At 31.1% G+C, this 144,179-nt stretch overlaps 11 protein-coding genes and 3 non-coding genes across 17 annotated transcripts; 4 read left to right on the top strand and 10 right to left on the bottom strand.

Annotated features, from left to right (window-relative positions):
• Nucleotides 1-23,676: 23,676 nt before the first annotated feature.
• Nucleotides 23,677-25,055, bottom strand: LOC114425415. The gene is made up of 2 exons (XM_028392336.1): nt 24,840-25,055; nt 23,677-24,319 (listed from the first exon to the last, which is right to left on the bottom strand). Exons 1-2 carry the CDS (start codon nt 25,005-25,007, stop codon nt 23,777-23,779), a joined length of 711 nt encoding a protein of 236 aa, XP_028248137.1. The 5' UTR covers nt 25,008-25,055; the 3' UTR covers nt 23,677-23,776.
• A 9,430-nt stretch (nt 25,056-34,485) lies between these two features.
• Nucleotides 34,486-37,320, bottom strand: LOC114425886. The gene is made up of 2 exons (XM_028392854.1): nt 37,018-37,320; nt 34,486-35,247 (listed from the first exon to the last, which is right to left on the bottom strand). Exons 1-2 carry the CDS (start codon nt 37,183-37,185, stop codon nt 34,714-34,716), a joined length of 702 nt encoding a protein of 233 aa, XP_028248655.1. The 5' UTR covers nt 37,186-37,320; the 3' UTR covers nt 34,486-34,713.
• Nucleotides 37,321-62,697: 25,377 nt separating this feature from the next.
• On the bottom strand, nt 62,698-63,593 carry LOC114368434. Its single transcript, XM_028325712.1, has 2 exons — nt 62,812-63,593; nt 62,698-62,710 (listed from the first exon to the last, which is right to left on the bottom strand). The coding sequence occupies exons 1-2, from the start codon at nt 63,591-63,593 to the stop codon at nt 62,698-62,700; spliced, it is 795 nt and encodes a 264-aa protein (XP_028181513.1).
• Nucleotides 63,594-66,468: 2,875 nt separating this feature from the next.
• On the bottom strand, nt 66,469-66,825 carry LOC114368433 (Bowman-Birk type proteinase inhibitor). The gene has a single exon (XM_028325711.1). The coding sequence runs from the start codon at nt 66,823-66,825 to the stop codon at nt 66,469-66,471; it is 357 nt and encodes a 118-aa protein (XP_028181512.1).
• A 4,616-nt stretch (nt 66,826-71,441) lies between these two features.
• Nucleotides 71,442-71,559, top strand: LOC114369091. The gene has a single exon (XR_003657549.1). It is a non-coding gene; the product is annotated as a U5 spliceosomal RNA (small nuclear RNA).
• Nucleotides 71,560-72,856: 1,297 nt separating this feature from the next.
• LOC114367373 (Bowman-Birk type proteinase inhibitor C-II) lies at nt 72,857-73,370 on the bottom strand. The gene has a single exon (XM_028324540.1). The coding sequence runs from the start codon at nt 73,329-73,331 to the stop codon at nt 73,002-73,004; it is 330 nt and encodes a 109-aa protein (XP_028180341.1). The 5' UTR covers nt 73,332-73,370; the 3' UTR covers nt 72,857-73,001.
• A 4,800-nt stretch (nt 73,371-78,170) lies between these two features.
• Nucleotides 78,171-78,684, top strand: LOC114367412 (Bowman-Birk type proteinase inhibitor C-II). The gene has a single exon (XM_028324591.1). The coding sequence runs from the start codon at nt 78,215-78,217 to the stop codon at nt 78,542-78,544; it is 330 nt and encodes a 109-aa protein (XP_028180392.1). The 5' UTR covers nt 78,171-78,214; the 3' UTR covers nt 78,545-78,684.
• Nucleotides 78,685-80,112: 1,428 nt separating this feature from the next.
• On the bottom strand, nt 80,113-80,230 carry LOC114369010. Its single transcript, XR_003657472.1, has one exon. It is a non-coding gene; the product is annotated as a U5 spliceosomal RNA (small nuclear RNA).
• A 1,047-nt stretch (nt 80,231-81,277) lies between these two features.
• Nucleotides 81,278-81,589, bottom strand: LOC114368432 (uncharacterized mitochondrial protein AtMg00810-like). The gene has a single exon (XM_028325710.1). The coding sequence runs from the start codon at nt 81,587-81,589 to the stop codon at nt 81,278-81,280; it is 312 nt and encodes a 103-aa protein (XP_028181511.1).
• Nucleotides 81,590-84,490: 2,901 nt separating this feature from the next.
• On the bottom strand, nt 84,491-84,608 carry LOC114369079. The gene has a single exon (XR_003657538.1). It is a non-coding gene; the product is annotated as a U5 spliceosomal RNA (small nuclear RNA).
• Nucleotides 84,609-95,023: 10,415 nt separating this feature from the next.
• Nucleotides 95,024-100,927, bottom strand: LOC114425023. 3 transcript variants are annotated; one of them, XM_028391748.1, is made up of 7 exons: nt 100,773-100,927; nt 100,452-100,664; nt 99,735-99,800; nt 99,191-99,256; nt 98,118-98,234; nt 95,462-95,499; nt 95,024-95,399 (listed from the first exon to the last, which is right to left on the bottom strand). In XM_028391748.1, exons 2-6 carry the CDS (start codon nt 100,470-100,472, stop codon nt 95,494-95,496), a joined length of 276 nt encoding a protein of 91 aa, XP_028247549.1. In that variant the 5' UTR covers nt 100,473-100,664; nt 100,773-100,927; the 3' UTR covers nt 95,024-95,399; nt 95,462-95,493. The 3 variants fall into 3 exon arrangements, with proteins under 3 accessions (XP_028247549.1, XP_028247548.1, XP_028247547.1); XM_028391747.1 differs by having other exon boundaries at nt 95,024-95,499; XM_028391746.1 differs by lacking the exon at nt 95,462-95,499.
• Nucleotides 100,928-106,499: 5,572 nt separating this feature from the next.
• On the top strand, nt 106,500-115,546 carry LOC114368665 (uncharacterized protein At5g08430-like). The gene is made up of 9 exons (XM_028325887.1): nt 106,500-106,517; nt 106,727-106,911; nt 107,259-108,021; nt 108,850-108,953; nt 110,683-110,742; nt 110,953-111,003; nt 112,169-112,239; nt 113,511-113,875; nt 114,049-115,546. The coding sequence occupies exons 3-9, from the start codon at nt 107,340-107,342 to the stop codon at nt 115,392-115,394; spliced, it is 2,679 nt and encodes an 892-aa protein (XP_028181688.1). The 5' UTR covers nt 106,500-106,517; nt 106,727-106,911; nt 107,259-107,339; the 3' UTR covers nt 115,395-115,546.
• A 9,639-nt stretch (nt 115,547-125,185) lies between these two features.
• LOC114368664 (T-complex protein 1 subunit gamma-like) lies at nt 125,186-130,612 on the top strand. Of its 2 annotated transcripts, none has more exons than XM_028325885.1 (14): nt 125,186-125,345; nt 125,579-125,648; nt 125,770-125,831; nt 126,240-126,312; nt 126,655-126,722; nt 126,905-126,974; nt 127,117-127,182; nt 127,276-127,347; nt 127,877-127,950; nt 128,592-129,254; nt 129,325-129,450; nt 129,575-129,679; nt 129,765-129,839; nt 130,167-130,612. In XM_028325885.1, exons 2-14 carry the CDS (start codon nt 125,624-125,626, stop codon nt 130,350-130,352), a joined length of 1,665 nt encoding a protein of 554 aa, XP_028181686.1. In that variant the 5' UTR covers nt 125,186-125,345; nt 125,579-125,623; the 3' UTR covers nt 130,353-130,612. The 2 variants fall into 2 exon arrangements, with proteins under 2 accessions (XP_028181686.1, XP_028181687.1); XM_028325886.1 differs by having other exon boundaries at nt 125,198-125,345; nt 125,570-125,648; nt 130,167-130,352.
• Nucleotides 130,613-131,953: 1,341 nt separating this feature from the next.
• On the bottom strand, nt 131,954-135,760 carry LOC114368663 (eukaryotic translation initiation factor 6-2). The gene is made up of 8 exons (XM_028325884.1): nt 135,603-135,760; nt 134,656-134,712; nt 134,397-134,493; nt 134,180-134,265; nt 133,954-133,998; nt 133,165-133,295; nt 132,515-132,625; nt 131,954-132,436 (listed from the first exon to the last, which is right to left on the bottom strand). The coding sequence occupies exons 2-8, from the start codon at nt 134,663-134,665 to the stop codon at nt 132,179-132,181; spliced, it is 738 nt and encodes a 245-aa protein (XP_028181685.1). The 5' UTR covers nt 134,666-134,712; nt 135,603-135,760; the 3' UTR covers nt 131,954-132,178.
• Nucleotides 135,761-144,179: the final 8,419 nt, after the last annotated feature.

The following is a 144,179-nucleotide window of genomic DNA, read 5'->3' as shown; positions in this document are numbered from 1 at the left end:
TTCTCTCCTCTTATGGCATCACCTTCTGACCTAATTAAAAATTATCGTCCACTTCCAAGTTGCCATTCTCTGTTGGAAACAAGGTGCCTTACATTAATTAGCACATTAATTCCTTCTCTCCCTCTCATTATCTCTCACTTTCTTCAGTTAATTAACATAAACTCTTGAAGTAAAAGGGAGGTAGAATGTCGACACGTTGGAGCTGTTGTCATGGCTCTTGGGGGGCTTAGAGATATATATCAAAGAGGGTGAATTTGGAAGCAAATCTGTTGGGTGCATAGAAAATTGTTGGATCTACCATTTAATGATTTATCAAAGTAAATTAGATTTGTTTTGTATAATTTCACACCCTTTCTACGTAGGCACACACTTGATGTCACTTTGTGCTCCTACTTATTTTATTTTATTTTTTGGAAATTAATGTACTTGTCTTTTTGCTGGCAGCATCAACTTGTCTCCGCCGCACGCCATTGTTTTGCGGGAGAAGGGAAAGAATAAGTTGGGTAATGGGAGAGGTGGGGACAAATCAATAAAGATAGAGAAAATATCATGTCACCCAATTAAGATCACCTAATAGTTTCTTCCAAAGAGAGACAACCGATTAGCAGCATGATGGCCCAATTTATTTTGTTTGATCACAAATAACTTCATTCAAAAAGAGGATGTAGGTACAAAATTTACCTACTTTGTTACAAAATCACCAGAACTACAACATAAATCATGTTCCAAAATACAGCACATGCATGATCCTCATGCACTTCACAGTTCCATTAAATTGCCTTGCAACCCTTAAAACAAAATTTTTCAATTGCAATAAAACCTCAAATTTACACTTTAACACAATCCTAGTGAACCTACTTTTAGTCATAAACTACAGTTGTTATAATTGTGGATGGAACTCATTGAGTGTAGACCCCATATGTCCATGCGGATTAATTCAAAAGCTTAAGGTGCCCTACTACCGTTTATCTTATAAGGCAATTTTCTTTGATTTTCAAAATGGCAAACATCACACAAGATTATATTTATATGAATGAACTACAAGAAAAAAGCAAAAATAGCGTCCAAAAGATTTTAAAAAAAATTATTTTAAAATCAACACATCTAAGTGACGCAAAAATATATAATCCAAAAGATTTTTTTAATTGTTTTAAAATCAACACATCTAATTGACGGGAAAAAATTGACCTTAATTTTAAAATTAAATAGTGTCAAGATTGCATTGGCTGCAACCGACTCAAATAACAATATTTAAGTTAGCATTAGTCAAGTTGACACTTAAATATTTCAAAACAGTTTAGAGCATTAATTAATTGCGCTACCACATCGGTTAAACTCACACTAACTCATAATCTCATCGACTATTCCGTCTTGTGCAGCCAGGCGCGCGCCACTTGTCATTTGCGCAATGACTTGCTATCACTACACTTTGTCATGCCCCAATGTTATGCTTAGTTGTGTCACCATCATGCCAGATGATTAATCTCTAATATCCAATATTTGTCTCTCTTTGAATAATCTTAATATTATTGTGTGAATTAAATCCCTTGTGCATCACATCTAAATAATTTGAAATTTTATGGGTTTTAAACGTTTTTTTGAAATTTTTTAATACAAGAGTGCATTTTAAATTGAAATAAATACAGAGTGAAAAACCAATCTAGTAAAGAGGGAAATAAAGTAGTTTTTTCACTTGGGAATTTTGACTGTATATACATAAATTCAAACGATAGTTAATTGAAATTGGTTATAATAAAAGGAATAGTAAGACTAAGTCAAGTGAAAAGGAGTTTCATTTGATACATATATATTGGAATTTGTTATTCTAAATTAAAATTTGAAAAAATACTTTCCAAACTTTAATGCAAACATAACCTTAATCTCAAAGGTCATTTGGGATGCAATTCTCTACCCTATTGTTACCATTCCCAGCCAGAAAATCGAGGTTGTATAATATAATTACCATTGCCATCGAAGATAAGAAAGTTAGCACAGGGCCAAAGTAAAAGGGGAAGTGCTGAATAGAAAAGCCTGTTTCCCACCGTGTTCAATATGATGGCCTTGTCCAAAAGTTGAGTTAAATATTCTGAGATTATTAAAGCACTATTAGAAAATATGTTTTTTACATCGGTTATTTATGACTTTCAACATCGGTTTTTCAACCGATGTTGAAAGTACCGACGTTGATAGTATTATCGTTAACATCGATTTTTGAAAAACCGATATTAATGTAAAATTATCAACATCGGTTATATAAATAACCGATGTTGCTAATATGAATTACACCCAGAAAATGTATATTAATGTTAAAAGTTAACATCGGTTTTTACAAAAAACTGATGTTAACGAATGTGTTACTATTGACCGTTAACATCGGTTTTTTACTAGAGATCATCATGTTCAAGACAAATAAGATCACAATAGATGAGAAAACTTTTTCTTATAAAGAACATTAAGAATAAATGTAGTATCACTTATAATTTTGTCATTTATAAAAAATGATACAAAGATCAACCTAACTCAATCCATAAGGAGCTAATCCACTTTAAGTCACTAAATTTTTGAAATAGGTATGATTGAACAAAAATAAATTTAAATTTTTACACCTCTTATGAAACAATTAACACCACGTCATCCAGCATCATTATATTTAATAATACTATATTTAATAATATTATCATTAATATTATGACTATCACTATTTCAAGCTAGTGATAATAAAATAATAACGTCAACAACTATCATAATAAACAATGATAGATGGAATGATAATAATTATGATTTAAAATTATTTTTTTAATCTTAATCTTTTTTTTAATTTAAATTTAAAAGTGATCATTTTTATTCTTACTTAAAAAAGTGATCATTTCTTTATTTTTTAAACAAAACAAATCAATGGTGGTGAGAATGAGTGACTGTGATTTCCTTGAGTGAAGGTCATCCAAACCCCTCTTTCCCCCACTAAATGAAGAATGATATATAAATATATACTTAAAAGCATGTAAAACCAAACAATATTATGAGAAGTCTTTTGAAATATATACTTACATATACATAATATAAGTTGAATTATATAAAATTATGTTAAAATGCTAATTAACGTGATTTTAAGTAAATATTGATGTTTGGTTGTACTTGTACATTACAAATTTGTCTCCAAGTTTAAATTTAATTTATAGTTGAAACAATTTTAATTTATTTTTGTATTGAATCAAAACTCCTTTACTAAATACGTACTTAAAAACATTTAAATATAATTTACTTTTAATTCAAAATCAACTTTAACCTAATATAATTTATTTTTACAAAATTAATTTGATTTAAAATCAATTTTACTATTGATGGTTGTGTTTAATTATCCAGTAATTAGGACCTTTTATTTGACTTTCTGGCTTACTATATGGTTATGAAACTAGAACAAGAGTACGAATTACGTGAAGTAGAGTGCTTATCCATCGATCAATACTCGACATTGTGTAAACTAAAATACCATATATATATATATATATATATATATATATATATATATATATATATATATATTCATTAATGTGCGAGAAAAAAAATCAAGCTAGTAATTTGGTGTGAATTAGAAGGAATACCAGGATTTCGTTTCAGTATAGCTGCATGGAGTGGAGAGTTTCCAAAGCACAGTGGAAGCTAGCTTCTCAACAGATAGCCTGTTTAACCAAGTATGATTAATTAATTAATTAATTAATCAATTTCTATTCGTTGGAATAACTATAAAAAAATAAAATAAAAAATTGTTACAGAGCAATCTGATTTATAAATTAGAAATCCAAAATAAGAATAAAATTAGTTTTATAAATTATAAAATGTAAATTTAAAACTCATAGACACAATAAAGAAATAATAAAATTAATAAAGAAATAATAAAATTTATTTTTAGAAATTATTTTTTTTATAGATAAATAAAAAAGACACGTATTTTAAAATTAGTAAAATTAGTCACAACAATATCTTAATAAATAAATAAAAAAGACAAATAGGACATAGTAAGTAAAATACGAATCAAATACACGTATTTGAAAATATAGAAAAAGAAAAAAGAAAGAGAAAGCAATATTTGTAGGCTTCCTCAATAAGTGCCTTCCACACCACGAATAAGTAAATAAAACTCCTAAAAATGAAAGAATAAAACCCGAAAAGGAAAAGCAATTTAAGTAAGCTAAAGTCGTGGTAGATAATGTAATCAAAGAGATCTCATCCACTCGAAAAGGAAAAGCAAACAACGAAACTCAAGATCTTCAAAAAGTGGCAAACACTAAATAGTCAATGAAAGTATATATGCATGCTACCAAAATTTTGAAATAAGTAAATGGGTAGTAACAACTCACAACCAAAATCCAACAAAGACGTGGTAGATAATGTATCAATCGAAGTCCAGATTGAGGATTGAGGAAGCAAAGCAAGGGTACAACGTTACACAGGATGGAGCTCGAAAGAATGTAATCATAATGACCCGAAGTTGCCACTGTAGAAAAGTACCAACCCGTTAACTTGGAGGCAACTGTTATAGATCAATCTTCAGAGGATTAGGGCCTAATGTGGCAAATTAAGCTAATGTGTAGGCCTAATAACCTAAACCCAATAGCTAGGCCAAAAAGCCTATATCAAGAATATCCTAATAAAGGATGAACCTTGTTACAACCGTGAAGCACCAGATGATAACCTGAAATTTGCCAGAGGTAGTGATTGTTATGAGAATCGCCTTTAGAGGAATTTCCCACCTCACCGTGTGTAAGAAACACCAAAATAACAAAATTGAGAGTGGTATAAATAGGACGAAAATGCCTAAGTATAATCTCTTTTGGAATTTTACATTATACTTATATCTATTTCACACACCATTCGTAGCACCAGCAAGTGGAACCAACAAATAAGCATTTTGATGGCTGTTAATTTTAAACAAGTAGCACACATATTATCAGGGAGCACTGATATATCTTGGGAAATTAAATTGCTAAAACACACATTTCTTTTAGGTTTCAACCTTACCTACGCAATAATAAAAAAATAAACACAAAACACGGACTTAACATGATTCCTTCTTTTTCCTCCAAAAAAAATACTATTCAACAAACGTACCTCTTCGCATTGTTCATCCAACGGGAAAGCTGCAGCAAAACGTATAGCTAAAAGCAACAAAGAAATGTTAGTTTGAAAAGAAAAAAAATGCAGAATCAATTCGAACAAGCATTATATACCCTCACCCGCGGCCACTCCTTGTCCTCGTGGTCCCTGCTACGCGTGGTCCCTGCTACGCTTCCAACACAAAATCAATATAAGAATGGTAGAAAAATGAAACTGCACAGCAAAACAAGGAAGAGATAAAACCGCATTTCACTTACCTAGGTTTCACCAAGTTTCAAGGAAGCACCATTTTTGTGGTGGCGAGAGCATGAGAGAGAGAGAGAGACTGCGTGAAAAGATTTGGGGTTTAGGTTTTGCTAAAACATCAATTTTACTAAATCACAGGTTATTTTATTTTTTTTAGTAATAAAGGATTTTTTTTTGACAAAATATATAAGGATCCTTTAATTTAATATGAATGTTTCTATAATTATTCAATCGAGCATGGGGAAATGATTCAATCGAGGATACACGACAGTGCTATATATTTTATCACATAAATGATCCACAAAATGCCTTTTTTTTAATTTGTGGGGATTTTTTTATGCATTTGATACTATATGTTTATTTCTGAAAGTTTTGGGGAAAAATATTGTCTTGGTATATGCTACTTTAAGTAATAAAAGTTATATATTTAAATTTTATTATTCGACATATACTTTATATGATTTTTTCTTCTAAATAATAATAAGAAACATAAATATTTTCATATATTAAATGTTATAATAATATTTTAAAAAAATTATAAAAAATGAAAAGTCATACATGTAATTAAAGTCCAACAATGAATATATCATTTATCATATTATTTAAGTTGATTATATATTATTTTAATAAATATAATATTTCATATTTTCTTTTTGAAGTCTTTTCTTTGGGTAACGTTTTATTTAGTGAACTTGACATATATTTCATATTTGTTAGTAACCCTGCACCTCACACAAGCCACGTCCATGATGCACTGAACCTTTCTTGACTTGAGTCTTCCTCCTCTCATAATCCATGTCGCATTCGAACAGTCCAAATTTCTATCCAATAATCAAATATTAATTACTCTTTTAAAAATTCATCACTATTTAAATATAATTCTTTTTCTTTGTTTCTTCTTTCCTAAATGATTTTTTTTATTAAATTTATTAACAAAAAATTCACATAATTAACAAATGTGGTTAAAAATAATAAAAAAATGACAAATGTAATAAAAATAAATTACATGTGGATTATAATTAACTCTAAATTTAAAGACTTAAAACATAATTTTCGTGTCTCATGAAAATATTTTTATTTTTGTTCTGAAAATTTTGTTTAGAAATAATGAAAATATCATTTTTTTTAAATCCTACAAATATATGAGATAACTATAATTATTTAAATTAAACCACTGTAATATATATTTTCAATAAATCAAATTAATATATACAAATATTTTAATTTATTTTTAATTTAAAGATAATACGATAACATAAATATAGTAGGATTTCATAGAATTTTTAAATAATATTCTCCATTTACCTTTTTATGAAGATTTTTTTGAATTCATTTTAAAAATTTAGTTTAATTTTTAAATGTTTACCTTTTAAATTTATTATTGTTTATTAATTATTATTTTTTTAATTAAAATATAATTAATAACGCAATATATGTTTTTTTTAAATATATAAATAATTAAAAAAAAGTTTATATTAAAAAAAAGTTTAGGTACTCATAGGACAAGGGTATCACTCACATAAATATGAATATGGATACAATTTTTTTTTTAAAAGTATGAGTATAAAAACCCGTACTATAATATCTTACCTAAATCTTAATTACTTATTATTTGAAGTTAAGTTTTAATTAAAATATATAATTAAAAAACATTATTTCGTGATTTTTCAAACTAGAAACTCTTACATATATATATATATATATATATAATTTTTATTTTTATCTTACTTAACACAGCTAATTCTTATTTCTATCATTTATCATATTTTAAAAAACATAGTCTACCAAATATATAATTAACTATATATCTATCATGCACAACAACAATTAATAATTAAAAATATTATATTTTATAAATATTTCATAATATAAGTTTTAAAAAATATTAATATATTTTAGAAAATAAAAAAATATTTATTTATACATTATACGGATCACCCAATCTAGTATTTATATGAGGGAATGGATTCTCTCCATTGAATTTTAACATGAGAGTAAGTATATAGAAAGAAACAGAGAAATATACTAACGGCTTCTTTGAGATATGTACGGAATTTGGAATCATGTACTATATTTTAATGAACGCCTGAACTAAGAGAGGCACGTGCTAGAATTTCAGAAAGAACTATTTTTTTTTTCTTAAAAAAAAGTTTAGGTACTTGAAGAAGTTTAATTGTTCTGTTCGGTATCAAGTATCAAAGAATGTCCTCTTAATATATATATATATATATATATATATATATATATATATATATATATATATATATATATATATATATATATATATATATATATATATATATATACGTTTTAATATTTTATAAACATGAAATCTTAATTGCTGTTTGGCAGTAAGCTCTACCGTTACGCATGTTTGGTATGGAACAAATGTTGCGTAATTCACTCTGATGTCACCATGGGAGAGTCATTTCATGTCGGAGTTTTTTCTTTTCTAATTTAGTAAGAAAATGCCTCGAAGCATTTCTATCTAATGGTGAACTTTCATGTGGAAGTTTCTTTTTCTTTTTTCGAATTTAATAAGAAAATGCCTTAAAGCATTTTTAATGATGCCCTTAAAGTGGATGCTAAGGTTCTCTTACTTTTCAAAAAGAGAAAAATGTAGAAAGATTCTTAATTTTTTTTAATAGGGCTTATTATGTTATATTAAATATAAGAATATTAATAAGGTGTAACATATTAGTAGATAACTTAATCTTTAAATATGTAATTATAGGTTTAATTCGTGACATTTCACTAGTGTTATGTCTCAAAATATTTTTTTAATCATAAAAGTTACTTGTATGAAAATTAATTTTTACTTGTAGAAAGCATTTTACACGATGACTAGGTAATAAACCACTATGCATAAATTGTTTTGCTTTAGGTACTGCTATAATTAAGTTTCTTTTAGCTATATATATATTTCACTGCTACAAAACGCGATTTTTACATCAGTCGAAAACATCATTCTACATCGATAGTCAACCGATATAGAATATGACGTCGTTGATAGTTAAATGTTTTGACATCGGTCCTCAATCGACAAATATAGAAAACACATTGTTTTCTACATCGGTGCTAACTAAACCACCGTCTTTGAAAATGTGTTATCTACAAGTTGCTAATGTCATGCCCATTGTTGAAGGTTGCATTTTTTACATCAGTTCTATCTTGACCTCTGATGTAGAAACTACACCTTCTAAGTTAGTGTTACCTCTCGAACAATGTAACAAATGTGTGTTTCTATATCAGTGCTTACGTCAACAACACCAATGTTAAATATTGAATCACCTGCAATTAAATTTTAAATAATAATAATCAATATTTATATTGACAATATTATCAATATTGCTAATAATCGATAAATATTATTATATAATATTAAAATCAATATTTATAATTACAATATTATATATGTTATTAATAATCAATAAATATAATTATATAATATGAAAAGCTGTATTTATTATAATTACAATATTATCTATATTAGTAATAATCAACAAATATAATTATAAAATATGCAATAATAGTATCCATATTATCTATGTAAGTAAATGTTGCACGTAAAGTGTAAATTCAAGTGAAAGTAAGCAACAGGTTTAATAGAACGATGCCACACTAGTGAAAATTCAAGTGAAAAGGTTGAAGAAAATAACACAAATGGCATCCTTGTGGAATGGGAAGCTTAGTAACTAATGGCCAGAAATATCTTCTGTAAATAAAGAAAAAATAATAAAATAAATATGATACATGAGATAATAAGTCAAAATCAATTTGATCAGCCTTGCAGATCTCAATTACTCAATCTAATAATTAGAATTTAGAATTTAAAATAAAAAAGACTTACATCTCTTGTTGAAGTCTTATGCAAGGAATAAACAGCTTGAGAAGCAATTGACAAAAGGTAATATTAGAATTCTCATCAATCATATATTTATAGATAAGCTTTGATGCTATTGCTTACCTTCATAATAATATATGCCTGCTACTATAAGAATTAAGGACTCAATTCAGAAACACAGATAAAAGTGCAAAGATCTACTTCATCAGAATAATTTGTAGTCCATAAAATTCAACTACAAATACAATTAGTTCCAGGCACAAAACCAAATTTCTACCAAACCTCTTGATCAATAGAAAAACTCTAAGCTTGGTTTATTGAAATAAAAATAAAGAATGTTATGATGCCAGATAGGCAATTCAAGGGAATCTTTTTATTACATTCAAGGGAATCTCACCCAGCTTCCACAAACTCAGCACTCTTACAGAAAATGATATTTAGAAATCCTAAAGTTCATCACTATGCTTTTTTTATTTTTTTATCTCCATTCAATCAACAACCGTATTATGGCCCCCCTGTGGTGTACTGACCATGCCGCTGCTTAACAGCATTTGAAGTCTTCTTTCATCAATACAGTTGGGTAAAATCTGCATTATAAACTTAGTAAGACATAGGACAAAGAGCACTACTTTGTTACTATTCATATTTATCTCTGCAACAACCACTGTTTTCTATTAAAAATCTAGCAAGAGAGTATCCATCACTTTTAGAAATTAACCGGTTGTACAACATAAAGTGATCCTAGAGAAACCTTGCGGAAAAAGCATCAGAAGAGCATAATTTATATCCTTTCATTTAAGACAATCTATTGGTTCTCAATATTTTACATCTTTCACTTCAGCTCAAATATATAATCCAACAAGAAGTTGTTTATTTAGTGACAATAACGCCCGATATAAAGAACAGTTAGTACATAGAAGAAGCCAAATAGTAAAAGTTTCTAAGCAAAAGTAAATAATTATGAATTATCCTCAGCGACCACAATATGCAGCAATAAAATTGATAGAGTGAAGGGGAAAGTGTAGTTCACCTGATCTGATCCAGAGAACAAGGAAGCCAAAGCATGAATCTGTTTCCTACTAACATTGTAACGTTGTAGCAAGGCTCTCTCTCTCTTCACAAATTGCTTCATTCTCCTTGCTCACCAAATACTTACTATTGAAACTCAAGATTAACCAAACACTCCCTATGGCAACAAAGCCAAAAAACCAAAGAAGCAAGGGCTTCCTCCTACATGTCCTGGGAGAATTAGACCCATGAAGAGGCTCATTCAGCTTCCAAGACTTCATATTTGATAGCAATCTACCATTTGAAGTAGGAAGCCTTCGATTCACAGACATCCTTGCCAAATTCACCAACGTAACAGTCGTGGAGATTCAAGGCAAGCCCCAGCAGCTTGAAAAAGTTGAACCACCAAGCACGAAACATATAGAAAATTATTATTCTTTTCATCAAACAAGAGACTCAACAATTGCAATACGAAACATATTGATCTAGACACTCATTTACCATAATAATAAGCAGAAAGACAATACCTCAAGTTCATCTGCATTATCGGAAGCTATTTCAAGAGATTCTGGATCAATGTCGATGCCAAGAACATGTCTGATCAATGCTAAGAAAAAAAAGAGAACATTACCGATTCACTAATGTCTGACCCTGTCGTCGTAGCCTCGGGCCAAACCTTCGAATGCCTCATCGTTCAACTCTGCAAAGACCTCAACTTCTCCCCGAAGCTGGACGACGGCACCCAACCCGACTTCTCCACCATAATCCTGAACCACGCCACCAAAACGACCATCCTCCACTAGTGCGACAATTCCTGCACCCAACACCCGTTCCCACTGGATTACGCCTCCCTCGAGCACCACGTTAGAGAACAAAAAGATAAGGAACAAGAAAAAGAAAACCTAATTAGGGTTTCAAAAAAGGAGTTTCTCGACGTTGTGGTCAATGGGAAGCTTAACAATTATGGGATTTATCCTCTTACAAGAAGAAAACAAATGAGGAAAAGTTATGACATGATCAGTGGCTCTTGAGTCAATGATCCATTCATCCGGACCTGTCTTGCTTACACTACAAGTAATGGATAAGACATTACCTTTGTGTGCATTGTTGGAACCAATTATTGTACTAATTTGATTCACATGTGAATTGTTGTGACTTGAGCCTTGTTGCTGTAGTAGGGCCATTAGAGCCTTATATTGTTAAGGAGTCAACTTCATTTCAGTCTTTCAACATATTCGTTTTATTGATGTTTGAGCTTTGAAACTATGGTATTTATGTTCAGGAGGATAACCATGCTTCCTGTAACATTCATCAATTGTGTGGTTAATGAAACCACATTATGTACAAAGTTTGCTTCCTTTCCCACTGGAATTTCCTCTGCCAAAGCCACTCTGATTATGTTTTCCTCCTTTGGAACCATAGTTTTGAAGGAAACCATTCTTCTTGAAACATCTATCATCTATATGATTATCTTTGCCACAATAAGTACACGAAAGTCCTGAATTTGATAAAGTTGTGCTTGCTGCATTGATCAAGCTATTATTTCCTATCATAACATTGCTATTAATTTGTCTTTCTTGTTGAATTGCATAAGAAAAGACTTTAGCTATGCCCGATAAAGGATCTATCATCAATACATTGGATTTGGAAGTGCTGAATTGATCATTCAATGCTCTAAGGAATTGCATAACTCGATCTTGCTTCTTTCTTTCTATAACACTGACAAGAGCATCACATGTGCACTTTGGATTGCATGTACAAAAAGGATCAGGCCGATAACTCTCTAATTTATCTCAAATAATACGCAATCTTGTAAAATAATCAGTTATTATTTTATCACCTTGTCTGATAGATGCCACGTCCAGCTGCAATTCTGAGATTCTTAACAAATCACCTTATGAATATCTGGACTTTAGATCCTTTCATATGTCTTGTGCATCATCCATCCAGAGAATGCTTTGTCTAATTGAACGTGAAACTAAATGAACTATCCAAGAAACCACTATATTATTACATCTTTTCCAAGCTGCATGAAGAGGACGATTCGATGCATATCCTTAAATTGAACCATCAACAAATTAAACTTTATTTTTTGCACTCAATGTTGTTAGCATTGATCGACTCCATGAACTATATATCGAAGAATCGAGAACTAGAGAAACCAACATCGTTGTAGGATTTTCTCCTGGATGAAGATAATATGGACTATAAATGTTTAATGACTGATCTTGCTGATCGCTACTCATAATGAAAGATAATGAGAGGAAGAAATCAAATAGATATAGAAGACTAAAAGGACAAGGAGTTGCGCAGTAGAGCTCTTCAAGAGAAGTGTGTTGATACCATCATAGAATCCATGTCTGCCATGGATGGAAAGAAAACTTGTAGAGGAAGCTAAAGAGAAAAAAAATATGGAGGAAAATCTGATTAACATAGAATGAGAATTAGCTTACAAGAGTATTGATTATTACCTTTTATATAGTTGGTTACAAGAGTAACTAATTTGTATATAATTAAACTATTTCTAGTTATAATGTTATCAATCTAAATTAACCATGATCAAAATAATATCTATGTTAAGAATAATTACCATTGAAAATACTCTTAAAACACGTGTATATATATAGTAGTCAAGGTGTATTCTAAAATTAAACTCATCTTCAATTCAAGTTTTATTGCTCTCTTTCATGTCATATATTTAGAGCAAAACACATAAATTAATTACTCTTTTTAGTTCTTGTCGTTAACAATACAAAATACTCGTAGTTAGAAGACAATTAGCAATGACCAGGAGATCGTCGCAATTACCCCCGACCAAGCCATTGGTAGTTAAGTTTACATTTTTTTTAAAAAATATACATTTTTATTGTCAACTAGTTGGCCAACATTAATGAATATTAAAAAAAAAATTGACGGTAAGTAATGACAAAACCAACGTTGTTTATTAGTCTTTTTGACTGTAAGTAATGACAAATTTGACTGTAAAATTGACGTAAGCAAAAACTTTTGGCCACAACTAATCTGCAAATTTCTTGTAGTGCGTCTAGATCATGGATCCAATATTTGCAAACATGTTTCCAAACATGCACCCACACAGATCTATTTACAGAGAAAAAAAATATTGACTTTAGTAGTATACATGTTTTTTAGTTAGTTTGTGTTAGCAAATTTCACCATGATTGTATTTTAAGATAATTCACAGGTATAACTTTTTAATGCACTAGGTGATTGTATTTAGCAAGCTAGATCATGAAATTGACTAACATACACTTTTTTTTTTAGTTAAAATACATGCTAACATATTTTAAGATAATTTCTAATTATATTTACTTTAATAATTTATCCACCATTTTCACAATTTTTTCTATCTTTCATTTTATTTTTGGTTACATCATCTATTATATCTCTCTTATAACCCAAGTTAGATGCACTTCCCAAAATATACACAACCATCATTTTTCATAATTTTTTAAGGCATGTCTATATTTCTTCAAATATTTTTTTTAAAAAATAAATTAAAGAAATATTATTTTATTGTGATATCCTTTTTTTAAGTAGAAAATGAATTAGTTTTAAAATTTAATTTAAATATACCAACAATATAAACATTTTTACATTATGTAATCATACATTATTGTGTACGTTAAATTGTTAACTTTTTTAGTAACTACTTCAAAAATAATATCTAGCTAAGGTGCATGATTTCTAATTAGTTGACACTAATATTAATAGTGTATAAAAATTAACTTCTTATTCTTATCTTTCTCATATTAAAAATTAAAAAAAAATATTTTTAAAGGATTAATTATGCTTAAAAAATTGAAATATGATTTCAAAATATAATAAAGTTTCCTATAATTAAAATTGTTTGCTTGTTTTTTTTCTTAAATTGAATATCTTTTATCCTTTTATAGTCTTATAATATTGTATTTTTGGTTTAATTAATACTTTTTTTTTCTAAATACAAGGTTAATTATCATGAATATTTTAGTTACTGGCCGGTTAAAGTTAATATATTAGTTTTAAAATTATAACTTTATTGTAGAGGGAGATGGTGGTTTTGATTGGAATCCTAGTTCTGTTATTTATGCTCTGGTATATTTGCGAGATGCCTTTCTATCTACCACATTGCATGTCAACGAAGTCGAACAATAATATTTTTGTTGTGGTAAAGATATTACTCGAGTCATTATTATACAGTTTATTTTATAGTTTTGAAATCCGTAAATGGTAGGTAGGCGAGAATCTACTATGTAATTTAGCAAGTTGTCTTTTCAAGATTGGAAAGAAATGGCATTTGGGGTTTTCTTCTAGAATCAGCTAGCTAGCTATTTTAAAACGAGTATCATGGCCGAATGTGAAGATCACATCCGAGGTGGGATTTACAAATTACAATAGAAAGGAATACAGGAGATGTGTATTATCGTCCATTGATAATAACAACAAAGAAAAGATATTAAGATTTCATATATGTAATCTACCTAATTAAACATTTTTCTACTAAAATTTATTCATTCAATATTAACTTCTACAAGATATTTATAATTTGTTATTAAAACAATGTGTCATTAATCAAACAAATTTGCAGGTTGGGAACTCTATAAAGCAGAACAAATATTAAAAAAAGAACTTCACTTTACTACATCGACGTAGAAAGTGTTTTCTACATCAATTGGAAGTTCAAGGTAAAAAGTCTCACTTTCTATTTTGGAAGGATTTACATCAATTCAACAATCAATGCAGATTCTCCAAACAACCAATGAAAAAAAAAATAACTTGCAGTAGTGTACACTACCACAGAGTTTTGTAATTAACGTTTTACTAAATTATCTAATTAATTGTTTCTGATTTTTCAGGATTACACCCTAATTAATTAAATAACTAAAACATCATCAAATTCCAGAGATTGAAGCTTATAAAAATTAGTGCAAGAATTGTCTTTTAATGTTGCATGAATGGAAATTTGCCACAGAATCCCTAGGTCTGTCATGAAGTTCATTCTTAACATATTTGATGAACAAAAGAAAGAGAGAATCCGAGAAGAGAAAAAGGAAGAAGCACAAAATGATGGATATTATTGATCAACAGAATAATGAATTACAAACAGAGTCCAAAACTATATTATATACCTGCTACAAACAAAGAGAGAGACTAATTAACTATGCTAGTTAACTAACTGCAGTAACAATAACTAACTACAGCGAGGATAACCAACTATAGCTAAGATCCCCCCGCAAGTTGGGAGTGGATGTTAGACATTCCCAACTTGGAGAGGAAGGTGTGGAATGAAGCAGGTGGCAAAGCTTTTGTGTAGATGTCAACTAGCTGTAATGTTGAAGAAACATGAAGAAGTTTAAGCAGTCTAGTAGTGATCTTTTCTCTGACAATATGGCAATCGATTTCAATGTGCTTGGTGCGTGAAGGGCAGGTTTGGTGAACGAAACTTTGAAGTCTTCTAAAAGATAGGTGAGCCATTGAGTTTCACAGGTAATTGAGGAGAGTGCGATATTCAAACTCGGCAGAGTTGCGAGAGACAGTAGTTTGCTTCTTCGACCTCCAAGAAACAAGAGAAGAACCAAGATATACAGAAAAATCAGTCACAAAATGGCGAGTGTCTACACATCCAGCCCAGTCAGAATCGCTAAATGCGAGGAGTTGAGCATGGTTGGTGGAAGGGAAGAATAAACCTGAGCCCGGGGCATGCTTTAGATAACGAATGATGCGAAAAATAGCTTGATGATGAGCAGTTGTGGGTGAGTTGACAAATTGGCTTAAATGCCGGACAACAAAAGCAATATCTGGGCGAGTTGTGATAAGGTAAATCAACCTACCAATCAAATGACGATTGGAAGATGGATCAGGAAGAGGGTCACCAGAGTCTTGGGAGAGCTTGGTGCAATAATCAGAGAGGGTACTAGCTGGTTTGGCACCAAGTAAACCAATATCATGAAGGAGATCAAGAGCATACTTGTGTTGGCATACATTAATGCCTTTTGTGCTACGGGCCACTTCTAAAGCAAGAAAGAAGCGTAAATCACCAAAATCTTTGATTCTGAAAGTTGCATCAAGCTGAGCAGTGATGGAAGTGATCTCATCAATGCAATTTCTTGACAGAACAATATCATCAACATATACAAACAAAGCTGTGAAAGCAAAATTTGAATATCTCTTGAGAAAGAGCGAATGATCCGCATAGGAGAGGGTGTAACCATGAGAAAGCAGGAAAGAGGACAAGCGAGAGTACCATTGGCGACTTGCTTGTTTCAAACTGTAAAGGGAGCATTGAAGGTGACAAACCTGGCCAACTTTGGCAGATTTTAAACCCGGAGGCAGCTGCATATAGATCTCTTCATCAAGAGTACTGTGTAAGAAAGCATTGTTGACATCTAATTGTTTCAAATGCCAATTGTGCATTGCAGTAAGAGCAAGGAGTAGCCGAACGGTGGTCAATTTAGCAACAGGTGACTAAGTATCTAAGTAGTCAAGGCCTTCCAGTTGAGTGTAGCCTTTTGCTACTAAGCGAGCTTTGTAACGCTCGATGGAACCGTCGACACGATGCTTAATCTTATAAACCCAACGACACCCAATGGCTGATTTATGAGGAGGAAGATGAGTAAGCACCCATGTCTCATTAGCTTCTAGGGAAGATATCTCCTCCTATATGGCCTTAAGCCAACAGTCATACTGTGATGCTTCTTTGTAAGAGGTTGGTTCCGTAAGGGAGCTAATGGAAAGGACAAAACGAAAATAGGAAGATGACAAATTATCATAAGATAGAAAATTAGAGAGTGGATAGCGAATACCTAGAGAGGGAACGGTACCAGTTAATGTGAATGCAATATGATAGTGTCTAAGAAAAGCGAGTCGTTGTGTACGACGAGTGGAACGTCGAAGAGGAACGAGGGGTTGTGAGGAAGATGGTTGAGAAGCTGAATTATGAGGTGCAATATTGGAGGATGAAAGTGTGTCATGTGAAGGAAAAGGGACATCAACATAAGCAAGGGGAGAAAGGATAAAAGTATTTGAGAATGGTGTGTTTGAAGAGTGAGAGAAGTCATTATTGGGCTGGAAGTAAGGGAAGAAATTATCATAAAATGTCACATTAAGAGATACCTCAAATGAATGGGAATGAAGATTGTAAATGAGATAACCTTTAGTGTGAGGTTTAAAACCGAGAAAGACACATGGCTGAGCACGAGGGTCAAGCTTTTTCCGATGAGTAGTGAGAGTGGAAGTGTAGCAAAGAAACCCAAAAACACGTAACATGGAGAGCTCACAAAGATGTGCATGAAGTAATTCATATGGAGTTTTGTTTTTCTAGAAAGGAGTTGGTAAACAATTAATGATGAAAGTTGCATGTAAAAGAGCAAAAGACCAAAAACTAGATGGCATATGTGATTGAAAAAGTAAGGCACGAGTGACATTGAGAAGATCTTGATGTTTTTGCTCCACAATTCCATTTTGTTGTGGAGTTTCAACACATGTAGTTTGATGAATAATGCCTTTGGATGCATAATAAGAGTGCAAAATAAATTCAGCACCATTGTCAGTCCGAATGGCTTTTACTTTTGTGTCAAATTGGTTTTCTACTTGTGTGATAAAATCTTTTAAAATTTGTTGAGTTTCAAATTTAAGATGCATGAGAAGAACCAAGTGTAGCGAGAAAACTCATCAACAATAGTGAGAAAATACTTGTGACCATGAATAGATGTTTTATGACAAGGACCCCATATATCTATATGTAATAAAGCAAGTGGAACATGTGATTCACTTTTGGGAAAAGGTAACTTTCTTTGTTTAGCATTATGACAAGTATTACATGTGAAGGTTTTATCTACAGTAAGGAATGGATAATATTGCTTTAAAAGAAACATTCTATCATGAGAAAGATGCCCTAAACGGAGGTGCCAAAGATCTATAGGCAACTTATTACATAATGGTTCGGTAATAGTTGTACTAACAGTGTTGTTGACAGAATGGAGGATAGGAGAGGCATTGAGCATGTAGAGACCAGCAACCACATCAACTGTACCAATCATCCTCTTAGTGATCGCATCCTGTATAAAGCATTTGTTAGAGAAGAAAGTCAGTTTGCAATTTAAAGAAGAAGGGAGTTTAGAAATAGAAATAAGGTTGAAGGTGAAAGAAGGAATGTAGAGAACGTTAGTTAGAAGAAAAGAATCTGAGAACTTAACAACACCCGAATGAGTTGCTAAGACTTCTTGACCTATTGGCAACTTAAACACTATAGGATTGATTGAGACATATGAAGAAAACTTGGCTAGGGATGAAGACACATGGTTTGTAGCTCCTGAATCTAAGATCCAAGGTGCAGTAGAATTTGAAACGGAATTGCAAAAGAGATGTGGGAGATTACCTAAATTGGTTGACGTACTAATACAAAGACATGGAGAGAATGTACCAATTTGGTTAACATAAGGTGTGGATGAGGAAGCACCATGACTTGGCTGTTGTATTAAGGCCAACAATGCTTGATATTGTTAAGATGTGAAGCTTGGAGCATGAGTGTCCTGACTTTGTTGATCAATTGCAGTGACTTGCATATCACCCGTCACTGAGCTGTTGATGTTATGGAATTTATGTCCTGGTGGATAACCATGTTTGCGGAAGCAAACATCTATAGTGTGGCCAATCCTACCACAATGAGAGCACATCTTAGCACTACGGATCTTATTGTTCTTGTTATTGCTTCCATTCATAGGAAAGTTGTGCTTTTGATAACATACACTTTCAGTGTGACCGAGACGACCACAAAATCTGCAATTTGTGTACTACTTGCTGCTAACAACATTAACTGAGAATAATCTCTGGATTCAAGATTGAGACTACCAAGGACACTAACACTACCAAGAGTTTGTCGTTCTTGTTGCACGACATACGAAAACACTTTTATGATTAGAGGTAACAGATCCATTAAGAGAATGATAGAACACACATTAGCATATTGATCATTAAGGCCTCTCAAGAATTGCATCATTTGGTCTTTTTTTTTCTTTCCATTACAATCAAAAGTGCTCCACAAGAACATTAAATCGAACAAGAACATAAAGGATTTGTCCTAAAACTCCCAAGTTCATCCCAAGTTATGCGTAATTTGGTGAAGAAATCTGTTATAAAAATGTCACCTTGTTTGATTGAAGCAGCTTCGTGTTGCAGATATGAGATTTGCATCAAATCTCCTTGTGAATATTGTGATTTTAGATCTTTACAAACATCAATAGCTTTATCCATCCATAAAATGCTTTAGCGAATCAAGGTTGAAACAGAATGAACAATCTAGGAGACAACCATATTGTTGCACTTGCGCCAAGAAGAATGCAACAAATTGTTTCGTTTTGGCTCGGAAATGGTTTCATCAACGAACTCCAGTTTGTTCTTCGCACTCAAAGCAGTGAGCATAGAACGACTCTATGAATTGTAATTTGTTGGATTTAGAACAGGAGAAACCAAAGCAGTTGTTGGATTCTCACTCGGATGCAAATAGTAAGGATTATGCACATCAAGTGTTTGATTAAAAGTTTCATTCATTGTGGCAGAAAAATCACTGATTAAAGGTGGAGAGAAGAATCAGAGTATTGATGCACAACAGAGCTCTTCAATTGAAGTGCTCTGATATCATCATGATGTTCATTCTCAACATATTTGATGAACAAAAGAAAGAGAGAATTCGAGAAGAGAAAAAGGAAGAAGCACAAAATGATGGATATTATTGATCAACAAAATAATGAATTACAAACAGAGTCCAAAACTGTATTATATACCTGCTACAAACAAAGAGAAAGACTAATTAACTAAGCTAGTTAACTAACCGCGGTAACAATAACTAACTACAGTTAGGATAATCAACTATAGCTAAGAGTCTGCACATTTTTTCACACTGATATTAAGGTCACAAATAAATTTGGAAATGTGTATAAATGGTTAAAAAGTTTGCACAAAGTTTCAGTCCAAAGAATCAATGAATTCTTAAAGGATTAGACTGGATGCCGTAATTTTCTATATAATTGTGAGTTACATGTTGCCTAAGATTGATTTTTCGACTAGTTAGAATCATGTTGTTGGATAAAAACTGGCCTATGAAAATTTATATCATTTATAGTTACCCTTTTCAAATACAACTTAGCAAACTTACTAATGTGCTTTAATTAGTTTGTTGCACAAATTCTGTTATGTGCATTATGAAAGAGTACTAATTTTCGGCAAGCTAGCTATAGATACCCTCTTAGATAAAGTCTTTCAAAAGTAGAAGTTAGCTTCTTAAAAGTGGAACATGATCAACCTATGATTATGAGGCAAGATATATTGTTATGATGCATGATAAATTGTTATATTAGAATTATGAAATTATGATTTAGGTTAAAAAGTGTTTTATTTAAAAATAAACAGAGTTTTAAAAAAATAATGAGGTTTTTATAATTAAATTAATAAGGAGAAATAATTTTATTAATTAAAATAATTGTTTTAAGGTAAATAAAACAAATATGTGTTCTTAGAAAATAAAATGATGTTTTATTTATTTATTTATTAGGGAGTAAAATAAAGCTATCGTGTACGCTCTTTCTTCCTCTCAAATTCGTTCTCTCTTCTTCCTCTCTCAAAATTCTCTTTTTTTTTCGTATACACTCAAACATATCCTAGTAAAACTACGATCCAGGATTTATTAACCATTGGATTGTCTTGAAATTTAGGAACCACCTTGAGAACTGATTTTCACATATTCTCAACGTTGGGATTTGTGAAATAATATATGTAGAAAAATAAATTACCATCTCACCGAGATAGTGGAATTGAGGCTCCAACCCCTCGTGCTTCTCCCTAATGCTTGAAAATTCTAACAAAGCAACCAAAGAAAAAGCTTGAGAAATTTTAGGGAACCTCTGGAGACACCACTATAGCTGTCGGACTACACACGCAAGCTCGCTTAGAGGTAAGAGATGAATTATTCACAGTTGGGGAGTAGTGAGAACATATGTATGGATCCTTAGAGAATCAATTGGGATGAGTTTTATGATGTTTATGTAATTTTGATTCTATCTTTTCAATTATATATGTTTGATGGGCCAATTGATGTCCCAATGCGAAATTGTTGTAAAATTGATGTGTTCTTGTGTTGAGTATGAATCCTAAAAATTGGAATTCTTTTTTTAATTAGCGTGAATTGATGAAACTGAATGATTAGTATGATGTCTTTACTAGTTAATTTCCGTTATGAGTTGATATTTGAATCTAGAATATAGTGATAAAGAATAAATGGTCAAAGGAAAAAAATTTCTCTGTTTTTGTTTTGCATATTACGGTAGATTAAAAAAAGTATTGTAATGTTATATTAAAATAAACTTTCAAATCAAACCAAAATTATACGCGAATTTTTATGTCCTATACAACTGCATTTTTTATATTTGACATCACACACATCAATTGCACTTTATTAAAGAACATGAATTGTACTCTAAATAATCTTATCTTTAGTTGCTTCATTTATACAAATTATTGTCTTTGTATTGTATCTTCTCACGATGATGATCAATATGTTATATACATTGTAATAATAAAAATAATAAAATAATAAATTAAAGAAAGTTGTAAAGGTAATTCTTAGTAGTAATTTCTTTTGATGTAATTTTAATTTAATTGTTGTAGAATTTTTTTAATTGAAAATAATATAATTCAGTTTAATATATATATGTTTTGTGCCATACAAATATTACTACTATGTGATTAGTATATAATTAATGAGGTGTGATAAATTGTTATATTAGAATTATGAAATTGTGATTGAGATTGTGTGTAAGTGATAAATTGAGTATGTGTTGAGTTGTAAGATACATGTATATTGAGATTTTGTACGCATTGAGTTATGAGTTATGAACTGTACAATTACACAACTGTAAGACCCTTTAAGGGTGACGAGTTAATGAGCAACGAGTATTGCGATGAGATCTACTGTGAGAACCTGACGAGTTGAATTACTTTGAGGCGTGACGAGTTAAAATGATTTTGAAAATAATTGAGTAGTTGTGTGTATTGTATAGTCCATAGGTAAAGTCCGTGTTTGTGTCATTATATATTAATATTGTGTGATGTGTATATGATTCATGATGTGTGATAACATGTTGCTTTAAGATTATAACATTGTGATTGAGATTGTGTGTATGTGATAATTTGAGTATGTGTTGCATTGTAAGATACATATGTATTGGGATATTGTATGCATTGAGTTATGAGTTATAAATCGTACAATCACACGACTATAAGACCCTTTAAGGGCGACGAGTTAATGCGGGATGAGTATTGCGATGAGATCAACTGTGAGAACACGACGAGTTTAATCACTTTGAGATGCGATGAGTTTAAATTATTTTGAGAACAATTGAGGAGTCGTGTGTTTTGTATAGTTCATAGATAGAATCTGCGTGTTAAAATATTTTCTGGGTTGAACCTGAATGAGGAGGGAGAGACACTAATGGACTCTTTGGAATCTAGGCCTTGGGGTAAATACATTCGGTTTGAATGCATCTTTAAGCATGTATCGATCCCACATGATTGGAACATTCTCGCAAAATAGTGTGACTCTGACTGGTCTCCCTATGATTTTACCTAATGAGAGTGACCTAATTTACCAATGTGTGATCTATCTTGTCATGCATTCCTAGACACCCTATGAGATTTTTCACTGACATGGTATCACATTGCATATAGGATTGAGTTTTAATGTATTTTTTGTATAACGTATGTGTAATGATCATTGTGACTTGTTACGTGATGGTGGATAATGAATTGTGTGAGTTTGAGATGTTGTGTTGTACTTGAAATGTGTTGTTCTGAATACATGATTATTGTAAAGGTGTGAAATGTGATTTTGTGATTAAATCCTTAGGACAAGTAATATTATGCAACGAGTGGTAAATTGATGTAAATTGTGCTAAGTTGAGCTTGTTATGTTTATATTATATGTGTGGGTGTGTGTGCTTTCGTTTATCTCTACCTATTTAGAAATGTGATAATTCACTCCCTTTGTATTGTTTTTGTTTGGATCCTGTGATGATCTCAAACCTTTGTATTTGTGGGAGCAGATGGTTAGGTGAATGACTTTAAAGAATATCGTGCTAGAGGATACTGAGACACAATACTATAATAGGATATAACATTAAGACATGAGTTTCTATATTATTTGCATAATGTTTTGAACATGTTACTTTATGTTGTTCTTCTGTTTAACTTGTTTTTCTTTTGAAAAAAAAATTGGGCAACCTTGTTTTGGATCGGAAATGTTTTCATATTCTTATTTGATAATTTTTTTAATTTGATGATTAACATTGATGTGAACATTTTATTCACATGAACTCCTTTTTGTTTATTGAATAAAATCATTTCATGTAATTCCATATTTTCATATATTCGACATTTATATATATATATAGGGACCTTGCAAGAAAACTGACAAAACCTAAATAAAATTCTGATCATTAAATCTACAAATGAATTGAGGTATTTGCAAAAGTATAATTCAATGCATTTTCATGTCAAACTTGAAACTCTAGTTCAAATCTCAGGCTGTGTGCCACTTTCTTCGGTAATTCCAACCTTTATCTTTTCTTTTCTAGCCACAAAGTCCAGCTTATGAAGCACCAACAACATGGCAACTGAACACAAGAATGCCATCACTGGTCCACAGATCCAAAGGAGAAGGGCAAGTCCTGTGTGTAAAATCCTGTTTCCCACAATATTCAAAAAAGTGGCCTTTCTTAATAGCTCAGTCAAATACTCTGGGGTAACCAAGGTCATGATGGCATCTTGTGGTGTGCAAATGAGAATGCTTAACTGGGTGAGAAACCTAACTGAGAGAGAGTGAAAGAGAAATGAGAATAAGAATATTGTAAAGAGGGTTGCATATTTTAGTGCCAATACAAATTCCCCGTGTGCTCCATAAATTGAGTCAATGAGAGGCTTCTTCACACTGTAGGTGCTGCTTATCATTGCTCCAAGGCCACAGCAGAGAAGGATGCTTGTGCTGGCCATAAAGATTGATCCCATGATCATGTTCCGAATATTTTGGATAGCTACAATGTTATTCTTTTCAATATCCTTCAATAAAATTCATACATCAAATTTGAAAAATACTGAATGGTAGAAATAAATTTTCTGAAAATAAACAAAAGTTAATTTGTCTCTTTTCTTAATACATATTTCTCACTTTTCAAACCACTCATAAATTAATTATTGTCCTCTTTTTGGATAAATCTCCTAACATTTTCACTAATGATTTCTAACACTTTTACTCCAAACATAAAAAAAAAATCTACGATACAAAAAAAAAAATAGATGCATTAAAAATCATGATTGGGTGATAATGTTTTTTTTAGAGAAAACAGATTGAGTGACAATGTAAAGACTTTTATACTCATAAGCCAATTAAAGTTTAATATTTTTTTATTTATAAGAATATTTAATCATATATTATGAAATTTACAACAATTCAAATACTCATTCTATTCGACAAACTATAAGTTTGATAAACTCATATATATATATATATATATATATATATATGTATATATATATATATATATATCATATTCACTATATGAAATTTAAGGAGGCGTACCTTGATCATGGCAGGAACCCACGAACACCGGCCATCGGCATCTATTCCGAAGATGGTTAAGGAAGCCTGTGTCCTGACCTTATAACATAACCAAACATGGTAGCCAATGTTTATGAGTAACCCCAAAGGTATCAGTGTCATATCCAGATAACATGTCCTCCACTCCATATGTATCTAGCTACCTCTTTCAATTGCGTCTTTATATATATATATTTGGTGATAAACAACGCTTCTTTATATATGTGTATGACTTTTTGCAGTTCTCTTCCCACCAATTGAGTGAAAGAGGTTCGCATACAAGCGTATTTCAATCACAATATTCCATTCCATTGGTTAAAGTTTAAACCAGTTATATTCTATTCCGTAGTATCATCAATTTTGAGTCACATCCTACGAAATACTGACTTATATTCTTTACTATATATATATGTATTTCATATTTTTTCTATATATGTTCTCTCTCTGTATATGTATGTACAAGTTTTGATTCAATTAGTTAATGAATCACCGCCCCAAAAAGAAGATGTTAAAGCGTGAATGTGGATCTTAGCATTCTGCTATATAATACCAAAATACTGATTATTTAGCGTTTGAAGCAATAGGATGAGATCGAGATCGCGCATGAAACCACGATTTTAACTCTTCCAGAATATGCTTCCTACCAATATGTTCCTAATCCGAGCGCATTCTTTTATTAATAAAAAATAATATATGGGTCCAAGATGAACCCAGACCTCATTTGAGGTAAAATTAAAAAGATTGTAAGTTTGGCATAGATTCTAAAAGTTATTAGAATTGAGATACGGATTCTTAAAGGAAAATAATAATAAAATATAGATTAAAATGTATTCAAATTTCTTTCATCATCCAACCGTTATATTGTATTCATTTATTATTAAAGTTATTTATGGCAAATTTGACCGAAACTGAACAACAGTTAAAAAAATAATTATATTATTTATATTTTAGTATATTTTAAAATATATATATATATATATATATATATATATATGATTAAAATTCTTAGACAGTAAATATAGATTATCTTTGTATTAGATATGTTAACTTGTTTGTTGTAATGAAGGGGAATTTTCAATTTTCTCCCCTGTCGTGATGTTAGTTATTGTTCCTCGGGCGTCTCTCCTACATATTCTTCATTTGCAAATTTGTCGCACGCACACACATGACGTATATGTACATGATGCCACTAACTTTATTTGGTGGGTGGAATTTGGTTCCGTCAATTCGATTTGTATGCGTGATTTTCGAAATTCCTAAGGGGAAAAAAGAATCGTGTTTATGTGAAAGAGAACAAAATTGAAGAATTATCCGACCAACACTTGAAGAATATGCAGCCATGTTATATTCTTTATCTAAATTCTTACTTTTTTTTTTTTTCAGGTAGCCTAATTCCGGTTAAAAAATGAATCTTTAGTTTTATTGGATTTGCTCTGTCGAATCTTCACCATATTTTGCTTAAATTAATATATTGCTTTAGCTTTTGGTATGCAATTAAGTAAAGAAATCGGGTGAAGCTGCGGCATTGGGCCCACCTGGGCTTTTAATTACTTTATAGTTTATATATACTTGCAGAGAACGAAACAATAAGATTTTTTCTTTTAAAAGACCGAGTAGAAGTAGAATTGAAAATAGATGATCTGCGTGAGAGAAAAAAATAAATAAATAATTAATGCTTGGCCTAATTAATTTTGTCCTTTTTATTTTAAACCGGGAAAGCGAGCACAAGAGCTATGAGGTTGATGTCATCCTAGCCATGCTGGCACCACAGTAACCACAAGCAGCCTAATTAAATTCATTAAATATATCAAGATGAAAAAATATAAACAAAACGAGGGGGGACATGAACTCCTAGTGGGAGTATGTAAACTTATATTAAGGTAAGACATATCTATCTTGCACAAGATTTGTAACAAAGGTGGGGTAAAGTTTCACCAACAAAAAGAGTCAATGGAAGAACCGTGAGAAACTAATTAACCTATCTGCACAAGTATTCCTCTCACACTAAATATGATTTACCACAAAATCAAAGGATTTAGTTTTGAGTTGCATTTTTGCTATGCTCATTTTTTTTATCCCTTTAAATTACCTAATTTTTGTTTTAGTCATCTGGTTATATTTTGTGCTTATGCTGATATGGCATGTGTTGTATGGCATGCCAAGTGGATTGTTGACTTGCCATCAATGTTGGGTGACATGTTAAGTGGATTGTTAATGTGACACTTTCATTACAGTTAATCGTATTTTAGGATGGAAATCTTGTCCCCAACTTTTATCTCCTATCCTGTACCTCCAATAAAAAATATGATGGCAGATTGGGTTATGTAGTTGAGGCATGAGGGACGACAAATTGAGGTTTATGAGGCAAAAGAGGTTTGTGTTAATAAATGAAGACACCATTTTTTGTGTGAAGGGTAAACAAAGTTTGTGTTATGTTGTTGAGGAATAACGGACTACAAATTGAGGTTTATGAGGCAAAAGAGATCGAGCATGGCGGCACTAGTGAGGGTGCTCAATGATGCTACGCAGTAGTAATCTAACACCAGTTTTAATTATTAGGAATATGTCATAAGAACTTTTATTAAAATCTTTCTATTATATCTTTTGTAAATATTTATTATTGATATTATTATTATTATTATTTGTGTATTATTAGTTTTGTCCTAAGTATGTATTTGTGTTGTGATACTATGTGTTTCTATACACGTGTGTGAATTTTGTGTATATTAATATTATTGTTGATGTTGTCTTTATTATATTATAGTTGGTATTAGAAGAGTATTAAATTAATTTCTTATAATTAAAATGCTTGAAAAGTTCTCTTAGTGTTAGTTTTATGATGACAACCCTAGATAGACCACATTATACATTGGGTTACAGTTGTCTGTTTGAGGTATTTTTTGTGTTGTTGGAAAATTTGTTGAAAAAATTACAATTCAGTCATATACCATAAAAACCAAAATTAGCTTCTATCTTAGAGAAAATTAGTTCCAAAATAGGTCACTTGATCATGAAAAACACTCTAAGTCTTACATTGGGCAAAATAACCTCATAAACCCCTTTCTTCACCTTTATATAGAAGAGACCAACAAGTCTTATATGCACCAAAGAATTAAGTGGGTTTAGTGTTAGGCATGGAGCCCCTCAATCAATATTTTTATATTTCCCTTTGAGTTTTCAAATTTGGGGAATTTAGACAGCTTGAAATTGTGTTTTAAATCACAACCAAGTTTTTGTCATAATAAGAGTTGTCATGACGATCATGGTGGAGGAAGTCATTAGGTTAATGCATTGTTGGGAGTGGTCATGAGATCATCTTCCTTTTCTTGTTAAGGAATTTCTTCATTTGAGGATATGGGAAGTGAGTTATGTCTTTTTCGTTTGTTGTATATGTGGTAATGAGTCACAGGTAGATTGAATGATCTTAGGTTTATGATTACAACATGTTTATTTTCTTGGATGGGTTGTGAATACCCTAAAACACTTTGTTTTGTTATGATTTTGGGTGAATTTGATTGTCAGATGTTTTGATGCTTTGCCATTTTAATATTCTTGAAATTGAATTTGATAATTGATCTTGGATGCACATGCTGATTTTCTGATAGAAAACATTAACTTAGAACACCAAAATGTGTACTTAAATGATAGAATTAGACTTTATGTTCTAAATAATATTTGTAGCCCTAGATGTTATCTAGGTACGGGGTTTGATTTCACTCAAAAAAATATTTATATAACTCCATATATTACAATTTTAGTGAGTAAAGGTTAAGTTGTCAAAATTATGCGGTCAGTTTATATATTTTCTAATTTTTGGTTCCTAAACGATTGAAAGGAATTTTGAGGTCAATATAGAAGTTGTAGTTAACTGTCTTATATTTAAAATGAGATAAGAAATAACTTAATAGGGTTAGTACAACTCTAGACATGATTATTATGCTCTATGAAGGTCAAAGTAACGTAGGAGGAAAAATGAGTATGTAATATTGATATCATAATGAGTGATAGTACGGTGCAAGATGTTTATACTTATGAATTGGCGAATGAAGTGGTGTGATTATATTGTTGTGTAAATGAGTGAATGTGTCCATGATTGATATTGTGATTGAATGCATGATGTCAACGAGTATATGTGAAAGTAATATGCCATGATATGCGTATGTGTTGCGAAAAAATGTTAGGAGAACATAATTCATGTGGGATACGAATCTCTAATGGAATTTGAAAATAAACCGTGTGCATATTGTCTATGGACCACACATCATGTTGTGCATGTGTTTTGAAGTGAAGGACGTTTATGAACCTAACCGAGGAGGTCATGAATGAGTTGACGTATGACTCTGACCTTGGGAGTGCAACGGTTTGAAATCTTCTTTAAGCTCATGCTGATTACATGAATGAGTTTACGTATGACTTTGATCTTGGAGGTGCAACGATTTAAAATCTCCTTTAAGCTCATGCTAATTACATTCATTGGAGTATCCTTGAAAGGCCGAAACACCCTAATGCACCGTCGGTGGTGTCATCTCAATGAGAGTGATAGTGTCGGGTTACCCATGGTGTGACAATTCGTCGACTAGATGGACCCCTGAACTACATTCACGGTATTTTCCAAAATGGTACCACATACATATGAATCTACAAGTCTAAAGTGCATCACATTGTTTGTGTGACTTTGTGTTTAGGATGTTTGATTTGGATGAGACATGCTTGTGTTGTGGAACCTAATTGTTTATAAATGTATCTTATATCTTTATGACTTTCATAATGTTTTAAATTTATTGTGAGATGTATCTCACTCCCGATTTGTTTGTCTTGTTTGTGTTTCAGTTGAATGTCACCCTTGCAGGTGAGTCTATGTAAGGTTATGATAGTCATGTTACATTAGAGGCTTAGATTTGCACTTTATATTACTATTAATTTTAGGGTTATGGATGTTTTGAGACAATGTAACATTATGACACATGTTTTATTAATTTATCTAAGAATTAAATTAATGAGTAGTTTTTAATAATATTTAATATGATATGTATGGACTTTGGAGCGCCAAGATTTTTTTAACATGGAGTTACATTTTTTTTATTGATATGTTTTCTTTAAGTTTACAAATATTTGACATGTAATACTCTTACCGCAAAATAAGTTTTTTTTTTTAAATTCGATACATCATTTTAATTAAATTTTTCTACGAACATATTTAGAAAATATTATAAGTGTATGTGTCGTGGGATAAAAGGGTGTTAGAAGTAACAATGGACTTAAAGTCCAGATATCAAACTCAAAGGATCAATTGTGTTCCCAAACAATTAATTTTGTAAAACTAAACATTTAATGTTAAATTAAATGAAATATAGTTGTGGTCAATTATTTAATTTAGCAAATAAGAATTAAAGATAGAAGAGTTGATGTGAAAATAATTATAATAAGCAACCTAGGATTGTGATTTCACACTTACTCCAATTTTTCCCGATTCTAATTCTAACAAAACCCTAAATATTGTCAATTACTAGTATTCTCAAATTCAATTATTAACCTTTTGTCATGGTTTAATAACGCTTTTTGCCCTATTCAATACACAATTGATCATAGAACTATCGTATTAGGCAAAGGATTAAGATCAAAACAAGGGTGATCAATTAATTAATTGATTGGAATTTGTCATAACTAGTTTGATTATGCAAGTTATGTAGAAATAATCTCTTCCTGGGTCAATCAAGAATAAAGAAGAGATTTAATTGACTGAAAAACATCAATGGTTTCATTAAAAACAAAAAAAGGGTACAAAATATGGCTACATCGTCATCCCAGATTAGAGAGACTAGCTGCTCATGGCCATGACAAAACTAGAAATCCCAATAAAGAACACATACATATCAAAGAGAACGAGACTTGGCCAAAATCCATCACAATTGTGTTCTCTGCACTCCTCCACAATTAAGAGACTCACATACGATCATCTTCTCTCTCAGAACTCTCAAGAATGTATAGAACAAACAAAAGAGACTAAAAAGAGAGGTTGTCATTCCTTATTTATAATATTCTACGAAGACCTTCCTTCTATCTTCCTTAATTAAAAAATCAATTATTATTTTTAATCTTATGAACTAATTAGGATTTAAAATCTAGCATGTGATCCTTGAAATCTTTAAGTGACAGGTGATAAAAGCAGACCATGAGGGTCCAAAATTACTGTAGTTGTACAAAATTATCATGACTGTGGTCATCTGATTGACTCCAAAAATTCAAGATTTTTGGCTCTTTTCCACATAAAACCTCTTAAGCACCTGTCCTTCACAAACTTGTACCAAATCGTGAGTTTTTTCAAAAAAATATATTTCAAAATGCATGAATATGACATGAAAACTCACATTGAAATACAGTCAACTATGGATTTATCACTTCATGAGAAGTAATGAAGGAGGAAACAATAATTAAGGGGTTCAATTTTTTAAATAAACAAACATAAGATTTTTGTGATGATGCACATTCAGATGGGGTGAAGAGGTGGGGTTCACATAGGGACAATTGAAGCGACTGAAGTGAAGGAGGACAATCTGACAAAGACGATGCAAGGAATATGGTGATGGGATTCGAACAAAGATGAATTTTTAGATGCAAGGAAGATAACAATTTTAGGATGTTTTATTTGCAAGGAGGAGGACGATTAAGGAAATCGAAATGGAAGAGGGCAACAATATGTTACTGTGTAGATGTCAAATTAAGGAGCTTTTAGCAACAACACTGCAAAAATAAGAAGGAAGCCATAAGTGTGTGTAGGAGAGATGGAAGGTTTTGATGTTGTGTGTATCAGTATTTTTTTTTTGATGAAATTGGGTCAATGTTAATCCATTGTTCAACACACACTATATATTATTAACTTAAATATTGTTTTCATCTTTTTTAAAATATATTGTTTTAGTCCTATCTTTTATTTCGTATTCCCTACTAGGAAATTGAATTTAATGAGGAGTCAAATCCATCATTAAATAAATAAAAATCCTTCACAAAACGAGTCTATGACGAACAAAAGTTCTCACAAATTTTGGCATCACAAAAACTTTAGCAAGGGATTTTTTTGTCCCATCATAGACAATGATGGAATTTACTTTGTCACATCATTTAAAATTTTTGTCACAAACTAAAATACATGTCCATCACAAATTTTATAAATCCCTCACAAAGGTCGTCAATAATTATAAAGGATTATATTCCATCACAAAACTTTGTCACTAATTTTGATTTTTCTAGTAATTAATGATTGTTAATTTCCATTAAAAACGATGACATGGCTAACAATGTGTTACACAACTTTGTCACATAACACAAGATTGTGACATAAATAATGACACATTAAGAATATTACATCATCATTTGTCATGTTATTATTTTATTTTTCAATTATTTTCTTGAATATTATATAATAAATGTTACTTAGAGTTAAATAAAAAAATGACATATTTATAAGCACAAAATATATATTTAACTCTTAAATTAAATAACAAAATGAAATAAAGATTTAAGGTTGTGTTTGGAACGAATGAGAGAAACTATGTACTTTTTTTTTGTAAAATTATACTCTATTTTAAGGCCTAGGCTAACATGGACCACTTCATATAAGTGGTTCATTGTGCAACACTAATTTTAGCCATCATATATCCTCCACATTTTATTTTTTTCTCTTTCACTACCATAGCCTCCTCAGTTCAACGCCTGTCGCGATCCAACCTCCACATTGTACATCTTCTGCCACCTCCTCCTCTCCTCCCTCCCTATCGCAATCACCATGCCACTTGACCACTTGCATCATTTTCACACTTGGCTTGAAGGACACTTGTTTTTGTTGTCACGATGATTTGGCATACAGAGGGCTTATATTATCTCCACGCTGAATTCTTTGGGTGAAGGTTGAATGTAATTATCTATGTACTTGGGAGGTAGAGGGTGAGTTTGGAGATTGTGTGTAATTTGATACTCAGGAATAGGCATGTCTTGTGATTTTATTTTATTTTATTTTTTAAAAAAAACAACACCCTCATGATCCCATAGAAAATCCTCAAGAATCTCCGTTACGACATCACAACAAAGTGCCTCAACATTGCTGACCCTCCCTTTAACTGGCCACCACTTGCCATCATTCTTCAAGATTTTTCCATTTATCGTAGTGCCTGAGGCACAACACTAAGCAATTGTTCGTGCGAATTCTTCTTGCAGCACTCAATGATGGTGGGGTGGTTTGTGGGGGTGGAAAGGAAACGCTTATTCACTTAAGGTGCGACATCGACTTCATGCTAGGGTTTCAATGACTTGGTGTGCACCGGATGGAAAGTGGAAGAACAGGAGAAGGAAGCCACAATGATGATAGAACCCCGACTAAGATGGAGGAGCCAACAATTGAGATTTGTGGAAGCAATGATATGGTGAAAAGAATGCAAATTTGACCTATGAAATGAGATTAATCTAATAGTTTAGATATAAGATATATTTTGGACCATTTAAAAAATGTTGGTCCACCAAAGCAATAACCCTTCTTTAATGCAAAAATTTCTCTTTTATTTTCATCTTCTAAATTAAACACACCTTAAATGTTAAGATACTCCTCCTCTCTATCTATGTGAGGAGATAAAAAAAGGGTAGTGTGAAAATGGAGAGAGTATTTTAATATTTAAACATTTATTTTATTTTGATAATTAATTTAAGGTTTAAACATTATTTCATCCATGTAATGTGTTGTTTTTGCTTTTTAATATTTGTATTTTTATTTTTTTTTAGCTTTTAGCTATAGTATTTTAATATTTAACTCTAAAAAATAATTAGAAAAAATCAAATCATGATGTGACACATAATATTATGTACTTGACAATCTTGGCCTATCTATATTAAAGTCACTTCAAATACTATTAGTCATGTCATCATTTTTGTTAGAAAGATAAATCCAATGACAAGAAAAACATAATTTAAATATAATTTTAGTTCCTAAAATATACTTTTTATATATTTTTAGTCCTTATAAAAATTATTATTTTGGTCTCTAAATATACTTATTTTATGCTTTTAGTCCTGATAAAAAATAGCTTTATAATAAATTAAATTACAAACTTTTGATATTTGTCCATCTTATATTAAAATTTATTTATTTTAATCCCTAAAATATAAGATATGTGAAGTCTATTCTCCTATAGATTGGTGAGACATCATTAATAAATAGTGATAGAGACTAAAATTATAAAATAAAATTTAATGGTTCAAAATTATAAAAAAAAATAGAAACTAAAAAAATAAATAAATATATTATAAAAATAAAAACATATTTAAGCTGCATAAAATTTATAATAATGAAAGATAATTTTTTTCTTGTAACGAATAAAAACAAAAAGAATGCATATTTAGAATTATAATATAAATTGGCATATGGTTCATCATTGTATTTTTTTTTCTTTCAAAAAGAAAATACAATGGCCAACAAGATATGCCAATCTCTATATTATAATAGAGAACTTCCTCATGCAAATAAATCGGTTATATTTTTGAAACACGTTACATGATCTCCTATTTCATTCAGCAAAGAAAAGAACTTTCTAGTGCTACAATAAAAAGGCTATGGCATGGAGACACATAAAAAGGCTAATGGTAATCATAATCAAAGCCACTTATCAAAAGCCATTTTGAATTATTTCGGTAAAGCGCTTCGACATGCATGCACTTAATTATTTTGTGCGAGTAAAATACCACTACCTTTACAACATAAAAGTTGTAAACAAGTAAACAACACATACGCATGATGACGCATACCCAATATATACTAATCTTATCTATTCCATGTTCTTAGTCTTAGCTGAATAATAATAATATTAATACATCAAGCAAAGTCACTTTTATCATTGATCACCACCATCTTTGCTTTTACTCTCCCACAAACAAAGTCAAGGTTGTAAAACACGGGCAACATTGCAATAGAGCACAAGAAAACCAGCACTGGCCCAAAGATCCAAAGCAAAAGAGGAAGTGCTGAGTAGAAGATCCTGTTCCCAACAGTGTTCAAAAAAGTTCCTTTCTCCAAAATCTCGGTTAAGTACTCTGGGGTCACCAATGACATTGCGTCTTGTGGTGCGCAAATGAGGATGGCCAATTGGTTGAGGAACCTAATTGAGAGACTGTGGCAGAAAAATGAGAACAAGAATATGGTGAGGAGTGTCACGTATTTTAGTGCTACCATGAATTCGCTGTGAGCACCATAGACAGCATCATCAAGAGGCTTTTTCACACTGTAAGTGCTGCTTATTACTGCTGCCAAGCCAGCTGAGAGGAGAATGGCCGTGGTGGCCATTAGGGTTGATCCCATGATCAAATTTCGAAGACTTTGTGCTACCAAAATGTTCTTCTTTTCAATGTCCTGCCATGGATATAAATGTTAATCTTTGAGTTTCTTTATTTAACATAAAAATTGACAAAAATGTAAAGAATGTAATTTTAAGCAAATTTAAAAATACATTTTTTTTAAAACACATTTTTAGTGTTTATATTTCTTGAAAGCAAAAAACAAGAAGTCAAAACAAATATATTTTCAGAATTTTAATCTTTTGAAAATAAAAATAGTTTTCAAAAAATGAAAACAGAAAATAAAAATACAAACAAAACACACTTTAATTATTCTCACCTTTTTTCATGTGTATATATATTTTCACCTCAAATCTGTTACCTCTTTAATTAAGATTGTTCCATTTAAAATATTATTTATTTTGATATTGGTTTGAATATCATACTTTTACTCTTTAAATGTTTCTTTTTTAAGGGAAAAATGGTGAAATTTAGATCAATATCAAAATGAATAATACTTCGAATGAAGTGAACTGATCTAATTATATCAAATTAAGATTTAAGGTCGGAAGAATACATACATATCAAAATACATTTCAAAATCAAAAGGGTTGTTTCAGTTTTATGGAATCTATTCCAAACATATATATCATGATTTTTTATCTAGACAAGATATATATATCTAAATTTTATATTTTTAGATACTTTTTAAAACCTATTGTAGATACTAAGTTGCAACTAAAAATTTTAATTTGTATCCAATTTTGATGATATTATGCGTGAGTAAGATATATTATTATGTTTTTGAAACATTTTTTATAGTGTTTTGGGATTAACCCTCTACAAGCATTTATTTGATTATGGACATTAAGTTAAATATCTAGCTAGTCTTTTCGGAATTGAAGCACTAGCTTATTATATGACTCGGAATTAATTGTGAATAGACTCTTCAAAATTGGGGGAAAAGAAACAAATACCCTCTTAGCTAAATTAGCATTGAGACAAAAAAGATAAAGTTATGCATTGTGAAGAGGAAACATTTTCAAAGTGGAGTTTTTTTATTTTTTATTTATTTTTTTCTTCTGAAATTACCTACCCACTTTTAAATGAAAGTGGTGGGATGGTTCATATTTTGCAAAAGGCCCCACGTTACATAGTCAAAAGTTCCTAAACCTCGGCCAGCCAATTGTATGTTGATTCTCTCAAAATATTTAAGATGCTAAAATGATAAACATCACAGCAAAGATACCTGAAATTCATGAATACTATACAGTAAACACGATTTTTAAATGAACGGAACTCTTGAAAGATCTTTTTTTTTTTGTCAGAGTCCAGAACCCTCGTAAACAAAAGATTTCAAAATACACCACCTTTAATTTATGAAGTTGTTTTTTCACAATTCCAAGCATCACCGTAGCGAGATAACATCAAATTTGGTGCATGCATAGAAAAATTAAAGAGGGCCGGCAAACAAATCAAAATCGTTTCATAATCAGCCATTAGATTTATTCACCAAATTAACACACGCCTAGCTGGTTAATTAGATCGACTAACGCATAGTTATGTAACAAATGAGAGAGCTTAACAAAGTGTCTACTTTGTTGAAATATTGGAAGTAACAAAAAAAGGGATGGAAATTGATATAATATATATGAAAAACTAAGTCTATTGGTATGGAATTGAAAAGTTGGATGTATCTATGTTCAGAATTTTAAATTAGTGCTAGCTCTATCATATGCATGTTTTCATTAAGAGTGATAAGCTAGGATGAACTAGAGGAATCAAAAACAAAATTACAATATACATAATTGTTAAGGTTTTCATGGAGATATGATTAGTTATTTACCTTCAACATGGCAGGCACCCAGAAGCGTCGTGCATGAGCATTGATTCCGATGGTGGTGGAAAAAGGCTCTGTACGAGTTTTATGCCACAACCAAACATGATAAGCAACAGTTACCATATATGCTAATGGTACAAGCACCATATCCAGATAATATGACCTCCATTCCATTTTAAAATTTTCTGCTATCTAGCTAAGCTTTCTCTCTAGCTCTTCTCTATCTCCTATGCTTAAGTGGGTTATGTGTTGTGAGTGTAGTACTACTTCTCTATATATGCCGTGATCCTTTTAGATTCTTTCTCCAAGCAAGGAAGTTCTATATATAATGGAAAACCATGTATGTGGAACAAAATGAAAAGCAATAGATATGTTGGCAACTATGCTTTACTAGTGGGAGTGGTTATGGAAAATCTAGTGGTACATGGAAATTCTTGTTTTGTTTTTAAAAAGTAATACTTAAATATTAGTAAATAAATGTGATTAATTCACTCTTCTAAACACAATTATAATTAATTGAAATTCATTAAAATTATACATATTTTTACCAACATTTCTTTATAGAGACCCCTTAGAAATAAGCTATGGAATTTTATACTAATGTTTTCATATAATTTTTTATAACTTATTTATTTTATTTATCTTTCTCATATTACTTATTTTATTTTATAGAACAACAAACTATATTAATCTTTTCTTAGTTTAACTAACATGTATTACACTGATATTCCTAAAATTACATTTATTTTGTCACACCTATATCATTACCGTTATTTTTGGTTAGCCTTATCACATCGAAAATAACAAAACACACTAAAAAATTCGACACTTCACTTAACTTTCATCACGAAGGAAGAAGAAGCGAGCCTGAATGGGATCCTCAAAGATAAGAGGATTTCGTTGCAGAAAATCTCGAGCGGAGAGTTACATGCAAATGCGCAAATCGTGCTTTCTGGGCCTTTCCAACTGTTAGTACTGAAAATGACTTTTTGAAGTGAGAATGCTGTAGAGTGATTTGTGTGGTGGTACAAGCACGGCGTCGATGGTGGCTGCCATTTGCCACGCATGGCTCTTGGTCACACGCACACACACAAATAGTTAAGATAATATGAAGTAGAATATTTAATTTTTAACTCTTAAAATTGCTATTCTAGTAACTTGGATGGCATTGAAAATTTATTGAATAAAAATCTCATTGGTGTTTACACATTTTTATTACTCTTAATTTATTCAATTAGTAACTATAATTGTGTGTCCCTTAATTAAGGACGGCGAACGTAGGTTATCGGCGAATTCGAATTGATTCAAATCAATCTAAATCATTTGAGTTGGATAATTTTTGTATTTGAGTCAAACTCGAATCAAACTAATCAAATCGGTTGAGTTTTGAGTTGAGTCATAGGTTTTAATATCTAAACTCACATACCTATTAACCCATTAATTTATATTATTATTATTGTTAATGTATGTAATATATAATATATATTTTTAAATCTAAAAAAGAAAACATTATTAACTATTGATTATATAAACTTATTGACCTAAATTGAGTAAATATCAATGTATCTCAGGATCAAAATGACAAGGGTTTCATTGATTAAAGTCACTTTAGACGGACTTTAAAAATATTTTGGATTTATTTACAAAGAGTAGGTCTCGTAATGTCCAATTGATTTTGATAGAAAAAAGTGTTTGAAACTCATCGTCACCATTCTTATTAAAACTTCTTATCTTGAATATGATATACTTAATTTTCTATTCTCATGAATAGATAAATAGATAGGAGTCAATGGAGTAAAGTGGGGTGTGACATTATCCCAAAATTTTATTTTTAATAAAAAATTTAATAAGAAACAATCATGTCTCATTCAATAAAAAAATTTAACTTATAAAAAATATTTGTTAAAAAATAGACAAAATTAAATATTTTTATCTGTTGGTCTAAACCAATTCAAATTGTTTACAAATGAGTTGATTTAGGTTTAGTTTCATTTTTTTCTTAAAAACAATATAAACCAACCCTAACTGTCAAATTTGATTAGGATGAATTATAGATTTAATCAAATTCAACCCAAACTAATCCGCTTATCCTCCTACCCTTAATATAATTACTAACTTTTTTATTAATGGGCTTAAGACAAATTATAAACCTAACTGTAAACATGACAATGGCATGATTCAATTATTTTTTATTAAATTTTTGGGTAATAATATTTGACTATAATAAAAGTCTGTTTTCACTCAATGTGATTGAAATTTGTTATCAATTTATATAATTTTTATATTTTTATATTTCTTCTAGATTAAAAGATGCCTAAGAAGAAAAGTATTGAATGCATTCTTAGAGAGATAACCAAGAAGCACAACTTACCTCCACTTAAATACTAATTTACTATAAATATGATAATTAATTATTTTTACTCTTTAAAACAACAATGATCACAACTTCAAATTCTACAAATATTATGTCTTGACTTTTCTTGAATTAGTTACTTTTTGCATCTTGCCTGAAACTCATTCACTTTTTGTTGGAGGAAATAAACTAAGAGCATCTCCAATGAATTTATATGAGTTGTTTAACTTTAAATAATATTATTTAATTTTTTTCTCATATGAACAAATGACGTAACCATTGTAAGACAAATTTATATCATAAATAGAATATTTTTTAAGTATTGTAGGACCCGTAAAATTAAATTAATTACTCACTTTAACAATCTTAGCATTGTAATAAATTTCATGTACATGGTTTAAATTTAAATCTATGTAGAATTGTAAGGTCTCACAAAATTATGATAAACAACATATCTAAATAACTATGCATTGAAGATGCTCTAATATTGTCCTCCATAAATTAAAATTATAAGGTGATATTTTCTATTATATTCTAATTGATATCTATTATTTTTATATGATGGTTATATATATCAAATTTATTATGTACATTATGCATGTGGTACTTAATTTTTTTTACTTGTAATATATGCTTTGATCTTACTTCCATATATATTCACAAAATATAGATAAGAATATATTGGCCCCCCTTTGGGCAAAATTAATTTCATATATTTATTGTAATGCCAAGACGTATAAAATACATGTGACATCCTTTGTGGCACTCTAAGACACGTGTCAACCTTCCACGTCAATCCTGCAACAGGAACACGGACACTCAATCCTTAACCGTCGGACTCCTTAACTAACAAGTTATCTCTAACCTATTCATATTTGAATATATTTAAATATCTTTTATCTATTTGCAAGTAGTTAATTATTTATAAGGTGATGTTAACTAATTAACAAGTACACAAATTTGTTCAAGTAGTATTTTAAAACAGTAAAATCGAGTATCATTTCCACATGAATTTTGTTTGAACTCAACTAATGCATATTCAATTTGTGTGCAATTAATGAATGAATTGGGGAAATGCTAAGTGAATCATTTTTGGTTGCAAATTAGATGATGATGTGATTTTAGACTAAAACTGAGTAAAGAAAACAAAAACTGAGATTGATGACGAAAATCGAATGCAGGAGTTGATTATGTTGGGGGCTCCCTACCGAAATTTCTCTTGATGTAATTGGGTAATTTTTCTCTATTTAATAATATTCTAGTTATCAACTACGTCTATGAAATTACTCTAACCGTGATTCCTCACACAAGAGAGCCTAATTCCCATAGTTTCTTTCTTAATCCCTCAAGAATTAAACTAGTTGAGCTGCATTATTAATAGAAGTGTACAACTCGGCTAAACTACCTCACATTATCCCTAGCAATGAAGCATTTTAGATGCTCTTCCAAGTTCTAAGGATTAACCACATTTCCCAATGCTTAAACCCTAACATAGCATATAAATGGATGATCAAACCAAGTACATGGAAATAAACACACGAAGGAACAATGAAACTAGCAATAATATTAAATAGATAGTAAGAGTCTTTACATCAAGAGAGTTTGATGGAAAGCTCCCCAATAATGGGTTGTTTAGTCCTTCATGGTCATGAAGGGCTGAAATGAACAAAAGGATGTAAAAGGTGAAGGGATAAGAAATGAAGGTGAATCGGTGGAAGAGATTGGGCTCCCAATGATTGTCTTTTTCCTCTAGCTCAAACTTTAGGGATTTTTTTCTTTTGAATGAATCCTCCCTATTCTTCTCTCTGATTTTCGCTTAAAACCCCTTCCTGAGTTTGAGATTCCGCAACTACGCGTTGAGCGAATATGCGCGCTAAGCGCGAGTAAGTGGCTAGGCGCTAAGTGCACCATGTGCGCTAAGCGCCCTTTCGCCTGACTGCAAGTTCTCTATGATGCTTCTCTATGCTAAGCGAAACCCTCCTGCTAAGCGACAGCTCGCTAAGCGCGAACCATTAGGCTTCAACTTCTCTCTCTATCCCGTGCTTGTATATCTGCGAAATAAAAATCATCAAAATAGTATGAATTAGCAGTTTAAGGAACATACTGCACAAAAACTCAGAAGATGTCGAAATTCCAATTATTCACACAAAAAGAAGCAATAAAAATGGGAGAATATTGTTAATTCTTATATGTTTTAATTACATAATCTACTTATGCACATCAGTTATCAGGTCACACGTTATTTACAAGGTACAATTATCTACTAGCTTTTATCTATAAGCTACAGTTTATCTCTAACATTATATACAAGCTACTAGCTATTATCTATAAGTCGAAAATTATCTGCAAAGGCTATAATGGCCCCTACAAACAAGGACCCGCAACTATGCTCTATTCCTATAAATATCAAGTTTCATCAAATCATCAACACAATCTCACACACCAACACACAAGCAACAAGCCTATGCACATATCTCTGTATCGCTCACTCGAGCTTACATTTATGCATATACTTGTTTTATCTCTTAACTCATATACTTGTTTTATCTTACTTAAGCGTCAGAGTTCTTTATTTTTGTAGGTCCCCCTCCTATTCTCTTAACAAATGTGTATCTCCAAGTTGAGGTGTGAAATCCGAAACTCATCTTAGTCACATCCACTAACGTGTATCAACTCCGAATCTTATTAATTACATTGATCAAATTATAGATAAGAATAAATTGTACGTACATACACATATATTCTCTTTACATATCTTTTAGAGTTAGGAGATCTGGAGATAGATGTTCCTATATAGAATCGGGGCAAATTCCAACCTTCAACAAGCACATATATAAAATAATTTACAAATAACACTAATATAACTCTATGTAACAAGGGAATATTTCGAAGAGCTTATATGAAACTTTTTTTTATATAAGTTCACAAAATTATTTATATTTCTAATAAGTTCATTTTAACTTAACTCTAACAATTTTCATAACAAAATTTAAACCTAAATCATTATGTGATAAGAAATTATTACGTAAACACTTAATTGAGATATTTATTTAAATACATCCTCAATTATATATACTGCATTTAATAACATTTATCGATAAAATAAATTATAATGCATTTAGTTAGCATTTCTCCTCGATGGATCTTAATTACAATTCAATTCAGTGCATACGTATACGTTTTATGCCTAGCTATTATCTATAATGATAGCCTAAAATTAAAATATTCTTTCGTGCACACTTATTATTAAATTAGCTAGGTTCGTTGGGTAGTTGAAAGAAGCCGGCCATTGTGCCTAGGGGAATCTGCAAAAGTGCATTATTCGCATGGAAATATGTTCTTCGGCCTCAAATATCTTTTGCAGTACTGGAATTTTTTCCGCACATTTATAACTATAAGTCCGAATACCAAACTCCTGGGTACAACATTATTAATTAGCTTCAATGTGACTTTCCCTTGGTTGCTTCTTGAACTTTGCCATTTCACAGCCTCGGAGAGTTCAGAAGAAAAGCAATTAAACTAATTAAAGAATCAATTAAAAGAAGCTTACAACTTACAAGTCAACTTCTTATACCATCAAAAGTAAAATCTATTAAATTATATTGATTTTAGGTTTAAATCTGATTTTATTAATTTCTTCAAAAAAAAAAATGTTTGTGCTGTCCCTAACATTTTTATAGCTTTTAATGGCTTATGTTATTACTTAATTGTGACGTGTCATGCATTAACTCATTACATTTACAATAACTATTTTAGGGTAACATTTTATGTGATATAATTGGATGTAAATCATGTTATCGCGAGTAACAGGTTTTTGTTTTAGAAAACAATATCAAATTCTTTAAAGGATTTAAACCAATCATACATTTTGAAAAACATATTTTGGCCTTGATTTAAAGGATCTAAATATTTTGAATATAATATTCTCATGATTATTATAAAGTTTGAAAGAATATTTTTTTGGTATTATTGATTCTTGAGAATTAATGTTATAATTTTTTTATTATATTTTCTAATATTTATATTCCCATGAGGAGGGTGAGAAAGTGATATTTTCATGAGAATGTGAGAATTTATTGTCTAATACGTCTGAAACTTCTTTTTATTTATTTTTTTATTTAAATTATTTTAAATTTCAAAAATTATTCTCAATAATATAAAAATGCAACCAAACGTTTTTTTAAATACAAGGAAATGATATTCCCTTGTTATATTTTTGGTAATAAATGTAAAAAGATTTTATGAAACAAATGCTCTTTTATTGTTTTATATTTTTTAAAATGAGATATAGGTTATATTCGATAAAATTAGTTGAAAATCTAATTGCAAACTGAAAAGTTAATTAGTAGCTAAAAAGGATAGCTAAAAGCTTTTAAGTTAGTTTAGTATTTAGTAAAATTAGCCGTTGAAGTACTAGTAACTGAAAATGCAAGACATAAATTATATATTTAAAAAAGATAATAATAAAATTGAATAAATATTTAATGATAAAAAAGAAATAAAATATAAAAAAATTAGAAACTAACGATTTAAAAAATATTATTTCAAGTAATATTTCAAAAAAATTCTAAAAACTACTTTAAAAATTTATTTACCGAAAAATAAAATAATTTTTTTTAGTCATTAAAAAAAATAAAAATTAACTTAAATGACTTGGTTAAGATGACCATAATATTTGACTCATGCCAACAATGAAGAATATCTTCCAAATTAAATATACTATAGCTAGGTGCAGGAATAGAACATTTGATAGATTCAATGTTTGTGGCCTTGCTTGCACGATAATTAGGTCGCCGATAATTTTTGTGTGAGATACAAATGTTATTAAAATCATATTTATAAAATCCAACTATCTAATTTTTCTGGTGCAGTGTTATTTTTTGGTCGAGAAAGACTGGGTGTGGCTAAAAGGACATGAGCTCACTGCATGTCTGTACCGCGCTGATATAGTTATGGAGGTTTAAAGCATGGCTTTACGTATAAAGAGCGACAATATGTTATAAGTATTTACTTGCTAATATTGATAGTATTTATAGGGTTTGGGATGGATTGGATTCCCTTACGCATAATAATATACTACTTGACTTCACTTACTCCACTTAATTGGCACTTATAAATACTGATGAGACCATGCTCTTCTTGAGGTATGTATTCTCTCCTCTAAATCATGCTTTTACTCTATTAAACCTAAAATTTACTTTAAGTGCCAAAGTGTTTGCATGTGATCATTCCATCATATTCTTAACTACAGACAATTATGTGTATAGAGAAAAAATTATTAGAAGAAACAATAACTACCAATAATTGTTATGTTTTAAAGAAATTAATCATTGACTTTCAAATAAAACTCTACTAAAAAATAGGTTTTAACATCTCTTTGTTAACATTGATTTTGATGAAAATCGATGTTATAAAATCTACGATGATATTTTTGTAAATAAAATGTCATCATTAACTTTAGTTTTAGAAAAATCAATGTTAATAGAGCGATTGTAACATTGATTTTTAAAAAATCGATGTTAGCATTGATTTTTAAAAAATCGATGTTAAGATTCACATTTCAACGTCGATTTTTTAAAAATTGATGTTGTGAGTTTTTAGAAAAGACCTCCCTTTCTATGTCTTGCGAGCCACTTCGAACTCACTCTCTCTTGAAACCCCCCCCCCTCTCTCTCTAACCCCCCCCCCCTCCTCGAACCCACCTCAGTGTTGCGCCTCGAGCCACTTTGACGACCACTTTTCGCCACCGCGCCGCTCGATGTCCACCATTGTGTCACCGGTGTTGTGTCTACCATGTGCCCTTTGTTTCGTGACAACTGTTTGAGGCTCCCATTGTTGTTGAAGAGCTTAGTTAAAGGTATTAAGAAGTAATTAGTTAAAGTGCTTGTTTTGATTCTAAGTTTGAAGTAGACTCTAAGTTCAAAGTGTTACTATATTTCTGTGAAACATCAATGAGACTTTCTTGTTTTGATTTGCATATGTGCTTGTTTTGGCTCTAAATGATTGCAAGTTGTCATCGTGTTGTTCCTAACTCGTAAGAATTTGGTACTTGGCAGCCCATCTTGTTTTTTAGATTGTTGAGTGTGGAAGCTTTGCCTTAAGTTGAAGGCTTTAGGCATCACATAATCACCTTTACATATTACCATAGCGGAGAAAGAAGACAGTGTTTGTGGACAACGAAAGTGAGAATGTGAGTTAAGAGGAAAGGTAGAAGGTGACAACACTACTAAAAAAAAGTCTTTTATGACGCGCATTTTACATCGGTCGTAATAAACCCGTCGTAGTAGGGTGACCAGTGGCATTGTCGTAAATATTTTACACTTTTAAGAGTCATGTGCACGGCATGTGACTGATACAACAACATTTATTTGGCGGACTGTCTTAGTAGGATACAATGTAGGTTATGTACATCGGTGTATTTGTAATCACCGTAGTAGAAATCGTGATTATCAAAGACGTTTATGCATGCCAACCGTCGTTAACATTGAGCTTCATATATGCCCCTTTTGCGCGCTAATAGCTACCTCGCTCGAGCTATCTCCAAGTTTGTCTAAAAATTGTGTTGTCAACCCCCCGTCGAGTGCTTGCCTGCATCTCCGTCGCACCACCGTGTCCTACATCGAAGGAAGGTAGCATACATTGTCGCGCGTCCGTGTTCTCTGGGTCGCCTGTGTCGCACCACCGCAAGCTACAGTGGTGCCTTTTTCAGAGTTGTCGTGCCCTACAACTTACAACTGCTCTTGAAGGTAAGCTTGTGGATGTTTTTATTTTTAGAGTTTGTGTCAACATCCTCCCATGGCAAGAACCTAGTGGGGTAGATTCTACCTTGGTACTCCCATGTGATGTTCATCTCGAATTTGTTAGGTTTTGAGATTTGAAATGTTTCTGCTTTTTTTTCGAACTCGTCTGGGGGTATGCACCACAGAATTGGCTGTTGAGAGTTCTAAACCCTCCGTCGATGACTAAGGGGAATTTCATTAGGAAATTTCGTATGAGGTACCAATAAATTTGTGCACATGGCAGGACTTCAATAGAGGATAGGCTTGTAGGTTTGTTATTATATTTACTTGCATGTGCTTGGGATTTTCTACCTCGGGTAGCATAGGAGTTTTTCTCTCGGTGGTGCATATAGAAGAGTTAACAGGTGGTTGATTTTAAATTCCTTGTGGCCATGCATGTTTTATCCTTGGATGGCTGGGGTTTTTGTAAAAGCTAGAGGTCTTGCAGATTTGAAAAAGTTAAAGATTTACTCTTTAATAATATGCATACATTGTTCTTGTTATTATGCATTTCAATTGAATCCAAATCTGCTTTTGGAGTACAAAGTGTTATTCATGAATTCTTAGGAGTACTTTCATTGGATCTGTGAAGATTCATACAGGAGGAACGATTTGAGATTTACAAATTTTAAAAATTCAATAAAAGAAAAACACATTATGGCAGCTTCTAAATGTTATTGTATTTTTACTTCTGTGTTTTTTTAATGCTTTTTAGTCGTTATTATTTTAAAATTTAAAATATTTAAGAGTGAAATATTTTAAACATAAATGGAAATGAAGAGAGATCAAACAGTATACCTAGGGTATTAATAATCTTTTGTCCATATTTGTGCCAGTGCTAGCGTCTCTTTTTTGCTCTCAAATCGCACTGCCACTGCTATTTCCCCATTTTGAAAGACTTTCTGGTCCATTTCTCATATTCCTCCAAGAAGGATTTCTTCCTCTTCCTGTTGTAATACAAAACACAAATTAATCAATCAATTAACAAAAACATAAATTCTCATTATTGTTATATCACCACCAACAAGTAAACACTATCCTATATATTGAAGTGTGTTGTCATAACTAATTATCTTTATATGTGACACAATATTATTTTAAAAAAAAATGAAAAATGTGATTAAGTGTGTCACAAAGATATAGACAAAAACTTGGTTGATTCTACCTTGGTACTCCCATGTGCTATAAGGTTGACGTTGCAGATAAGTGATATCATACTCAACGACATTAAAAACAAGGAGATTAAGTTGGCCATTTTCAACGGGAGTGAATAGAAATGAAGGCTTGAGGTAGAATGGAAGGGAAGCTCTTCCCTTTAAATGAGTACGACTCTCTTTGGATGATTTTACTTTATTAGAGGAAAGTCTCAAAAAGGCTATGTAGGTTCTATTCTATTTGTCAGCTTTCATGATTCCTCTAGCGTGAAGGGGTGATAATAAGGTGTTGGCTAGTGATTGTTCAACATGACCACAATGGTAGGGAAGGCTTCAACATACCCTTTTATTCCACTTCTCTGGTTTTAGCTATTTTCTTCTTTGCTGTCAAACATTTTCTATTACAAATCATATCATTGACTGAGAATAGAGGTCACACATGCCTCTAAACGTGCTCTATATTAAACCCCACCACAATCAGCCTCCACCCATTTCATTTTACTATTTTTTCATAAATATGAATGCTCTTTTATTTTCATTAGAGTAACATGTTCTGATCAAGTTGCTTCTTTCTATTTAGAACATAGTCTTTTTATTGGGTTTTCTTTATTTTTTTTAGAATAACAAAGTGTTGGACAAGTGGCCTCAGAAAATTTTAAAAAGGGAGGGCTGAATTAAGATTTCGTTGACTATTCCTAATTGAAAATTTCTCTTTCTTTATTATTCCCAAGATTTAATTATTTCTTTGTTAACAAGTTACTGAAATAATAAATGAAGGAAAGTAACTTAAAGAAATATAAACACAACATAAAGTAAAAGAGTTAAGGGAAGAGAGAATGCAAAACCAGATTTATACTGGTTCGGCCACAACCCGTGCCTACGTCTAGTCCCCAAGCAACCCACTTGAGATTTCCACTATCCTTGTAAAATCCTTTAAAGGCAATGAACCACAAAGGAATCCCCTTCTTTGTGTTCAGTGATTACAACCAAGAAGTTATGCTCACTTCTTGCAATGAACCCAAAAGCGGTTAGTCTTTTGAGTCCAATGATCAACCAAGAAGCAAATCCTGCTTCTTGCAATGAACCCAAAAGCGGTTAGTCTTTTGAGTCCAGTGTTTAACCAAGAAGCAAATCATGCTTCTTACAATGAACCCAAAAGCGGTTAGTCTTTTGAGTCCAGTGTTTAACCAAGAAGACCTTCTCTCGAAAATAGTCACCAAGAGTCAGTCTCTTGAAAAGTTTTTTGTAAGAATGGAGAAGAGGAAGAAAATAGAATAGCACAAGTTTTTGCCTAATGAACTTTTCTTGACAAAGCAAGTGTTGAACAAAAAACTCTTAGAAAGAAGTTGAGAAATCTGGTTGAATGAAATTCGTTCATGAAATTCGTGCCATGGTCACATATTTATAGCCATTTGATGGCTCTTGAAGAAATCATGTTAAAAGTTGTGACTCTTATCAATTTTTTCAAAACTAGTCACTTTAAAAGTTGTGACTTTCTTTAAAACTAGTCACTTTAAAAGTTGTGACTCTTGGCTATTTCTTCAAAGACCAGTCACTTTAAAAGTTGTGACTTTTTTTAAAACTAGTCACTTTAAAAGTTGTGACTCTTGGCAAATTCTTCAAAAACCAATCACTTTAAAAATTGTGACTCTTGGCAATTTATTTTTCAAAACCAGTCACTAGCAATCGATTACCATTATAGTGTAATCGATTACACATCAATAGTTGTGACTCTTCATGTTTAGATTTGAAAACCAACGTTTAGAAAACACTGGTAATCGATTACAAATATTGTGTAATCGATTACACAAGTTTGAAAATGTTTTATCACAAGTTGTGACTTTTGAAATTTGAAATTCAACGTTCAAAAACATTGGTAATCGATTACTACTTTGTAATACATTTATAAAACTATTTTAGGCTTCTGGTAATCGATTACTGCCTCATGGTAATCGATTACCAGAGAGTAAAAAAATTCTGGTAAAAGATTTTTCTTTGAAAATTTTTTTTGGACAAATTGTGCTATTCAATTTTTTCTTTGAAAAATTCTTTTTATACTTATCTTGATGCTTTTCTTGAGTCTCTTGCATATCTTGAGTCTTCTCTTGAATCTTCTTGATTCTTTAATCTTGTTTGAATGGATCTTTAATAATCTTTGGCATCATCAAAATAATCTTGGAAGCTTTGCTTCTACACAAAGGTTAGATCTAGCTGAAAGAGTTACTTTTTGCATGCATGATCAGGATCAACTTATTGAATTTGAATCTCTCTTATTAAATTTATAGCTAACTTTCTTGTAAATTGATTATTGGTCTACTCACAAAACACCCAGATTCTTAAGAGTTGAAAAATTAAAGCACTCTGAAAAGACAAAGATTTAGACAACACAAAACATCCAGGCGGCTGTAGAGGCCAATAAACTACTGAAGTATAATCCTACCATTGGTGTAGAAGTTGTGATTGGAGGGACAAGACTTGCTTTAAAGCAGAAACGGATGCAGCCAAACCTTTTCCAGGTAAATTATTTTGTCATTGTCACCAAGCTCTTATTTTATGTATTAATATGGTCTGTATATGAAATTTAAATAATAATACTTGCTTTGTTAGTTGTGGCAAATCTATAGTATACATATCTTTTACAAAAATAGTAATGTAGAGCTCTTTAGTGCCTCTAAATTTTTAGATCATCAAAAGTAATTCAGCATTCTGAAGTTTAAAGGTTCTTGACATTGCTTGTAACTGAATTGTTGATGGTCTCATGTAAACAAAACATTGTGCTTGTTCTCTTGTCCCTTATCCAATTTTGTATCTTCTAATTAAGTATATTGCATTTTGGTCTAGCCTGGCAGAGAATTACTGAGCAAGCTGGTGTTGTGCTTTCTCTTGATCCAAAACCAATAGAGGTACATACTACAATGCTTTAATTAACATTATTGCCTATCCTATGTTAATTATACTAATTGTTTTGGTTAAACATAGGGTGATTGGAATGGAGTGGGATGCCACACCAATTACAGGTTTTGCCCATGTTTCTTCCAGATAATTATACTATGTTAATTATACTAATTGTTTTAGATAATTTTTATTACTCATTTGTCTTTGTCAAATATATCAAAATGTTACATGTGAAGAAAACTGGAAGAGGTCAAAAACGTGATATGCTTACAATTAAGTTTCTTAAAAAATTTATCCACTATGCTAAGCATAGGATTCAACCTGAACTGACTGATGAGGTGATTTTCCTTTTTTGATACTATTAGCAATTCCATTTTTCTTAATTTATAATGAATTTTTGCAGTTTATCCATGTTAATGGAATTTTGGTCTGCTATATGTCACAATTGCCATAGCTGAGTGCTTCTTCTGAAGTCTGGTTGTTTTCAATGGTTGTTATGCTTCTGGTCCAATCCATTATATAGACACGTGACTAACTTGAATTTAACATCAATTGACTATGTCCACAGGCATCTGAGAACATTGCCACAGCCTATGTTGAGCTCAGAAATTCAAGTTCAAATGCAAAGGTTAGCATTGGGAATTGAAATTGACTCTAAACATTCAAGCCACAGTATGCCATTGGTAATTGTTTAATACTATGTTTAGGCTTAACCATTTTTTATTCATTTTGGCTAAATACATGAATTATATTCCATATTGTGGATTTTTTTGGCCTAATATTAGTGAACCATGTATTATATTAGTGAACCATAGCTGAGTGCTTCTTCTGAAGTCTGGTTGTTTTCAATGGTTGTTATGCTTCTGGTCCAATCCATTATATAGACACGTGACTAACTTGAATTTAACATCAATTGACTATGTCCACAGGCATCTGAGAACATTGCCACAGCCTATGTTGAGCTCAGAAATTCAAGTTCAGATGCAAAGGTTAGCATTGGGAATTGAAATTGACTCTAAACATTCAAGCCACAGTATGCCATTGGTAATTGTTTAATACTATGTTTAGGCTTAACCATTTTTTATTCATTTTGGCTAAATACATGAATTATATTCCATATTGTGGATTTTTTTGGCCTAATATTAGTGAACCATGTATTATATGATTAAGTTTACGTGACAATTCTCTTTTTACATTCTATTTGCCCAAGATATAAGATATATGTGTACGTATACATGTATGTCAATAATTGGAATTTTATCCTCATTAACTAATAATATCTTGGTTTAAAAGGTTCTAAAGCTTTTTTCTCTCCCTTCACTGATGTTATCTTAAATGCTCCTATGTTCTTTGATTCAACCCCATAGGGAGGATTTTGATCGGAATAAGGTTCCTTTATTTCTTACTGTATTAAAATTTGAAAGATTGATCTCTATTCTTGTGACTGTTCTTTGACCCAATATGTATCTAACTTGTAGGTTTGATCGTATTTGGGTATTTTAGATTTTGATATTCCTTTTCCCATCATCTTATAATATGCTACGATGTTTTTTCATTCCAATGCTGCCATCGAATGGCTAAGGCTAATTCTAAGGATTGAATTACTTCAAAATTTGACACTCTTCACTATAGCTTTGTTGCTTGTTCTACTTTCAAAAGGATATGTGGCCCATGGTATTGTTATTCATTACTTAAAAAAATTAGCGTATATTACATTCTCATGTTATGTTCATATATTTGAATTTTTGTTATGCTCATAACTTCTACCAATTTTTTGGGCTTGTCTAGTTATAGGTCTTGTGGGAATTTTTGTTTACAATTATGAATATAATCTTTATCATGTTTTTTCCTCTTCCATTTGCATTTTTAATTTATTCTATGACAGTTACGTGATCGATCGATGTAGAATGCTTTTGATTCTACGACGGTCTCTTGTCAATGACCGATGTAGAAAGCTTTTAATTCTATGATGGTCTTCCCACAATCGATGTAGAATTCATTTTACTTTTGAAAGTGCTTGAAACTAGAAGATTTGAATAATTATTTAATTTCATATTGTCATGTGTGTTTATTCCTTCAATTTCTACGTTTGAAGTCTGTGAATCGCAAAAAAAAAAATATCCAACAACAAAAATAACAAAAAAAAAATGCATTCTACATCGATTGTGGGAAGACTGTCGTAGAATCAAAAGTTTTCTACATCAGTCATTGACAAGAGACCGTCGTAGGATCAAAAGCATTATACATCGGTCGATCACATAACCGTCATAGAATGAAATGTTTTCTACATCGGTCCTTCTGACGTGACCGTCTTAGAATAGTTACCCCTTTTTACGACGTGCTCTACGACGACGATCATAAATCAATGTAGAAAGCCCCATTTAACTGATGTAGAAAGTCTCATTCGTAGTAGTGCAAGTATGTAGAAAAGGTTATGATAGCTGAACAACAAAAGTCTTTTCTCACTAAGTTTAATATTGTAATAACTTTTATACATACACACACTTATTCCATAAAAACTAGGACAACATTAGGGCACTTTAGTATACAACTATAAAAAAAGTTTTCTACATCGATTATTAGACATTTTTCACGACGGTTGTCAACTGTCTTTGTAGTTGTCATTGTGAAAAATGTTGACTTTTCACAACGATTTTTAAACCGTCTTAGTAACTTGGTTTTTATATAGTTTATGTAAAAATCGTCTTAGAATGTTTTTTATTAAAAAAAAGATCAAAAACAAATTGAGGATTCTAAAATAGTTCTCTAAAAAACTATCTTAAAATGTTTTTTTTTAAATAATTAAAAAATTGAGGATTCTAAAACGGTTTTTCCAAAAACTGTCTTAGAAAATAAACTTTCTAATACGGTTCTCTGAAAAACTATTTTAGATTGTCTTTTTTCTAACAAAAAATTTAAAAAAAATTAAAGATTCTAAGATGATTTTTCCAAAATCGTTATAGAATGGTTGTATTTTTTTACAAAATACCACTGCGTTTTATTCCACGATGGTTTTTTGTCAACCGACGTTAAATCAACATCGTAAAAACATATTTTTTTAGTAGTGAGTAAAGGCACTAATGGATAGATACCTCTAAATTTTCTTTGTTATGGTCAAAAGGATGCTTAGTTAAAACTATATTGTCTTAAATAGTTTTAGCTTTCAAAGTACTTTATTATTATGGTAGTAGGAGATATTCCATGACCAAAGATATTTTATAAAAACATATGGGTTAGGTTTCATTAAGTACTTGATATGGGAATACAAACTAATGTACAATAGATATGCCGATCAACAATCAACTTCATTAAGTTGGACAATAATCAATGAGTATAATGGACAGAGCATGGCTATTCATAGGATGTTGGATCAATTGTCAGAGTTTGGGTGCTTTAGGTTGATTTGTTGTTGTGTTTAAGTTGCATTTTATCTTTAACTGAGGCATTGTTTTAAATTTCCATGGTATTTTGAAACATGACTTTGTCTTAATGCTTTTCAAACTGTTCAAGTTAAGCATTAAAATTCAGCACTTACATAATGAGTTGTATAGGTGACACATATATTAGTGTTATTTATCTCCGATTTAGATTATTCCTCTTATAATCGATACTATACATAATATATAAGTATATGCATGTACTTGTATACTTAGTATAGATTTAGTCATGTTATTGCTATATTGATCTGAACTAAAGAAAATTTGGGTTTTAAACTAAAAGGTATAGATTCTTGCTTGCCTTTGTTTGCGGATTTGTCATGATTATTTTTCAATCCCCCTGTAGAGGATGAAATTAGGTGGAGCTAAGTTATTATGCATTCTCCTTATCATTTTGTTCAATTCTTCATGGGTGAATATTTTTTCTATTCCATCATAGATTGTTCAATTGTGTGTGTAATTTTATTCTAATTCATTCCACACTACTCTATCCCATTCTACCCATCATTAGATATGAAAACATTGCATTTGTGATTCGTTAAGCATTTTGTAGCATTTGCATATCAGTTATGACAAAAGAATAAAATGTGAGTGGTTAATGAAGCTCTTTGCAAACATTCAACTTATTGGCTTGCATATCATGTAAACTAGGATTGAAAAGTCAAGTCCTATAAGTTATCAATGGAATAAGAGTATCTCGTGTATTATACAACATCAAGAATACACAAGAGACTCTCGAGCTATTGGCCTAATAATATCCAAGACTAATATGAGATTATTCATATATAGAGCATTGATGCCACTCAACAGTATCTCAGCCAGATGTTGTAAGTACTATACAACATCGATTCTGTCAAAATCAATGTTATATAGTACTTACAATATTGGTTTTGATATAATCGATGTTTTTGCATTTTTTATTGTCTATTTGGCTATTTGTTATTATACCACATTGTTTTTTGAGAGAATCAATGTTGTATAATGAATTTTAAGATTGATTTTTTAACCGATCTTAAAATGACTTACTTTTAATGACAACCGATTCAACTTCGATCCAAAATTGATATTGAATGTCCATAAAATTAATGTTAATGACCTATTTTCTAGTAGTGAAAAATATCTTGGTGTAAATAAAAATCATCATCAAGGTGTTAAAGAGCCCTCAAATCAACACTTGCCTAAATGTACAACACTACAACGTTCAACTTAAACAAATAATAATTTTTGCTAGGTTGATATCTCGATGTCAATATGCATGTGTATAACTTTTCAGGGCAAAATATTAACGATATTTATCTCATCTTATTACCTTTCCAAATTATTGGCGAGAATAAAAAGGAAGATATGGTCAAAAGGATACAAAGTGGAAGAAGATTAAGTCTCAAGTCCCTCTCGCATCCAAATTATGAGTCGAGAAAAAGGTTATTGGGCATGCTTTTATAATATACAACAATCACGTCGTCCTCAACACAGGACGAATTTCGTCGTTTCTACTTAAAGTAAAAGCTAGGAATACATAATTCTGACCATATGTTGAAGGTTTGAATACTGTTCGTCAAAATATTTTTTATTCTCAGTAACAAAAATGCAAATAAAATTTATTTGAGAATTAATTTCTTTCTATTTAGTTATTTTGAAAGAATTTTAATTTATTATTTAATTTTAGAGCTTAAAATTAAAAAAAAAAACACTTTTATTAAATTTGTTTTCTTTAACTTGTTTTCCCTATAAAAACAAGGAGAATACTAGAATAGTGGTGAACTGAATATTTTTTTAGATAAAAGTACGAAAGTGATCAAGAAAGAAGAAATTTTCATAAAACATCTAGGTAATTGACACACAAGTTTAAAGAGAAAATAAGGAGAAATATAGAAGTAAAAAATATTTTGTTTTTCTTTTTATCTCCACTCGAGAGATATAATTAAATATATGAAATTAAACATCCTTAAATTTTATAAATTATTATCTTTCCTCTAATATTAATAAGACCGTAACACATACATACATATATATATATATATATATATATATATATATATATATATATATATATATATATATATACTTTGAGGCTTGAACATGTTAAACATACTGCCAGTGACAATTACCATGATATTTTATGAAAATTTCTTCTCTCTTTTTGATCATTTTTGTATTTTTATTCTTCAAAATTAATTGTTATTTTATCTATTTTTAGTTTTTTTCACCGCTAATCAAGAACGCAATACATACTAAATTTGTATTACTCAAGAAAGAACTTGCTGCAAATTAATCAAATTAAATGCGCTCCAACTGTGCCCACTAAAAGAGAGAGACTAGAAAATCATGACATGTGAATTCTAAAATGCAATTACTCATAATACGATCGAGGGTTAACAAATAAATACTAAGAAATTAGCTGTGACCAATTATCAAGTAAAAATACTACAGCTTGGAAGCATATGTAGCTACAGTACTGTAGCTATATACTACATTGAGAAAATTTGTTGCTCCAACAAAAACATTATTATCAAAGGAACGCACAATGATTTTTATTTATTTTTAATCAAATTCATATAATTTATTATAATATAAAAAATTACTATTAGTGACGTAATGATAAAAGAATCAAAATTAAATAAAACATTTTTCTAATTTTTGCTTATATAAACAAAATTCGTGAAACAAGGCTAAATCAATCATGAATATGTTTCCATAAGCAAGGGAACAATTATAGTATCATTGTATTACAGTGATAAAAAAAAAGCAATTTAAATGCTTTATTTAGCAACTACATCAATATATAACGTGGCCGGGCTTCATTTTGAGTGATCGAGTCTATCACAATCTTTTTTCTAGCTAGGACCAACCATTATTGTTGAGACAACACATTAGTTAATAAGCTCGTCATTTTGAAATTATATACTTGCTAATTTATTCTTCCTTTTAGGAAAAAATTTATATTTATATAAACTTTGAAAGATTAAGACAACCCACTTAATATCTTTATGAAATTAAATTATATATTTATTTGAATTCCTGCGGGTGAACTAAAGAGACTGCATGCATGCGTGTATCTCTGCACTAAACAAGTATAGAACGACAACCCAATTGATCATACCAATCTCCACAATCAAATTCATAACTATATATATTTGGATCAATGTAAGAAAGAAAAAGTTATTTTTATAAATTTAGAGCTTCACATATGTTAATGTTTAAATTTGTGATCGGGTAGATGTCCAGAAATGATATGTTTGTCAAAATCCCTGATATACTAAAAAATACTACTGTGCCTAGTCAATACTCAATATAATAGTGAACGTCTTGTTTCTTGTTTCTTTTAGCCTCTTTTTTTTTATCATTCCAAAGTACTAGTAAGAGAAAAAGAAGATAATAACCCTTTCTTGGAAAGTTAACTCCCACTTACTAAAGGAACTAGCTGGGAAGGTCTTTAGTTCAAATTTCATAAAATAAGATTAATTATGTGTAAATTATGTATTGATTTTTTTATAAGTAAAAAATATGATCATAAAAGATTGTGTTCAAATAAGCGGATCTTCTTATTATGGTCAAATATCATATGATAGGATTGTGTATGAATTTTGTATCAATCTTATCTCATAATATAAAATAATAAATGAAGTTCCGTAAAAATTAATAAAAGCAAACACATACGTACAGTACCTATCATTTGAGAGAATCCTTTCCCATAAGAACTTATTTCCAAACAAGGAAGTCGTTATCATGCAAAAGCACATATTTCATATTTGGCTATGAACACTTTATTACGTGCATTCCTTTCACGATAAACTGGTGCAACAATCCTTTCAACAACAACAAGAAAAAGCTGATGCAAAAAATATCCCAGCCCCATATGCAACCTTTTTTAAAAAAAAGCAAAATGCACCAAAAACTATCATAATTGCAGCATAAATATGATGCCTCACATCAAGTAGCCTCATCATCAACCATATGGTCCTAGCGTTAGGCGAGTTCCTTTGTAATGACAATAACTTCTGCGTGCTTGCATTATTAATGGAGTCTTCTCATTCTAGAGGGAACCAGAAAAATCAACACGCCATGTAGCATGAAAATAGTGTTGATATCCAGTATTAATTACCTGAACTTTTTTTTTCTCCTTTTAATGTTTTCTCTTATTGTATTCATTGTATTATTTATTCTATATTCATTTTATTGTATATTTTTTTAACTTTTGTTTGTATTTCCTTCTAAAATTATAAAAAAAAATTCTACCTTGTATAATTAGGCCTTTTTTTTCATTTCTACCGGGGCAGTGTTACTTGTTCGGGTTTTTCTTAGAATGAAAAATGGAGGAAAGTTGAGATAGAGGATGTTGGAAAAAGGGTGTTCAAAAACACACATTGTGGAATAAAATGATCTATTTTGTATTTAAATTGTATTATAAATAGATGACATATTAAAAAATGTATCTGTTGATGAGCTCTTAAAGCATAAAAATCCTTTAATAGTGTGAAGACTCTAAAATCCTTTAATAGTGTGAAGACTCTACGTTTATCCACACTAAGACTGACCTCTATTTGTCAATAACTTTGACAACTGAAAAAATAAGAATAGAAAAGTGATTTTAGAATTATTTCAACGTAGAGCCCAAGACTCTATTTATAACTAAGGATACTAAATTTCTAATCAAATCAAAATCATTATTGATAGTATCCTTTTTTAAGCTATATTATTTCTTGTTACCTTTTATTACTAATCATTTAACAATCAAAATTGAAATAATAAGTCAAACTTGTATCTAGTCACCTTTTCAACCCAAATTCCAAATACAAAATCATACATACTTGTTTCTCTTCTTTCACTAAATCTTTCATATTATTTATATTTTCAGTGCTAGCAAAAATATAATAATATTCCACCTTTTTGAAATCAATTAATCATTTGATCATATTAAATTCTCTTATTTAATTAATCATCAAATATTAAAATAATTTCCTTAAGAGAGATTAGAACACTCGTTTGTGTGTGATCCCGTAGGTTCAATACTAAACTGGTAATATATTAATCAACTTAATATACTAATCAAGGTAGGCGTCTAGCAACATTCCTTAACGTCCGGATAGCATGAAGTAGTATTTTACTTTCAAGAACCATTAGAAGAGTAGTATAATAATTTTTTTCATCTTTACAGCTCTGGGTTAACTCTAGAGTATGGTATTACTGTCAAACCCTTTTTGAGTTAACTCATAATGACTTAAGAAACTTATTTCTTCTTTCATTTAATTTTCCTGGCTAGGATATAATTTTATTCATAGAGCTCAAACTCATTACCAAGAGTTGATGGATTCCTTCTTGATTAATCATTAATTCTACAGGTGTTTAATCATATCCAATATCCATTCAACAAGTGCTCTAAAGTATTAGGTGTCCGGAATCAAAATATAACAAATAACCTGTTAATTACTATGACAATCTCAGGGCAAAGAAAGCTATTGTACCTCTTATTGAGAATTTTCTATTGACAGTTTATGGTAAATTTTAACCATTAGAAAATTTTAATTGAGTCAGTTCAATGATCACATCAACATGTTACTCATCTATATATGCAAATTAATAAATGAGATCTATTAATATTTATCCAATAAATATTATCACATATATATTAATCTATCCAGATTATTGATATCTTATTTACAATAATCCTATGATCAAGAACGGTTTAGATTAAAATTAGAACAAACTTGTTTCTCATTATCATAATCTCTATTATAATAACAAGTCTTTAATTTTAATCAAGGACATCATCAAATGAACCATTTAATCAAATAGTAAAATATGACAATGAAAATAAAATAATACCTTATTATTAAAATTAGAATTGATTACATGATGACTTGGATCGTGGGTATAAAAATTTATTCCCAACAATCTCCCACTTGCCTAGAGCCAATTATTCATGAACTTCATTCCTAATTCTCATTTGTGCTTGTCAAACTCTTTTATGTCAAGCGCCTTGGTGAAGGAATCTGTTGCATTCTCCTTTCCATCTACCTTTTCAATCTTAATGACACCACATTCTATTATCTCTCTAATCAAGTGATACCTTCACAAAATATGTTTAGACTTCTGGTGTGATCTTGGTTCCTTTGCTTGAGCAATAGTCCCATTATTATCGCACAATAATGGGATTGACTCTTCTATTGAAGGAACCACACCAAGTTCAAATATGAACTTTTTCATCCAAACAGCTTCTTTAGCGGCTTCACTTGCCGCTATATATTCTGCTTCAGTAGTTGAATCTGCTACCATAGTTTGCTTGGAACTTTTCCAACTTACTGCACCACCATTTAAAGTGAAAACATATCCTGAAATGGATTTACTATCATCTTTGTCTTATGCAAAGCTTGCATCAGTATAGCCCTTCAGTTTCAATTCAGAGTCTCTGTAAATGAGGAATTTGTCTTTAGTTCTTCTTAAGTACTTAAGTATGGTCTTAACCACTTTCCAATGTTCCTCACCAGGGTTTGCTTGATATCGACTAGTTACACCTAGTGCATAAGCGACATCAGGACGTGTACAAGTCATGGTGTACATGATAGCTCCCACTGCACTAGCATGTGGTACTCTACTCATGCATTCTCTTTCTTCATGAGTTGTTGGACAATTCTCCCTACTAAGAGTAATTCCAACACCTACAAGCAAATAGCCTCATTTGGAATTATCCATGTTATATCTCTTTAAGATAGTATCAATGTACATAGATTGGGAGAGTCCAAGCAATCTTTTAGATCTATCTCTATAAATCTTTATACCTAGAGAATATAGACTGCTTCTCCCAAATCCTTCATGGAGAATTGTTCTGATAGCCAAATCTTTGTGCCTTGCAATATTGGTACGTTATTTCCAATTAGTAATATGTCATCTACATATAATACTTAGAAAATAATTGCACTCTCACTGACCTTTTTGTAAACACATGGCTCTTCCTCACATTTAACAAACTCAAACTTTTCAATTGTCTTATTAAAATGAATGTTCCAATTTCTAGAAGCTTGTTTCAATCCATATATAGATCGTTGCAACTTGCAAACTTCATTACAACCAGCCAATGATGTGAATCCTTTAGGTTGTGTCATGTACACTTCCTCTTTCAACTCACCATTAAGGAAAGCTTTTTTCACATCCATTTGCCATATCTCATAATCATAGTATGTTGCTATGGCAAGTAGAATCCGAATTGATTTGAGCATTCCCACAGGAGAAAATATTTTGTCATAATCTATTCCTTCCTGTTGACGATATCCTTTAGCAACAAGGCGAGCTTTATAGGTCTCAACCTTTCCATCTGCTCCAATCTTTTTCTTGTAAACCCATTTACAACCAATTGGTTTTATATCCTTTGAAGCTTCAACTAAAGTCCATACTTTGTTGATCTTCATTGATTATATTTCAGATTCCTTGGCTTTTTGCCATTTGCTGCAATTCGTGCTTCTTATGGCCTTCTCATAGCTCTTGGGATCATCATCATTATGATAAACCTCATTTGACATGTCATCTTGCACCATTAAGTTTAATTTATCAGGTGCACGATGCATTCGAGTAGATCTTCTAAGAGGTTCTTGTGTTGGGTTCAAAGGTTGTTGTAATTGTTCTAAGATTGGTTCATTAACTTCTTCTTGAACAATGACTTGTTCTTGAACAATAACTGGTTCTTGAGCCATAATCGTTTAAGTTGAAGAGCTTTGTTCTAATTTCAAAACATCAAAGAAAGGCCTCTCAGTTTCCATCTCATGTTCTTGAGTTATGTTATCATTGGTGACTTGAGTCTGATCAAGTTCAATTTCTTTACCATGGAAGAAACTCTTTTTCCAAAAAGGTTGCTCCTCTTGCCACAAACACTTTATGGTTAGAAGGTTAGTAGAAATAATATCCCATTGTTTCTTTAGGATAACCAATGAATCTACACTTATCAGACCTTGCCTCAAGTTTATTTGTTTGCAATCTTTTAACATAAGTTGGGCAATCCCAGACCTTGATGTGTTTAAGACTTGGTTTATTTCCTTTCCATATCTCATATGGAATTGTAGAGACTGCTTTTGTAGGAACTTTATTTAGCAAGTAGGCTGCTGCTTCTAAAGCATATCCCCATAAGTTTAATGGAAGATCGGTGAACCCCATCATGGATCTAACCATATCTAGTAAGGTTCGATTTCTTCTTTCATATACACCATTGTGTTGTGGTGTTCCCGGAAGTGTCCACTGAGAGAGAATCTCATTCTCCTTTAGATAGTCAATAAAGTTATCACTAAGATATTTACCTCCTCTATCAAATTTAAACATTTTAATACTCTTACAAGTTTGCTTTTCAACTTCATTACGAAATCTTTTAAACATTTCAAATGATTCAGATTTATGTTTCATAAGATACAAAAATCCATATCTAGACATATCGTCAGTGAAGGTGATAAAATAAGAATATCCTCTTTTGGCTTGAATCTTTATGGGCCCACAAACATCTGTATGAATTAGCCCCCAATAACTTAGAAGCTCTTTCTCCACTTCTAATAAATGGAGATTTAGTCATTTTTCCTTTGAGACAAGATTCACAAGTTTCATATGATTCATAATCATAATTATCAAGGTAACCTTCCTTGTGCAACTTGTTAATTCTTTTCTCGCCAATGTGACCTACCCTACAATGCCAAAGATATGTTTTATTTACTTGATTATCTCTTTTTCTTTTGAAACTAGAAGAAACATGCATAATCGAGTTATGATTCACATGGAGTAAGACATAAATGCAACGTTGGAGATAACCATTCCCATATAAATCATCATCATGATAAATTGAATAAATGTTATTATTAAAGATAATGCAAAAACCTTGCTTGTCCAACATGGAAATTGAAATAATGTTTGAAATAAATTTCAGAACATAATAACAATCTTTCAATACTAGTACTTTGTCAGTAGACATTATTAAAGAAACTGGTCCTAAAGCTAAGGCGACAACATTTACTCCATTCCCTACTTGTAGATTTATTTCTCCTTTCTTCAACCATCTAGTTATGTGTAGTCCCTACAACGTATTGCAAATATTAAGACTACTGTCTATATCTAATACCCACATTGAAGAATCAGTGACAGTTAAAGAAATCATGAAAACATTTTTCATTAATGTCTTACCTTGTTTCTTGTTTTTCAAAGAATCAAGATACTTCTTGCAATTTCTCTTCCAATGACCTTTCTCCTTATAGAAGAAACATTCAGCATCAGTTTGGTCAATCTTGTTCCTTTTGTTCTTGGGTTTGGTCATACCACCCTTAGGTCCAAGATTCTTCCTTTTTGGTACTTTGCCTTTCTTCTTGGAGTTGTTGCCAACTACCATGACAGTTCCTTTCTTCTTTTCAGAAGCAATTTGATTCTCATAATCAATTAGTAGATTAAGCATCTCATGCAAGTCACAACTAATCTTATTCATGTTGAAATTCACAATAAATTGTGAAAATGAATCAGAAAGTGATTGCATAATCAAATCTTGAGAAAGCTCTTTCCCAAGAGTGCACCCCAACTTCTCAAGTTGTTCTATGAGATCAATCATCTTAAGAACATGGGGTCCAACATTTTCATTTGCAGCAAGTGAGGATCTAAACAGGGCCTTAGATAATTGAAATCTAGTCATCCTGCTTTGACCACCGTACATCTTCTTAAGATGTTCAACGATCTCATATGGGTCCATGTCTTGATGTTGCCTCTGGAGTTCTGAACTCATTGATGCCAAAATAATGCACTTAGCAGTAAGGCACTCATCTAGGTACTTTTGAAAAACCTTGGTTGCTTCAGCATCACTCAGATCAGGTGCTTCCATGGGAGGCTTATCAATAGTGTCAATAAGCTTCTCATGCATGAGAACAATTCTCAAGTTGCGGTACCAATCATCATAATTGGCTCTGACTAGTTTTCTAGGTTCAAGAATACCACGAAGCGATAGAGAAGACATATTGTTATCACATAAGTTTCTAGTTGTCAGGCCAATCCTATTGATATCAATAAATTAATTTTAATACTTCTCTAGGTTGTCTAGTCGCTCAGTATATAATTAATTTCAAAAACATGCATCTTATGCGAGAAAAAAATAGCACAAAAAAATAATTATTAATTATAAATCTCCTGTTCTTCAGGTCGTTCCTCATGATTAAACAATTTAATATGTAAGGTATGTCAGATAACAAACATATTTATTATTTAGATATATAACAATTATATAATTACGCACATAGCATATAAAATTTTTTTTCTCTCAAATAATTGAACGAGATACAGTGCTTGAGGCGCATATCTCTTTGATATCACATATCTTAATGCAACGTCTTTCCATTAAATTAATGTCCAACAATTTGAAAATAAAAGAACTAATAACAAATTGCTCAAAATTGAAGGAAAGGTTTAATCTTTTAAAAGGAATCCAAATAAAATAAAAATCTTTATTCTCCTTTATATAAAAATACCAACGTATATGATATGGAACACCTCCAGCAAATCAAGTACCGTATTAACAACCAATTGCAAACGATCCACCGATTCAAAACAACATCCATGTAACAAGATTAGAAATTGCACAAAAAAATTAATTTGATTTGACAATGTAATCATGCAATAATAACCGGCAACATTACGTGTAAGTAAATAAAAATTGAAACTTTTTCAAATTTTATTAAATATAATTTAAATACAAAAGACCCATGACTCTGATACCAACTGTTGGAAAAAGGATGTTCAAAAACACACATTGCGGACTAAAAGAATCTATTTTGTATTTAAATTATATTATAAATATATTATATCTTAAAAAATATACTTGTTGATGAGCTCTTGAAGCATAAAAATTCTTCAATAGTGTGAAGACTCTACGTGTATCCACACCATCGAGACTGACCTCTATTCGTCAACAACTTTGACAAGTGGAAAAATAAGAATAGAGAAGTGATTTTGAGATCATTTCAACGTGTAGCCCAAGGCTCTATTTATAGCACGTTATGGCTAGCAAATTTCTGATCAAATCAAAATCATTATTGATAGTATTATTTTTTAAACTATATTATTTCTTGTTACCTTTTATTGTTAATCATTTAACAATTAAAATTGAAATAATAATTGGCCAAGTCAAACTTGTATCTATATTGATAGTATCCTTTTTTAAGCTATATTATTTTTTGTTACCTTTTATTGCTAATCATTTAACAATTAAAATTGAAATAATAATTGACCAAGTCAAACTTGTATCTAGCCACATTTTCAACCCAAATTCCAAATACAAAATCATACATGTTTGTTTCTCTTCTTTTACCAAATCTTTCATATTATTTATATTTTCAGTGCTAGCAAAAATATAATAATATTCCACCTTTTTGAAATCAATTAATCATTTGATCATATTAAATTCTCTTATTTAATTAATCATCAAATATTAAAATAATTTCTTTAACAGAGATTAGAACACTCGTTTGTGTGTGACCCTGTAGGTTCAATACTAAGCCGGTAATATATTAATCAACTTAATATACTAATCAAGATAGGCGTCTAGCAACACTCCTTAACGCGTCTGGATAGCATGAAGTAACATTTTACTTTCAAGAATCATTAGAAGAGTAGTGTAATAATTTTTTTCATCTTTACAGCTCTGGGTTAACTCTAGAGTATGGTATTACTGTCAAACCCTTTTTTGAGTTAACTCATAATGACTTAAGAAACTCATTTCTTCTTTCATTTAATTTTCCTGGCAGGATATAATTTTATTCATAGAACTCAAACTCATTACCAAGAGTTGATGGATTCCTTCTTGATTAATCACTAATTCTACATGTATTTAATCATATCCAATATTTATTCAACAAGTGCTCTAAAGTATTAGGTGTCCGGAATCAAAATACAACAAATAACATGTTAATTACTATGACAATCTCAGGTCAAAGAAAACTATTATACCTCTTCTTGAGAATTTTCTATTGACAGTTTATGGTAAATTTTAACCATTAGAAAATTTCAATTGAGTTAGTTCAATGATCACATCAATATGTAACTCATCTATATATGCAAATTAATAAATGAGATCTATTAATATTTATCCAATAAATACTATCACATATATATTAATCTATCCCGATTATTGATATCCTATTTACAATAATCCTATGATCAAAAACGATTTAGATTAAAATTAGAACAAACTTATTTCTCATTATCATAATCTCTATTATAATAATAAGTCTTTAATTTTAATCAAGGATATTATCAAATGGATCATTTAATCAAATACTGAAATATGATAATGAAAATAAAATAATACTTTATTATTAAAATTAGAATTGATTATATGATGACTTAGATCGTGAACATACAAATTTATTTTCCAATAGAGGAGTATCTTGTGCATTTGAGAGTAAGAAAATGGAAGGAAGTTAATTTGTACTTGGTAGTTCAGATTGGGCACTACCTATACAAAAGGTGTTTGTATAGTTAGGGAACTCTTGTTCCAATCAAAAAAAGTTAAACAACATTATTTAAATTAATTAAACAACTCATATAAGTGTTCCACGAAAATGTTTTTAGGTACTATTTGGTTAACTTATACATTTTTTTATTTATAAATCCTGAAATCATAGAACCAAATGCAAACGAAAAACTATAAATTAAAATTGGCCAAATTAATTAACATTGGAATAAAGAAGACCCAGATTTGCAGAAAGCAAATTATGGGCCACGAAAAGAGAGGAAGTTTTATTCCAAGTTTATTTAGTCATTCCTTACATAACAAACAAAGCATAAAGGGGGCTTTGTCCATTGGAGAGAGAGCTTACATGCATAACACTTGTTCATTAGTAGTTTTCCTTGTCATCCTCACTGGGCTTGCAAGGTTCATAGCAGAAATCGGTTATGTCAACACAAAAACACTGTGCAGGATACGATAATGCGCAAATACAAGATTTGCAAGCTGAATGGCACGAATTCAGCCTCATATCTGAACAGCGGCATTGAGGAGGGTTTGACTTTGTGCATGCGCATTGATCACAGCATGGTTTTGAAGACTCATCATCATTTGAGTGTTGATGATGATCACTTTTCATGAGCAGGCCAAGCTCACTCAGCCTCAAGCTGGCACTAGTAGTACCCCCCACAAGGAAAAGTAGCACCAAACACACCTTTAGCACCACCATGTTGTTCTTCAAACCCATCTTCTTCTCTTTTTTCTTCTGTGAAGAGATTACTTAAAAAGAGCCACTGAAGTGGGTTATTTATATTAAGAGGATCATTTGCATGCAGATGGAAACGTGATGACTTGGTTCTTTTCTGAGTCATGGAGCAGTAGTGAATAGTGATATCTTGGTTCTTTTCTGCATTGCATTTCAAAGGTGGCACACATGCAGGATATCATGGCTGGCTTTGCTCCCACGTTGGGCTAGGCGTGTCTATTAGCATTTTATACAGGGAAAACTGGATAAGAGGTTCAGGTGTTAGCCTAGTATTGTCATTATATATATATATATATATATATATATATATATATATATATATATATATATATATATATATAGCTGAAATTCTACGCAAATATTTTAGAACTGACTCAAATATATTTTTAACATATTTTAATTTAGAAGTATGAGTCAATTGTCTACGTCATTAATTATATGTTTGTGGTTAATTTTCATAACATCAATTAAACGGGAGATCCAATTAAAATCAAAAGTTTAGAGATTCAATTAAAAAAAATTCAACAATCTAATTAAAAATTTGGTACAAGTATAGGGACCACAGAATAATTAACCTTTTTAGTTTTAAATTTTTATTTTAAAAAATCAAAATCAAAATCATTTTTCAATTTTTAATTTTGTAGTTTTATTTTGTTTCAGTTTTAAATTGTAAGCAATATTATAATTTTTTTTAATCACTAAAAAGATGTGAGATTCTTCACAAGGTTGTAATGAAGGAATTTGGAATGATACCATAAAAAAATATTTAAGTTTTTGTGGGCCAAGTCTATATATATATCATGCTATGATCGTATTTGTGATAAAAAAAAACAAAAAAGATAAGATCTAATTTGTGCTCAAAACTTAAAGTCTGAATCATATATTTTATCAAGTGGGTTCTAATTGAGTTGGTCACGAGTCCAATGTAAGTGACCACAAGTTATTGTTGGTCCTACAAAAATACTCTAACTCAAGGTTATGATTAAATGAGGAAAAAATCCGAGAAAACTTGATTTGTACCACATAACCTAGCCTAGATCAAGTCATGATCGATGTAGGCTGTTAAAATCCCATATTAAATTTATGATCAATAGCCTAATCCTAATATATATTTCATCCAACAGGTTTGAATTGAGATGACAGCAGGTTTGGTACAGCTTGAATTTGTCAGATTCCACTTTCTCTTTCACGATGTAATTTGATAATTGACATGGAATTGATAAATAAGATTTCGAGTAATTGGTTATAGTATGGCAAAATGGGCTTAAAAAGGCTAAATTCAATTAAGAGTTATAAACTACGACCTATGCTTTTAATTACTAGATTTCTACCAACTTATTTCACTATATATTATTGTTTTTTAATTATGGCTAAGTCTCCTAAAGTCGCAGTTTAACATATAGGAACTATCAAGTGGCAATATTAATTTAGACAAAATAAAGGTAAAAAAAATATAAAATATATGGGAAAGGTAGGTCAAAATTACAATGGCTGAAAACATGTAACTTGGTTTGCTCACCCTGCAAGCATACGGTTGATCAAATTAAGCTTAGGCCAATACATATTTTGATTGAATGTTTCTTTATGATCTAACTTCTAATTAACACACACACACAAACGGTTGATCAAATCTGTCCTTCTTGGCAGGTCTCTATGTACCTGTGTTGGCTTCTGAACGTTTACACTTTGATTCACACATGCACTTAATCAACCTTTACATCACTACGTGTATATTTTTCAGAAATTCAAATCTTGGATTAAGAGAAACTGAAAAAAATTAAAAGGTTCAAGTATATATATTAATTCATGATGTGGTGGAAAGACTGAGAAGTTTTTAATGGCCTCTCCCCTTTCTCTTACACTAAAAAGACTTCTTAAAACCTTTTTCCGCCCCACCCTCTTAAAGAATGCGAGCCCCTTATCTCAACTTTTAAATGTTTTTTCAATTTAATACTATAACTGACTTTGCTGATAATTGGATGTATTATGCTAGCTGTATTATTTGAATTTGTATATAGGCTACATATTAGTCTTGGGGCGAAGTGTATATACATTTTTAAAAAAGAAAACTATCTATATTAACTCCACCTAATAATTTTGCTTACATATAAAGCTAATTTTCATGTATTTTAGTAATGTATATTGATGAAAATGGTGAAGGGGGCCATAAGAAAAGAACAAAAAAAAAGGGAGGGACGAAATTAACATAAAAACTCACCACTTCTTTTTTATTCCACATATTCTTCAAGAACGGCCTCAACGAGTTGATGAAGACAAAACAATGACATCAATAAAGGATCAAAAACACGATTATTAGGCTTCACCTTCACGTGGTAATTTTCTCCTCTTTCCTTTCCATTGATCTTTTCTTATGTTAATTATCTTCTTTAAAATCCTTGATATGCATTGCCCTATTATTAAGCGTAACATAGTTTTTCGATTCTTCTGTTTCCGTTGATCTAATTAAGCTACATTTTTCTTCGTTGAGATATATGTGAGGCTAGTTTAATTTATCTTCGTGCTACATGATTCATCGTCATATCACTAATTAATCCCTACAATTCATTACCCTCACTGAAACGGTAGTCAGGATTATTATTAGAGTAAATTTGTTGGAATTGATTTTATTATATTATTGTTAATTTGTTATTATTATCATTTGTTTTGTTTTCGTCATGTGTTTCTAGTTTAGAATCCTAATTAAAGATAAACATTATTAAATTGAGAATCTGAATTAGAGTTGAAATAAGGAAGGCTTACAAATTCCTTATACTGTTATTATTTTAGATATATATAGTTTAGCTTCCAATATTTATTAGATTTAGAATGTCTTTTTATAGCTCTACTTTAACATGTTTATATTTTTTAGTTGGTACTAAAACTAGTTACTTTTAGTAGTTGTTACATGTTGAATTCAAACAATAATGGTTGGAAAACTAGTTTTTATGGAGACATTAAGTTCGATTAAATGCAAATGATAATTAAATTTAAATGTACATATTTGCAGTAGATCATGCAATATCTAAACAAGTTTACCCTCTCAAAAAATTTGAACAAGTTTATTAAAAATGTCAATAAGAATAAGTTTGACTACACTTTTTCCTTCAGCTTCTCACTTGTAGCAATGAAGATCCTAAAAAAGATGACCAGCATGGGGAGGCAAATTTCTCACTTTAGTCTCTTTTTACAAAGTATTTTTCGAAATGGTGTCCTTTTCAAACATTTTTCTAGGAGGTGTTGTTTTTGCACGTACCCAACATGCAAGTCGCAAATGGGAGTGGCGATTTAGGGCAGAAGTGGACACGTGGCAAGGGCTGGGGGACGCACCAGGCTCATTGGCGATTTCCGCCTACCACACTGGAAGCTCCAGGCTCATTGGCGGTTTGAGCCTGCTATGGTCACGTCTCGTCGGAGCAGTGCAGCAGCCTAGGAGCAGTGCAGCAGCGTAGCCATGCAGTGTGCAGGTTTGCAGCTAGAAATCGCAAATGCCATTGGCAATTTGCGTTGATTTGAAATTGCAAATCGCATTGACGATTTGTATCATTCTTCGTTTAAAAGCTGATGGTCATGCCATTCATTCCTTGCTTTCGAGTTTCCCTTGCTTCTCCTTCTTCATTGGTCTTGCTTTGTTTCTCCTCCTTCAGTGGTGTTACAAGCCTATCGAATATAAAAGTTAATTTAATTTAAAAAATAAATAAATACTTCAACCTAACAAAATTACTTTAAAAAAATAATTCATACCACAAAATTTTAACTATTCGAACTTCAAACCTTACAAATTTAAACGCCATCAGTTAGGAAAGAAACAGGTTTCAAAGAGAAAGGAAAGCCAAGAAAACAGGTTGCAAAGAGAAAGGAAAGGAAGGCTGAAGATGCAAAAAATGCTGAATGAGTAAGAGTATTTAAACACCCTAACGTTTTCTACTTAAAAAGCTGCCATCTACTTAAAAACTTGCAAAGCTGTCAACCCTAGCTTTATTCGTTCAAAGCGCAACTTGGACCAGCGTTTCCCATGCATGGCCAAAGCGCCACTGCAGGTGGCGATTCCACCTGTGTCGCCAGTGGCAGTGGCGCCACTGCCACGTTTCGCCGCAACGAAGGACGCGCCAATCATGCTGGCGTTTTGCATGGATATTTCATGCAGGGTACGTAAAAAAAACTTTAAAAAAGATCCCAAATGGGAAAATAGTTTGTAAATAAATCCCAAACTAGGAAATTTGCTAAATTTGCTGCATGGTGACTGTGAATTCTTGGCAGAAATTGTGATGCTTGCCACTTGCACCATAGAAATTAGTTAAAAGTATAAGCACATCAATGGAGGTTGGGTTTAGCATAAGGAATTGTCTACTATAATGTGATGAATTAAAGTTTGAATTCCCGCATTTAATTAGTGTCCAATTGTGTTTCAAAAAGAATAATTGTCTCTAAAGAAGAAAGAAATATGTGGAAAAACAAAAACAAAAAAGTATAAGCACAAAGAAACAGACTTGCTACCTGTGGTTACATTTCGGAACAAAGCCCCACATCGAGTGGTACTATAATAGCAAGTGAACTGTTTACACCATAAAATGAAAGGCCTGTTACACAACTATTTACGGAACCGTGTGATGAACACAAAGCGAATTATTCTTTCGCCTTTTACTAAAGAATACCGTGTGTTCGTCACTCAAAGCGGTATACGCCTATTTTTGGAAGAGCCTTCAATTATTGAGGGCTCTGCAATTTCAGTTCAAACTGTTATGTATATTCTGCTTTTATCTTTACGTTTCAGTTCTGCTTAGAGTGTATATTCTGCTTCGATTATTGAGCCTTCGAATATATGTTCGCTTGTATTATCCAAAGCCTCACCTAGAACTTTTGCTATTGAAATGTGTACTTGTAATGTCTTGTGTTCCTCATTCTTCCATTATGCAAACTCTCTTCATACAGGGATTTGAGGAGGGGGGCAAAAAAGAGTGAGTCAATTTCGATTCTGGAGCATTCATGAATTTCTGTATTGAAAAATTCAAGATTCAACACATTAAACAGGACAACTACGTTGTGGAATTATGATTTCTCTTTTTCGTGCAGAGCAAGGACATGCAATCTCAAAACCACTTGTTATTGCTGTTTCTCTTCAATTCACTCGTTAAATTAATTACTAGTGTTTTATTGAACTAAGTACATTACTAAGTCCCACATTGGTGAGAAGAGAAAACAATCACTTGATGTTTTATCATAAAATACACTATTTTTTGCCTTTATGTTAAGATCTGATATGTAGCTTACCACTGTGGGTTCACATGGGTTCACACACTTTATTCTAGGTGTTGATATCTAACTTGATCTAAAAATAAAAATAATTATATAAAATGATACAAATTGATTTTTTTTTTTTTTGAATGATTTTTCAAAGCAAATATGGTTCGTGAGTTGTGTTTCTGGAACTAAACCTCCAACACTTATATTAACCGATGTAATTACTTTCACTTATAATTACTTTCACTTATATTAGCTGATATAATTATTTAGTGTTATGTATTTTATCTCCAATACTTATATTAATATTTATAATTATTATAATTATTTTAGTGTTATGTATTTTATTATATATCATTTAAGTTATATTAACAATTATTTTATTATTATATGTATATTGTTTGAGTTTTACCGTGTAATTGAAACTTATAAAACATATATTACTTTTTTTAGAGTATTATTTTTAGGTGTTATTGGTTTAAAATGGATGAAAATTTGATAAATTTTTATTATACAAAATCAAACATTAATAAGTTTTATAGATTAATATAACCAAGTTTTTTTTATGTAATCTAATTTAAAAGATGAAAGAAATTATATAAATTTTAATAAAAAAATATTTTAATAAAAAAAATATAAAAACAATTGAATCCAACCATAAAATATTAGTTTGATTTGATTATGATTTTATTTTAAATTAAAATTAAATCACATATGTTTTATAATTAAGTTTGTTTTAGGCGATATTTTTCATGAAAAATGGAATCTAACAAAGTGATAAAAATGACCAAAATTTGCCAAAAGCAAATTACTGGCCACTGCGAGCTTTTTATTCCATGTTTTATTTGTCTCCCTTACATAAAAGACAAAGAAAGCCTAAAGGGCTTTGTTCATTTGAGAGAGCTTTTGTTGATTAATTCCTAGTCATCATCTTCATCACTGGACTTGCAAGGTTTGTAGCAGAAGTCGGTGGTGTCAAGGCAACGACACTGGCCTGGCATCGAGCGTGTGCACGCACAGCGATCACAAGCTGAGTGACATGAATTCAACCTAATATCTGCACAATGGCATTGAGGTGGCATTGAGGCTGTGCACATGCAGAGATCACAGCATGGTTTTGAAGACTCATCATCACTTGATGAGTGATCACTTTTGAAGAGGTTCAGTTCCATGCGTGCATTAGTAACCCCCACAAGGAAAAGAACCAAGAAACACACCTTTAGCACCACCATGTTGTTCTTCAAACCCATCTTTACTGTTTTTCCTGTCAAGGGTGAAGAGAAAAGAACCCGTGAAGTGAGTTATTTATATAAGAGGATTTGCGGATAGGACGTGATACTGAGAATTTTACTTTGTCGTGGAGTGATGTCATGCCTTTTTCTGGATTACATTTGAAAGGTGGCACACATGCAGGATATGGAGATTGAGGTTGCTTCCACGATTGCTAGGTGCTGTCTAGCTATCTGCATGAAAAACAGGTTCAAGTAGTGGAAAATTAATCCGACTATAATGAAAATTTGAAAATGGAATTATAATATTCTCTATAGATTTTGTGGTGAAAGTGTGAAACTCATTAAAATTAATAAATTTTACTCAATTATAAAAAAATATTAGGAAAGAAAATGTTATGTCGTTAACATTCATCTCTTTAATTATAATTTAGTTTTCAAGTGTGAGTGTGATTCCTTTCTAATGTTTCAATTTGAAGCAAAAGAAGTTAACATGAAATTTTTTCATTATTCATAATATACATATATTATTTTTTATTATTTTGATTTATTGGATTTCACAATTTGTATAAGGAAACTTAATTTTTTTTTAAGTTGTACTTGATTAAGGAATGCCTTTATGATATGTTAGCAGTGAATCCGAATCCTTATGTTAGAGGATGGGATGATTGTTTATGCAGTGATAGAAGGATCAGGGATGTAGTAAATAGTTTGGAACCCTTACATGACTAGTGTTAATCACATTGACAAGTGTTTCAAATTGTCATAAGTAATAAAGTAAAACGAAAGTCCGAGTGTCGAGTTCACAGAGACTTTATTTGTATTTAGACTGGTACAAACTCAATTTTCAAGCAAGAGATAAGGAATTGAAATTGGAAAATTAAAGAGAAAAGTAGAAGATAAAAAGATAAAAAAAATAAACAATGATTTGAATGCGAAAGATGAATTCACAATTCAAATGTATTGGGGCCTATCATGCCTGACTACCGTTGATGCAATGTTAATGTTTTTCTCTATTTAATATTATTATAATTTCCACTCATATTTACTATGATATTCAACCCTGATCCCTCACGTTAAAAAGTCTAATTTATCTATTCTCTCTCCCAACTCCTTTTGCAGAGAGATAAAACAGTAAGTTACATGAAGTTTAGTGATATATGCATGGACTAAACAATATCACTCTATCTCTAGCAATGATTTGTTTGTTTAGATGTCATTTTCCAGTTCTTTAGAAATTAAACACTTCCCAATGCCTAATCCCTAAACAGATGCATGGATGATCAAACCATACAATAACAATAAAACACAAGAAAGAAACAATAAAAATTGACAATGCATTAAATAGGTACTAAGGAAAGATTACATTACAAGGACATTTAATGGGGATTTAGTCTCTCATTGTCATGAGAGACTTTACACTTTAGGAACTGATGTGGATAGAATATATAAGAAGAGGAATGGATAATGGAAGAGAAAGAGAGAATGACTAAAGATGGAGGGTTTCTCCTATTTGAGATGCTCGGACTTTGGATGTATCCATTAAAAAGCTCCGAGTCTTCATGTGTCTTTCTCCTTTGTTTCTTACTCATTTTATGGGCTTTTAATATTAATTTTTTTTTTATTTCATTAAACATCAGTAAAGTAATGAAATTCCAATCATTCTTAATCAAAACTGACAATCAAATTAACTCAAATATCATAGTCAGATTTAAACTCATATTATGAAAAATTAATCCTTTCTCTAGATCCAATCTCAACCCTCTGACAAAATAATATTATTTCTGATAAATAATCGATTAAGCAACTCTTATTATGATGCTCGAATGCAAGTTGTGTGTTCGGGGAACACTAACGTAAATGTTTTAATTTGGCGAATTTAATTTTTACTTGCATTTAATTCCTCATGATTTAATTCCAGAAATATTTAAACAAATAAGGATGACTTAAATATGAAATTGGTGCATGGAAGTTGACTTCTTTTAACTTTTGGTCTTTTTGTAAGTTTTTTTTTATTTTAATTTTTGTAAGTTTGTATTTTTTTTATTTTTAATTAATTCCTGTTGTCTGTCACGTATTGTTATAGAAAACATTAATATTGATGTCATGCTCATGTCATTAAGATTAAAAATGAAAAAAAAAAACTCACAAAGACTAAAAAAAATTAGGAACTACAAATGAAAAATCTTACAGGACAAAAAATAAAAATACATGGAATAAAAGGAAAAAATGACATATTTGTAGACAGATAAATATTCAAGCCTTAAATATTATGCATAATTTTAATTTAAAATTAATATAAAATAAAAAAAGAAATAATTAATTAAAAGATGCACAACTTTAAGGATACTTTACTTTGTCATGCGTAAATATTTTAATTAATTCTTTATTATTTTTTATTTTTTATTAAATATAAATTAAATTTACACATGATGTTTGAGGCCTAAATATTTATTTGTGTCTATAAATGAAATATTTCATTTTTGCTTTTAGTCTATGTATTCTTTCTTCATCCATGTGAGTTATTTGTTTTCATTTTTTATTCTTGTAATTTTTTTATTTATTTTTAGTTTATATATATATATATATATATATATATATATATATATATATATATCATTTTTAACCCCTCTAAATTCTTTGTTTTTTTTTTCATTTTTAGTCCTTATCATATCAACATTAACACTTTTTTAGAAATGATAACTGACAACATAGACTATAAATGAAAAACCACAAAATTAGTGGAACTAAAATAAAAAATTATATGAACCAAAAATAAAAAATTGTAAATTATAAGGAATTATTCGAAGGATGACAATATTCTTAAAATGGAGTCTATTGTGCTAAAGGATGATTAAAACAACTGTCCATGTATATTATTTATTTTGCATAGTCCTATTACATCTAGTTGATAACTGTGAAATTTGAATTTAATTGATAGTCAATTTTTATTAAGAATGATTAGAATTTTTTCACTTTACTGTTGTTTTTTAATAAAATAACGAGGATTTTAATATCATTTTAATTTTTGACCAGCAGGATTCAAGAAGAAAATTATAAGTGATTTGGAGGAAAAATTGATGTAAAAACGTGAAGGAAGAGCCTTGAAGAAAAATTGTAGATTGAGACAGATCGTTTAGTGCACAAGACAAGCCCAACGCGATGTCTTGCTTAGGGGCCAACACAAGCTTAACACGAAGAAGGCATAGGAAGAAGTCCAAAGGCGCGCTTACCGCGAATCCCGCACTTACCGCGTGATCACTGTCATACTCGCTAAGCCCAAAAGGCCCGCTTAGCATGAGGTCACGTGAATTTTAAGATACCTTAGGCCCATAAAATGAGTAGGAAGCAAAGGAGAAAGACACACGAAGACTCAGAGCTCTTTAATGAATACATCCAAAGCGTGAGCATCTCAAATAGGGGAAACCCTCTATCTTTAGTCATTCTCTCTTTCTCTTCCATTATCCATCCTTCTTCTTATTCTATCCACATCAGTCCCTAAAGTGTAAAGCATCTCATGGTAATGAGAGGCTGAACCCCCATTAAATATCCTTGTAATGTAATCTTTTTTTAGTATCTATTTAATGCAATGTCAATTTTTATTGTTTCTTTCCTGTGCTTTATTGTTATTGTATAGTCTGATCATCCAAGCATCTGTTTAGGAATTAGGCATTAGGAAGTGTTTAATTTCTAAAGATTTGAGAAAGGACATCTAAACAAACAAATCATTGCTAGAGATAGAGTGATATTGTTTAGCCTATGCATACATCGCTAAACTTCATGCAATTTACTGTTTTATCTCTCTACAAAAGGAGTTGAGAGAGAGAATGGATAAATTAGACTCTTAAATATGAGGAATCAGGGTTAAGTATTATAGTAGATGTGGGTAAAAATTAGAATAATATTAAATAGAGAAATACATTAACATTGCATCAATGGTAGTTAGGCATGCTAGGCCCCAATACATTTAAATTCTTAATTCATCTTTCGCATTTAAATCATTGTTTATTTTTCTTGTATTTTTATCTTCTACTTTTCCCTTTAATTTTCCACTTTCAATTCTTTATCTCTTGCTTGAAAATTGAGTTTGCATCAATTTAAATACAAACAAAGTCTGTGTCGACTTGACACTCAAATTTTCGTTTTACTTTATTATTTGTGACAATTTGATATATTTACCAATGTGATTAACACTAGTCATGTATGGGTTCCAAACTATTTAGAACATCCCTGATCCTTCTGTGTCACTGGATAACCAATCATCCCATCCTCTAACATAAGGATTCACTCCTAACATATCATAAAGGCATCCCTTAATCTAAGTATAACTTAAAAATTTCTTTAAGTTTCGTTTTACAAATTGTGAAATCCAAATAAATCAAAATAATAAAAAATAATGTATGAATATTATGAATCATGAAAAAAAATTCATGTCAACTTCTTTTGCTTCTAATTGAAACATTAGAAAGGAATCACACTTGAAAACTAGATTATAATAAAAGAGATGAATGTTAACAACATAACATTTTCTTTCCTAATATTTTTTTATAATTGAGTAAAATTTATTAAAAATTATTAATTTTAATGAGTTTCATACTTTCACCACAAAATCTATAGAGAATATTATAATTCTATTTTCAAATTTTCATTATAATCGGATTAATTTTCCACTACTTGAACCTGTTTTTCATGCAGATAGACAGCACCTAGCAATCGTGGAAGCAACCTCAATCTCCATATCCTGCATGTGTGCCACCTTTCAAATGTAATCCAGAAAAAGGCATGACATCACTCCACGACAAAGTAAAATTCTCAGTATCACGTTCCATCTGCAAATCCTCTTATATAAATAACTCACTTCACGGGTTCTTTTCTCTTCACCCTTGACAGGAAAAACAGTAAAGATGGGTTTGAAGAACAACATGGTGGTGCTAAAGGTGTGTTTCTTGGTTCTTTTCCTTGTGGGGGTTACTAATGCACGCATGGAACTGAACCTCTTCAAAAGTGATCACTCATCAAGTGATGATGAGTCTTCAAAACCATGCTGTGATCTCTGCATGTGCACAGCCTCAATGCCACCTCAATGCCATTGTGCAGATATTAGGTTGAATTCATGTCACTCAGCTTGTGATCGCTGTGCGTGCACACGCTCGATGCCAGGCCAGTGTCGTTGCCTTGACACCACCGACTTCTGCTACAAACCTTGCAAGTCCAGTGATGAAGATGATGACTAGGAATTAATCAACAAAAGCTCTCTCAAATGAACAAAGCCCTTTAGGCTTTCTTTGTCTTTTATGTAAGGGAGACAAATAAAGCAAGGAATAAAAAGCTCGCAGTGGCCAGTAATTTGCTTTTAGCAAATTTTGGTCATTTTTATCACTTTGTTAGATTCCATTTTTCATGAAAAAAAATCGCCTAAAATAAAGTTAATTATAAAACATATTTGATTTAATTTTCATTTAAAATAAAATTAGAATCAAATCAAACTTTTATGGTTTAATTCAATTATATTTTTGTATTTTTTTACTAAAATATTATTTTATTAAAATTTATATAATTTCTTTTGATCTTTTAAATTAAATTATATTAAAAAAACTTGGTTATATTAATCTATAATATTAAAAAAACTTGGTTATATTAATCTATAAAACTTATTAATATGTTTGATTTTATATAATAAAATTTTATCAAATTTTCATTGATTTTAAACCAATTACACCTAAAAATAATACTCTAAAAAAAGTAACATATGTTTTATAAGTTTCAATTACACGGTAAAACTAAAATAATTAATATACATATAATAGTAAAGTAATTATACGTGTTAATATAATTTAAATGATATACACATAACACTAAAATAATTATAAATGTTAATATAAGTGTTAAAGATAAAATATATAATACTAAAAGTAATTATATTAATTAATATAAGTGTTAGAGATAAAATATATAATACTAAAGTAATTATATTGATTAATATAAGTGTTGGAGGTTTAGTTGAAACACAACTCACAAACCAATTTGCTTTGAAAAATCATTCAAACAAAAAAAATTCAATTTGTATTATTTTATATAATTTTTATTTTTATTTTTAGATAAGTTAGATATCAACACCTAGAATAAAGTGTGTCAACCCATGCTATAGGGCCAGACCCACAGTTGTAAGCTACATATCAGATATTTAACATAAAAACAGATACTACACTTATCTTAACATAGAGGTCAAAAAATAGTGTATTTTATGATAAAACATCAAGTGATTGTTATCTCTTCTCACCAATGTGGGACTTAGTAATGTACTTAAGTTCAATAAAACACTAGTAATTTAACGAGTGAATTGAAAAGAAACAGCAATAACAAGTGGTTTTGAGATTGCATGTCCTTGCTCTGCACGAAAAAGAGAAACCATAATTCCACAACGTAGTTGTCCTGTTTAATGTGTTGAATCTTGAATTTTTCAATACAGAAATTCATGAATGCTCCAGAATCGAAATTGACTCACTCTTTTTTGCCCCCCTCCTCAAATCCCTGTATGAAGAGAGTTTTGCATAATTGAAGAATGAGGAACACAAGACATTACAAGTACACACATTTCAATAGCAAAAGTTCTAGGTGAGGCTTTGGATAATACAAGCGAACATAGGGTACTGATCTGTTTAATCTTTCGCATAGCTGTTCAACAAAAACAGAATCAATAACCGTTCAAAAATACGTGAAGCGTGGCATGGTTCACTCTAAGCAGAACTGAAACGTACAGATAAAAGCAGAATATACATAACAGTTTGAACTGAAATTGCAGAGCCCTCATAAATCGAAGGCTCTTCCAAAAACAGGCGTATACCGCTTTGAGTGACGAACACACGGTATTCTTTAGTAAAAGGCGAAAGAATAATTCGCTCTGTGTTCATCACACGGTTCCGTAAGTAGATGTCTAACAGCCCTTTCATTTTATGGTGTAAACAGATTACTTGCTATTATAGTACCACTTGATGTGGGGCTTTGGTCAGAAATGTAAACACAGGTAGCAAGTCTGTTACCCTTTTAGTTTTTGTTTTTCCACATGTTTCTTTCTTCTTTAGAGGCAATTCTTTTTGAAACACAATTGGACACTAAATGTGGGAATTCAAACTTTAATTCATCATATTTTAAGAGACAATTACTTCTGCTAAACCCAACCTCCATTGATGTGCTTATACTTTTAACTAATTTCTATGGTGCAAGTGGCACATCACAATTTCTGCCAAGAATTCACAGTCACCATGCTGGTCATCTTTTTGAGAATCTTCATTGCTACATCTTGTAGGCCACCTTTATGAACAAGACCAAAGCCACCTTCAAATATTTTTGTAAAACTGAAGTTTTTTGTTTTTTTTTCCCATCATTAATCATAATTAAAGACAAAAAACAATAAGAGTCATGACAATTACATGTCATTTAATCAACATATTCCCTTTCATATATTACTATATTATCTTTCTCTTTAATATGACTGTAAAATGAGAAGTTTATAATGGGTTCAAACAAAAGTCATTCTTTCATTAATAAAACATAATATGTTTTCCACATCATAATTTGCATGCATATACACATAAAGTAGAAAACACAAATTTCAGAAACTTACACAATAATGAGCTCAAAGTGTCAAATAGACATTATTAATAATAATAGCATTCAACATTCACTAGCAGACATAATGCCCATATTCACTACATGACCAGTAAATACTTTGGACGGTAACCTTTTTGTTAAAGGGTCAACAATCATTAGATTAGTGATAATATGTTTTATTGACACTATATGTTTCTGAACTTCTTCTTTTACGGCAAAGTATTTCAATTCCATATGCTTAGCACTTTTAGAATACTTGTCGTTTTTAAAAAAGAAGATAGCTGCGATATTATCACAATAAATTTTCAGCGGCTTGGCAATATTGTCAACTACTCCAAATTCTGAATTAAAATTCTTCAACCAATTACCTGAACTGTAGCCTCAACGCATGCCACAAATTCAGCTTCCATGGTGGATGCAACAATGACTGACTGCTTTGCACCTTTCCATGAAATCACTCCTCCAGCTAAAAGACACACATAACCAAATGTAGACTTTCTTGTATCTATACAACCAGCAAAATCTGAATCTATATATTCAATCACCTCAAGATGACTAGATCTCCTATAAGTAAACATGTGATCCTTTGTCCCTTGCAAGTATCTTAAGACTTTATTTGCAGCTTTCCAATGATCCAATCCTGGATTACTTTGGTATCTACCAACCATACCAACTACAAAGCTAATATAGCCTTGTGCATGTTTGAGCATACATCAGACTCCCAACAACAAATGCATAAGGGATATTTTCCATCTATTTTCGTTCCAGATCATTCTTTGAACATTGCATGAGATTAAATTTGTCTCCTTTTTGTATTGGAACAGGAGATGTTAAACATTTATCCATTCTGAATCTCTCTAAAACTTTATTAATATATGATTTCTCATACAAGCCTAACAGTCCTTGTGATCTATCACAAAATATTTCTATTCCTATCACATAGTCTGCCTCACCCATATCTTTCATTCAAAGTTGTTAGAGAGAAACTTCTTAGTCTCACTTAATAGACCAAGATGCAATTTAGTGTTTTATCTCTACAAAAGGAGTTGTTGGGAGAGAGAATAGATAAATTAAATTCTTCAACGTGAGGGATCAGGGTTGAGTATCATAGTAGATGTGGGTGGAAATTAGAATAATATTAAATAGAAAAACACATTAACATTGCATCAACGGTAGTCAGGCATGATAGGCCCCAATACATTTGAATTGTGAATTCATCTTTCGCATTCAAATCATTGTTTATTTTTCTTGTCTTTTTATCTTTTACTTTTCCCTTTAATTTTCCACTTTCAATTCCTTATCTCTTGCTTGAAAATTGAGTTTGTACCAATCTAAGTACAAACAAAGTCTCTGTAGACTCGACACTCGGACTTTCGTTTTACTTTATTACTTATGACAATTTGAAACACTTGTGAATGTGATTAACACTAGTCATGTAAGGGTTCCAAACTATTTAGTACATCCTTGATCCTTCTGTCACTAGATAACCAATCATCCCATCCTCTAACATAAGGATCCGGATTCACTGCTAACATATCATAAAGGCATTCCTTAATCTAAGTACAACTTAAAAAAAATTTAAGTTTCCTTATACAAATTGTGAAATCCAATAAATCAAAATAATAAAAAATAATATATGTATATTATGAATAATCAAAAAATTTCATGTCAATTTCTTTTGCTTCTAATTGAAACATTAGAAAGGAATCACACTCACACTTGAAAACTAAATTATAATTAAAGAGATGAATGTTAACGACATAACATTTTCTTTCCTAATATTTTTTTATAATTGAGTAAAATTTATTAAAAATTATTAATTTTAATGAGTTTCACACTTTCACCACAAAATCTATAGAGAATATTATAATTCCATTTTCAAATTTTCATTATAATCGGATTAATTTTCCACTACTTGAACCTGTTTTTCATGCAGATAGACAGCACCTAGCAATCGTGGAAGCAACCTCAATCTCCATATCCTGCATGTGTGCCACCTTTCAAATGTAATCCAGAAAAAGGCATGACATCACTCCATATCCTGCATGTGCTCTCTCAAATGAACAAAGCCCTTAGGCTTTCTTTGTCTTTTATGTAAGGGAGACAAATAAAACAAGGAATAAAAAGCTCGCAGTGGCCAGTAATTTGCTTTTAGCAAATTTTGGTCATTTTTATCACTTTGTTAGATTCCATTTTTCATGAAAAAAATCGCCTAAAACAAACTTAATTATAAAACATATGTGATTTAATTTTAATTAAAATAAAATCATAATCAAATCAAAATCAAACTAATATTTTATGGTTGGATTCGATTGTTTTTATATTTTTTTATTAAAATATTATTTCATTAAAATTTATATAATTTCTTTCATCTTTTAAATTAGATTACATCAAAAAAAATAGTTATATTAATCTATAAAACTTATTAATCTTTGATTTTATATAATAAAAATTTATCAAATTTTCATCCATTTTAAACCAATAACACCTAAAAATAATACTCTAAAAAGAGTAATATATGTTTTATAAATTTCAATTACACGGTAAAACTCAAACAATATACATGTAATAATAAAATAATTATAAGTGTTAATATAACTTAAATGATATACAATAAAATACATAACACTAAAATAATTATAAATATTAATATAAATATCGGAGATAAAATACATAACACTAAAATAATTATAACACTAAAATAATTATATCAGTTAATCTAAGTGAAAGTAAGTAATTATATCAGTTAATATAAGTGAAAGTAATTACATCGGTTAATATAAGTGTTGGAGGTTTAGTTCAAGAAACACAACTCACAAACCAATTTGCTTTGAAAAATCATTCAAACAAAAAAAAAGCAATTTGTATTATTTTATATAATTTTTTAATTTTACTTTTAGATCTAGATATCAACACATAGAATAAAGTGTGTGAACCCATGCTATAGTGCCAGACCCACAGTGGTAAGCTACATATCAGATCTTAACAGAAAGGCAAAAAATAGTGTATTTTATGATAAAACATCAAGTGATTGTTATCTCTTCTCACCAATGTGGGACTTAGTAATGTACTTAGTTCAATAAAACACTAGTAATTAATTTAACGAGTGAATTGAAAAGAAACAGCAATAACAAGTGGTTTTGAGATTGCATGTCCTTGCTCTGCACGAAAAAGAGAAATCATAATTCCACAACGTAGTTGTCCTGTTTAATGTGTTGAATCTTGAATTTTTCAATACAGAAATTCATGAATGCTCCTGAATCAAAATTGACTCTCTTTTTTGCCCCCCTCCTCAATTTCCCTGTATGAAGAGAGTTTGCATAATTGAAGAATGAGGAACACAAGACATTACAAGTACACACATTTCAATAGCTAAAGTTCTAGGTGAGGCTTTGGATAATACAAGCGAACATACGGTACTGATCTGTTTAATCTTTTGCATAGCTGTTCAACATAAACAGAATCAATAACCGTTCAAAAATACGTGAAGCGTGGCATGGTTCACTCTAAGCAGAACTGAAACGTACAGATAAAAGCAGAATATATAGAAGTTTGAACTGAAATTGCAGAGCCCTCAATAATTGAAGGCTCTTCCAAAAATAGGCGTATACCGCTTTGAGTGACGAACACACGGTATTCTTTAGTAAAAGGCGAAAGAATAATTCGCTTTGTGTTCATCACACGGTTCCGTAAATGGTTTTGTAACAGGCCTTTTATTTTATGGTGTTAACAGTTCACTTGCTATTATAGTACCACTCGATGTGGGGCTTTGTTCAGAAATGTAACCACAAGAAGTAAGTCTGTTTCTTTGTGCTTATACTTTTTTGTTTTTGTTTTTCCACATATTTCTTTCTTCTTTAGAGACAATTATTCTTTTTGAAACACAATTGGACACTAATTAAATGCGGGAATTCAAACTTTAATTCATCACATTATAATAGACAATTCCTTCTGCTAAACCCAACCTCCATTGATGTGCTTATACTTTTAACTAATTTCTATGGTGCAAGTGGCAAGCATCACAATTTCTGCCAAGGATTCACAGTCACCATGCGGCAAATTTTCCAGTTTGAGACTTATTTACAAACTATCTTTTCATTTGGGGTTTTTTAAAAATTTTTCCCGAGGGGGCTGTTTTTTAGTACCCTACATGAAATATCCATGCAGCATGATTGACGCGTCCTTCATTGCGGCGACACGTGGCAGTGGTGCCACTGCCACTGGCGACACAGGTGGAATCGCCACCTGCAGTGGCGCTTTGGCCATGCATGGGAAACGCTGGTCCAAGTTGCGCTTTGAACGAATAAAGCTAGGGTTGACAGCTTTGCAGGTTTTTAAGTAGATGGCAGCTTTTTAAGTAAAATGGCAGTAGCTTTTCAGCTTTCCCAGCTGAATCAGTGGTAGCTTCAGCTTTATAGAAAACGCAATCACGGTTATGGAAGGCGCTATCAGAGTTTGCGATTTAGGATAAGTAGAAAACGTTAGGGTGTTTAAATACTCTTACTCATTCAACATTTTTTGCATCTTCAACCTTCCTTTCCTTTCTCTTTGCAACATGTTTTCCTGGCTTTCCTTTCTCTCTGAAACCTGTTTCTTTCTTGACTGCAGACGTTTAAATTTGTAAGGTTTGAAGTTCGAATAGTTAAAATTTTGTGGTATGAATTATTTTTTTAAAGTAATTTTGTTAGGCTGAAGTATTTTTTTTAAAATTAAATTAACTTTTATATTCGATAGGCTTGTAACACCACTGAAGGAGGAGAAACAAAGCAAGACCAATGAAGAAGGAGAAGCAAGGGAAACTCGAAAGCAAGGAATGCATGCAAGGAATGAATGGCATGACCATCAGCTTTTAAACGAAGAATGACACAAATCGTCAATGCAATTTGTGATTTCAAATCAACGCAAATTGCCAATGGCATTTGCGATTTCTAGCTGCAAACCTGCATACTGCATGGCTACGCTGCTGCACTGCTCCTAGGTTGCTGCACTGCTCCGACGAGACGTGACCATAGCAGGCTCAAACCGCCAATGAGCCTGGAGCTTCCAGTGTGGTAGGCGGAAATCGCCAATGAGCCTGGCGCGTCCCCCAGCCCTTGCCACGTGTCGATCATGCATGAAGTCGTCACTCCAACTGGCGCGTTGCATGCCACGTGTCCACTTCTGCCCTAAATCGCCACTCCCACTTGCGACTTGCATGTTGGGTACGTGCAAAAACAGCACTCCTTGGAGAAATGTTTGAAAAGGACACCATTTCGAAAAATACTTTGTAAAAAGAGACTAAAGTGAGAAATTTGCGTCACCATGCTGGTCATCTTTTTTAGGATCTTCATTGCTACAAGTGAGATGCTGAAGGAAAAAGTGTAGTCAAACTTATTCTTATTGACATTTTTAATAAACTTGTTCAAATTTTTTTAGAGGGTAAACTTGTTCAGATATTGCATGATCTACTGCAAATATGTACATTTAAATTTAATTATCATTTGCATTTAATCGAACTCAATGTCTCCATAAAAACTAGTTTTCCAACCATTATTGTTTGAATTCAACATGTAACAACTACTAAAAGTAACTAGTTTTAGTACCAACTAAAAAATATAAACAGGTTAAAGTAGAGCTATAAAAAGACATTCTGAATCTAATAAATATTGGAAGCTAAACTATATATATCTAAATATAACAACAGTATAAGGAATTTGTAAGCCTTCCTTATTTCAACTCTAATTCAGATTCTCAATTTAATAATGTTTATCTTTAATTAAGATTCTAAACTAGAAACACATGACGAAAACAAAACAAATGATAATAATAACAAATTAACAATAATATAATAAAATCAATTCCAACAAATTTACTCTAATAATAATCCTGACTACCGTTTCAGTGAGGGTAATGAATTGCAGGGATTAATTTGTGATATGACAATGAATCATGTAGCACGAAGATAAATTAAACTAGCCTCACATATATCTCAACGAAGAAAAATGTAGCTTAATTAGATCAACGGAAACAGAAGAATCGAAAAACTATGTTACGCATAATAATAGGGCAATGCATATCAAGGATTTTAAAGAAGATAATTAACATAAGAAAAGATCAATGGAAAGGAAAGAGGAGAAAATTACCACGTGAAGGTGAAGCCTAATGATCATGTTTTTTATCCTTTATTGATGTCATTGTTTCGTCTTCATCAACTCGTTGAGGCCGTTCCTAAAGAATATGTGGAATAAAAAAGAAGTGGTGAGTTTTTATGTTAATTTCGTCCCAAGACTAATATGTTAATTAGGTGGAGTTAATATAGATAGTTTTCTTTTTTAAAAATGTATATACACTTCGCCCCAAGACTAATATGTAGCCTATATACAAATTCAAATAATACAGCTAGCATAATACATCCAATTATCAGCAAAGTCAGTTATAGTATTAAATTGAAAAAACATATTTAAAAGTTGAGATAAGGGGCTCGCATTCTTTAAGAGGGTGGGGTGGAAAAAGGTTTTAAGAAGTCTTTTTAGTGTAAGAGAAAGGGGAGAGGCCATTAAAAACTTCTCAGTCTTTCCACCACATCATGAATTAATATATATACTTGAACCTTTTCATCTTTTTCAGTTTCTCTTAATCCAAGATAGAGACCTGCCAAGAAGGACAGATTTGATCAACCGTTTGTGTGTGTGTGTTAATTAGAAGTTAGAACATAAAGAAACATTCAATCAAAATATGTATTGGCCTAAGCTTAATTTGTAGCAATTTTCTCTTACAGGGTGAGCAAACCAAGTTACATGTTTTCAGCCATTGTAATTTTGACCTACCTTTCCCATATATTTTATATTTTTTTTACCTTTTTTTGTCTAAATTAATATTGCCACTTGATAGTTCCTATATGTTAAACTGCGACTTTAGGAGATTTAGCCATAATTAAAAAACAATAATATATAGTGAAATAAGTTGGTAGAAATCTAGTAATTAAAAGCATAGGTCGTAGTTTATAACTCTTAATTGAATTTAGCCTTTTTAAGCCCATTTTGCCATACTATAACCAATTACTCGAAATCTTATTTATCAATTCCATGTCAATTATCAAATTACATCGTGAAAGAGAAAGTGGAATCTGACAAATTCAAGCTGTACCAAACCTGCTGTCATCTCAATTCAAACCTGTTGGATGAAATATATATTAGGATTAGGCTATTGATCATAAATTTAATATGGGATTTTAACAGCCTACATCGATCATGACTTGATCTAGGCTAGGTTATGTGGTACAAATCAAGTTTTCTCGGATTTTTTCCTCATTTAATCATAACCTTGAGTTAGAGTATTTTTGTAGGACCAACAATAACTTGTGGTCACTTACATTGGACTCGTGACCAACTCAATTAGAACCCACTTGATAAAATATATGATTCAGACTTTAAGTTTTGAGCACAAATTAGATCTTATCTTTTTTGTTTTTTTTTATCACAAATACGATCATAGCATGATATATATATAGACTTGGCCCACAAAAACTTAAATATTTTTTTATGGTATCATTCCAAATTCCTTCATTACAACCTTGTGAAGAATCTCACATCTTTTTAGTGATTAAAAAAAATTATAATATTGCTTACAATTTAAAACTGAAACAAAATAAAACTACAAAATTAAAAATTGAAAAATGATTTTGATTTTGATTTTTTAAAATAAAAATTTAAAACTAAAAAGGTTAATTATTCTGTGGTCCCTATACTTGTACCAAATTTTTAATTAGATTGTTGAATTTTTTTTAATTGAATCTCTAAACTTTTGATTTTAATTGGATCTCCCGTTTAATTGATGTTATGAAAATTAACCACAAACATATAATTAATGACGTAGACAATTGACTCATACTTCTAAATTAAAATATGTTAAAAATATATTTGAGTCAGTTCTAAAATATTTGCGTAGAATTTCAGCTATATATATATATATATATATATATATATATATATATATATATATATATATATATATATATATATATATATATATATATATATATATATATAATGACAATACTAGGCTAACACCTGAACCTCTTATCCAGTTTTCCCTGTATAAAATGCTAATAGACACGCCTAGCCCAACGTGGGAGCAAAGCCAGCCATGATATCCTGCATGTGTGCCACCTTTGAAATGCAATGCAGAAAAGAACCAAGATATCACTATTCACTACTGCTCCATGACTCAGAAAAGAACCAAGTCATCACGTTTCCATCTGCATGCAAATGATCCTCTTAATATAAATAACCCACTTCAGTGGCTCTTTTTAAGTAATCTCTTCACAGAAGAAAAAAGAGAAGAAGATGGGTTTGAAGAACAACATGGTGGTGCTAAAGGTGTGTTTGGTGCTACTTTTCCTTGTGGGGGGTACTACTAGTGCCAGCTTGAGGCTGAGTGAGCTTGGCCTGCTCATGAAAAGTGATCATCATCAACACTCAAATGATGATGAGTCTTCAAAACCATGCTGTGATCAATGCGCATGCACAAAGTCAAACCCTCCTCAATGCCGCTGTTCAGATATGAGGCTGAATTCGTGCCATTCAGCTTGCAAATCTTGTATTTGCGCATTATCGTATCCTGCACAGTGTTTTTGTGTTGACATAACCGATTTCTGCTATGAACCTTGCAAGCCCAGTGAGGATGACAAGGAAAACTACTAATGAACAAGTGTTATGCATGTAAGCTCTCTCTCCAATGGACAAAGCCCCCTTTATGCTTTGTTTGTTATGTAAGGAATGACTAAATAAACTTGGAATAAAACTTCCTCTCTTTTCGTGGCCCATAATTTGCTTTCTGCAAATCTGGGTCTTCTTTATTCCAATGTTAATTAATTTGGCCAATTTTAATTTATAGTTTTTCGTTTGCATTTGGTTCTATGATTTCAGGATTTATAAATAAAAAAATGTATAAGTTAACCAAATTTTCCTCCGACGACTCATACTCTTTACATCATTTGATTCATTTAAAAAATTTGAAAGGATCTATGAGTTATCATAAACCTCTTATATTATTTTTTATTTTTATTGATAAAAAATACCAAAATTGATATTATATATATTTTATAATATATTAAAATTTAAATCATTTAATATTTTTTTATTGATGTTTAATTTTCATAAATCAATCAAATTCATCTTATATAAGAATATTGAAGTGTAACAACAAAAGATAATTTAAATTATAATAATAATTAAAATAAAACTAAAAACAATTTTAAATCTTTTTTACTTTTAATATTTATAAGTTTTTATATATTCTTTGAATTATAATATAATTATAATTTAATACATGATTAATTAATTTAAAATATATAAAGAAATTAAAAATAAAAAACATATATGAGGTGAGTTCTGGGTAAGATTATATACATTGTTAGGAATACAAATTCTCTCTAATCGGTCAAAATTTAATAAAATTTACAAAATCAGAGAGTGAATCATTAAATGTGATGCGAAACTCATAAAATTTTATCCTTTTCAATAAATTTAAACTAATAAAAAATGTGTTATAATGAATAAAACATATTTTATTAGGATATGAAAAATCATTGTATTCGTGATCGGAATAAAGTTGGATAATAAAACATGATCAGAATAAAGTTGTTATTAATTTTTTTTGACAAATATTAACCAGTATCATTAGGATATTCGTTAAGTAACTTAAATAAAAATATTTTCATACTCTTTTATACTCTTATGTTTTTCATAATAAATAATTTCCTCTTTAAGTTTCTTATACCAATTCCTGATTATTAAAATGCTTATTTTTTATGGTAATTAACTAGGTGGATTTGTGGGGGTAAGTATTTAGTGCATTTTGTATTTTCAACACATTCAATGCAATTACTTTTTCATTCAATTAGTTGGTCGCCGTGCCATGCACGGGCCATTTTTTAAACTTACTACTAACTACAATATTTATTATGGGATTTTTTTCTTAAAAAATAATTAATGAGAAATTTTAGTAATCAAAATTAACAAAAACATATAGATGAAGGACTTTTAATTTATTTTAACCAGTAGAAAAAATATGTATTCATAGTTAAATATGAAAAACATATGTTTTGGAAGATGCTTGAATTTTCTATATAGACGTTTGAATTATATTTAATTTGTAGTATATTGTGGCTAAACATCCTTTTCAAATTTCAAAATCATAATGTTCATCTTGAAAATTCCTTTCTCTCTTGTAAGACAGAAAAAAAGTGAAAGCTCATTATTTTAAATTATGATATTTTTAATTCCCTAAACGAATTTTTCATTGCTATCAAAATATTTCAATAAGACTGCAAATTTAGTAACCTGAGGATCTACAAAACCAAAGTCTAAGAATTGAAGTTTATGAATTTATACATTTTTTATTCCTCATTATATTTGTAAATTTCTTTTGCCCTTGGAATCTACAAACCACAAATACTAAAATATCCCAAACCACAAATATTAAAAACTAAAGGTGCAGTATATAAAACTTTAAAACAAATTACATCCTTTAAAACAAACCTTAATTATTACATTAATCATATTTATATGTACATTAAGTTAATAGCATTTATTTATATACTTTAATAAATTATTAAAGTATTGTTTCATATGAACGTAAACTTATTTTATAAGAACATTTCATCCTGAAAACTAAAAAATTTATAGACTTAAAAATAGTGTGGTGTTATTAAATATAATTACTTTTCTATTTTAGTTCTACCGGACTATTTTCTACTTTTTGCATTCAATTTTTTTTCTTTTTTCTCTTCAATTTTTCTATTAAATGTGAAAAGCTTCAGACTACATAGTGGTTAACGAAACAAATCTTTTCTAATTTAATTCGTAAATTAATCAGTGTTCTTAATTCAATTATTAGTGGATACTAAATTTATGTGCAAAAAATAACGATACAATTAACGGCTGCTTAATTACCTTGTTAATTGCCGAATTTCGATGAAAATCAATAAGCTTGTTTCTGGGCTCATCATTTACTACAGAGATTCCGGATAATATATTCATTGATTCACATTCGTTTTTAATATAAATTAGGCACTAATTAATACAGTTTGTTTTAATAATAATATCAATATGCATGTTATGTGATTTACGTGATTTTTTTAGCGGAGTTTTCATAAAAAAAAAAAAAAGGACGCGAAAATTTCTTTATAGAACTTCTTCATTTTAATAATAAGATATTGTATTTTCAAAAAATTCAATGCATTAATCTATTTTCATTTAATACACTTAAATGAAAAATTAAAAAGCATTAAATACTCACCATACTAAAGAAATCAGAGATTAAATTTAATAAAAAAATATTATTTTGACAAAATTAATAAAAACTTAAAAAATAATATTAATAACAAATGTTGGGAGGATTAGTAAATGTTGGGAGGATTAGTACTTTGTTATTGTATGAGGACTTAGAAATTAGAATAACTTTTTCTATTCATATACAGCAATGACAATATTATATATACATACATATATATATATATATATATATATATATATATATATATATATATATATATATATATATATATATATATATATATATATATGTATAAATTTATATGTAAATTTAGAAATTAGAAATTATTTTCTTTTGACAGAATAAAACAAAATTATTAAAAGTAACAAATTTAAGAAATAAATAATAAGTTATAAAAATAATATCTTTGTTACATTTAATAATTTTTTTATTCTGTCAAAAAAATATTTTTGTTTTACATTAATTCTTATAGATTATTTAAATTAAAATGTAATAAATAAATTAATACATGATAATATATATATATATATATATATATATATATATATATATATATACATTGAAATTTTAAACAATGCGAGGCAAGTTCTAATGAAAATAAAGTTGAAATGAAATTTTTTATGATAAGTAAAACCATATAGATATCCGCACCAAAAAAAAAAGATCTAGATATCCCAATTATCTCAAAAAACTGTTAAAGAAAAAGCAAACTAATTTAATGTCATTAAAATATAAAACACATTTTATAGTTACCATTTAATCTAAATAAAGCAAGAGGGAATAGGAAAAGGAACATTTAGAATTACACCCTTAACAATATATTGTTATAACTTTTTATTAAGACATTTTTTTTATGTACAATCCTACTGTAAGGTTTGAATTTGTCTTTATGAAAATTATTCAAAACTCTCCACTAGACTCTCTTGTGTATAACAAAATTTAAGTGCAAATCCTTTTGGGGCATTTGTTTTGGATAACTTTTTTATTGTTGAGAATAAAATGCGAGAATGTTATTCTCAACTATTTAATAAAAAATATATTTGATTAATTATAAAATTAGTTGAGAATATTTATATATTTTTAGGAATAATTAAGTTTGGTTAAATTATTTTTTCTGAAAATATATATTATAATTATTAATTCAAACAATGATGTATGATTTGGATGACAATGTAAAATTATTTTATATTATTAGTACATAAATATTAAACTCTTATTAAAATATCTTTATCATGTTAAATATGTTATTTTTTCATTAAAATAGATAAATTTATTATAAGGTCAAATGACAAACAAATTGTACTCAACATATTATATATCTTACATTCTCATGACAAAATCTCTCTTACTACTTATTTATTATTCATTAGAGTATGAAATATAGATATGTTCATGTGAAACTAACATGTTTGGTATCAAATTTTCTTTAAAAAATAACATTTCTATGAAAGCATGTTTTCTAGAAAATTTTTTAATCAATTTCTCGTAAAAAATTTCTCATGGGGAAATGTGTGAATCTTACTTTTCTGATTAATTTTTCTTTTACTACAGTAAAAATATCACCTTATTCTTTATTAAATTATTTAATGTGGTAAAAATATTATATAACTCTTTGATTCTTAGAAAACTTATCCTAAGATTCCAATGATTAATCAAACAAATTTTATTAATTCCTATAATTCATGATTCCTGGGCATGACAAAAATTTCCCCCTACCAAATGCCCGTTAGATTTTGTCTCGCCTAATGGAGAATGAGATTGGCAGAAGCTCCAATCTTTGATCCCTACAAATATGTGCAACATTATTAGAGGGTTGGTTTGGTTGCACCTAAAATTACTTAGGATGATGGTAGGCCTACTTGGAGAGATTGCATAGATGGGAATTTTTCTTTTAAGGTTGTGTATAAATCTATTGGAAGAGATGGTGGAAATGACTCTTTAATACAAGGCTATCTGGTGTTTAAAGGCCCCAAGAGAGAATTAGGGTGATGATGTGGAAACACTACAAGAAAAACATGATTTAGCGACCAACATATAAAGTGTTAATAATCGAAATAGCGACCGAAGACTATACGTCACAAAAGCCAAGTCGTTAAGTCATTAGTCACCGAATTAATATTTGATCGCTATTTCGCCACCGAAACTATCGATCGCAAGAAAGTAAATTCGGTTGCTATATATATGGTTGCTTGAGTCACCAATTTGGTCGCTAATAAATAACAAAAATTTATTTATAAATAAATTTAAATGAGATTCGGTTGCTATTTTGGTTGGCTGTTGAATAATTAATTTGAAACACAATAAATGAAAATTGCTTATTTCATTGACTATAGAATAATTAATTTTAAATTAAAATTTTAAAAAACTAATTTTGGTCGCAATTGTGGTCACTATTGAATAATTTATTTTATATTAAAATTTTAAGAAATTACTTTCGGTTGCTAATTCGGTCACTAGTTAATAATTAATTTTTGTTCGGTTGCTAATTCGGTCGCTAAAAGAAAAATTGCTATTTTTGTTTTCATTTGTTACATTTTTTATTTGCTTAATAATTATTGAATATAAATATAATTTTCAATTAAATTATATAATCAAATTTATAAACAATAATAAATCTTCTAGCTATGCTCATTGCTACTTTCCCATTCATATGTTTTTTCTAATTACTATGTGGAAAATAACATTTAAATTGGAAGAATATGTAAGTTATAAAAATAAAAGAAACAATGAAAAAGAAAAATGTAAGTTATAAAAATAAAAGAAACAATGAAAAAGAAAAATAAAAACCAATAGTACGAAGATAAAAAAATGACATAAAAATAGTATGCATTTAATAATCTCAATAATAATCACATTATAAAAATAATAAAAATTAAAATTTTTGAAATTACCCCTAACAACTATTTGTACACTCCTAAAACCATAAATTGCACCATATAACATTACTATGATTTTTAACAAGAGAAAAAAAATAAGAATAGGCTAAAAGAAAAGAATAAAAATTTACTAGTTAAACTATAATAAGAATTGATCTTCAAAAGATAACAAAATACTATGCCTTAACAATACAAACTCACAAAAAAAGTATCTTTCATCCATCCAGGAACTTTATCTCTGAAAGAAGCTGATATACTGTTCCAATGCAACCACTAAACTCATGTTCCCCACCTTTAGACTCATGTTGAATGTTAAATCTTCACCCTTAAACAAAACATGAGTTATGAATTTTAAAAATGCAAAGTTAACGAGTGCAAAGAAAATACCGGTGTAATCTTATCCGGCTGTTTCTTTTCCATCAATCCTAAATTAGAACGACAATGCATAAGTATAATTAATGATTTCAAGAACTGTAAGTTATATCCAAAGAACAATAAAACAAGTGCTACAAACTAAAATTGAACCACATGCAAGTTTCTAGTCAAGTGCTATTGGAACAAAAAAGTATTTGCAATTGTCATGATATACCTTAAAATGGGGCCACTATATATATATATATGTTTGATACTTTAGTTTGCCTGATGATTGGCTGGCACATTGATCCTTACATTAAATTCGATCTTACCATTATATTTAAAGTGATGTCTCCAAGCCCGATAAAAGGTATATAACAAAGTCATAAGGTATTTGGCAAACTATCATATGAAGAGGATATATAAAACTAAATGGGTACCCAAACATAATTTGTCTCAGCTTTTCTACTTTGCTAGTTTAACTTACAACCAGCAAAGATAGGGACCAGACATCTTTTTTTTTTGGTCATTAAAATTAAAACTGAGCAATTAGCAGGCCTGTTTGCCAAAGAGGTCAGATCAAGACTTTTTTAAAAGCTTATTTAGTTAAAAAGGTTAGTCTTTCTAGTCATTCAAAAAGTCTTTTTGGCTCAATAGACCTATTTAAATCATAATTGTCAATACCGGCGTAGCGGAGCGGCCAACCCCAAAAATAGGATAGTGGATAGCGGGATGACCACTATTCTAATGTTTTTTTATATATGTTAAATAATTAATAATATATATATATATATAAGTTCAAAAACAGAAAAATAACTCAAAATATAATTACTTAAACAAAAGATACAAAATATAAAGTAGAAAAATTTATTGAAAATGATAAAATACCCTCCAAAACAAATTAAATAATTATGCTTAGAGGAATCGAGTTTGTAGCACTTGCACCAACGGTTACATATAATTTTTTAGTTTTCCTACTAAATAATATATAAGAAAAAAATAACATACTTAAATATAAATTATTTTATTTTATTTTATGTTATTTTAAAAAAAATTATTTATTTTTAATGATTTTTTATTTATGATATCAAATTTTAATAATTTTTTTTAAAAATAATTATATTTTTTATTTGAGATTAATAAAATTAAATAACATTAATTAATTTTCTTAATCAATATAAAATTAATTATTCGTAGGAGTAAAGAGAAATTACTAGTACAACTACTAAAATAGATTAAATGGGAACAAAAAGAGGAGATAAAGGAAAGAGATAAGAAAATCAGAAAAAGATCAAAAGGAAAGAAAGTCCAGACAAGCATTGAACTCATCACTCAGCTAGTGTCACTCACTGCCAACAACCGCACTCATATCTCTAGCTTTTATTTTTAATTAAATTTCAAACCAAGCGTTCCTTTATAAACTACGTTAACCTGTGACAATGGAGAAGAGGAGGCAATGGAGGGGGTGTTTGGAGACGGTGACGATGACAGCGAAGTGGTCGGAGGGGAGCAATCCGAGCATGGTGGAAATGGAGTCTCTAGCAGCGGACGACATGCCTTTTGAGATGGCGGAGTTGTCGAGGGGCTCGATGCGACGGAGGATGGCGGCGATCACGGTGAAGCCATGGTCGAAGTTACGCGTGGAGACGGCGTCGTCGGAGAGGCAGGAGGGGATGAAGCCGCCGCGGCAGCATGTGAGGGGGAGGAGGACGGAGGGTGGCAGAGGAGGAGGAAAAGGGGGAGGCTTGGGTGGGAGGAACTGGAAAAGTGACCTTCAAAAAACCTAAAATACCTTCACTTACCCTCATTAAGTGAGGGTATTTTTGGAAATTCCAATGGTTTGAAGTAGCAGCGTGAAAAACCGCTCCAAAACCCACGCCGCTCCGCCCTGCGTCGCCGCAATAGCGGCCGCGACACAAAACCACTCCCAGAGGTGCCCGTCGCAGATGGGGGCCACTCCGCCGCTATAGCGGCCGTAGCTATTGACTACATAGATTTAAATAAATACCAATAATTCCATAATAATAATATTATTGTTGTATTAAATTATTACTATAATACTTTTAAAATTATATACTTGTTAGCCTATTTAAAGGATTATATTCACTAGCTTGCATACAAGTGTAGACTCATTAGCCTATTTAGAAGTATGTTACTTATTCAAATTCAATAGACCTTTACCATGAAGTAGGCATTTAAATAGACTGCCAAGCTAAGCCAAACTTTTAAAAGGTCAAGCCAAGCCTTAAAAAAGCCCATATCAAGTAAACAAGGCAAAGCTCAGACATTTGATTTGTAAAGTAGGACAGGCTCAAGCCTTAAATCCTAACTTAACTCAATTCATTTCCACCTTGACCCGATCATTACCCACGTCTAACTGAAAGTAGCCAAATTTAGAAAGGGAATAGACCACGGCAAACTATGAACTTCTGAGCTACCAAGACATAGTTGGATGAAATAGAGATATTTACTCTAAATATGAACTTCTGAGCTACCTCAATATGTACCCAACAAGGATCAAGACTGGTTCACCAACAAATTTCTTTTCTCCGGAAAAATCTTTTTATCATTATCATTGGTCATAACCTAATCATGTCATATCTCTTTATCTAGGTTGTCTTCCTATAGAGAAAAATAAAAGCAAAAATATATATTGGAACTTTTGTGAAAAAGCAATAGATTAATTTACCTCAACTTTGTTTTTATCCTTGCTTGAGTCTACTTCGGACTTGCTGACATTCTTTACGCTTTGCTCAGTCTTGTTTGATTTTAAATCAGCTTCCACAACTCCAACAGGATGTGTTACCTTCAAAAAATATCAGGGGAATGAAAAACTAAGAAGCTATTAGGCATCACAAATCTACATATGCCTGTCTTAGGGTGCATGATTGAACTTCTTAAGGATATTGACAAGCATATACACAATGGTCATTTCAAAGTTCAAACTGCTTTCACAACTCTTTAAGGATACTTGCACTGTCTTAGAAAGAAAAGACCATTAAGTTGAAGTGGACATGCTGGGTTTTTTATTTACACTGCTTCAACTTAGTTAGCCCTTAGCAGTACACAGTTCACAATAGCATTGGGTTTTTTATTTACACTGCTCAAGCTTAGTTAGCACTTAGCAGTAGACAGTTCACAGTAGCTTCTGCATGCCAAAATACAAGGCTATACTTAAGGAACTTAGCACCAGGTCAGATTAAATCAAAATAATACATAAAAATCTAGAACTTGATACAAGCACTCATTGATGTATGTATTGTAGTCAATCTAACTAGAAGGTTTAATTAGAGTTCCCCAAAAGCATGTGATTTTTCATTTTAGTCCATGAATGAAAAAGATTCAACTGGTTTTTCAAAATGTTTCATTTCAATTGGAATTTGGGACCAAAATCACCCAAAATTGTGTTGATAGATATTGACTGACACATCAGTAAATTGTTAGGCAATGTTGACTACCATGTCAACACCATTAAAATTCTTTGTGAATTGGACCCAGTTAGTTATAAAAAAAAATTAAGGAATATTTGTACAAAACTTAACATATTTTTATTTTGACATTTGATATCTAATTCTTTAATGAATTGTTGAAATCTAAAACAAGAAATAAATATACAAATTTAACTTGTTTAAATCTGTTCTTTATTTTCCAAAAATGTTATTAAATAAATGCCTTAAATTACTATAGCTGAATGCTTTGCACCTTACATTTGTTTAATCTATATGAAGAAAATCAAAAGGCAACAATGGAATGATGTCTCACCGGGGGCTCAAATCCAGGCTTCTGCAACAATATTTTCTCAAATAAACCTACAAATTCTTGCTTGTGCTGGTGAAAGAATAACATACAGTCAGAACAATTAATGAACAATTTTGTTACAAAGTTGAGAGTAAAATTTAAATAAATGCATTTTTTTTTGTAAACTCAACATAGCTAGACAACACACTGCAACAACTCATAGGATATTAAAGCCTAAATAATGATTAAGAAATGGGCTATAAACTTGATGCAAGAATCTCAACCATTTAAAACTGTGGCCTTGAGGTCCTATATGGCTAATGTCCCATTTGAAACTAAGCTGGAAGAGTAAAAATGCAAATAAAATAAGTCCATTTATAATGCAGAGGAGTGTCACCTCGGTACACAAACAATCAATTCAATTTATGTACTATTTTGAAAAGATAATTAACTTTTACTGTGGAAGTATCACCGATTAGCAGAAAATATCACATATGAGTAGCAACGTAGTATAATCTCCTATACATATATAGCCATGAACATAAGCACATTTAAGGTGTAACATTACCTGAATGTAATCCATCCATCTCAATACATGTGGCAGTTTTTCCTTGTTTGTGTCTGAAAGGTTGATCTGGCAATAAGCAACCAGAGATATCTAATTAAAACCTTAATGATTAAATTATATCATGATTATCATCAACTCTTTAGTGCAAAAGAAGATTAAGATAACATTAGTCCAACAAAATGGTTAGATATCTTCAACACAAATCAAGAATCTAATAAAAATTGATATATGCTAGATGCACAAATCCTAACAAAACAAGAAAGAGCATTAAAGACCAAAAAATCCTGTTTGACCAACTATTTTAGTTCACAACACAAGGGGTGGGGAAGCGGTCCTGTATTCTGAAAGCAAGTATGATGAATGTGAAAATGCATACTAGGGAAGAATGAATCACTAAATACACTATAACATCAGCTTCAGAGGGTTTCAATCCATTGCCCAAAAGCACATACTTTTCAGACAGTTCATCATTTAATCTCTTGAGATTCTCAAAGCATGCATCAAGGGCCACAGGGAAGACTTCTGCAAATTGATTAATTTAAATACAAAACCAGCTACCACAAAAAACTTTTAAATCATTTTTTGTAATTTTACTACATAAAAAAGATTCTTCCAAACAATCCAAATGAAACAGGTTACCTTAAAAACATTTTTTGCCTACTATTTCCAAACATTAAACTTATTCCATATAAGCAAAACATTAAACTTATTCCAAACCTTAAAAACTCGGATAAGCATTCCTGAACAGTCTCTTTGGCGTCCTTGGCGATTTTACCATTCGTAGGTAGTGCCTTCTTCATGATGGGGCTTATGTTAGCGATGGGGAGGTACCTGTCCTACTCGCGCACGTTAGAGCGAGGGCTATGCTCGCCACTCTCATGGCTACCACTGCCTGGACTCGTCGGACCGTCCACCATGCTCGTTGGAACCCTAATTTGAGAAAGGAAAACAAGGTGAAATCGAAACGCTAGAGAAGAGGGGTGTGTGCGTTATGAGTTATGAGTTATGTTGCATAAAGGGAAATGCTAAGAAGGATACCTGGGTTAGGATGTAACGAATTTGTATTTGGCGCAAGATCGGTGAGAGAATCGGACATTGGAGAAGAAAGCAAGGTGGAGACGATTGAGATCTAGACTGAAGCCTATCGTTCGTTTTCTTTTATTACGCAACACACTACCCTCTTTTCGCTTCATTTATATCTTGTAGTGTGATTTTAATATGTATTTATTTTATGAGAATCATAGGTAGAAGTTTTATAGGATTTTATAAATATTAAGTAATTGTAGGTATATGATTTTTTTGAAATTTTACCAACAGTGAACATTTTACCAACATTGAGCATGTGATGGATTATTTATATTTTAATTTTATATTTGAATTAACATGTATTTATTTAAGTGGAGTTCATTTTAATATTTAAAAAAGATTATGTGTGTATTATTATGTCAACTAAAAAATAGGTCAGTGATAAAAAAATGTTAGTAATTAAAAATAGTAATCAATTTTGACTAAATTTTTTTATAATAATAGTGACTCATGTCAGGGTTTGTAACACTGCATTACAGTTACAAACAACCGTAGTTATAGGATATCTTCAATTATATTATCCCCCAATTATTTACATTCTACTATACTGGATTTAAATCTAATTTACTATTAGAAAAATTGCATTCTTATCTTTCATAAAATCTTAAAATAATTATTTTAATTATCAGTTCTGATTAATTGAAAATATACATTTTATATACTACAGGTGCATGTATCAGCCTGTTAATTTTCACCGATAAAGATATAAGTTCTTTTTTAATTGGATTTGAATTATTATAAGTTGGTTTAAATTCACTTTTAGTATTTATATGTTTAAATATAAACAAATTCTAATTCTCTTTAAGCAATATGAATTTATTTAAATAAAAATTATATGTTTAAATATAAATGATCTTTTATTTATGAAAAATACTTCATATTATGATATAAAATTATTTTAACTATTGATAACTTATTTAAAAATATATTCAAATGTAATTTAGAAAGAAAAATGTTAATGGCCATAAAAAGTTGAGAAAATATCTAAAAACACGGAAAAGATAAATAGTTAAAAATATTCCTGCACGAGATAAAATATTTTTTAAAATAATTTTTTAGAATTTTATTTTATATTTTTTTTAAATGAATGAGCCCATGAGTTGTCCCATTTGATCCATATAGGATTGGGTGGGGCTATGAAAATAGCATCTCGTCTCAAAATTAGTCCAATGCAGCCCAATCCAAAAATTTATCAGCTCGAAGTGGGCTGACACATCTCATGGGTAATATTCATAAGTAAAATTTATATTTTTGACAAATGCATATTCCGTGGGTAATATGTGTGGGTAAAATTTAGTTATTTTTATTAATTTTCCTAACTTAATTTTAACTCAATTGTCTTTATTAATTTTTCTTAAATTAATTTATAACTTTAGAAATATAATATTAAATAATTGTTTTTATTCAAGATAATTAAAAAAGAATCTTAACATGTAATATACGAAATTAAAAAAACATGAGTTTGACTCTTGTACATAATCAATTGAGAGTAGTATCTAAAAAAAAGGGATTTCTTAAAAAAAGTGAGAGTATAATACACATTTATATATGTTAGTACACAAATTTTTTCTCATAATATAATTAATTTGACTATTTTTAAAAATATATTTAATCTTAAATTAAATTTTTTAAAATAAAAAAATATTAATTTATTAATCTGTCCATCACACGAGAACACGCACTAGTAACTTTTAATTAGTTAATAAGCTTTGGTTACTATATATGTTATACTAAGTTCATATTGAGTCTTATTAAATTTAGTTGAATCATTAGTATATATATTACACTAAAGTCATATTTATATTTAAATTTATTTAATTAGGTACGTAATTTTTTAAAAGAATTTAATTATTTAGTAAAGATATGTAATTAAATAAAATGACTATATTTTCTATTTTTTTAAATATTTATGTATGTGATTCATTGATAGTATTTTTTTTATCTATATTACAATAAATAACATGAATGTCTTAATTTAGATTAAAAAAATATTGTCACTTAATCACAAACATTATTTGAGAAGATAAATATGATATATAAAATAAAAATGAAACTTATATAAACATACATATTCTAATTAGTGTGAAAATATAATTTAATCTTATATATTATATTTTAGGTTAAATTACTTATTTGGTTCATATAGTTTCACAATTTGTACATTTTAGTCCTTATAGTTTAGAAGTGATTTTTTAAGTCCCTATAGTTTAAAAGTGATCTTTTTAATCCTTATAGTTTGTATTTTAATTCTCTTTTAATCTCTATAGTTTGAAAGTGATTTTTTTAGTCCCTATAATTTATATTTTAATTATCTTTTAGTTCTTACTACAAAAATATATAAAAATAATTATCTACAAATTAGTTATAAATTATTAACTATTTTTTATTACAAATTATCTTACCATAAGTTAGTTACGAATACCTTTTAATATTTTTGTAGTTAATTGTAATTGATAATATTAGTCATACTTTGATTATAAGAACTAAAAGATAATTAAAATATAAAATATAGGGACTAAAAAGACAAATTTCAAACTATAATTACTAAAAGAGAATTAAAATGCAAATGATAAAAACTAAAAAAATCACTTTCAAACTACAGAAATTATACGATGATTAAAATGTAAATCATAAGAACTAAAAAAATCACTTTAAAACTACAAATATTAAAAGGTACAAATGATAAAATTATAGAAAACAAATGAGTAATTTAATTTATATTTTAAAATATATTATATAAGATTATAAAAATATAATAAATTAAAAAAAGAATAAAATTGAATTTTCAAATATTTTTGCATAAAACTTATATTAATACTTTATTTACCACTATATATTCAAATGAACACTTTGGTGTAATGGTAAACAAGTCATGTTTATTTCATTTTAAGGATCATGGTTCTAGTTTTTTCTTAAACATTTTTAAAATTTTATTTTTTAAGAAAATGTTGATCAACTTTCTAGTATAGTCAATGTTTAAGATTTAGCGATTAACTATTAAAATCAACAACTCATATAGTGAATTTTGAATATATATATATATAACATTTAACAATCAACAATTAGAATCAGCAATTCAAATAGTAAATTTTGAAGTATAAGGAAACTCAGAGTTTAAAATACTTAATTTTACAAAATTTGATTATTATTACATATTTTCATGATATAAAAGGGTATTGATTTATTATAATATTCAAATAAATATATAAATAAATAATTATTTTGTACAAAGCACAAATTAAAGACTAATGATAAGCATGATTTATTTATATTAATCAAATAAAGTAAATTTTAAAATTTTAATTATATTAAAAATTATCATAGTATAATAAAAAACATTATATATTTATTATGATTTACAAAATATTATATATATTTGTTTGCTAATTTAAAAATATTACTCATATTAATTTCAATACTTTTGAACTATAAAACGTATTTAAATATATTTTATATTTATTATGAGTTAAAATAAATTAAAAATTTAGTTTCATAAATATTTTAGAAAATAATAAATTCAGTTGCAGACGTCAAAATTGTTATATAGCGACCGAATACATTTTCGGTCACTATCATCATAAACTAGCGACTGAATTCTTTCGGTCGCTATATCTAAGTCCACTTCGGTCGCTAGTTCGATTGCTAAATTAGTTTTGATTTATAGATATTTCGCGATCGAAATAGTCACTGAAATTTTTTGCAACACTTCATTTCGGTCGCTAAATTGGCTGCTGATGTAAATTACTGAAGAAAAAAAAATTTCGGTCACAACTTCAGTGGCAAGCTACGACAAAAGCATTTCAGTGGCTACTACGGTCGCTAATTGCGACACAACTATTTCGGTCACTGGTTTCGGTCGCTAAATGCCACTTTTCTAGTAGTGAAAGTTGCACATAATGACCTCCTTACAAATGATTGTCACTATAGAAGTTGTATGTTGCAATCAAATGTTTGTGTCTAGTGCAATTCAAATGTAGAGACAGTTTTGCATTGTCTAAGGGACTGCATTATAGCAAGGCAAGTATATTCCCTTATTTTTGGCAATTCTCTAAATGATTTGTTCTATAATCATGATTGTAGAAGGTGGCTTTTAAATAACTCACACTACTAGAAAAAGCACATTCAATGACGGTTTTGAACCATTTTTGAAGTCAACGTTGTTGAAAGTCAAGACTTTCCACGACAGTTCTATAAAAAATGTCTTAGAATGACACCATTCTAAGACAGTTTCGATTCCAATTATTAAATCATGTTGGGATCAAGATTCCAATTATAGGAACATTTTCTTTGGAGTCACTTTATCTTTTATTTGGAAGTATTGTAATGAGTATATCTTCTCAAACGAAAGGATGCATGCAAAGGACATTGTAGAAGGTATCTCTAAATGGCAGTTTTTATTGCTGAAAATTTCCACAATGATCAAGTAATTCATGGTTTCCACAATGTTCAGGGAAGTTAAAACTTAACTATAATGGTGCAATGGCAGGGAGGTTGAATCTGATTCTAAAACATCCATTGATTTACTTTAGCATGGATGTTTATAGAGTCATGTAGCATTCCAACTCGAGGAGGGTGAAAGACTTTGAACACAAAACGGGAGTGTATTCCTATAAGCACACATATATAGTGAGGCAAACCAAGTAGCGGACCTATTGTGTAAGCATGGTCTTAGTATCGACACTTGTGGTCATGTCTTTAATATTGCTCTTTCTTTTTTAAGTCGGGCTATATTTTAGCTAATATATCTTGAGTTCACTTCCCTCGTGGAATTTAAATAAAGTTCTTTTCAAGCCTTAACCCTTGTCTTTCACAAAAAATGATCTATTTAACACTAACCAAACCTTAAATGAAAAACTCATTTTGATTGAGATCAAGGTTTTGATTTACTAAAGTTGGATTTGGGTCGAGTTTGAAGGTGTGTTATCTCACTCTTTCACTTTTACACTTCCATCCTCCAAAACTACCTCGTGATATATTTAAAAAAAATAAAATTAAATTTCATATTTTTAATTTTAATAAATATAAAAATATAAATCAATTACTACTATAATAATTAAATTATAAAATTAAAGTAATGCATATATTACATAATTCTTTAATTTTTTTATTTTTAAGATATTTATTAATCTTTATATGTTATTTGAATTAAAATATTATTAATAATCAAATATATAATTTATTTAAAATATATAAACAATTAAAATATATTTAAAAAGGCAACATAAGTTTCTCATAATTTTTCTCAAACCTAATAAAACCTAACGAAATCAAAGTTAGATGTATTTTTTTTCACCTCTCTTAAACCCATCTCAAATACACTCTAATCCACCCGTATCAACTTAGTGATGAGGGGATTTGGATAACTTACATAAAATCCAAGTCTTGTTATTATTGTAAAAAAAAATAATTCTAAATACACGTATATTCTCAACCTAGTAAAATCCAACAAAAGCGAAATTAGGTATAAATATGTTATTTTCGCCTCTTTTAAACCAATCCCAAATGCATTCCAACCCACACAAGATTGACCTAGTGATGAAAGGGGTTTTAAAAGCTCACACAATATCCTAGGTTTTAGTCTCAACGTGCCGCCACCCTTGTAGAAAAAAGAACCCCAAACACACCTGCCATTACTTCACAGAAATGGAAAATAAAGAGTTAAACGGGTCGCCGACCCACCTCATTGTCATGTCTAAAGTAAGTAAAAAAAAAAAATAAATATATATATATATATATATATATATATATATATATATATATATATATATATATATATATATATATATATATATATACATATGCTTGAAAATAAGTTATTTTATTTGGTTTTGTGGGACCATTCCGTTTTGCTTTCTGTGTTTGATTCCTGCCTATTGCACACATTTCACCGTTTTATGCTGTTTCAGTGAGCAACAAGGCCAACAACCACAAGGCTGCTTCTTCACTCTGCCCAGAGACACACACATACTGCTCAGTACTGCGTTCTGCACCAATCAGCAATAACTCTCTCAAATCTCTGTTTCTTCTAGAATCTTCGAACGATACTTTCTCAACAACACTGTCACTCTCAGTCAACTTCCTTCTTCAGCGGGTATCTACTCTCTCTCTCTCTCTCTCTCTCTCTCAATTTTTCAGCAATTTTTTCTTTCCGTTCCCAAATTACATGATTGTTAGTTTTTGTTTATGTCGTTGAAGACGACGATTTTTTAGTGGTTTTCATTCCATTTTGCTTCTGAATATGTGCTTCCTTTGGTTAATTAATGTTTTTGTTGTTATGTTTTCTGATTATTCATGGTGCTTTGAGCTCCCCTGTGTTTTAGGTTTTCAATTTTCGTCAGCAATGGAAATGCATGCCTTTGTTTTTTCTTTTATTGTTTTCTGCTGTCAATTTGTCATTTTTTAATTAATTTGATTTTTTTGGTTGGGGATTGACAACAGAGAGAGCATGGGAATAGGGGAATTTGAAAGGTGGAAAGACTGAGAGCATTTAGTGGAGGAGGGTTGGATTTAGGGTTATTTATGATAGGAAGGATGGGTGATGAACCTCGTGCTGGTTCTTTCTGGACGGAGGAAATTAATGAGGCGGTTCCGACCCCCATGAGAAGGAAAAGGAAATACAGGACAAAGAAAAAGGAATATCAAGGATGGGGATCAACTTCCCTTATTTGGTTTCTCGAATCCATCGGTAGAGATACGAGCACCAAGATAGCTCAAAGTGAGGTTGCAAATATTGTAATGGAGTATGTTAAGCAGCACAACCTCTTTCACAAGACGAAAAAGAAGCGAATTGAGTGTGATGAGAGGCTTCATTCGCTGTTTGGGAGGAAGACCATTAGCCGGTTGAAAATCAATGACCTGCTAGAGTCACACTTTAAGGAGAACTGTGAGGAGTCCTCTGATGGCGTTTTCTTTGACTCAGAAGATGATGAGAATGCCTTGACAGCTTGTGAAACCCCGAGAACAGCACCTTCCGAGAGGAAGAGCCAACCAAAGAAACCAGTTTTTGAAAAACCAAGGAGCTGTTTTGCTGCCATTGTTCCTGCCAACATCAAGCTTGTTTATATGAAGAGGAGTCTAGTTATGGACCTTTTAAAGGACCCTGAAACTTTTGAGACTAAAGTTGTTGGAAGCTTCATAAGAATCAGATGTGACCCTAATGATTACCTTCAGAAAAACTCACACCAGCTTTTGCAAGTCACAGGTAATTTGGCTGCTGTTCGTTGATTATGACATTGCATTCAAGTAAATTCTTTTTTCCCTCTAAATGTACACTTCACTTTCAATAGGTACGTTCATCAACTGCTTAAGTTGAATACTTATGTTTGTTAGAAGCAGAGGTTACAAACAATAAAGCAAACTGAAATGTACTTAATTACTTTTTTTACATCATTAGTTTTTAGGTCACATGTATATGATGATCTGGCGAAGCAGTCAAATTTGTCTGGATTGAAAATTTTGGACTATTTGCATTGATGACAATGAACAAAGTTGTCTAATCCTATAACATCACACTGGTTGGGATTCACATAAGTGAAGCCAATCCCAATGTGCTTATTATTTTGTACTCTATTTTGGCATTATTAGGATAGGTCAAGGCCAGACATGGTTAGTCCTAATTGAATGATTTGGACTATTCACAACGAAAGACAATGAACAAAGCAATCTAATCCAATAAACCTCAAGCTGGGTGGGATTTAAATAACTGGGAAAAAATTGTACTTAATCATTTACTGCTTTTTGACATCATTAATATAGGTCACGTGCCAGTTATGATTCATTCTAGTTGAATACTTTAGACTATTCACAATGAATAACTATGAACAAAAAAACTACTCCATTTGGTTCCCAATTAATTTTCTATGGGCTCCTTCCCAAAATTATTTCTCTTATTGTTTTGTATTAATCTATTATTTGTTTATGAATTTGGCATGCAATTGACAATTGAATATGACAGATGTAGAAAAATTAGGCAATGATATTTAATTCTTCTAATTAGCTGAAGTACTGTTTTTTCTGGACTACTGTCCAGGTACGAAGAAGAGTTCTGAAGTAAATGGGGAAATTCACCTTCAAGTTTCTGGTTTCATTAAAGATATCAGGATTCAAATGCTTTCAGATGATAATTTCTCTGAGGTACAGTTAACATGTCTTGCTACTTTCAGTTTTAGCTTTATTTAGCAAAAATTGTGGACTCTGTTAATGAGGGTTAACTTCAACTAGAAGGATCAAATTTTATCTACTTAAGCCCAGTTTGAATAACTTTTTAACAAGCATTTATAAGATAAGAAAATAAAGAGGTTTAATGAATTAAACTTCTCCCATTAGTTTTTTAGAAGCTCCCTAATCTAATTTGTCCAGAAGCTAGGTGCATAAGTTGATTTTCACTTAAGGGAGAAATTTGATTCATTTTACCTCCTATTTTTTTTTCTCCTATAAGTGTTTGTTGAGAAATTTATCTAAATGAGGCCCATTGGCATGTCATTTGTAACTTTAAGTACCATTTGAAATGGCTTGTGGCTATGTCATGAACTTGGAATGCAGCAACTTTTCCTCCCCATAAATTTTCATGTACCCAAAAAAGAAAAAAAAAATGTTGGCTCTGGTGTAAGCCAAAACTGTCAAGTTGTCTGTGTAATCATTGTTCTTGATCAATTTCTATCAAATTAATGCCGCAATACTTCATTGACAGTTTTAAATAAGCACATGTTAGCTGGAAGTTGATGGTTGGTTTGATATTGTTTACTGCTGATTATCTTCCAACACCATTTTTTTGTATCCTAATTTTTTTAATAATGTGGGGTTTAATTGTGGATGTGATGTATGCGTAACATCTGGCTGTAACCATGCTTGATAGAGTTAATGCCAAAAGAACGGTAAAGCAAAATGGGACTCCAGGGTGTGGGAAGGGGGGTGGGGGGGGGGGGGGGGGAGTTCTATGCATCATAACGGTGTATGTTGTCTTCTGACTACTGCTTCATGGTTTTATTCTAGTACCAATTGGTGCAAAACTAAAATGTGAAGAAGTAAAGGATGGGGTGGGAAATAGAAGAAAAAAATTGATATAAAAGTAGTCTTGTTAAGTTTTAGTAGAGCCAGTATCTTGCTCTAAATGTTGGGGATCTGGGGATGTGCTCTAGCTGCTGCTATTTTACAAAACCACATCTTCATTCTAACCTGCAACAACATGGTTTATTTATGGATAGTCTCAACTCTCAAGGACAAACCTAAAATATAATAGACGATAATCAAAAGTCAGTGTCAAGTCATGTAGGAAAATGCAAAGCTTAGAAGATAAATAGAAGTCTGAGAAATAGGGCATGGAGCAAAATGGTTTGGAAATTCTTTACTAAAACAAAACACAAAGTAACTACCATACAAATTCCGAACTCCATGCTCTACTTTGGAAAAAGTACTTTCTATGTTCAACATTAATAAGCTAATAATAATTTTGTCATTTTTTTAAAAAATTTGTTTCACTAGCTAAAATAGTTTAAATAAGTGTTGAGTGCTTACGAATAAATAGCATACTTTTGCATAAGAATCACAACTTTGTGTAGCTACTTTATACTATAAAAAAACTTCTTACCCCATTGCCCGGAGGCTCTTCGCTATGCGAAGGTATGGGGGAGGGATATTGTACACAGCCTTACCCTTGCATATGCAAAGAGGCTGTTTCCGGATTCGAACCCATGACCAATAAGTCACCAAGGCACAACTTTACCGCTGCACCAGGGCTCGCCCTCAGCTACTTTATACTATATTAATGATATTATCATGTTCAAGAACTTTATGCTTTCCGTATCTGTATTATTATTCTTGCCTTTAAATTTTTGGGCTTGAGATTATGTGACTTGGGTTTCAGGAGGAGTGTGAGAATTTGCACCAAAGAGTAAAAGATGGCTTGGTCAAGAGACCTATGATTGTAAGCTCTTTTTATTGCTGTGAATTATTCTAAAATAGTGAAATTCCTGCATCACTAGAACAATCTACTTCCATAAATTGTGAACTGAAAGGAATACAGAGCACAGTGTATTCCGTATACATGCAAGTCTGTTTTACTCTAGATACTAGATATTTTGTCTGATGCTTTAATGAATCTAAATGATATGACATTTTCTTTTATACATGGTAGGTGGATATGGAGCAGACAGCTAGAGTATTGCATGAGGATATGATTAAGCATGTATGTACTGAACTGTAGCTGAACCTTGTGTTTTGATTGCTTCATTTATGTTTCTGTTCATGATTTTCTCATAATTTGTCAAGCTATTTTTTGAATTGTGAATATAATCAAATTGTACGATTAAGGGAGGACACAATGAAAAACAGCTTGAACTATATCATATAAATGATAAATAATGTAGTTTGCAATATAACATTTTATACCAATAAATTGACAAAATAGCTTGACCACAAGTCTCACAAAACAAAATCATAACTCATAATTGAGTGTGTGAAGCATCTATTTAAGAAGGATGAAAAAGAGCAACAGAATGTCCTATTTCTTCCTGTAACCAATGTCACCTAGTCTATGTTTGTTAATAGATTATTTTATGCAAATAATTGCTTTTTCTTCAAAAGCTCTCTTTGAAAGCTGGGATAAATAAGTGAACTTCAAAATAAGCTGAAGTAAACACAGACCTAATGGGAAAAGACTTGGCTACTGTTGTATACTATAAGAAGGCAGCTGGAGTCATTTCATGGGCAGTCCCACTTTTTACTCCATGTGTTGGTGTCTGTACATATGCTGATGATTTTTGTTGTAACATGTTTATGCACCAGGAAAAGCCAAAATTCAGTTCTATAGCAGCCTGCCTTTTTGATACTTCTTTTACGGATTTCTATTTTCAGTACTATGCAATGCTCATGGCTAACCATGCTCCATTGCAAATTAGATCAACATTGATAATAATTTCATTTGCATGCATTCTTTTCATTAATCAATTACCCGCACTGAATCACTGACACTTCATAAATAGAATTTGTCATTCAGTGTCACATTCTATCACCTCTATAAGGTACTCTTGGGAATAAAGAACACTTTTGTGTTTATGCATTTGACACCTCTTAGATACTATTTATCGTGTTTATACATGCTAGCTGTACCTTAGATATATTCTCTCATACTTATTGATACTTATCTTGTATGTCAAATATCAATTCTTACATACATGCATGCGCATGTGTATACTTGTCATGTTTGTTTTGTGTGCACATTAAAACTATACATGCACTGTACATGCTTGTTTCAAATAAGAATTTATTTTTACCCTTTTGATATCTTGGCTTTATTTTTCGCCTAACTTTCCTAATTCCTGCTTTCTTTTTATGTGATGATTTTGTTTTAGTGGCTTGCAAGAGAATTTATTCTGCTACAAAATCTTATTGATCGAGCTAATGAAAAGGGTTGGCGCAGAGAATATCCTTTTCTGATATTTGTTAGATTGACGAATTTTCTATATTGTGGTAATGTCTCCCCATCCATTTTTGCATCAGAAGATGGCAACAACCTAGTTAGCACATGACACCACTCTTGCTATACAATTAAATTTGTTCTCTAATGGATACTTCATACATTATTAACTCATTTAACTGTACTATTTGTCATAAATAAAACCATTGGCTGTTTATGGCAATCTATATATATAGTAACTAATAACAACTTCATGATCCTTGATTGTATAGATTTCTAATTTTATTTATTTTTGCTTATACTATTACTGATTTGCTTATTCAACTAATAAATAAATAATAATAAAAAATCTGTTCCCATCATTTTTTTTCAGGACAAACAATCTTTTTTGACTATTGTTGGTATTAGGAAAAATCCAAGTCACATTAACCAGAAACAGTGTCTGAATAGGCAACCTTTACCTTATAAACTAGTTTTTGGGTTGAGTTAGGCTCAAACCCAAATCCTAAGGTGGTATCAAAGCCTATCCTAGATTCAATATTGAGCCACCTACCATATTATCTACACGCCAAGTCTTGCATTGACTAAAGATAGATGTATGAATCGTGTATATAAATGGGGGGCAACTTTCACCCATGAGCTGACTTTTGGGGTTGAGTTAGGCCTATACTCAATTTGTATGAGTTGGTCACCTAATTGATTTGAGCCATCAAATCAATTCTTGTTCAGTCTGTGTTTCATCTGACAGTTGCATAATTCTTTAATTTGTCTAATGTTTCCTGCATCAATTCTTTCTTTTGTTTTGGTGAATTGCAGCAATTCTTTCAGTGTCATTGTAGGATAGTTTTACTTTTAGGGTGAAGCATATTTCTCTTTTGAACCACATCGCATAAGTAGGATATTTACTCAATTTCTCTCCTAACCCCCAACCGCCTGAGTTATGCCCAGGTGGCATGGGAGAAGAGTGGGGGCAGCCTCTGTGTTTCTCTTTAATGCAGCATGCAGACTTATCTGCTGTTTAATAACTACATACCACCTTAAAGTCATGCAGACTGACTACATTACAATCCCTTGTATATGACTTTCACTTATTCTTTTTTCAGTAAAGTAGTACTTATACTCCTGAATTAGAAAGCAATCAATTGCGGTGATGAACATTGTGCTTTAAAATTCTGTCTCATCATGTGTATAATGCTCTGTTAACTGATTCTTTTTAAGTCAAAAACTGTAAGAAAGGTTTTCTATGAAAAAAAGATTCCTTAATCAATTGGAAGTACACTGGATGAGTACCTACGAAGAAGGGAGAAGCTTCAGAGTCCTGATGAGCAGGAACGGTTATTACGTGAATTTCCTCAAGTTATTGCAGATGAGCAAGAATCAGAATCTACAACACCAGATGTTCTAGATAAAAACGTAGAAAACAATTTACAGGAGTTCTGGCAGGCTACATATACAAAATCATCTTCAGTGACCGAGGTCCCAAATGAAGTTGCAAATTCAAAATTGGATATTGCTGATCTTGTAAAACAACAAAGCAATTCACCAAAGTCAATTCCCATTCTCCACAGAGCACCAGAAGTTCCTCTTTTGGATATGACAAATAATAGCACTATGTTGAATTGCATTTCTCGAGACACCATAGGTTTGTTATAAACATTCTTCTTTTTCCATGATTCTTCATTGGTAATACCTATCTTTTGCCCAGCATCTCTCTCCCTGTGTAATTTAAAATATTGTATCTCTTAATGGATACCAACCTACTCATCTAAGTCCATGCTAATGTCATTCTTTGATTTTCTTGGCATCTTTTGGCAGAGCACCAGTCCCATGGCTTATCTGTCCAACTGCCACCAGAGCAACATACAGTCTTTGCATATAAGAATGACATGTCTAAGCCCGGTGATTCACAAGCACTTCCCGACAAGCAGATGTGGTCGCCTCAGATTCAGGTTATAAGGCTAAGCAATGGCTTATCAGTCCGACAGCCGCCAGAGCAACAAACAGACATTGCATATAAGAATGACATGTCTAAGCCAGCCAATTCACATGAAGCGAAAATCTCTCAAGCACTGCCTGACAAACAGATGTGGTCATCTCAGATTCGAGCTATAAGGCTAAGTGATGGCTTACCTGTCCAACAGTCACCAGAGCAACAAACAGATTTTGCATATAAGAATGGAACATCTAAGCCAGCCGAATCACAGGAAGAAAAGATCTCTCAAGCACTGCCCAACAAACAGATACGGCCAGCTCAGCTTGAGTTTATAGAGCTAAGTGATGACTTATCTGTCCAACAGCCTCCAGAGCAACAAACAAACTTCACATATAAGAATGACATGTCTAAGCCAGCCAATTCACATGAAGCTAAAATCTCTCAAGCACTGCCTGACAAACAGATGTGGTCATCTCAGATTCGAGCTATAAGGCTAAGTGATGGTTTACCTGTCCAACAGTCACCAGAGCAACAAACAGATTTTGCATATAAGAATGGACCATCTAAGCCAGCCAAATCACAGGAAGAGAAGATCTCTCAAGCACTGCCCAACAAACAGATACGGCCATATCAGCTTGAGTTTATAGAGCTAAGTGATGACTTATCTGTCCAACAGCCTCCAGAGCAACAAACAAACTTCACATATAAGAATGACATGTCTAAGCCATCCGAATTGCATGAAGTGAAGATCTCTCAAGCACTGCCCAACAAACAGATGCTGCAATCGCAGCTCGATGTTATAGAGCTAAGTGATGGCTTACCTGTTCAGCAGCCGCCAGAGCAACAAATAAGTTTTGCATATAATAATGGCACGTCTAAGCCAGCTGAATCGCATGAAGCGAAAATCTCTCAAGCACTGCCCAACAAACAAATACAGTCATCTCAGATTCAAGTTATAGAGCTAAGTGATGATGATGAAGATGAAGAAAATAAAAAACAAAGTACTACAAAACTGGTTCCTGCTGTGCAGTTGGATACCTTGATGTGGCATTACAGAGATCCAACGGGAAATGTACAAGGACCATTTTCCTTGATTTCTCTAAAACGTTGGAGTGATGCTGGCTACTTTCCTCGAGGTTTCAAGGTCTGGCAGTCAGGTAATAGGCAGGATGAAGATGTATTACTGGTGAACATACTAGCACAATTTGCCCAATTTTTCCCCTTTTAATCAAACTGCTTATTGATGCGCATAGTAAAATCCAGGTCAATAATTTTGTTGTGATTCCTAGGTAACTGTCAATCTACAACTTGTAATTGTAACTAAAAACTCATGCTCTCTAATTGAATTAATTTTCTCCCCCCTCCCTGCTTGTCTACCGCTTTACTGTGAATCATTCATACATGATGCATCTGAGTTTTGTTTGGACAATGTGGAGCGATGTTGCAATGCCCCTTATCAGGCTATGGTTTTCCAAAGCAGTGATTGTTTAAGTTATAGTGAAAAATATCAACTTGGAAAGGAGGTTGATGCAATAGACATGACTCCATGAGACTTGGGGGAGCATTGCCAATGAACTAGCACGAGATCTTCTCAGGCTTGAGTTACAAACAAGCTGGTTCCAATATGTAAATTTATGACTGTTCTCAACGAGTCAACTTAACTTTAGGATTCTTGCTCCCTCGTTACAAGTTGTTCCTTGTTGGATAGGGATGAGTACCTAAAAGGGGACTCTAAAGTAAGGTTATCTAATCGAGATTTGAATCGTGGCTTATCAAACTAATTTTTGAATCGTTAATCAAAATTTGTATTGAATCGTATGTTTAGGAACAATAAAAAAATTACTTCAAATAATATATATATATATATATGACATAGTTTTATTCAGTTTGAACAAGATTACTATTAGTGGAAGATACCTGTGGTAAGATCCAAAAAATATAAATGATTTATAGTGTTTAATATAAAAAATTTAATCTAGAAAAAGATAAAAAAAAAAAAAAACAACTTAACTAAAAGTCTTATAAAGCAAAATTATGAATTGTGAAGCTTTTATTCTAGAGAAATGAAAACGAAGTAATTATATAAGTATATAGAGTACATGTGTTGATTGAGAGTGACAAATAAAGTAGTAGAATATTCGAACCGAATAAGTTTAGATGTTTCTTTAATTCTTTTTCATTTAATAATTTTTTGTTATATGACTTTTCAATGGTAAAAGATAAGTAAAAAAGAAAGGATAATGAATAGTAGAATTAGAGGTGCTCATGGGCCGCTTCGGGTCGATTTTGATTAAATTCATGATTCAATTAAATCAAATTTGATTGGTTTGATTCGGTTTAATTTTTACTTTTTTTTTTAAACCCAGCTGAACCTAACCCATTCATGAACGGTTTGGTTCGGTTCGGCTAATGAGTTATTCATTTAAATTGGATTTTTTTTCTTTGAAATATTATTTTATATCATGATTCATCCAAATATCTAATACAATTAACACTATTATCAAATCAAATGTTTGAAAGTAGTAAAATTGATTCATTTAATACCACCAACATAATATTTTAAAATAGACTAATACAAATTAAAACAAAATATTCTTCAACAAGAATTACTACAATAGTTTGAATTACAATTATTTTACACAAATTAAACTTTGTTGTAACTAAATTTGCTACAATCAGATATGTTGCAACCAAATTTACTAAAACAAATGAACAAAATATGATTTATTAATATTATAACATGACAGAAAAAATAAATATAAAAAGACGAAACAAATAACAATATATCTAAAAGTAATACCTTAAGAAGTTCTAACACTAGCGGTCCCAATCCTTGCAGTTTTAATAAACAACTTCAAATTTTTTTTATTGGCTTTGATCGGGTCTATATATCTAACCCGTACATGAATAATTTTGATTGATTCAGTTTAATTTTAATTCAAATACATAAATGATCTAATTCAAATTATTTGAATTAGTTTTAGTTAATTCAGATTTGGAAAATAACTTGTATCCATGGCCTGTAATCATGTGATTTATAATGATAATATAAAACTATAAATTTATTTATGTATTGTTAGATACGAAATCGTGTAAGATTTATTTTATTATATAAATTGGTAAATAGCCGAATGGTAAGGAATTGTAAAATTTTGATAGTGTTTAGTTTCTGTTAAGAAAATAATTATTTTAGACAAAAACTTAATGCCTTATAGTTTTTATGCAAACTATGGCTATGTAGTATGTAGTTTCCAAACTAATTTTGTGATGAAGATAGAGATTAGGACAGGCAAAATCACCATATTGGGTCACTTTTACATTTTAATTACCAGAATGGGTCTGTTCCATTCTTATTTACCAAGGGGTGCTGTTTCTGTAATTCGAAGCGCTTACCTAAGGGGCGCTATCCACCAGAACGCGACACGTGGCATTTCTGGCAGCGGCTTGCAGGCGGTGCTGACAGGGGCTGGAAGCGCCCTGCAACCAGGCGCGTACGGTCGCGCCCTGCACGTAGGTGCGTTGACTCGTGGCCTGCCCCGAGGCGCCTTGGTTCGCGCCCTGACCCCAGGCGCATCCAGGCACCCTTAAATGGGGTCCCCCCCCTTAGCATCCCCTTCGCGTTTTGCTTCCCCCCAACAGTTCCCTTCCCCTGAAGTTTCCCTTTCCCCAGCAGGTTTTTTTTTTGTATTTTTAATTTATTTAATTTATATAAATTGTTATATTTTAATATATATATATATATATATATTTTTTGTTTTGCAGCGAGCTTCTCCCTCCTGTTTGCAGGTTCCCCTTCCCCTGTTTGGTTAGTTTTTATTTTGTGTTTTTAATTTATTTAATGTATATAAATTGTTATATTTTAATATATATATATATATATATTTTTTTTTTGCAGATAGGCAGTTTATATATTTTAGTGGATTTATTTGTAGAGGTAATTATTATTAGTTTGATAGTGTGTTACATTTTTAGTGCTTTGTTATATATTTTTTTGTAGGTAGATAGGCAGTTTAAATTGATATATATTTTTAGTGCTTTGTTTTTGATTTTATAATAATATGAAATTGTTAATTATTGTTGAAGATAATTATAGATAATAATATTGTTATTTAAATACTATATAAATTGTTATATTTTAATAATTATATATATATATTTTTTGCATATAGGCCGTTTATATTTTTTAGTGGATTTATTTGTAGAGGTAAGTGAAGATGGTTGGGAGGTGAATTGCATCACATAGGCAATGACAATTTACTTGAGTTTCGTCGTAAATTATATGTCATGAAACACGACGAAGTAATAATTTTGACATTTGTTCATTAAATGATGTTGTAATTGTTACTTAATTTAACTTTTATATGCAGTTTGTTTGGGTCCCTTATGCTGGACATGTGGAAATGAATTTGAGTCAAGTTTGTTTTATTGGGTCTGTATTATGGACATGTATCGTACCACTTATTTGTTTTCAAAAAGTGGAATGGCACCAGCCGGATAGAGTCATGCGACAGTTTGGAATGCAACAACCTATTCCGGGCCCAGTAATGCAATCCAACAACATACATGACTTGACCTTAAAGGGAAAAGAAAGAAGAAATTGGATGCGACTAATGCAACCCGCGCTTAATGAATGGAATAGTCACTATAAAAGGAGAGTAGAGCAAACGCCGCCACAAACAGGGACCCTTAGTCTGAACTCTGAATATATGAGGTGGTATAGGCGTAAGACAAAAGTTTATGTCGACCCAAAACATGCAAGAAGAGGACTATTGGTATACATTGTTCATTATAATTTAGAAAATAATGTTGCGTTGAAGATTATTTTAATAACTATTCCTTTATTTTTTATGCAGGGTGAAATCACGGAAACACTACATTTTATGGTGTCGCCTGTTGGGAGAAGGGTTTGTACTTTTGACGATTTACTGCCATGTATCGAGAAGATCACTCTTATGTTTGAAGAAGAGGATAGGATACTTGAGGCACATCAAGATGCTCCCCCTTCTCAGCCACAATTTGAATATCAGTAGTTTAATATACTACAGCGAAGTGTGGAGACTCGAGGCTTAGGGCGACGTCGACAAACTGTTGATGCAGCACCGTACAATTTGCCTCCAATGCCAGAACGAGAACATGGAATGTATTACACACCGCCGGTATTCACCCAAGAACCATCATAGATGGCGCCGATGTATTCATACCCACATGATTTCCAACCAGGGTACAGTATGACAAGCATATTTGGATCCTCTCCTCCTTCAGGGGAGACTCCTTCATTCACCCAAAATAATGAACTACCGACCCCAAATGCCCCACTTGGTGGTTCGTGGAATGTACCTGGAAATATACCCGACATGAATGACTTATTGGGGGTCGATTTACGTCATGATTTCTCTGCCGAGGCTGACGAAGTGGATGAAAGGGGGAATCGTAGAAGAACCCCTGATAGGGCAACTAGGAATTGGGATCGCCCATGTGGGACATCGTCGCGGCATCACAGACATAGTGATGATTTATTAATAATGGGTTTACTTTGTATTGTTTTTTTCCCATGTTTTAACAATGTCATATACTTTGTATGGTTGTTTCCATGTTAATTTTATATTATTGTCACTTTAACGTTTCAATCTTATCGTGCAATGCTTTTAAAATAAATTACGATAATGTCACTGACACATAAATGTGTTTAACAATAACAAAAAAAGAAGTAAACATTTCATTATCATATGATCTAATACATGACATCAACAACTGCCTTGTTGAGATTGCAATGGACAATTACGCCGGTTGTGTCCTATTGTCCCACATCTGCCACACTTGTATCGACTTTGCGATGGCTCCCTCCAATCCATTTCATTTCTTAATCGTGTTGATCTTGGCTTGACCTTCCTTTTTTGTCACAAATAAAACTTGGATCAGGCACAAGTGTCCATGGCTCATCAGATGGGACAATTGCATCACCATTCCCAAGAGGCCACCATTGTGCGGAGTAAGCACGTAATATGTAGTCATTTGTGTACACAACATCTATATATTGATAGAAGTTGATGCTAACAGTACCACACGCAGCAATGATATGAGAGCACGGATAGTGGTAAGTAGTAAATTGTCCACATTGACAGTAGCGCTCATTCAAGTTAACTGCCCATTTATGTCCACCTCGTTGAGTCATAGGGTCAAAAGCCTCCTCAACCTCAAATATTGTTCTCTGAATATCATATGTCCGAACAATGTGAGAACAAGCCTTTTCTTGATTTTCCCGAAGTTTTTTCATGACGTGTGAGCAATATATTTTACCATCGCGTATTTCCCTTTGTGCTTGACGACCATGATCAACAAAATACTTTCGACACCTACTGTATGTTGATTTCACAAGGGCAGTTATTGGTACATTGCGACATCCCTTTAAAACTTTATTTACACATTTCGATAGATTGGTTGTCATATGACCGTATCTACGGCCTTCTTTGTCATATGCCATTGTCCATTTTTCTTTTGAGATCTTCCTAATCCATGCTTTTACTGGGGGACTCAGCTCACAAAATTTATCAAAATTTCTATCAAAAATATGCTTACACGGGGTGTATCCTGCACATAATAAATTATCCACATTAGTCAAATTTGCATAAAAAATAACATATGTTATATATGAAATAATATATGTTAGATATGAAATGTTACCTAATTTTTTTAACATTTCTTTTTGTTTCCCATTCTTAAACTTGTGATTAAAATTGCTTGCAATTGGCGCACGCAATACACATGATACGCATGAGGAGGTTGCCACCCAAGTGCTTCATTCGCAATAGCTGACTTTATACTTGCATGACGATAAAAAATGAGACAGATACCATCTTTATCTGTGACATGTTCACGCAAGTGTGCCAAAAACCATGACCACGCTGTTAATGTTTCTCCCTCAAGCACAACGAATGCAAGCGGAAGACCATGACTATTTCCATCTTGTGTTGTTGCAATTAACAGCGTCCCGCGATACTTCCCATACATGAATGTACCATCAACTTGTATGACTGGTTTGCAATATTTAAAAGCCTCTTTGCATTGACTGAAGGTCCAAAAGACTCGATGGAACTGTCGGTGTTCACGACTGACAGTATTGCCAACAACAAAATCATCATCACAAATTTGATAATACGATCCTGGCGAATGATTTTGCATGTGTTTCAGCCATGACGGAAAACGGCATAAGACTCATCCCAGTCGCCATATTCAATTGTTATTGCCTTTTGCTTTGCCTTCCACGCTTTCCTGTAAGAAATGTTGTAATTAAACATTCCATTGATCCTCTCTTGAATCAAAGAAATCTTGAGTGACGGATCTTCTTTGATCATCCCTATAAAAATAAGTACGAAAAATTATTGTACACCACACCAACAAACACAAAAAAAAAGATAAATAAGAATGAAAATTTATAATCATATCTAGTACACAAGTGGCAATCAAATCAGAATCCAATTTATCATGGTCTTGAGTTATACTCATATTCAAGCAACTGTGTGGTCCTCCCCATTGCGTAACTTTCCATGTATCAGTTTTTTTATTTTTTATAAAATTGCCCTCATATAAAAAGGGCATGGGATGTCATCGCTTCTATTTCCACAACAGACGACATATTTCTGCGATTTAGATTCAACAACTTTGAAACTTTGATGCAATTTCATTACATATTGTTGTAATGCATTTTTTACTGCGCTTTTGGTATCAAATTCCATACCAACATATAATTCTTGACCCATATTAAAATTTGATCCCATATCTAAACCGCAAATTTCTTCTTGGTCAGGATGACTCCAATTAATATTACTATAGTGAGAAGCATAATCCCAAAATGGAGTCTGACTTCCACCTACAAAAACAATATACCAAAAATTTATAATTCAAGGGTAGCGAATTATTTAAATATTATAATATTTATTTATATATAACAATAAATATACCTTCTCCCGATTGCACAACTGTAAGTGGTTCGATCAAACGGGCAACTTCATCATCTGTGTCAGACATTTCATCAATATCCTCATCCTCATCTAATGAGTCCTCAACGTATGAATTCAATATTAAATAATCATCATCATCAAAATCTTCTTCTGAATTTGTTCCAACTGTTGCACTACCCGATTCATTGTGAGACATATTATTTCCGCATGATAACAATGAATTTGTCAAATTAATTGCAGAAGCACCCGCAACATCAACTTCAACACATAATTCTATGACAGACATTTCTTGTTGTTGTTCAAAACTTTGAATCATTGTTTCAACATCTTCATCGTCACAAATTTGCAGTGCAATATATTTACGTGCAACTAAAAATCTACAAGTGATAATAGATATACTTTCATGTTTTTGTAATTTTACCTTGTCGTGTATCCTTTTTTTTAAACTCTCAAAACTAATACCACGCTTTATTTGAAAAGCTTTTTTAGGGTCTTCAAATGTGATACCATCATAAGTTTCGTACATCTTACCATTTAAATAGACGAGTGTAATAATTGAATTCATTTTTCAAAAATATACCTACAATAAATAATTAATGTCGTCAACAAACAATAATATAAAAAATATATTAACATAACATAAATTATTAACCTAAAATAAATTAACAACAACAAATTACTCTAAATAAATTAAATTACTGTCACAACAATTTCCTACTTCGCACACTCATGACGCAAAACAATCGACATTTATTTTTAATGTCTATGTATAAATTTTGGCTATTAAAAAAATATACCAACAACATCAATAATTATGAGCTTAAATAATAATAATAATAATGTGCTAGACATAAAAACTACTACAATAAATAATTATTGTCATCAACAAACAAATATAACATAATTATAACCAAAAATTAAATTATTAAGTTACCAAAAATTACTAATTATCACACAAAAAATAAAAACAAAATTATCATTTCATTTTATATTTCGTGTCAATTTGTTTATGCACCTACAAAATAAAATCATTATTATCATCAACAAAATAAATATTAATTAATGCTATGATGTATCGAAGATAAAAAATATTTACTAGTTTTGAGCAAAGGTATAAAGCGCTTCAACACGTTTCAACTCAACTCACTTCAACGTTTTTGTGTGAAAATGAAACGGAGGGGAATGAATTTTATAGGGAAGAGGGACGTGCCTAGGGGCCCACCACTAGTGGACGCGCCTAACAGGCTACCACTACTGGTAGCGCCTGGTAGGGCACCACTAGTGGTCGCGCCTAGCAGGCCACCACTTCCACCCCTGTCCCATCGTCCTGTCAAGTCATGTCACGTGTCGCGTTCTGGTGGAATGCGCCCCTCAGGTAGGCGCGTTGTAGTAAAATAACAGACTCCCTTGGTAAATAAAAATGAAACAAACCCATTTTAGTAATTAATTTGTAAAAGGGACCCAATTTGATGATTCTGCCGATTAGGACATTGGGACATTCAACATGCATCAGTTTAGTGGAGAGGCCACTCACTGTAGCATGATGGAACAATTAAGAATAAACAATGATTTGGTAGTGGCGTATTTCTTCTGAATGAGAAAGGTGGTGGTACTGGTATTATGTGATTTATTCTTCATGGCAGTCTACTAGGCCAGCAATGTCACGGGGATTGTTTAAGTCCAAGTCCTCCCTTTTAATTGGGCCCAGAAGTCTTAGAGGAAAACAATTAGGCTGTTGCTAGGTGCACCCAGTATTATTGTTAATGCACCCAGCACCTAAGGGGAAAAGACTGAAATACCCTTAATCCATAAGCCTTTTACGGATCAACTTAATCTGTAAACCTTTCATGGATCAACTTGATTCGTAAAAGCCTTACAAATTAACTTGATCCATAAGCCTTTTACGGATCAACTTGATCCGTATGCACTTAATATCAACATACGGATCAACTTGATCCGTATCAACCTTACAGATCAAGTTGATCCGTACGATTTACAGACCATCCTCACGCACATCCATCACAAATGCGAAAAAAACACAGAGGCAATTTTAACATTTTCAAAAAATACTGGGTGCACCTAACAACACCCAAACAATTAACTCTTTTAACTTTTTTTCATCAATAACCACTTATTTGAGTTTTGTTGGATAAAAAACATGATAAATTTTTAAAGAAGAAGATTTAAATCTACCAAAATATTTTAAAAGTGAGGATCAAATTCAATTATATTAAAGTATATAGGTGAAAAGTATAGGAATTAAAAATATATTTTTTTATATAAAATTCATAATAAATTAATATTTTTTATTATATAAATTATATTATAATTATAATAAAAATATTTTAAATATGTAAATTATAGTTTAGAATTACAATAAATAATTTTCAACAAAATTATTTTTAACTATGGATAAATTATTTTTAAATATATTATGTTATTTAGCTTTGGTTTTCCTTTTTTATATTAATGATAATAGCTAAATAATTAAAAAATTGAAAATTAAAAAGGTAAAATCTTGCAAAGGGTTGTTAACTATAAGATGATTTCAATATTCTTTATTTATCTAATAATCCGGGACTAGTAGTGCATCTCAATTACAAAAATAAGATTACATTTTTATATTTTGAGCAAATAAAAATAATTAAATACAAAAACACTTGAAATTAAAAATAGTTCTTACGTTCCAAAAAAAAATATTTACTTTTTTTTTGTTTGTTCTTTTTTCTATATCCATGGATTGATTTAAAAATAAAATAAGCAACATTCTTTTAATTCTCTTTTGAATATATTTATGTTATTAATTGAAATTTATTATAAATCTTAAAACTGTGTAGTTTCATTCTTAGTTAACTAGTCTCCACTCGTTATTTATAATTTTGAATAAATTTTGATTAATATTAAAAACTAATATGTTAAAAGAAATTCATTAAAATTAGAAAGTATGTTGTAAAGTAGAACTCAGAAAAATAATGTAACAGTAATAATTTGAAAAGGAAGAAAAAGTAAAAATAAATATAAAAAAAAATGTGGCACTGGGAGGTTCCTCACATTTAATATAAATCTAGCACATTTTGGCGAAAAACCTCAGCGTAGTTCCTAACACTACACTCTTCCGCCGATTATTCTTCCTCTGTGCCCTAGCTTCTCTTCCGCCGCTGTCAACGACCGTCTCCCTTGCCGCTTCCGGCACCGAACGAACAGTCTCCGGCCAACTTCAGGTAACTCACATTCTTCTCTCTGATCTAGTGCTGCTTTAGGCGTCACTTACTGCATCGCCACCCTCGCAGTGTGATTGAGGGTTTTACTTTTGGATTCGTCCTTAGTTTGTTCATTTTTAGCGTTTTCTATGTTCGGAAAACGCTTTAATCTGCTTCGTTTTGTTCGGAGAAAAAAAAACTGTGTTGTAGCGGTGCTTGAGTTTGAAACTAACTTGCTTTGCTAGTGAATTTAGCTCTTGCGTGCGAAAATTCTCGGAATATTTTGAATCCAGGAAATCATGCACGCTCCAGTTCTAGTTCTCAGTAAGTTCTTTCTCTTCTCTTATGCTTCGAGTTTCTCTTTATCTTCTTCATTTTTGAATAATTATTTTTTTGCTTTTTATTGATTTTAAATGGTTTGTGTTTGTTCGATTTGATTTTGTAGAGGACTCTTTGAAACGAGAGTCTGGATCTAAGGTCCGCTATGCTATTATTCAGGCGGCAAAGGTATTGCTGATTTCCAACTAAGACTCTGTTTGGATAAATTTTTCATAAGCATTTACAGGAGAAGAAAATAAGAAGATAAAATGAACTGAACTTCTTTCATAAACTAAAATCAATTTATGTACTTAACTTTTATAAAATTTCTGTCGTCTAACTTTTCCAGAAGCTGAAGCGCATAACGGGCCTGTTTGGATACATGTCAGAAGTGCTTATGAGAGCTTCTCTGCTTGAAATGTAGAGCTTTTTCCAGTAGAGAAGCTCTTAAAAGGACTTCTATCTTTGTATCCAAACAGGCTTATGGGAGAAGTCCAATTGATTTTACCAGTTAATAGAGAAATTTATCCAAACAGGACCTTACTAGTTGCTATTAATGTTCACTTGTTTCTAATCTAATATTGTTGATGATGCCAGGCTGTTGCTGATGTAGTCCGAACAACATTGGGACCTAGGTCCATGCTAAAAATGCTTCTTGATGCTCAAGGAGGTTAGTGATTTCATTTTTTTTACATAAACTACAACTTAATTGAGGACTCACGTTTTTCAATAGTATCTTGCTGAATTTCGTATATTTCTTGACTTTTATCTTTGGTTTGTTAGAGGGGTGTACATAGTTTGCAAACAATTGTTGTCACATTTAGTAAAATTGTCTTTATAATTATTTATTGTTTCTTATGCATGATGTGGGGATGGCATTATTGTTTAGGTTCTGAATTCAGAACTGAATATTTTTTAGTGTTTACTGTTTACCATTGAGGATCAGTAGACTAGAGCACTTGTATTTTATGCTTTTATTTGATCCTCATTCTTCTTCCTTGCAAATTAACAGGAATTGTGGTTACCAATGATGGGAATGCTATCTTACGTGAATTAGACCTTGCTCATCCTGCTGCAAAGGTATTTGTATCTTTTGCTTCACTTTATTGATATTGCTGTCACACATACGTTATACATACTGCTATATACTGCACTGCACTCCAGACTATGTCTTGTGAAAACATCACTTCTGTGAATCTAAGGCTTAGTTTCTCTTTATTGTGAAACTTACCAACACTGTCCTCTTATTGGAATGTATACAGTCTATGATTGAGTTAAGTCGCACCCAAGATGAAGAAGTCGGAGATGGAACGACATCTGTCATCATTCTTGGTATGTTTCTGCATGATTTAATAGCAAAATTCTAGATGTTTTTATTATATTATATACTGAATGGAGGATCAGATCTTAGTTGATTTGTTGGGCAGCCTATTCTCTTTTTACAATTTTCAATATCTTGTATTTTTGGGTGCAGCTGGTGAGATGCTTCATGTCGCCGATGCATTCATTGACAAAATTCACCCTACAGTTATTTGCCGAGGTAACTTAATAGTGTTACTGTTAATCAGTGTTTCTCTCCTACAAGGTATAAAATTGTTTATATTAATGAATGCTACAATTTTGTAATCTGCAGCATATAACAAAGCTTTGGAGGATGCTATTGCTGTCCTTGACAAAATTGCAATGCCTATTGATGCTCAGGATCGTAAGTTTTATTGCTGGTTTAGTACCTTTTTGTGTTAAAAATTTCTTCCTCCCAATATTAGGAAAAAAAATTTACACTCATTTTGAAGCAAGACTGAGTCTTGCATTTGATTTTGACAAGTTGCAAATTTGAGTCTCCACCCATTCCTTACGATGATGTCACATAAATTCTATGTAAGTGTGTAAGTTTGCTCTGAGCATGGAGGGTTTCTCTAGGGCACCATCTCTGCCCCCTAAGTTTTTCTACCAAAAAACAAGTTTCTGCCTTTATGGTGTACGGAATTTTTTCAATTCTATACTCCAATTGTTTGAAGATGAAGAGCCTAGGTAGGTTTTCTAAAATCTATATGGTTTGGTAATAGGGATGTGATTTTCTTAAAAGATGACCTGTAGTGTCTTATTGGAATTTAGTGCAAAATCTCCTAGAATTTGTAGTAACTGAGTAATATGCAGAAACAATACATGATTGCTCACTCCATTTAATTACTTCTTGAGATATAATCTCAATGCTATGGTGAATTAAACTGCAGGAGGTATAATGCTGGGGCTAGTAAAAAGCTGCATAGGTACCAAATTCACAGGTCAATTTGGGGATTTAATTGCTGTGAGTATCCCTCTTTCTCTTCTGCTAGGTTTCCTAATTGATATTATTCTGTTCTTTTATATAATTGTTGAGCTGTTTGTTCTGGCATATGTAGCTTGACCTGGTAGCGAAATTTATCTACTTGATTTGTGTGTTTGTGTACTCTGTGGAATCCAATAAAGTTTGTTTCAAACCCTATAAAAGGAAGCATAGTCTTTGTAGCGTTGCTGATGGGAAGGCTGGCTCACTGCTAGTGTTGTTAGACGTTAGCTGTCATCTGTACATTGTTTTTCTACAAAAGCATTACTTGTTATTATGATATATACAAATATACTATTTACTTGTCCATTATCTATTTGATTTTGGTATCTAGATTCTAGACAAATGTCTTCATTTAATTAGATGGACCTCTGGAATTAGGTGATTTGCCTATGAATTCATCAAACTATTTTCTTCATCTATAAACTGCTTACCTACGTGAAAAATTAGCAAATAATTTCATAAAAATCTCATTTCATGTAGTTCTTGCTCTTCGGTTTTGTTGTTTGAATTAAAACCTGATGCTAATTGAGTGTTGATAATAATTATAGCCTTCTGAAATTACATAGAATTTCTGGATCTGTTGATTTATGTATCATATATTCTTCCTTGGTTACTTCCAGGACTTAGCTATTGATGCTACTACAACAGTAGGTGTTGAGATTGGCCAAGGTTTGAGAGATGTAGATATTAAAAATTATATTAAAGTTGAGAAGGTCCCAGGTGGGCAGCTGGAGGATTCGAGAGTTCTCAAGGGAGTCATGATAAACAAAGATGTGGTTGCCCCTGGCAAAATGAGGAGAAGGATTGTTAACCCACGCATCATTCTTCTTGATTCTCCCCTTGAGTATAAAAAGGGTGAAAACCAAACAAATGCCGAACTGCTCAAAGAAGAAGACTGGAGTCTCTTATTGAAGATGGAAGAAGAATATATTGAGGAGCTATGCATGCAGATATTGAAGTTTAAACCGGACTTGGTAATCACAGAGAAGGGTCTGAGTGATTTGGCAACCCATTATCTCAGCAAGCATGGAGTTAGTGCAATCAGGAGGCTGAGGAAAACTGATAATAATAGAATTGCCAAGGCTTGTGGTGCTGTTATTGTGAACAGACCAGATGAATTGCAGGAGTCTGATGTTGGTACTGGTGCTGGGTTATTTGAGGTTAAGAAAATTGGAGATGAGTACTTTGCATATATTGTTGATTGCAAAGAACCCAAGGCTTGTACTGTTCTACTAAGGGGTGCTAGTAAGGATCTATTAAATGAAGTTGAAAGAAACCTACAGGTAAGCTATCGACATGTTCTAAAAATTTAGTTTTGACCATACTGCTTTCTGAAACTTGTTTTCTTGACAGGATGCCATGTCTGTTGCAAGGAACATTATAAAAAATCCTAAACTTGTTCCTGGAGGCGGTGCTACAGAGTTGACGGTGTCGGCTGCCTTGAAACAAAAGAGTTCATCTATTGAGGGCATAGAGAAGGTGAGCGTAGTTTTACTGAACCAGTAGCAGTAGCTGTACTACTTTTGATGGATTCTAGTTCTATCTCTTGTCGGGAGTAGCAGTTTACACTGAATTCTTACTTAAGATTGTTGTTGACTGACAGTGGCCTTATGAAGCTGCTGCCCTAGCTTTTGAAGCCATACCACGAACTTTGGCTCAAAATTGTGGAGTAAATGTCATCCGGACTATGACTGCTCTACAAGGAAAAGTAAGAATAGTTTGTTAGTACTTATTGTATACAGTCTTTTTCTCTGAAGTCATATCACGTTTAACACTGTTCTTGAAAATAATAGCATGCAAATGGAGAAAATGCATGGATTGGTATAGATGGAAATGCTGGCAGTATCACTGACATGAAAGAGCGCAAGGTACTTCACGCCTAACCTAATCTGTTACATATGCATATTTTAAATGATACCAAAAACTGCCAACAGTTATTTTGCCAACCAAAGTTAGTCACATTAGCCATTAGGCTTTGAACTAACATTTCTCAGTTACTCCTAAAAGATACAACACAGTGAAAAAACCTGTGTTTATTTCTTTAGTAGAATAGAATAGTCGTGTTGCCGAGCCCCCCTTTCGGAGATCTACCCTTTTTTTCTTGTTTCAAAGTATTTGTACTTATGCTACCATCTTGATAAGCACGTATGTCACCAAGTGGACTCAGAAAATGTTTTGTTCTAATGTGATGTTAGATTTGGGATGCCTACAATGTGAAGGCACAAGCATTTAAGACTGCCATTGAAGCCGCTTGTATGCTTCTGAGGATTGATGATATAGTGAGTGGGATCAAGAAGAAGCAAGCCCCTGGAGCTGCTCCTTCAAAACCCAAGGTTGAGACCGAGGCAGATGCTGACAGTGAGCAAATCCTTCCTGACTGAGAATCTCGGTTCAACAGACATTGTTTTTTGGTAGAGTTGATGATGTGCAAGGTTCTTTATCTTCCTTAAATCTTATCACTATTCTTAGGAGTTTTGAGTCCTTTATTGGGATGCTGTTTTTTGTGCCTTCTACTGTTTGCAAGAGCAAATTGTGTACTTTGTTGATGTTAAAGACTTAATTAACTGGCGTATGCTTTATTGGGTGTTCTCGGTCCATTATCTTGAGATTTTGTGCCAGGTTCAAACTGACCAGTTTCACCAATTCTGTACGCTGTTTCTGGTTTTTCATCCTATTCATTCGTGAAATGTTTTCTTCATCTTAATATCTAAGTTTCCGGTAAACTATGGTACAACAGAGACTTTTTTGTTGGTAATAGTGTTCAATTTAGAAAAGTACTGATAGTCTTCTAGCTCGCTAGTGATTACTGATTAGTCTTTTAGAAAACTACCAAGGATTTAAGAAATGCTTGAGATAATGAGATGGGTATTTGATGTGCAGCATTAGATGATTCTTATGCGAAGAAACGTTAACTGACAAGTAGAAATAGAAGTTCAAATTTGTTCAGCAATATGTTCTTAAAGCCAAGGCCATCGTTGTACTTACGCAAGTACTCCCAAGAATTTTATACAATTATTTGAGGGATGGCATAAAATAGGCTTTTTTTTTTTTGTACATTTTATGTAAAATTTAATGTAAATTTGGTTAAATATATTTTAGTAGGAAGTTGTATTTTTTTATATATTATTATATAATGAATTATTTTGTATACCAAAATTGTTATTAATTATTTTAAAAGTGATATCTACTATAGATATTTAATGTAAATTTATATTGATGGGCCATCGAAATTAAAGTCAATAATAGCAATTCTGATATGCATATTTCTGATCTTTAATAATGTGATATATTAGAATAATGATTTCATTATATAACTAGAGCTCCAGTTGATTGATGTATGATAGATTCAATCTGTATGATTAATTGAAATAATTATTAAAATTAGGTTATACGTATTAACATTGATGTGTAAAATAGTATTTCAACCAATTCTTTCAAAAAGTAAAAAGGAGATTTAAAGTAAGATATTTTCTTTCAAAAACAGAATTTTGGATTTTGGACGAACAAGAGTCAGGTTGTTTGGAAAGTCCCAAAAGTGATTAAAAAATACAAATTTAATTTGGGTTTAATTCATATTACGTGAACATCCCATATTTGCTGATAAACCAATAATACTTTCATATAAAATAAAAAAAAGATTTCTCATTAAGAAATCAAGAAATATAAATATTTTAGGTTATACATGATTTTCAATTATAAGATATGGTTGCAACTAATTAATTCTTAAGATCCTTGATAGTGCATGTTACAGGAATTTCAACAACTAAATAAGATTGCTATATAGAGACAAAAAATATAGTTTAAGTACAGTAACAATTTTTATGTTCTTGACAATTTTAAACAGCTTTTATATTATTACCTTTTTTTTAAGAGTTCAAAAATGTAGAATTTTTACTTCAAGAAATGTAAAAACTTGTTCTAACATGACAGAATTTGATTGCTTCGGAATCAACCTAAGGCTATTTGAGGTCGTCACCACGAGTGGAACGCAAGAAAACCCCTACATAAATTTGATTTGTTTGTGTTGGTCACACAAATCAGCACATGATATTATATGATATCACAATTAACGGAAAGAGTACAACACGATGGGAATATATATGCCCACATTACAAAAGACAAACTATCACCAAAACTTAAATTAGAAAATCTTAACAATCAGCAGTGCAATATATTGCACAAAACAAAACACTATTACTACCACAGTTCAGACATAGGTATCAATGAGGGATTTCCTCATCTCATCCACAATTGCACTAGGCTGTGCTTCTCTCAGCTTGAAAACACTCTCAATCACAGATAGCTCCGTTGCGGTGGTGTCGGAACCACAAAATGCGGTCCAATCATTAACTGTCATTCCAGCCGCTATTACTTCACTACCCCGGTTCACGGTCCCAGCCACCAAAGGAACCTGAAGAAGTGTAGAAAGTTCATCCAAGTCTTCTATGGAAGTATGAGGGTGAACCTGCATCAAGTGTATGGTCAAAAAACAGTATAGATGTCTACATTATGAATTTCAAATAGATAAATATATTTCACTCACCAAGCCACCTCTGTTGGAGAAGGCACAGTAACTACCAACAAGAATATTACCAGCAATGGTCTGCCTGAAAACTTCTACTCCAAGAACATCTGCAATCATCTCTTCAGTCTCCTGAACAAAAACTTAACATTGAATACTAGAGCAAGCCAAGGTTTATATATAAAATTCAAAGATAAATGCAAATAACAATGATGGATAAAAGGGGTTTGAAGCACTAATTGGTTTAACTCATAAGAGTAGTGTGTTAATATTGATATATGGGGAATTAGCTTCATATGCATAGCAATAAGAGAACATGTTAGGCAGACAAACAAGACCTGATTAGGTCCTTAACAGAATTATCTAGTAAAATATTTGAAGTTATAAACATGGATTTGTTTGATTAACAAAAGTCAACATTAGGTGATCAAATTCCATAGCTTTGATGCATGCCAAATTTTGCATGTTATTACCAAAAAATTACAGTTTGAGTTGTCAATTTAAGACACTCAGATTCAGAAAGACTAGCAATATATATGTGATAATTTGTCCATTTACATATTCAATGTCCATGCTTAACATGAAAATACAAGTCTTTTCAAATCATTTTTAATCCTAAGCATGAATAAACAGTTACAGAAAAGAATCAGTAGTCCACAATAAGGCAATACCCTGTCAAGATCAGTGTGTGTGAGGGCCACATGGTCATTACATGCGATACAATTTCCCAGAGCAGATAATCTTTCATCTATTCGCTGAACAACAACTTGATCAGGTAGACTGTTTCTCAATTGTTGAAGCTCTACAGCAATATGAGTGACAATAAAATCAAGTAACATAAGTCAGTATATCATAACTAATGTGGAATTATATACCAACAAAAATAGTGTGCAAGATGCAAGGAAAAAAAGTACTGTCATAATCATGAAATCCCATCCTCGGGCCTCAGCATAGAGAATTTATACAAACGAAGACAAATAAGAGATTATCAAAACCCAGAGAAAAATGGAAAAAACAATGCTGAAAGGCCAAGAGACTAGAGTGTTGATAAAGATAAGGTGCTAGCAAAAAAACAAACAGAAATCAGAATCTTTATGATATCAGCTAATTGCATAACCACAAGACAGGCATGAAACACTTCCTGTCTATAATTTGGTAATAAAACCAGTAGGTTAGTTTGATTATTTTCAATTACAACTATACAAAAGCAATAATGTTAAATATTTTTATAGAAATAAGCATTTCTTCATCCCATCTGTGCTAGCTAACAGTAAACAGAATCATCAGTCTAATGTTGAATAACCATTTGACATATTTTATTCACAAAGTCAACAGGGTCAATTTTTGTTTGTGGAGAAAGGGAGTTACAAAGTCGATTTAACAGGCCATAGCACATGATATTAAAATAGCATCATAAAGTACTAAGAATCAAAACAAAAAAAAAAAAAAATAGGAATCACCTTGGTCTGTGGTGGTATGGGGCAAGAGAAGCCCATTCTTGTTTCCTGCAAACAAATAGGAAGGTAAATTATTTAGGTTCAATAAAAGGACGATAAATAGAAGAAAGAAGAAATAATTGTAGTTTCTTTGTTAGCTAAATATATAGGATGGAGCCATCACAACTGTGATATGGACTATTACTCCTAGAGAAACCAAGAGAATAAATGAGGATAAGAAAAACTTTACCAGCACAAAGACGACCAATGATACGAGTACCACCAATGGATGTCTTGACCACAGGGATAACATCTGCTAACTCAGCTTCAAATACACTGGTACGAAGCAACATATTAATTTATTCATTTATAGAACTATCATAACAATTTCAAACCATTTGAAACCAAATATAATAACTAAAATCCATCTGAGAATATATTTTCACTAGTCCAAAATGAATGAAAACCTGTAGAAGCTTTCAGAACCTCCAATCGCAACCAAACAGTAAGCATTGGTGAGTTTAGAGAAGACTCCAACTTCACAATTATTTTCAAACTGAAGTCCTGCAGGAAATCCATAGTCATTTAATATATTAATTTTAAAAGTAAAAAAGATCTCCACCAAAGAAGACCATAAAGTAATAGAAACATTAAACAACATAAATGAGCAAACCTGGTAAAAGGTACAGATTAAACAGATAGGAAAAACAAATATGTTTCACTTACTAGTTGCCATGATTGAGAATGACAGAAATTGTTGACCCAAGCAATCAAATTGAAGATCTACAGCATTAGAATTTTAATCAGAAAAACAAATAAAGGCCCCATGTTTCATATGAAAATAGTTTTAACAACATACACCTCATATCTAAAACTTGTAAACCTCACATACTCAATCTGTGGATTGCAGGTCTTCACCTTACACTTTATATTGAAGTTTAGGAATTTTGAATGTTAAGATAGAACTTTTTATGAAAAACAATTAGAAGGGGTTAGCATTATTCAAAGCAACTCTCCCATGAAAAGCTTTAGATAACAAACTCACAAATGAAGTAACAGGAACTGATGTTTACCAAACTGGAATTTTAAAAAGAAGAAACGAAAACAAAAAACGAATGACTTCTCCACTAGAAACTTGTTCATTCAAATTTGATAGGAAATTTGTTTATTCTCCACTGCTTCTAGCATTTGGTAGACATGATAAAACGCAGCAGAACAGAACAAGTTGATTATGTTTTATACTTAGCACATTTTTAAAATTGAAAATCCCAAAACTCAGGTGAAAAGTAGACATTTTGATTCCAATAAAAAAATACAATTAGGATTGATTCCTTTATTTTGAATTAAAAAAATACAATTTCTTAAAAAAACTTAAGAAAAAAATATTTTTCCCTTAAAGCGTAAACTCTCACAAGCATGCACTTCGTTTATCCAATCATTTTTACTTAAAACATGAAAACGGATTAATGCATTTTGCATCTGAAAGCTTCATGTCTGTAATTTCAGCTCGGCAACTCAATCAAATAAAAACTAAGTCACAGGAAAGACTAGTAACACAATAAAGATAACAAAATTACATTAAATTGGAAACCCCAAATTCCCAAATAATCTAAACCTAATTTGGGGGTATTATGAAGGGAGAGTTGGATGTGCAATCATGAAGAGAATAATACCTGTGGGGCGTTGAGGGATGGAAGGTCACAGCGGAGATAGCAACGGCGGCGGAGAAGGAGAGGTTACCGGAGCTGAAAACACGGAATGGAGAGAGAGAAAAAGAGAAAGACTAAAGAGAGACAGAAAGAAATTAGGGTAGTGTTTTGTACTTGTATGTACCGTGGGCTGCACGGTGATTTATCTATTTATTATTTATTATTTATTATTTATATTTAATTGAAATTGAGATTTTTATACAATTAATTAAATTTTATAATAAATAAATATTTGTATTCTCATAAATTTTATTGTAATAAAAAATTTAATAAATAAACTAATATATTTAAATATATAAATTATATTTAGGTATATAGAAACAATTTTAAATAGTGATATGGAATTATTGCTTAATTTAAAAATATTAAAAATTAATTTAAAATAAATATAAATTACATAAAGTATCCTTAATAATTTTTTTTAAAATAATTTATTTTTTTATCATGAGCAAATTTCGTTCCTTTTTCTCTTGAATTTTTGGAAGGGTGGTAAAACATGTCACTGATACTTTATCTTTTTTTTTTTCTTTTCAAATTACTAGAGGTATTATATTTTCCCTTTCCTCTTCCTTTCTTTCTCTTTGACTCACTCCAAATAAAAATTATATAGACATCTGAAATTGTGTAAGAAACAAAAATGAAAATGTGAAAGTAAGAATATGAGTGTCCAATAAACATAAAACGTAAAGGAAATATATAAAATTACATAAAAATATAAGTAATTTTAATATTTAAAAATAATAAAAATTAATAATATATATAAAGAATATGATTATCTTATGTAAGAATAAAAATAATCAAATATTGATCTTTACATTAAAATAAAATATCAACAATTAACCATAACACAACTATCAAACACTCGCTGTCTATAATTTGGTAATTAAACCAGCAGATTTGTTTCATTATTTTCAATTACAACTATACAGAAGCAATAGTGTTAATATTTTATAGAAGTAAGCATTTCTTCATCCCCATCTGTGCCAACAACTATCAGAATCATCAGTCAAAGGTTGAGTAGCAAAAGTCAATAGGGGGAACTATTGTTTGGGGACAAAGGGAGTTACAAAAATGTTTTAACAGGCCGTAGCACATGATATAAAAAAAGCATCATAAGAACATATAACAAAAATAGGAATCACCTTGGTCTGTGGTGGTATGGGGCAAGAGAAGCCCATTCTTGTTTCCTGCAAACCAACAGGCAGGAAAATTAATTAGGTCCAATAAAGTTATAATGAATAAAACAAAGAGACTGATGTAGCCATCACTTTCTTTGTTGATTAAAACAAGAAAATTAATTAAATATATAGGATGGACTAATATAATACTCCCAAAGAAACCAAGAGAATAAATGGAAAACTTTACCAGCACAAAGATGACCAATAACACGAATACCACTAATAGATGTCTTGACCACAGGGATAACACCTGCTAACTCGGCTTCAAATACACTGTATCAAGCAACATATGAACATATTAATTTATTCATTTATAAGTATCATAACAATTCAAACCATTTGAAACCAAATACATATATAATAACTTAAATCCATCTGAGGATATATTTTCACTATGAAAACCTGTAGAAGTTTTCAGAACTTCCAATGGCAACCAAACAGTAGGCATTGGTAAGTTTAGAGAAGGTTCCAACTTCACAATTATTTTCAAACTGAAGTCCTGCAGGAAGCCCATAGTCATTCAATATTAATTTAAAAAGTAAAAATGATTTCACCAAAGAAAAGTATAAAGTAATAGAGACATTAAACACCAGAAATGTATGAGATAAACTTGGTAAAAGGTACAGATTGAACATATAGGGAAAATATATGTGTTTCACTTACTAGTTGCCATGAATGAGATGACAGATATCTTTGAGCCAAGTAATCAAATAGAAGATCTGAAGTGTTATAATTCTAATCAGAAAAACAGAGTAAAGGACCATGTTTCGTACGAAAAAAAATTCAAGCAATATAGACCTCATATCTAAAGCTTATAAGCTTCACATAGTAAATAACAGGTCTTCACCTTAGACTTTACATGAAGGTTTTGGAATAAGATTGTTAAGATAGAAATTTACAACAAAAAAAAAATTGAGAAGAGGTTGGCATTGTTTAAACCAAGCGCTCCCCAATGGGACAGTTTTAGATTAGAAACTCATGAAGTAACAGGTACTGATCTTCACTGAACAGGAATAAAATAAGAGAAAAATAAACAAAAAAGGAATGATGTCTCCACTAAAAACTTGTTCATTCAAATGTCACCTAAAAATTTGTTTATTCTCCACTGCTTTTAGCATTTGCTAAACATGATAAGACACAGCAGAACAGAACAAGTAGATTATGTTCTATGTTTAGTACATTTTAAAAATTGAACATCCCAAAACTCATTGCAAAAGTTAGGTAATTTTCCCTGTTTGGGGTTCTTTTAGAAAGAAATTCCCAAAGTAGGGCTGTTCTGGAGATATTTTCCAGGGGGTGCTTTTTTTGCACATACCCTGCATGAGAAGCGCCAGCAGAACTGGCGACTTCATGCATGTGCGACAAGTGTCAAGTGCTGGAGGAAAGCGCAAACCTCATTGGCGATTTCACGTTTGAATTGCAACATGTCATTCCCGTTAGCGCTTTGACTGGTGTTGTCCCGTCAAGCAGCAACGTCAGGCAGCAGCAGCAGCAGTGCAGGGCTAGGCCATAGGTGCAAGGAAACGCCATTTCCATTGGCGCTTCCTGCCTCCTAAAGGCGCTGGTGCCATTGGCGCCTCGTGCTTCTTCGTTTATAAAATCCGTTTGGCCTTCAAATTTTAGCCTGCGTTTTCGAGTTTGCAGAGTGATATTGTGTGAAGAGAGAGTGCTTGGTTGGTGTTGTTCTTGCTTGGTTGGTGTTGTTTGCTTGTATTCTTCCATTTTCGTAAAAAAATTGTAAGTTATATATTGAATCTTTTGTATATTTTTATTTATATAGATGTTTATATTCTGATAATATAATGGTTTTAGGTAGTGTAAGATAATAATTTTGTATAGTTTAGGTAGTGTAAGATAATAATTTTGTATAGTTTAGATAGTGTAAGATAATAATAATTTTGTATAGTTTAGGTAGTATAAGATAATAATTTTGTATAGTTTAGGTAGTATAAGATGATAATAATTTTGTATAGTTTAGATAGTGTAAGATAATAATAATTTTGTATAATTTAGGTAGGTAGTGTAAGATAATAATAATAATTTTGTATAGTTTAGGTAGTATAAGATAATAATTTTGTATAGTTTAGGTAGTCTAAGATAATAATTTTGTATAGTTTAGTTTGAATTCTTAATGTTATAGGATATAATAGATTTAGTTTAAATTTTTTATATGATAAATTAGGAATAATTTTTTATATGATAAATTAGGAATAATTTTATATGATAGATTAAGTTTAGTTGAAATTTTTTATATAGGTTTAGGTATCATAATTTAATAATTTTAGATTAGGAATAATTTTAGGTACCATAACGTATTAAGTTTAGATTAGCTTTAGTTTAAATTTTGTGTATGGTAGATTACATTTAGTTTAAATATTTGATGATAGATTAGAAATAATTTTATGTATTGTAAATTATTAATTAAAAAATAGGTTTGAATTAAATTTTTTATATTATGTTAATTTTAATTTTAATTTTAATTATTATTAGTTTCATATGTTATGTTTAAATTAGAATAATTTTAGGTATTTTAAATTATTATTAGAATAATTTCAGGTATTTTAAATTAGAATAATTTTAATTTTAATTATTATTAGTTTCATATATTATAAATTTTTCATCGTGTACCTACAAAAATAATATTTGAACACGTCAAATAAATTACAAAATGGGTATCACAAAAAGTCATTACTGAAACTTCAAAATAAAACATAATTTTAAAAAAAATTAACTTAAAATCAATTTCACATTAAGACACTTAAAAAAAATTAACAATTTCAATGTAGTAATTTTAAACTAATCAAGATGTAATTAAAATTATTAACTTTATATAAATTTCACATCAACACACTTAAATAACACAAACGATTTTATAAAACTTTTAATCAAAACTAATAAAATGTAATCATAAAAGATCTCTTTATTGGAACTTCACATTCAATTTTTCTTTTAAAAAAATTTAATTAACGGACAAACTTATAAAAAATGAACAATTTCAACATAGTCATTTTTAACAGAAAATTTAATAATTCATTAACGAAGTTGGTAGTATAAATAATTAATTTTAACCATTAATAACTTTAAAATGGAAAAAGGTAATTACAAAATTACTACAAATATAATAAAATACTTGTAGTATGAGAAAAAACAAAGCATCAAATAACACTTTCGAGTTCAACGTTTCTACATTTTTAACACACCAACAAACCAACCTAATTTATTTAAAAATATACTACAACTTCATATTAAAAAAAAATTCGTACTCCAAATACTTACTTCAAATAAATATCATCTATAATTTTTTTTTATTCAAACTTCATACGTTCATCAACACCAACCTAATTTAATTAAAAAAATAATACAAATTTCATATTCAAAATATTTTCTTCAAATAAACATCGTTACACAATTTTTCTGTTTATTTTTGACATTTAAACACACACTAACAAGCCTTTTAAACATAAAAGCTAATATAATTTTTTAAAAATAAAATGCTTCATACAACAGAAATTTCCAAAGCCACCAAAATGCCAAAGCTACCAAAACGAAAACAAAATGTTCAAAGGGAAAGCGCTGAAGAAAAAACATAAAAGCTAATATAATTTTTTTTTTAAAATTGCTTCATCTCATAGAAATTTCCAAACCCACTAAAATGTTGCAGCTGCCAAAACGAAAGCAAAATGTTTAAACGGAAAGCGCTGAAGAAAAAACATAAAAGCTAATATAATTTTAAAAAATAAAATGCTTCATACCACAGAAATTTCCAAAGTCACCAAAATGCTAAAGCTACGAAAACGAAAGTAAGATATTCAAAAGGAAAGCTCAGAACAAATGTAGAAGACTCTGAGATGGCTGGGTATTTAAACACCTTCAAACGCCATCACCATTGGTGTTTCCATGCAAATCGCAGGTACCAATGGCGCTTCCAAAGCATCAAAAGTGAAAACGCTGTATTGACTGGCGCTTCCCTGCAAGCCTCTGCACTGCAACACTGCAAGGACCTAGGGCTGCAGCTTTTCCTGCACTGCAGTCGCCACTGTTGCTGGCGCTTCCAAAGCCAGCTCAGCAAAAGCGAAAACGTTGCTGGGAATGGCGCTTCCTTGGCCACGTGCCTCATCCAGCTTGAAGGCGCCATCAGAACTGGCGCCATGCATGGCCAGTTACGTGAAAAAGGGCACCCCCTGAGAAATACCTTCAGAACAGCCCTAGTTTGGGAAATTCTTTCTAAAAGAACCCCAAACAGGGAAATGTGCCCAAAAGTTACATTTTGGTTCCATTATAAAAGAGTTAAACCAAACAGAACAGAACAGAATGTTCTGTTACTTTCAGTCAGTTTGGCAAACACTACCTTAGAAACAATGTACACGCTGAAATATCCAATCCAAGAACAGCCCCAACAACTCCCATCATTATGTTGACTATGAGAACCTTTAAAACAAACAACAGGAAAAAGTGCCTCTTCTGAAAATATATTAACTTTGAAAAACTCTTATTTAACACATGATTGGAGTGGTTTATCTTGAATTATATATTAAAAAAAGATATCATTTCTTAAAAAAAACATTTTTCCATTAATATGTCAATTTTCACATGAGTGCACTTAGGTTATGTTTGGATTAGTCACAGAGAATAAAAAGAATCAGAAATTTTTTTATCCGTGAGGAATTAAAAACACAATACCAAGAGATTTACAACATTCACACGTTCAACCAACTGAATTACACTCTCTTGCTAAATAAATCAAAATGTAATGAAGTGAGATAGACTGGAATGAAATGGAATAAAAATGTCAAATCCTTTTTATGGATATTTTACAATAAGGGAATAAATTCCATTGGTCGAAAAAAATAACAAAACTGAATGTGTTATAACTTTTTAATCACATTATCCTTCTCTTAAATATATTATATTATTAATTTATTATCCTTAAAGACTGATGACTTGGTTAAAATATCCAAAAATGACCAAAAGTTGTTGGCACTTGGGTCCTTAACCAAGGTTTGAGATTCAATTTCCGATTTGGGCAGAGTGACAACTAAATGTACTATTTTATTCAAAAAATGGACTGATCGAGTGGGAGGGGGATACCTCTTGATTATACCAAAAAAATATTTCCAAAAACAAAATAGTTACTTTATGATCCAAAATTTGTTCCATCAAGTGTTCCCCAATTTGGGAGAAGAAAATTGGGATTAAGCAATGGAACGGAATGGATAATTGAACAACTTTGCCTTTCACTCAATCCCTCTCCATTCCACCCTCTATCACCAATCCAAACATAGCATTATTTTATCTCATTATTGTTTCTTAAAACGTTAAAAAGGACGAGTGTATTTCACTATTTTGTGTATGTATCATGCAAGCTTCACGTCTATAACTTCAGCTCGGCAACGCATTCAAACAAAAACTCACGGTAACACAATAAAGATAATAAATTTACATTTAAAAAAGGAACCACCAAATTCCAAAATAATCTAAAATTAAGAGGTTCCATCCTCATAATGTGAAACATGACACTTCTTGAAATGAAAACCAGTTCACTTATGTGTGGATCAAATCATGACACTTGTTGAAATGAAACATAACACTAGAATAGATAGGCAGTACAAATTCATTATTTAAATCTTACTTATATGTGGATCAAATCAAATTGTTTGTTCCTACCCAATGCAGGACTTCTTAAATCTTACTCACTTACATTCTAACAATATCAAGATTGAATCAAAAAACACACAGCCAAGTCAGGTCACTATACAAGCTCATACAACAGATGATGATTGGACAGAGTTTACAAAAAGGAGACTTCCAACCTTAACCAACTCAATAGCTAGTGGTGAGCAATCACACGTATAAACAAAAGCATTTGGATTTGATGATATGACAGGAAAGATAGTATTTCCAGCTCCACAGCCAACCTGTTTAGCAGATAGCATCACTTATTAAGAAAATTACTAGACCAAAGACCTCCTGGAGAGGAGCATAAACAGAAAATGTACTTCATCAATAAACAACCATTGCAAATATCACAAATTATGAATACAAGAGAATAAAATCAATGCGGGAAGGTTCTATCTCCACGATCACAGTATGGTTCAAGCAAAACATTACCTAAATCCTGATTGGACTAGTTTCCAATACCTCATTATGAATATAGTAATTGGCTACACCGGTCCATTAAACACAAGTAACAAAAGCTATAACAATAACAGAATCATGCACACAGATTAGAGGCATCAATCTCAACATTACCTATCCACCATAGCATCATTCTCCAAATGACGGATCCTAAAGTACCTAATGCATGATTATCCTTGACTCTTCATAGAGAGAAGAATTATCCAATAAGAAACTAACACTTTTTCTGATACTTGCACCCATCGTCCAAACAAAAGAATCATTTAAATACTACAAGAAACTAACATTAGGATTTCAATCCTTTTCAAGTAGTTGCTAAGAAAGGTTACTACCCTGCCCCTGCTCTAATCAAAATAAAGATTGTCTTTCAATATTTGGCTAGGCCTTAATGACAGATTTTAAACCATACAGAAAAGGAGATTCTTTTTTGAATTTCCATTTTTATCTAATATATTATAATATTACTATTAACTAGTATCATTATTTCACTAATACTTACCCCCATAAGGGTTGAAATGAGCAATATAATTCCTGTTACCCAAGCAAGGGTTGTCCTTACCAGCACCACTTCTGGCAATGTTGCATTCACTACATTTGTTTCTGCCAGCCAGCGAGCATACGAATGATGAGGAGTAAAGATCACATCAAACTTCTTGTCCGACTCTTGAGTAGTGGCCACATGACAGTATATAATTCCAACAATTTGACCTGCTCCGTCATTGATCATTAAGAGGTTAAAAAAAGATGAGTTTTTTAGATCAATACAGTTGACATCCGATATAATTTGAAGAATGAATGATCTGTTGGGAATAAATTTGTACGCCAATGGTTAAAGTCATCATGTACTTAATTCTAATTTTAATAATAAAGTATTATTTTATTTTCGTTGTCATATTTCACTATTTGATTAAAGGATCCATTTGATAATGTCCTTGATTAAAATTAAAGACTTGTTATTATAATAGAGATTATGATAATAAAAAACAAGTTTATTCTAATTTTAATCTAAGCCGTTCTTGATCATAGGATTATTGTAAATAGGATACCAATAATCCGGATAGATTAATATATATGTGATAGTATTTATTGGATAAATATTAATAGATCTCATTTATTAATTTGCATATATAGATGAGTCACATGTTGATGTGATCATTGAACTGACTCAATTGAAATTTTCTGATAGTTAAAATTTACCATAAACTGCCAATAGAAAATTCTCAAGAAG

Source organism: Glycine soja, chromosome 9 (assembly GCF_004193775.1).
Source record: "Glycine soja cultivar W05 chromosome 9, ASM419377v2, whole genome shotgun sequence".
NCBI lineage: Eukaryota > Viridiplantae > Streptophyta > Magnoliopsida > Fabales > Fabaceae > Glycine > Glycine soja.
This window is presented reverse-complemented; position numbering and strand designations above follow the sequence as displayed.

Bases quoted from the DNA above. Each gene is read 5' to 3' on its own strand.
- LOC114368433 (XM_028325711.1), bottom strand. From the start codon at position 66,825: ATGGGTTTGAAGAACAACATGGTGGTGCTAAAGGTGTGTTTGGTGCTA.
- LOC114425023 (XM_028391746.1), bottom strand. From the start codon at position 100,472: ATGCTTATCCGAGTTTTTAAG. The intron at 99,257-99,734 runs GTAATGTTACAC...TTCTTTCACCAG, and splicing joins GATGGATGGATTACATTCAG to CACAAGCAAGAATTTGTAGG. The intron at 98,235-99,190 runs GTGAGACATCAT...TATTTTTTGAAG, and splicing joins AGCCTGGATTTGAGCCCCCG to GTAACACATCCTGTTGGAGT.
- LOC114367412 (XM_028324591.1), top strand. From the start codon at position 78,215: ATGGGTTTGAAGAACAACATGGTGGTGCTAAAGGTGTGTTTCTTGGTT.
- LOC114368665 (XM_028325887.1), top strand. From the start codon at position 107,340: ATGATAGGAAGGATGGGTGATGAACCTCGTGCTGGTTCTTTCTGGACG. The intron at 108,954-110,682 runs GTACAGTTAACA...CTTGGGTTTCAG, and splicing joins CAGATGATAATTTCTCTGAG to GAGGAGTGTGAGAATTTGCA. The intron at 112,240-113,510 runs ATATCCTTTTCT...AATTGGAAGTAC, and splicing joins GAAAAGGGTTGGCGCAGAGA to ACTGGATGAGTACCTACGAA.
- LOC114425886 (XM_028392854.1), bottom strand. From the start codon at position 37,185: ATGGAATGGAGGTCATATTATCTGGATATGGTGCTTGTACCATTAGCA. The intron at 35,248-37,017 runs GTAAATAACTAA...TATCCATGGCAG, and splicing joins GGGTGCCTGCCATGTTGAAG to GACATTGAAAAGAAGAACAT.
- LOC114425415 (XM_028392336.1), bottom strand. From the start codon at position 25,007: ATGGAGTGGAGGACATGTTATCTGGATATGACACTGATACCTTTGGGG. The intron at 24,320-24,839 runs GTACGCCTCCTT...ATTTTATTGAAG, and splicing joins GGGTTCCTGCCATGATCAAG to GATATTGAAAAGAATAACAT.
- LOC114368432 (XM_028325710.1), bottom strand. From the start codon at position 81,589: ATGGTTGGTAGATACCAAAGTAATCCAGGATTGGATCATTGGAAAGCT.
- LOC114368663 (XM_028325884.1), bottom strand. The intron at 133,296-133,953 runs GTGATTCCTATT...ATATTGCTGTAG, and splicing joins CCATACCACCACAGACCAAG to AGCTTCAACAATTGAGAAAC. The intron at 132,626-133,164 runs GTATTGCCTTAT...GTTTTTGTTCAG, and splicing joins CACACACTGATCTTGACAGG to GAGACTGAAGAGATGATTGC.
- LOC114368664 (XM_028325885.1), top strand. From the start codon at position 125,624: ATGCACGCTCCAGTTCTAGTTCTCA. The intron at 126,313-126,654 runs GTTAGTGATTTC...GCAAATTAACAG, and splicing joins GCTTCTTGATGCTCAAGGAG to GAATTGTGGTTACCAATGAT. The intron at 127,183-127,275 runs GTAACTTAATAG...TGTAATCTGCAG, and splicing joins CCCTACAGTTATTTGCCGAG to CATATAACAAAGCTTTGGAG.
- LOC114367373 (XM_028324540.1), bottom strand. From the start codon at position 73,331: ATGGGTTTGAAGAACAACATGGTGGTGCTAAAGGTGTGTTTCTTGGTT.
- LOC114368434 (XM_028325712.1), bottom strand. From the start codon at position 63,593: ATGTCTTCTCTATCGCTTCGTGGTATTCTTGAACCTAGAAAACTAGTC.